Source organism: Camelus ferus, chromosome 31 (assembly GCF_009834535.1).
Source record: "Camelus ferus isolate YT-003-E chromosome 31, BCGSAC_Cfer_1.0, whole genome shotgun sequence".
Taxonomy (NCBI): domain Eukaryota; kingdom Metazoa; phylum Chordata; class Mammalia; order Artiodactyla; family Camelidae; genus Camelus; species Camelus ferus.
The window spans coordinates 17,302,730-17,445,374 of record NC_045726.1 but is presented as its reverse complement, the minus strand read 5'-3'; the positions used below and the strand labels follow the sequence as shown (position 1 = coordinate 17,445,374).

At 49.5% G+C, this 142,645-nt stretch overlaps 1 protein-coding gene, 1 long non-coding RNA gene and 1 other non-coding gene across 4 annotated transcripts; 1 reads left to right on the top strand and 2 right to left on the bottom strand.

Annotated features, from left to right (window-relative positions):
- Window positions 1–22,189: 22,189 nt before the first annotated feature.
- On the bottom strand, window positions 22,190–29,402 carry LOC116660781. The gene is made up of 3 exons (XR_004316404.1): window positions 29,392–29,402; window positions 27,770–27,774; window positions 22,190–22,360 (listed from the first exon to the last, which is right to left on the bottom strand). It is a non-coding gene; the product is annotated as an uncharacterized LOC116660781 (long non-coding RNA).
- A 7,901-nt stretch (window positions 29,403–37,303) lies between these two features.
- On the bottom strand, window positions 37,304–37,430 carry LOC116660840. The gene has a single exon (XR_004316492.1). It is a non-coding gene; the product is annotated as a small nucleolar RNA SNORA11 (small nucleolar RNA).
- A 1,216-nt stretch (window positions 37,431–38,646) lies between these two features.
- On the top strand, window positions 38,647–129,201 carry SYK (spleen associated tyrosine kinase). Of its 2 annotated transcripts, XM_032471117.1 has the most exons (14): window positions 38,649–38,839; window positions 79,077–79,522; window positions 81,536–81,696; window positions 95,653–95,788; window positions 99,445–99,523; window positions 99,903–99,946; window positions 101,657–101,725; window positions 109,892–109,976; window positions 111,307–111,484; window positions 115,010–115,219; window positions 116,718–116,907; window positions 119,498–119,638; window positions 120,307–120,419; window positions 126,780–129,201. In XM_032471117.1, exons 2-14 carry the CDS (start codon window positions 79,121–79,123, stop codon window positions 126,850–126,852), a joined length of 1,881 nt encoding a protein of 626 aa, XP_032327008.1. In that variant the 5' UTR covers window positions 38,649–38,839; window positions 79,077–79,120; the 3' UTR covers window positions 126,853–129,201. The 2 variants fall into 2 exon arrangements, with proteins under 2 accessions (XP_032327009.1, XP_032327008.1); XM_032471118.1 differs by lacking the exon at window positions 101,657–101,725 and having other exon boundaries at window positions 38,647–38,839.
- Window positions 129,202–142,645: the final 13,444 nt, after the last annotated feature.

Genomic DNA, 142,645 nt, shown 5'->3' with positions numbered 1-142,645 from the left:
CTTAACGTCCCGAAGAGTTATACGGTGATTTCTGTGTTCTCTTTTAGTTCTAAATTTAGGATTTGGGGATGATGTAAAATACAGAGCTTTCTTTCAGTTCAACATGACAGAATAGGATACATACATCTACACATTTTTTTCCTACAAAAACCTTACCATATTGGGGTTGAACCAATAGAATGTGTGTGTGTGTGTTTATTATAAGAAATTGGCTCCTCTGGAGGCTGGCAAGTCCCAAGGCATGCATTCAGCAAGCTGGAGACTCAGTGGCACACATCCAGTCTGAAGCTTGCAAGGCTCAAAACCCAGGAGGAGCCAATGCTTTTGCTTGAATCTAAAGGCAGGAAAAAGTCAATGTCCCAGTTCAAAGGTGGTCAAGCAGGAAGACTTCTCTTTTACTCAGGGGATGGCCAGCACTTTTGTTTTATTCAGGCCTTCAACTGATTGGATGAGGCCCACCTACACTGAGGAGAGCAAACTGCTTTACTCAGTCTACCAATTTAAATGTTAATCTCATTTAAAAGTAATCTCCCAGAAACAGCTGGACTAATGTTTGACCAAGTATCTGGGCCCAGTCAAGGTAAAAATTAAAAATAACTTCCACATTGACCAAAGGGAGCAAGAGATTGTAAGAAAGGACACAGGGAGAGTGGGGAGAATCAGACAATCACAGAGTGTTGGGTGCAGGATGGGGAGGCAGGTGACCTAGGGCCAGTGGAACATCACAGGAGAAGCCTGGAGCACAAGGAGTTTTTTTTCTCCGGTGACCCCCAGGGTCAGGTGGCATGAAGACGGGGTAGGGAGAAGAGAAGCCTAAACCAAAACAATGAATTAAAAAGAAAGAAAGACTCTCTTTACAAGAGTCAAAAGGATAGCTTCCTCCACGTTGAGGTGGAACCGTGAGCGAAACCCCAGGATGAAAGCAAAGAAGTGATCACCGAAGAGATGGGATGGAAACAAGATCGGAATCAAAGAGTCTGTGCCCCAGAAGAGCCATCTCCAGGACTCACCACCTGGGGGGAGCCCAGCCCGCGTCTGCGGTCCCCACCGACGCCCAGTGTAGCGCAGCCTGGCGGTGAGCTCGCCCTGCCCACACTCAGCACCCTTGTCCATGGGGGAAGCTGAGGAAGGCAGAGGAAAACCACAGAGTCCATGAATAAAAATGATGTCTCCATAGGAAAAAGGCTAGCGGTCAACCCAGGGGCACCAGACGCGGCAGGTGCGGTGCTGCGTTGTTTATCCCCCAACGAGGTGAGGTGCAGCCGCGTCAGCCTCTGCGCGAGGTGAGCGTTGGCTGCGGACACCTTCACCACCGCCCGGGACAGGATCTGTAACAGCTCGTTGGCTCCGGGGGGCGGGGGGGGGGGCTTCAGGCGCTGCTACAAAGAGAAGAGAAACACTCGCTGAGTTCCCATTACATTTCAGCGACATTCTGCTTATTTTGCCACTTGCTGTGAGAGGAGAGCAGAGAACCCGGCCCAGGACCCGCCATCGCCTTTTGTTCTTGCTTCCGTTTAACCACCTTTCCAGCCTCCCCGTTGCCGCAGAGCGTATTTCCTCCTGCCCCGAAGGCTGTTTGCTCCATTTCACCTTGTCATCAGATCCACGTCGTCCTCACTCCTAACAGCACGGCTTCCAGGGTGTCATTTGTGACCACACAGGCCTGGTGCTCCCGGGGCTTCCTGCGGTCCCTGCCTCCATTCACCGCACTGAACTGTCTCAGGTGTCATTTCTTCCGTCACGCAAAGCACCCCCCCCCCCAGATTAATTTGTGTCTTTTCCACACCATCCCCCTCAGCAAGACCATGCTCTAGGCCAGAGCTCGGAGCTCGGAGAGCGCTCTGTGTTAGCAGGACCGGGCAGGTCACAGTCAAGGTCAGTTCTCGGTCGGTCCCGCGTGTTCTCTGCCCTCATACGTCTCTGCGTGCTCAGGGGTAACCACGCTCCTACGTTTGCCGTTTCAAAGTCTCCCACTTCATAGAACTAAGCAGAAATAACTATCAAAGGGACTAGAGCGTGATCTAGAAAAGTTTCCGGGACAGAATTGACGGGCTCATTAATTTGCTTAAATAATTGTTGCCTTTGGAACTGCTTTCATACTGCTGTCATTTTAAGTAGAGCTGAGGTCGTTTCTGGCAAGAATGAATGTTACATTTCCTTAAGGGAATGACAAAAGAAGCATTCAGGGACTAACGACTATTTTTCCAGCTTTTGAAGATTAAATGGAAAAACACTTTGGGGCTTAGCTCAGAGGCCAGAGGGAGAAACGGAATCCCATAGAAGTCAATCGCTCTGTTCACTGACACCCAGCGACAGAGATTATAACTGTGCCCTCGTAAAATCGGACCCCCTTGTTACTTTTTAATGAAGTCTGTCTGATTCTGTGATATTTTTGGCCTTGGGAGCGAAAGAGATGTTTTATTTAATGAAACTAGGTGTCGACAGGGAAAATGTCTGGATATGTGTGCTTGCCATCTTACACCATGCAATAGAAAGCAGATCAGAAAAAAAGATACATTGAGAAACAACCAAAAAACAAATAAAAAATTTAAATTTTAAAAATAACAAAAATAATAAAATTCTCCTGCTTCCCTTTATGCTTGAATTCTGTTAGTCCTCCAAAATGATAGAATTCTCTCACCATTTTCAACATTGCATCAGTTTCTTACTGTTTATTTTCTTTTACAAACCCCTTTTTTCACTTACCGTTGTGCTTGTGAGATTCATTCAAAGTGAAGAATAATGACCATTATCTTCAGATAATTCAGTTTTTCTTTTGAATAATGTTCCTCTCTTACTATTTAGATTGTTTCTATTTATTATTACTTTTTACAGTATAATATTTCAAACAATGACTATGGGAACATTTTTTAAATGGAGGTATAATTGACGTACGACATCGTTATCTCAGGGGTGCAACATAATAATCCCACATTTGTACGCCTTGGGAGATAATCACAGTGTCTAGTTAGCATCCATCTCTATCCGTCATCACAGAATGTTTCCTTGTGGCCATTGCCCGATAGTGTGAAAGGACTTACTGTCCGCGAACTGTACACTGAACTACTGTCAAGACGGTAAATTTCATTTTGTGCAAATTTCATCCCAATTTTAAAAAGAAATCTCTGGCTTCATTCTTTCTCCAGGACCCTCATTTCGTCTTTTCCTGTTTCCCTCCTTCCCTTGATTTTATTTCATTTTATTGCAGTTGTATATTTTTACGTGACCCAGCTTAAGTCTTTTCTGCAACTAAATATGGAATACATTTTTTTTGATTGCACTGATCTGATGTCAGACTTGGTGGGGTAGAAGGTGTAAAGGCTGCTGTCACAGATGAAAATGAGCCACCAACTCTATGATGAGAAACTTTTACACTTGGGGCTCATTTCTGTGACAAAGGTATGTTTGGCAAAATTTCTCTGCTCTTTTTACAAACCCGTGAGCAGACAGTCATCGGGTATAAAGCAGAGGCTCCTGAGGCTGAAGACCCCAGAACAAAGTTGGGGGTTGGGGTCCAGTAGAGCTGGTTCCACAGCTGCCAACCCCTCGGGAGTGGGGTCCGCATCCTTCAAACCTGTCCCTCCTGCATCCGTCGGCGTGCTTGGCTCGGACAAAACCTCAGTAACTCTTTGTTGGTTGATAAATGAATAGGGCAGCGTCCTGGTGTGGTGCGTTCTGATTCTGAGGTTCAGGTGATTAGGGAAATGTGGCAAGCGATTAAGACAGGGGATGGCAATTGGGGTGATTTTCCACCTTAAGCAACAGCTTCGGGGACAGCGACAACCAAGAGGAAGGTAAGTGCTTTTGAGATGACACGACGCCCGGAAACCCTCACAGAGCCCCCACCCTGACACCCAGCCTGGCGACTTCCTCGGCAGGGTCCCCCCCCCCCCCGCCCCAGTCCCTTCCTCTCTGCTCTCTCTCAGGGCGGCGCTCCATCCAGGAGCCAAAAAACCCCGACCACTGCTCTCAGCGGGGGGACACGTTAAGATTTGGCATCTTCCTGGCAGTGGGAGCCCCTGATGGCTTAGCTTCCTCCCCGTGTCTGCCCTGTGATCACAGAGAAGCCTCTCCGGAGAGCTGCCTGAACACAGAATGGCTTTGACTGCATGTGAGCATGAGATCGCGGTGCCAAGGCACCCTTTGTCCCTTTTTCATTAGTTCGTGGCCCCGCATTTCGCATTACCTGGCTCGGGATGCAGCTATGAAGTAAGAACGTGGGCGCTGAAGCTGCGTGGCGGCACTGGATGGCGGCCCGCCGACCCGGGAGCCGACAGAAGTGCAACCCGGACAGCCTCTTCGGGGACTCGGCCCCGGACCCCTGGAGCCTCCTGCGTGGTTCACTCCCCGTGACCCACGGGAGCTGGCTGGGACCCTGGTGAAGGGGCCATAGCCTGACCTTCACACAAGGCCAAGTTGAGCAGCTTTCCAAGACTGAAAATTTTGAAAAAAGGGTTTATTTGATGCCTTGGTTTGCTCTCTTTCTGTTGGAAAAATTAGAGACTTGTGGCTGTGGGCTCTCTGAACAGGTTCTTTGAAAGGCACCGTTGGCGTGTCTAAGCAGCCCCTGGGTTGTGATGCATAGCTCAGTGGATTTGGATAAACTATTTCTGTTCTAACAACGGTTTTACACGTGAGACTGGTCTTTCATGCTTCGTCAAAAGCTTTTATGACTATCTTTTTAAAAATATATTTTGCCTTTTCCAGCCATTAGGAAAACAGGAAAGCCATGAAGTGTTCCGCATTCCTTCTTGGTTTGCACTTCTATTCAGTGTAGAGGATTGTTTTTGTCCCCAGTCCTGAGTTCCAGCTGCTTCACAGAAATGCTGGTGCGGACATGGAAAGGGCGCTGTTGCCTCTCCATCTTGGGCTGAAGGCACACTGTGGCTTTTAACAAGAAGTGACACTTTCATTTTCAAAACTATAAATTGTCCTGTTTCCCAGCTGATTGATTTGCTCTGCAAAGAGAGGGAAACAGACCAGGGAAGTGTGGTCTGGGCTTTACAATGTTGTGAACATTTTAACTTTATTTATGGTGCGTCTAGGAGACTGTTTCTTGTAAAGAGAAAAGAAAGAGACCAATACGTAAATAAAACCAGCTCACAGGTGGATGGTCTATAATATTTTGAGTTCCTTTCCTTTTAACCCCACACCTAGGGGGCATGGTCCTAATAAAACAGTGGTCCCAATATAGAGAAATAGGTTCTATATCCTTGTATTCCAAACGTCTTCTGGATACCTCTAGATCCTCGTGCTAATCTTCTCAAGCCTCCATAAGATTCTTGATTCTGCTCCTGGATCTTTTTAACTGCACACGTCTCCCAGGTCTGCTCACCTGGTATGAAGCTCACAGGTGACAGAGGGGATTAGAGAAATTGACGGTTTTGAATGCTGGTTGGAAGATCAAATGGGCTTTGAGGATGTTACTGTGCAGTGATTGAGCTCTGCATCTGACAAGCTGGGTAGCTTTGGGCAGGTTCCTTAACCTCTCTGGTTATGGTAGTGTCCTCATAGAGCTGTGGTGAAGTTCAAATGAAGTGACAGAAATGCTTCGCAATGCCTGTGCAGAGAAGGAGCTGGTAAGGATGGCTGTCTCTCTTTCTATTCTGCCTGATGACTGCCAAGAAGAATTCCCTAAAGCAGAAACAATTGGTGTGAGTCTTCCTTCTGGGTGCCTCGTTTACTGACCAGGACAATGTACCAGACAGACCAAAAACACGGCAGCCAGATGAGTTCAGGGGAGGAGGGAGGCTGTGGGGGTGCCCGCTCCCTCCCTCCCGAGCCCTCGTCCCCTCTCTCAGATGAACGCTTGCTGAAGGCATCCATCCCATGTCCTGATTTGTGCACTCATATATGTCAACTAAGGCTCTCAAAGCCACCTGTAAGGGGGAGACATATGGGGACATAAAAAGCTTCAGAATATAAAAAGTTAACTGTAGAGTACTGCCAAGTGCTTATAAGTGAACCACATAAAAAATTAAAATATGAAAGAAACCCAGTTTGGGGCCATTATTCAGGTCCCCGGACTGCTGGCTGGTACTATGAACCAGCCGCATTCCTTCCGCTGAAGCCACCAACCGTCACACTGTGTTACTGAACAGCATGCAAATGGCTGTTGGGTTCTGTCATTCAGGTCATTTCCACCCATGTGGATTTTGAATGTTAATCAGCTTTAAAAAAAAAAAAAATGCCTGTTCTGCAAAAGCATTGTTGGATAAAAGTGTTCCGTCTGGGCCATTACTGAGACAGTGACTTCTTATTTATGCAAAAGCATTGACAAAATTTTAAAAGGAAAATAAAATGGTGGGGAGTGATGCTTGCGGGGGAGGGATAAAGGCAGTCGTGTTGACAGTGACCCCAGGCCAGCTGCGGCTGGGACCACAGGCAGGCAAAACAGCCTGGTTCAAATATTCAAAGTACCTGGAGCCGGCAAAGCCCAGCTCACCAGCCGGCGCTGCGTCCCAGCTGCTCCCACCTATCGACAGTCCTTGGTTTCTAATCTTTGATCTTGAAGCAGTTGCAAAGGTTTCCCTAATAGCTGCTCGTCCACTGAGATGAGTTTTCTTTTGACAAGCAAGATACCATATTAATTTTAGCTTCTGGGCCGGAATTACCATATAATTCCAAGGTGACGTTACTGGTTCAGATAACAATATGACTGTTGTGTGTATTCTCTGCAAAGAAACTCTTGAAGGAAATGGGTTTGTGTGTCATGGACAATTAATAATAAACGAGGCAAAAGCAATCTGCTTTGTACATTTGCACGCAATCCTTCAGATGCCTCTGTAGCGCTTGTGTGCGTGTGTGTATGTGCCCTCTGGTTACTGTGTTCCTCTGCCGGAGATTTCTGCGTGATCTCTGCAGAGGTTTCTGCAATCCTTGCCAAGCCAGATTCTGGCACCTGCTCCAACGTGATGGTGCGGTAGCCTCAGGCAAAATGTTTCCTCTGGGCTCAGTTTTCTAATTTGTAAAGTAAGAACCAGAAGGATGCTAAAGCCCTTCTGAGCCTCAGCGTCTGTGTCTTGCTGGCTGTCCCGCCTGCCCGCACAGCCGTGTGAAAGCTGAGGCTCAGGCCCCACTGTCACTGTGAGGCAGGAGGGAGGGGGCAGGGCACAGCCGTTCAAGGAATGACACAGCGATTGACACCAAGAGGGCGGGAGATTCGACTCCCAGTAGACCTTGAGCTTCATTATATGCTCATTGTTAACATATTAGCGTGGTCAATGGCACTCCCACAGGCGCCATGACAGCTCCCAGGCTGACCATACAAGGTCAGAAAGTGGGCGGGGCCCAATTCCTGGGCATCCCAGCCCCTCCCCCAAAGTCCTGGAACAACCCTCCCACTTGTTAGCACATGAAGGTACCGACCCCATAAAGACTGACAACCCCGCCCCTCGTGGCCGCCCTCCCTTCTGAGTGGGACGGACCACACTCTGTCTGTGGAGTGTGGATCTGCTTTTACTTTAAGCTGAGCTCCCCACCGCCACACCTCGTGGCCCTTCTCCGGCCTGAAACAGCCTGCACTCTGTCTCTGGAGTATTTGTCTGTCCAAATAAATCTGCCTTACTCAACTGTGGTTCTTGAATTCTTTCCTGTATGAAGCCAAGACCCACACTTGGCAGGGTGCATCCAATGGGACCCAACCAAAACCTGGGACACAGCCATCCTTTTGTGCCACATTTTTTCCCTGTATCGTTTGGGGAGATCTGCCAGTTGTGAGCCTGCCTGCAATTGTTAAGGTTATCAAACTTGTAGCTTTAATACGCTTTCTCTCAGGCAAAGCATGCCACCCCAAGTAGCAACTGGTGCTCATAGAATTTAACAAACGATTCCATCCCTGAGGTTCCAATAAGCAGAGAAAGAAAGAAGCAAAGATGACAGAGGCCAGAACCTGGATAGCGAAACATCCAATGATTTAAACCCATAAATAGCAATTTTATAAGACAGGGCCTGGCATCCTGCTCTGGCCTCAGTTTTGGTCCCTGGAAAGGGGGTAGGCAGTTTCCTGACATCAACCCGTTACCTGGATGCCTCTGCTCTGAGAGAGGGTACGACACGCTTAGTGCCTGGAAGCACATCAGCAAAATCCTTGCCTCTCCTGGTAAAAGCCACCTGCCTGATGAATACCCTCTGCACGCACCACGAGGGGCCGGTGGAGTGCGGGCAGGGGCTCTCGGTGAGGAAACGTGAATCCAGGACAGAAAAGGAAGTGTCTTCCTGAGCCCTCTGCACTGTATCAGATTTCCTCACCACCTCCTTGTTTTCCTCCACTCTGACCTGGCAGTGGGCGCCAGCCCCTCCGCACCCCGTGGCCCAGAGGGGAGTTCAAGTCCCTGCGTCTGTAGTTGTCCCGCCTCAGATCTGACCCTCTGTGCTCAGTGCACAAAGACGGACCGAGCAACGGGCTCTCTGACCCTCTGTGCTCGGTGCACAAAGACGGACCGAGCAACGGGCTCTCTGACCCTCTGTGCTCGGTGCACAAAGACGGACCGAGCAACGGGCTCTCTGACCCTCTGTGCTCGGTGCACAAAGACGGACCGAGCAACGGGCTCTCTGACCCTCTGTGCTCGGTGCACAAAGACGGACCGAGCAACGGGCTCTCTGACCCTCTGTGCTCGGTGCACAAAGACGGACCGAGCAACGGGCTCTCTGACCCTCTGTGCTCGGTGCACAAAGACGGACCGAGCAACGGGCTCTCTGACCCTCTGTGCTCGGTGCACAAAGACGGACCGAGCAACGGGCTCTCTGACCCTCTGTGCTCGGTGCACAAAGACGGACCGAGCAACGGGCTCTCTGACCCTCTGTGCTCGGTGCACAAAGACGGACCGAGCAACGGGCTCTCTGACCCTCTGTGCTCGGTGCACAAAGACGGACCGAGCAACGGGCTCTCTGACCCTCTGTGCTCGGTGCACAAAGACGGACCGAGCAACGGGCTCTCTGACCCTCTGTGCTCGGTGCACAAAGACGGACCGAGCAACGGGCTCTCTGACCCTCTGTGCTCGGTGCACAAAGACGGACCGAGCAACGGGCTCTCTGACCCTCTGTGCTCGGTGCACAAAGACGGACCGAGCAACGGGCTCTCTGACCCTCTGTGCTCGGTGCACAAAGACGCACCGAGCAACGGGCTCTCTGACCCTCTGTGCTCGGTGCACAAAGACGCACCGAGCAACGGGCTCTCTGACCCTCTGTGCTCGGTGCACAAAGACGCACCGAGCAACGGGCTCTCCTACTTAGTCCTCGTTGCAGTCCGGCCTCGATGGCCGCCTCGCCAGCACCCTTGGTGCACACCTGCTCTGTTGAGCGTCTCTCTTGAGCATCCTGGCTGACCACTGTGCTCTTAGCCTCCTGGGATGTAGACGGCACACAGCTGGTTGCTTTTTTATTCGTTTTGAGCAGCTTTTTAGAGAGAAAGCGCTCATTTATTACTTCAACATTCCACTTATTGACATGAAAAGTGTGCTTCGCCTCCTTTCTATCACTTTATGGTAAGATTTTTGCCTTAAAACTTCCATCTTTATGTGTTTGCATTTGATCTTTGTTCACTTTGTGTACAGATGCTTGCTTGTGTCTGATTTCTGAAAACTGGGCAGTCATGTGTCTGGGTTAGTTGACTTCTCCTGGTTAACGGACTCTATTTATAAAACTGAGGTAAGTCTCAGTTTCTTAGTTTTAACTCAGGATGTGTCTGAAGTGTCTCATGACTCTATACAAGATGACGAAATTTTCTAAGAACTCTGCTATTTCCTCTCTCCATCACTTCTGCATGTTTGTCAATTATGTGATGCTTTTTACACTGTGCTATTTTATAAAATTTACCCTTCATTCTATAACCATTGTTCCCATACAGTTCAGCTTAAATTCTATCCCCCAAGCCTTCTTTCCACAGTTTTCTGGTTTATCTCTTGGTTTTCTGGACGTGCTCACCCCCAACCCTCCAAGAAGTTTTTGTGCTAGCTAATATTTGAATTTTTCTTTGTGAAAAAAACTGGTTTGTGTCATTGTGTGTGTGTGAGTTAATGACAGTTAATCTGGGGGTAACATTCCAGGTCAAATTTTTATTTTCCTAAAACTCCCCTATAGTGTTTCTGTTTTCTTCATTGAATGCGTTGTGGTGAGAGCCTCCAGCCAGCGTGAGTCACCTCCTTCCAGGCAGCTTTGCTTTTGCAGAAGGGAGGAGGGCTGGACACTTATCAGGTCCTGGGACTATTTCTTTACATTTAAAATACCATCACTATTAACAGTTCATGTTCTGGGTTAATCATTCTGTGACCATCTTTCCTAGGACATGGTGTGTCCTATAAGTATATAGAATTAATTTGTTTGCTTCAGTATATGTATATATACTGAAAACTATAAAACGTCGATGAAGGAAATTGAGGATGATTTAAAGAAATGAGTTTCAGGTACTAACTACTATATATAAAATAGATGTACAGCAAGTTCTTCTGTACAGCACAGGGAGCTGTTTCAATAATAATAATAACCTTGTAATAACCTATAACGAAAAAGAATATGAAAATGAATATATGTATGTGTGTGATTGAAACATGACGCTGCACACCAGAAATTGACATAACATTGTAAACTGGCTATACTTCAATAAAAAAAAATAATAAAAATAGAAAGAAAGGAAGGAAGGAAGGGAGGGAGGGAGGAAGAAAGGAAGGAAGTAAGGAAAAGGTATCTCATGCTCTTGGAATGGAAAAAATTAATATTGTTTAAGTGGCCAGCCTACCTAAAGCAATCTGCAGATTTAATGCAATCCCCATCAAAATCTCCATGACAGTTTTCACAGAACTAGAAAAAAATGTTCCTAAAATTTTTATGGAAATATAAAAAGGCCCAGAATTGCCAAAGCAATTCTGAAGGAAAAGAACAAATAATGCTGGAGGCATAATCTGTCCAATCTTAAAACTATACTACAAAGTTACAGTAATCAAAACATCATGGTCTTAGCACAAAATTAGATGTACAGATCAATAGAACAGAGCAGTAAATTCATAAATAAGCCAGTGTACACCTAGTCAATTCATCTGTGACAAAGGAAGCAAGACTATGCAGTGGAGAAAAGACATTTTCTTCCACAAGTGGTGCTGAGAAAGCTGTAAATCAATGAAATGAGAAAACTCCTTCACACCATAAATTCAAAATAAACTGAAAATGGTTTCAAGACCTAAATATAATACATGACAACATAAAACTCCTAGAAGAGAACATAGGCAAAGAATTCTCTGAAACAAATTATAGCAATATTTTTTTAGATCAGTCTACCAAGGCAAAAGAAATAAAAGCAAAAATAAACAAGCAGGGCCTAATCAAACTTAAAACCTTTTGCACAGCAGAGAAAGCCATTGACAAAATGAAAAGACAAATCACAGAATGGGAGAAAATACTTGCAAATGATGAAATCAGTAGAGGGTTAATAGCCAAAATACACAAATAGCTCATACAACTTAATATCAAAAAAAAAAAAGCCCAATCAAAAAGTGGGCAGAAGACCTAAATAGACCCTTCTCCAGCAGACGCACAGATGACCAAAAAGATGCTCAATATTTCAAATTATTAGAGAAACAGAAATCAAAACCACAATGAGGTATCAACTCACACCAATCAGAATGGCGTCCATCATAAAGTCTACAGTTAATAAACCCTGGAGAGAAGGCAGAGGAAAGGGAGCCCTCCTACAGTGTCAGTGGGAATGTGAACTGGTGCAGCCGCCGTGGAAAACAGCGCACAGGTTCATTGGAAAAATAAAAATCGAGTTACCATAGGATCCAGCAACCCCACTCCCGGGTACGTGTCTGTAGCTGAGGATAATTAAACATAATAATCGGCTGACCTTAAAATGGAGAGATTGTACTGGAATAGCTAAGTGGTGCCAATGTAATCACAAGCATCCTTCAAAGTGGAAGAGAGAGACAGGAGGGTGAGTGTGATCTGATGCGAAAAAGGTTTATCCCACCGTGTCTGCGTTTAAAGTAGGAGGAAGAGACCAGGCGCCAAGAGAGGCAAGCAGCCTGCAGAAGCCGCAGAAAGCAGAGGAGTGGGTTGTTCCCCCTGGGGACTCCGGAAAGGGACGGGCTCTGCTGACACGTTGAGTTTAGCCTTGTGAGTCTCATGTCAAGACTGACTTACACAACTGTAAAACAACAAATCTGTGCGTTTTAAGGCCACTAACTCTGCTGCAACAGAGAACACACACACCTTATCTCTGCAGAATGAAGAGGTCACAGAGGGCCTGTATGCAGAACAGAGTGGCCCAAGGCACCTCTCACCTCCGCCTGCAGAGAAGGAGCCCGCGGATCATTTACACGAAAAATGGGCCCGTTTGTCTAAATTTGGAAATGAAGTGGCCATTTTTCACCAGTCAGCACAGCTCTGGTCTTCAAGCACGTGCATCCATGTTTATGTTGGGGTGGTTGGAGATTTGTTTTTTTTTACTAAGCCTTGAAGAAAGGGAAAAAAATAAAAAAAAACTTTAGCATGGAGCATGCCCCTTCTTTTTATTTTTAAATTTATTTTGGAGGGGGTCGGTAATTAGGCCTATTTATTTATTTTTTTTAGAGGAGGTCCTGGGGATTGAACCCAGGACCCTATGCATGCTAAGTTATACCCCCCCACAAAACACTTTTAGCACTGAAATTCCAGGTTAACGAATTTTATCTTCATGCCAAATTACAAAATTGAATTTTGCTTTGAGGGATCCCAGGCCACTGCAGGACCCACTTCCTCTGTGACAGCTGCTAAACCATTTAGGGAGGAGTTACCGCTTTATTCTAAACACTTCTTTGTAAGAAGTCTTCAGCCGAAACAACCACGGCAGACCGCTCCTATCCATTGGGCATCTTTGTTCTTCCAGTTATAGCAGAAGGCAGATAGGAAGTACTCAGTACTTACTTACTCAGCCGAACTGGAAAACTTTTGCATAGTAAAGAATAGAAGCCTTGTTAGGACCATAATAACATAGAATTGTTCTGCAAATATAAATGGAGTTGTGAACATAACCGTATTCTCAGTCTGAACGGGTCATTTTACACATCCAGTGAATAGAGGAACTCCTCAGATTTCTGGGGGGGAAAATGAGAAATTGCTTCCTACAAGAAATGTACCTTATCAGAGAAATCAAGAAACCTTTTTTTTTCCAAAATTTTTGAACACAAAAAGGTAACTGACAGTGATGAGCTCTTATCTCAGTTAGAAGGAAAAATGTGAAAAAATACTAGGAAAAAAGTTGGAGGCTATGGGCATCATTAGAAGCGCTAAATTTTTAAAATTTATTGGACTAATTACGAGCAACTTGTAAATGAGCATGAGCTGAGTAAAGAGTGATCAGGCGGACGGTCTGGAGGTTCGAGGGGCTTCTTCATAAGTGTGTGTTCTACTCAGTCATCTCACTGGACGAGCCAGAGGGAGGAGACATCGGTGAAGGAAGGAGATTCAAGAGGGGTAGTTCAGAATATTCAGAAATATGCAGAGAGATTTAATTTCCGAGAGAAGGAGTACGAAGGTATAAAAGCAATGCTGAGTCAGAACAAAGGAGGGAGAAATGGAAAGGAGAAAAAAAGATGAGATACAGAAGTGAGGAAGAAGCCTGCAGCCATCTCATCTCCGACTTGCAGACCCCCACTCGAGGTGGTGGCCCCCCTGCTCCCAGCCTGGTCTCCTGTCCAGGGAGGGTACGAAGGACCGTCCATCAAAGCTTGCTGCCTCCCCACCCTGTCACCTGGGTTGAGGGGGTATGTGAAACATGCCTGGAGAAGCCCCAGCATGGGGGGGGGGGGCCGGGGCATAGGTCCCTTCTTAGGGCGAGGGCCAGGTCTCATCTCCCCAAACCCCGTTCTCAGTTTATCTTTACGTGAAGCTGGGGAGTCTGAGGACACTCATTATTTCACCAGCACGTATATGCTTTTGTTGAAGCAAATAATCAATAAACAATTTATAGTAAGAATAGAAGAAAGGTTTATTCTTCCCAAACTGAGGACTGTAGCCCAGAAAGCAGCCTCCCAGCAGCTCTGAGGGGCCTGCTTTAATGAGCTAAGGGAGGAGCCAGTATTTATGTGATTTTTTGTGCCTAGGAGACACATGTAGTTAAGCAAGTTTTAGCATCTTGCTAAAAGATTACTGCTTATCACAAAGAAACAGAGAGCTCAGGTTCATGACTTGGTGCCTTTCTATGTATGGGAAGATGCAGGAATCCGGGGTCACTGAAATTTTTCCATAAGTGTGCAACTTAACTATCTCGGGGCCATTTATTCAAAGCACAGAGTGCCTCATCCTGTTCTGTTTCCTCTTTTCCTGAATTGTCCTCCGAGCTGCACTGTCAGTGGGTGGTTGCAGTGGGTTGCAACGTAACCTGTTTGTATAACTCAGTGGTGAACAGCATTCTTTTCTGTGTGGTTAAAGCAGATGTACCGTGGATGTTGGGCCATAAGACAGGCTGTTTTCGTTGGCATACAGTTCAAGCCAAATCACGTGTAAGTCAGAATAACTCCCCCGTTCCTTAGCATGTGGAAGTTTCTCCCATTACTTTAAAATGAAGGTACAAAGAGGCCAGATCGGGGGCCATCAAATAGGGACAATGTAACAGAGAACTGACAAACAGTACTCCTTCCTTGTGGACTGTAAACACTTACGGTGCTTTTTAACCTCTCCCATGCAAGGAGCCAGTGGGATGTGGGTTATCAGGGCTTGGCCTGCAGTGAGCCATGTGTAAGCCCCAGGCCCACTCTTCTCTTGTGAGATTTTTACTAAGGTTCTGGAACCTTGAACTTCAGTTCTTCTTCCATAAAATGAGAGTCGTGTGGTTTAAAGGATTAAATGGAAGAACACACATAAACCACCCCAGACGTAACAGTGTATCACCTCTAGACCGAGCACCTGAGGACACAGTCAGTGCTGCTGTGTGAATTTCCTGGGGTTGCTGTGATAAGCTATCAAAAACCCTGATGGCTTAAAACAACACAAAATGTATCCTCTTGCAGTTCTGGAGGTCAGAAGTCTGGCACCGGTCTCACTGGGCTGAAGTCAGGGTGTTGGCAGGATAATGATTCTTCTGGAGCTCCTAGGGGAGAATTTGTTTCCTTGCCTTTCTGGCTTCTCAGGACCGTCTCGTTCCTTGGCTCATGGTCTTGCATCGCTCCTCACCCTGACCTCTGCTTCCATCGCCACGTCTTCTGTACTCTGACTCTCCTGTCTCCTTCCTTCCCTTGTAAGGACACTTGTGCTGGCGTTGAGCCCATCAGGATAATCCAATCTAAGATTTCCTCAACTTAGTCCCATCTGCAAAATCCCTTTGTCACATAAGGTAACGTAGTCACAGTTTCTGAGAATTGATGTGGACATTGTTGGGGACCATCATTCCGTCTGCTTCCGGTACTAAAACAAAATGCAAGGGCTGTGAGGCTTGAGAAAGTAAAAGCAAAGACGTAGTTGGAGAGATTTGAGAGGAAATAGTGAGTGTAATCCCCTCACCCTACACGGAGAGGGTGTGCGAAGAACGTCTGGAGACAGATCTAAATGGACCGAACAAGAAATCAAGGCTGAAGGCTATTTAAAGATGCTAGAAGACCAATAGAGAAATGGAAATAACTCATGTCAAAGATGAGAAGGAGCGGAGGACAAGTAGGTAGCAGGTTGAAAAGTGAGCTAAAATGTCATCATTAAGAATGTGCAGTCAGTGCGTGAAGTCTAAAGGGACAAAATGAACTGAAGAAACAGGGCACTTAGAATTATGGAAATAACCAGATTTAAAAATATTCTTTCTTGTGTCACGGTATCCATTCCGCCACCAGTTTGCTGGTTTTCACTTTCCTTTTGCTGGAATAAAGCAGAGAGAGAACGCACCTTTGGGGGTTCCCTGCTATTTGAAACCCTTTTGTTTGGCTCTCACGCAGCAAGGTTACAGCTCCCAGCAGTTGAAGAAGCTCCAGTCCGCTGGCCACGCTCACCCCGTAGCCTCCGCTGTAATATGTTGTTCCCTTTCTTCGAATCCTGGTTGGTGGGGTCTCCGTGGTGGGGAAGTTAAGCACATGTGCTCAGCCAACTGCACTCAACCAGACATTCTGGAGGTGCATCTCTGCCTGGCCTGGAACACTTTCCAGAAACCAAGGGCATGAACCTTGCAGATGGCAGCTGTGTGCATCACTGCCCCGACACCTTCACGCCATGTACTCTGGGGGCACGTTACAGCACCAGCTCAGGGAAGATCCCCTGAGGCTGTACTTAGAAAAAGGTCTATTTGTATGCATTAATTTGCTTTCTTAAAACCTACGAGGCACGGATGTTTTTGTGGAAAAAGGACTATGTAACAGACATCGGCAAGGGTGTTACTGGAAAGGGGTCAAGCGTGAATAAGAAAAAGAGGAACTCAGGACCTCTTCTGCCTTTTGCTATGTTCCTGTCGTTGGAAACGGTGAGACAAGCAGTAGCAGAGAAGAAGCTCCAGGCTCGGGATCTGACACAAGGTGACCGGCGCTTGGAGTCCAAGGGGCACCACTCACTCGTCGCAGTTACTGCAAGCAGGGCGCTTGTAATCATGCCTGGCACGGAGTAAACAGTCAGCCAGTGTTATCAGAGGGACAGAGAACCGATGGATTAACTATTAGCATAAATAACGTGCCCCGTCCAACCCCGCCCCCACCCCGCAGGCAGAAAAGCGGTCGTCAAAACTGTCGGGGCCCGAAGCCCCGCTCTGCCACCTGCTAGCTCTGTGGTCCTGAGCGAATCTCGTAGTGTCGCTGTGCCTCGCTTTCCCCCTCCGTGACATGAAGGTGGCAACACTGCTTCCCTGGTAGAGTTGTGGTGAGGGTGTAAAACGTTCTTACGGACAAAGCACTTACAGAGCTCCCAGCCGCGGTAGCTGCTCAGACATTTCTTGTTGTTGTTCTATTACCTTTTCTGAATTGCCTATTGTTTGTAAGTGCTCTGAAACGGCAGGTGCTCAAAGGGTTTAACATCTTTATTTGTGGTGAATAATTCATTCAATAGACGGCAGTAGGAACCGATGGAGGCATTGAATGAGGCCTCCATTCTGCCACGGGCAGGCGTCCGGAGAACCAGGGGAAGGGGTGAGGCCGATGATCCGGCCACAGAGGTCACGTACAGAGCAGCTTTGTTATCTAGAGAATCCCTGCCAGTTTGTTACAATAATCTGACATTCAGTTCTGAATCCTAGTAGCTTATAGATATAAAAGGAAATAATCTAGAAAAAAAATAAATTTTTTAAAACATCCTGTGACTTATGCAGATTCTTTAAATTGGTCATTTTCTAGACATTTGACCATATCTAATGCTGGACTGCATCACCATCCGCTCAGCAATGGTGACATGGCTCCCATTACAGGCATGTCAGTAACTTCTATAAACAGAGGTGAGGAAAAGCACAAACCTCTATCCCTTTTCTTCATTCGTAGACTAAAACGAGAATTCTAATTTTTTTTTTTTTTTTTTTTTTTTTTAGTTTTTCAAATGCCTTCCAAGGAACAATCTTCAAATTGTGCTTCCTAATGAGGCTGGATTTCATCTGAATCCGTGGCTATGCACTGTTCAGCATCCTCTCCAGGTACGTTCGGCCCTTTCCAGCTGAGACTGGTTTTTGCTCCAAGCAGTTGGGTTTTCACAGTTCCACCCCAGGGGAAGGAAGGGGCGCTGGCCTGAGACTACACTGCCCTCTGCTGGACGACAGAGGCCGAGTCAGGCAGGGAAATTGTCAGGAAAAACGTTCTTCATTTTTAATAAAGTTTATGAAGATTACACAGGTGCTTCTCATGGAAAGCAAGGTGAAGCTCCTACACTTCCAGAGCCTCCCACTCTTCAGAGGCAAACAGGAGGTCAGTGGTGCATGTGGAGATCAAGGGACTGCAAGTGTTACGCGGACAGCTGGATTCCAGCTCTGAGGATTCCAGCTGCGCCATCGTGGGCAAACAGTCAACCCCTCTAAGCCTCAATTTTCTCATCTGTGAAATGGGATAATTCATAAAGATAGCCAAAAATTAAAGAAGAAAATGTATGCAAAGTCATTCATTAGCAGAAAGGTGCTTAGTATTTCAATAAAAGTAGATTATCATCAACCTCCTCCTTTAAGATGTAGAAACTCCGAGGTCCTGACTGAAGGTGCCAAGGTTTTATCTGCTTAGGGATGGAGGAGGGGGGAATCCCAGGCCAGAGCTTCCCCCAAGGGTCCTGGGCTCCAGTGAGCTCCTTTTGCTCTCCCCCCCACCCCCCCACTTAGGCGCTGCCTCAGCAGACACCCTTGCCTGTTCAAGGAAATGTTGAGACGCTGCCTTTTCCCCGAGCAGAGCAGCACACAGGTAGGCACGACAGGCTTTGTCCTGCAGAGGGCAAGGTGGAGCTGGCACTGCTGTGAAACCGGGGAGAGCATTCCTTATGCCACGAGCAACTGGGTCGGGGCATCAAGGTCCAAAAACAGGGATCATCATCTGCTGACCTTACTGAAAAACAGGGAAGTTCATTCATTCATTTTATTTTTATTCGTTTGCAAGTATTCACTCACACCATTTGCCAAGCAGGTCTTGTCTGTATTCACACTGAAGAAAAGAACAAGGCGTGAAAATGACTCTCCAGTTGGGCTCTGCGAGACCCTCGGACACCTGGTAAGTGGGCTGGTTCCCCTTTTCTGCGGCTTGTCACACCCCCAGGAAGTGGCTGAAAACCTCACCAGGGCATTTCCATAAGATCCCACGTAGCAAACGGTCCCTCCGATGAACAAGTCTGAGCAGATGCAGGCTCACACTGACCTCAAACATCATGTCACCAAAATAACGTAGGTGCTAACAAGAGCCATCCGTGCCCTGTCTCAGCACCACGGATGCCCTTTCAGTGGGCCCCATAAGCACAGCCGCCAGCGCACATCGAACCCTCGGCACCCCAGGATCAGTACACAAGGATGGACCTAATCACCACTGCTAATGGGTTAGGACCGGAATTCCAGAAATAATCCCCGCTGCGTCGCTCTCAGTAGAGTGTTCAACACGTCCTGCACCCAAGATCTCATCAGATCATGGAAATGATCCTAGTACTTATCTTGAAAATTTTTGTGAGAAATCAGAGACACTAACTTTCAAGCTCCTGGTTGCCTACATAGACTGGGCACTGAGTAATGGGGACTTATGATATACATTATGTAGCCACCGTTATTATTTCACACCTAAACAAGATACACATGTGAACTGTGTGTGTGTGAGTTTACATACACACAGTGATGCACATAAAACACGCGGGCTGACTTTGTCTCTGTGTAGAAAATATTTAGTCTAATATTGGAAAAGAGGCAAGAATGTATAACCCTGAAATATGTTTACTTAGCTAAATAAAAAATAAAAAGATACTGCTTTGGTCATGAAGACTACTGCTTTTTCAACCTTTGAGGCAAGGAAAAAGTATATATTTTAAGGAAAGCTGTGGAGACAGCCACCACATAAAATGAGATTTAAACTTCTTTTGAAGGATGAAATCAATGCCTCTCTTCATTTGTTTTCTTGAGTATTCTGAAGAAATCAAAGAGGAATTATATCTATAGAAGCATGTGTTTTAGGTTGACTTACATTTTCGCAGTGCAAGAAGTTACAACCATGCTGTACAGATGCGCTGCTACCAACACACTAAGCAGCCATCAGCTTCCCACTGCCCCCCAAAAGGCACTGCTCTCTAGCATCTGCTACTTTCAGATGGGCGCGTGGGGACAGAACGGAGTCACTCCATGAATGAGGACAGAAGAGCAGCCAGCCTGTGATCTCAAGAAAAAGACTGTAGGATTCTGCCGCTTCCTAGCTGTCTAGCCCTGGGCACGTTCTATACCAAACTGTGCCTCAGTTTCCTCTGCTAGAAAATGGAGATAATAGCACCCCAACCTTATTTCAGAATTAAATCAGTTAATACTTAGAGTATAGTATGTAGTAAGCAATGCTTGTGAAATAATACTTTTGACTTTATATATTGGTATTTTACAAACATTTCAATTCAAAACAGAACCCAGGACCTTTTAGAGGAGTTGCACTTGAAAGGAAACTTTCTCAATCAAGAGCATCTATGAGAAACATAACTAGCATCATCCTTTATCATGACCCAGTGACTGTATCTGCCCTAATTTGGGAAGGAGCCAGGAATGTTCTCTCTCATCAGTTCTAATCACCATTGTATACGTGGTCTTAAGCATCAGCAATAAGGCAAGAAAAATGAAATAAAATAAATTTAAAAAAAAATAAAGATGAGAAAGAAAACTGCCTCTGTTTGCACATGACACAAATGTTAACATCAAAAATCCTAAGGAATTTATGAAGGAACTATTATAACACACAATGAATTTACTAAGATCTCAAGACACAAAGGAAATCTATAAGTTTCAAAAGTACACATATGTAGTCTTAATACGGGAAATAAAAGTTACAAAATCGATGCCATTTTACATTCGTGTAAAATGTGTAAACTACATAAACTAAGTTGTGCAAGACCACGTCTAGTCCCGCACCCAGATTATGGAAGGTCATAATCACTGGTGCCTAGTGCGCTCTGGACCAGCGTGTCTTTCCCAAGGTGAGAGTGGCAGCCGCATGCGTGGTCACATGGAGGACTCAAGGTGTCACCACTGGAGACACTTGTCTTTTCTCATTTTGCTGGGATTAAAGTAACACCCTTATTCTTTGGCGGACTAATACAAAATGGCTAGTTTGTGTTTTGAATTGTGAAAATGCATTACAGAGGTTTTGAAATAACTGTGTGTTTACTCCTGAAAACTGTTCTCTGGGTCGATATGGACACACTCTCTGGTCCCTAGAACACCAAAGACAAAGTTGGGCACAGGGTTCCAGGAGCACTGAGATCTGGGTTCATCTAGTGGTTCTAAAACTTCCTGCCTGTGTGACCTTGGGCACATTTTTTCACCTTCTCTTCCTCAGCGCCAACAGCTATAAAATGGAAATATTAATGGTCCCTACTTCACAGGCTACACTGAAGGAAAAATTAAGCAATACATGAAAAGATTTTAGCAAAGTGCTAAAATTATTTATAATTTATTTTAAATTTGTCTTATAAATTCATAAGCAAAGGCCTATGGAAAGTGTTCTGAGTGCGTTGAAAAGAGAGAAGTGCCCTATTTTGACTAAAAGAAGATGTAGAAGTTGCTGTCGTGACAACAAAAAGGGAACTGGAACTAGGGAGGTATAAATATAACAAACTAATAGTCACTGATATCGGGGACCTTATACAAGTGATCCCTTTCAGATTTCACAACAGCAGAATTTTGTGATATATGTTGGGCTACTTTCAATTGCTAGAGGTGTAAACCTAACTCAAAAGGCCTTAAGACAGAAAGGAGAAAGACCAAGGGAGAAGGACACAAGTGAGAAAGTGAGAGGAGAGGAAAGAGCGCCGCCCTCCGCACTGGAGCACCTCGTGGAGACGGGACCTGACCCAGCTCAGAGACCTGTGGGCTAAACGCTGTGCGAACGCTTCTTCCTCTCCTTCTTGCTCCGTTTTCCCGGCTGCATCGTTCTCTCTTTCTCTTTATTTGTTGGCCTTATTCCTGCCTACTTCGGGCAGGCTTCCTCGGTGAGCCAAGAAGTGATGGCTCCGGAAGCCCCAGGACCATGTTCTTCTTTTTTTTTTTAATTCAGTTATAGTCAGTGTACAATGTTGTGTCCATTTCCAGCGTAGAGCGCAGTTTTTCAGTTATACGTGAACATACATATGTTCATACTCAACGGTGAAGAACTCCAAGGCTTCCCACTAAAATCTGGGACAAGACAAGGCTGCCCACTCTCACCACTCCTATTCAACACAGTCTTGGAAGCCACAGCAATCAGGCAAGAGAGAGAAATAAAAGGGATCCAAATTGGAAAGGAAGAGGAAAAAGTGTCACTATATGCAGATGACATGATACCATATAGAGAAAACCCTGAAAGGTCCTCACAAAAACTGCTAGAACTAATCAAAGAGTTCAGCAAGGCAGCAGGTTACAAGATTAACGTACAGAAATCAGTTGCATTTCTTTACACTAACGATGAATCAACAGGAAGAGAAAGTAAAGAAACAATCCCCTTCAAAATAGCACCCAAAGTAATAAAATACCTAGGAGCAAACCCAGGACCACATTCTTACAGCGCACAGTCCAGCCAAAGAAGAGACGCACCCTGACCCGTGATCCCTGTGTCGAATTGTCACAGAGGAGAGCAGACCTGACTCCATGCTGGATCTGTTGCCTTGGTTTTAACCACTGGGCCCTTTTTCTGGGTTTATGCTTGCCGGCTCTGCACCTTTTGTAAAGGAATGCTGCCTTCAGCCTGTCTGGTAAACAGGAGAGCCTTTTCTCAGGGCTCTGACCCTTAAGGATATTAACACTTCTGCACTCACATAAAGATACCAAGTTGGTAGCCTTTGTTTGGTTGGCGGTTTTACGGGAGTACCATGGCCTGGCGCAGGAACAAAGGACTCCTGCACCAAGAAGTTTGCACCAACCAACCACATCCCTCCCCTGTTTTTTTGGTATAAAAGGAGCCTGTGTTCTGACTTGAGGGGGATGGTTCTCCAAGACATCAGTCTGCCATCCTCTGGGTCTGCCAGCTTTCAGAATAAAGTCGCTATTCCTTGCCCCAGCACCTCGCCTCCCGATTTATTGGCCTGTCGTGCAGCGAGCAGAACGAGTTTGGACTCGGTCACAAAATCTCAAGGAAGCACCCAAGTGGGCCCTAACTGAGTCACACATGCCTGCCACTTGTCCAGTCGCTGGGTCTGCAGGCATGGGGTACCCTGACTGGCTCTAGAAAAAGAACAAAAGAAGCCCAGAGTTAGAAGGGAGAAGATGATAAAAATAAGAATGGAAACAAATAAAATGGAAGCTAGAAAAAATCAACCATACTAAGAGCTAGGTTTTTTTTTTTCATCAACAAGTTTGACAAACCTTTAGCTAGACAAAGAAAAAAGAAAGAAGATTCAAATAAATAAAATAAGAAATTACAGCTGATGGCACACAAATGACAAAAATTATAAGTGAGATAACCAAGAAGAAAAGGATAGATTCCTAGTAACACACACCTTTACCAAAATTGAACCACGAAGAAACAGAAAATCGGAACAGACCACTAACGAGTAAAGAGATTGAATCATTAATCAAAAACCTCCCAATAAAGAAAAGGCCAGGATCAGAAGCCTTCACGGGTGAATTTCTCCAAGCTCTCCGAGAAGAATTAACACTGCTCCTTCTCAGACTCTCCCAAGTCTTCACTCCAGAAGGCAGCCTTCACACCGAGGGAGAGAGATCTTAGGAAGCAGAAGCGTTGATCAATATGAGAAAGAAATTTCTAAAAGTTGGGTTCTCCAAAATTGAAACAGAGATTCTAGTTGTGCTCTGATTCTTCATGCAGACCCTAGGGAAAAAGCAGCTGGAGGCACCTCTGCCTTTGTGGATGCATCAGACAGAACCCAGAGCAGAGCAGGGTTTCCCAGGGGGCCCCAGAGACCCCAGCGTGGGGATGCATGCGCAGATGCAGGGTTCCTGCCACTGGTTGGAGCTCAGAGGTGATCTAGTCCTCCTGTGTAAGTAACAGGCACCAGTCCCCCAGCCCACGCCTGCTCGAGGTGGGTGGGGCTGTCCGAGCTCCCCCAGGGAAGCAGTGTCTCCAGCTGAGCCCAGGCTGGCCTGGGAAGAACCATTTGGAGACAGTTGGGTCTGTCTTTTGCTCTCCTGACTTAGCGCACTAGCATCTTCCCGGAAGCAGACCCGACATCCTGATGGAGTGTGAGTGAGTTCAAGTGTCCCTCTCCAAGGTCATTGAGAGAATGATGTTTTCCGGAAATATTAGAGCATGAGGTTTCTTCAAGCCAAGAAAAAGGGAAACAACTTTAAATACAAAAGCACACGCTCAATGTGGAGGCCCAGCTGGCAGGAGGAAGCTGACGCGCTCCCTGTGGTGTAACTGCCGCTTTTTCTAAGAGGTTTTGGGGGGTTTGGGGGGGCAAGTTTCCAGGCACTTAGCTCCTGACTTTAATTTCTGGTCTTCTGCAACTAAACGAACCCTCATGCAATTGCTCACTGCCCTGAGACTCCTCTGAAGTGAAAATGCTGCCAGTTATGCCAGCGGGCTTAGCGGAGTCGTGGGGCCACCAGCCTCCGGGTCTCACTCCACACTCACCAGGTGAGAGCAGGGCCTCCTGGCACAGCCAGCCCTCTGCCCTGGGATGCTCTCCTGTCTCTCCCGCCACAGCCCAGAAACCGTCCCCCTGTGGCTCCTGACTTTGCCTCTCCTCTGATGGCCACCACGATCCCCGCCAGGAACATGGGTCTCAGAACAAGTTAAACCGAACAACTTTGATTCTATTTTCAATGATTACAATGGTAGACTCTTTGTTGCTTCTGCTGAGTTCGATTGCCCCAGAAAGGGTCTAGTTTGGAATTGAGGAAGAACTTTCTAATTATGAGAGTTTTGAGTCTCTAAGAAAAATGACTCAGGGTTTCTTTCTGTTGGTACAGGACTGGACATCTGCCCAAAGACTTAGATTTTTCTTATTTAAAAGCACTTAAACAAAGGCAGGGGATTTTTCGTCTCTCTCTCGTTGGTTTTTATGTTGTAGAATCAAAGACAATCAGATCTGAAAGGAAGCTTTAAAAGGAGAAGTTTTGTTCTTGTTAAAATCCTAAGTGTGAATGTGGCATTGCCTTATTGTCAGCAGTGAAGTTTAAACTTGAAAGTGTAGCAGGGAAGGACAAACCTGACTCCGTGTTAGACCTGCTCCTTTGGCTCTGACCCTGGGCTCCGTCTCCTGGGCTCAGTCCTGCTGGATCCTGCACCTTTTGTAAAAGACTGTTGCCTAGAGCCTGATAAAGACAGGAGAGCCCATTCTCAGGGCTCTGGCCTTTAAGGGTGTAACACCTTCCCATTTATATAGAGATAAAAAGTTGCACAACGGAGAATAACATTTGTCTTGTTGAAGGTTTACAGGGACACCATGACCTGACCTACGTGGACAACTTCAAGAACAAGAAATTCAGACGCCAAGAAGTTTGCCACAACCAACCACACTCCTTCCCCTTTTTGGTATAAAAGCAGCCTGAATTCTGACTTGGGTCAGATGATTCTCTAGGACATTTGTCCCCCATCTTCTCGGTCTGCCAGCTTTCTGAATAAAGTCATTATTCCTTGCCCCAACACCTCGTCTCCCGATGTATCAGCCTGTTGTGCAGCGGGCAGAACGAGTTTGGACTTGGTAACAAAAGGGCACTGAATGCAGCCTTGGATCCTGAGCCAGATCTTGAAACAGGAAAAGGACACTAGTAGGAAAGCTAGTGAAGGCAGAATAAATCTGCAGTTTAGTTAACAGTATTGTGCCAGTGGTAATTGTTCAGTTTTGGCGACTGCTCTGTGGTTACATAAGATATTGACACTGGAGAAACTGGGAGAAGGGTACATGGCTACACTCTGTAGCATTTTTGCTACTTGTCTGTAAATCTAAAATTATTCCAAAATTAAAAGTTTATTAAAAAATAAAGAACAGATTTCCACTTATTAATATATTTCTCTGAGTCAAAAAGTTTGTTTCCTTTATTGAATAATAAACATTTTTAATCCTATAATGTGTCTTTAAATCAGGAGCTCTATTCAGGATTCCCAAAGGTCAAACAAATCAATAGTTCTTTCTCGTTATCATCTATGAGATAAAATGAAAAATTTCAGGACCATTAAAACATTTACATATGTTAAAAAGAACTTCAGGTGAGCACCACACAAGATGCAAAATACGTTTGAACCTGATATTCTTATGTAAATCAGCAGGCACCATAATTTTTTGAACAGAATCATTCTTTTAAAAAATTTGCATAGTAGTAATGCCTCCAATGAAGGAGCACAGAACTTCCCGTTTTCCTTTGATATTTTTATATTTCCTTCCTGTCATTATTATATATATGACAGAGCAAGAGTGGGAAAGCTTATGACAAATATTTCACACTTAATATAAGATTTAATATAAATCAAGACATAACCTCTGGCTTCCTGGGCGGGGGCGGGGGCCATCGGGTCCCTGCCAAAGTTACCTGGAAGAAGGCAGGAGATGGCAGGCTTCTGACCAGAGGCAGCCTCAGTGGGCTCTGCGGTAACCCAGCTCAGCGTAAGCCAGCTCAGAATAGCCACTCAGTCCCAAGTGACTTGAATGTGCTTTTCAAAGCAGAACCTAACTTCCGGATACATCATTCCGGTCTCTCAACCTTCCTTAACGTGTTACCCCCCGAGGCTTCCCTACGCGGCCTGTCTCTGGCTTTGTGCAAGGAGCCCATGCCCGATGGGAGGACCACAATGCTCTTACCTGCAAAGCTCATTGAATAATCTAGGTTATCTGCATGAGAGGCCAGCACACTTGTTCTGCGGGAAGTCAGATAATAAAAATGCTAGGTTTTGCCAGCTACATAGACACCCCGGAGCACAGGCGACATGGTTTAGTTTTTGCACGCATTTTTAAACAGCCCTTTACCAATGCAAAAAGCGTACCTGATGCGGGAAGGCACATGAAAGAGGCCACCGGCCACCTTTGGCCGGCAGCAGGAGTTTGTCAATCCCTGGTTGCTGTTGACAATATCTTTACTTTTTATTTTTTATAGAAGTGTCTCAGGGGGTGGGGGGAGGAAATAAAAACCCCTATAAAAATCTTCCCCTGAGATGGCAAAACACTCAGATGTACAGAGGTATTTACATTCAGGTGATCAGGGCTTGCTCAGACAGCAGCCTCTGCAGGACCCCGGGAGGAGGGCTGTGGGTGTGGGAGGCTTGTGCAGAGTCTCACAAACCCACTGGTCAAGGGTCTTCCTCTCGGGCGCAGAGGGTCCTGAGAGCTCCCCAGGCCCCCAGGCCCACCAGCCTGCAGCCTCCTTCCTCAGGTGTGGCCATGAAGCTGAAGGTGGTCACCCGATGCCCGCTTACCTGACCTCAGTGGCCAGCTGCCTTCCCCACGTCCCCTCCCCTGCATTTCGCGCCCTCTCGTCCTGCTGACCTGCTCAGACAGCACACCTGGGGGTGGGGTTCTCTTCTCCTCTGAGACCCCTGGGACCTACAAGGACACTGAGACCAGGTGGACAGCAGAAATCCTGTTGGAGCCATTGTTGGCTTCTCACCAACCATGAGTTATTCTAATGCTCTGGTTGCTCAAGATGTTTCCAGCCCTTAGTGCAGCCTCTGACAAGGAAGGAGGATGCAGAAGGAAGGACATATCTGGGGGCTCCCCAAACCAGGCCTTCCAGATTGCTGAGGTTGATGCCCTCTGGGGCCAAGGGCTCCAGGCATGGGTCCCCTTCCCATCACGTGGTGAGAGTGTGGGACACTGACAGGTCCCCTGCTTCCTGCTGCTTCAAGTTGCCCATCCTTGGATTGTGACCACTGACACTGTCCCTTCCAAATCCTCAAGGATCCCAGCCACATTATAAAATATACCTCCTCTGATACGGGAGGTTGGAGCAGGGGACGTGTCTATATATTGCCTTGCAAGCTGTAGGAGAAATAAATAGCAGGAGTCTCCAAGTACTCACGTTCTGTGTAATTTGTCCACCTGTTTTACTTAACAGAAGAGTTTGCTCCAATATATGCTTCCTATTGAGGAATTGCCTCATAACGTCAAACATACACCAAAGGGGGACAATCTAGGTAAACCAGTTACTCAGAAAAAATGTTGAAACAGCCCTGAGCCTCTGAATTATAAAGTAAACCAACAGAAGCACATTTGATAGCACAAAGTACTGTTCAACAAACTTATAATAAATACATATGTGTCCAACCTCCTCTGCAAAAAGACATCAGAGTGAAGAGTGGTCCCCACTTACTTCTCAGCTGCTCATCCTCCTGCAGGTCACCAGGAAAAACAGGAAAAAACTGATACTCAACACAGATGCCTACTAGAGAACTGTGGTGTTGATCACCATATCAGACTCACCGTTCCACTTGATAACCAGGAATTGCGGAACAGCCTCCCTCTGTTGTCTTCCTTTGTCTCCTTAAAACGGAGTCAGAGAATCTGTGATGTAGGAATTCATACACTTAAGTATTTTCTCAGTCTATTGGTAATAAAAGTAGGAATCCGACCATGGTGGGAGTGGGACTTTTGCTTTATCAAATAAGACTTTTTCAAATCCTGAAAAAGAATTATAATGAAGCAAAATTACAAAACTATAGCAATTAAAGCAGCAATGTCTTAGAATATTAGATAAATGAAACAGGACAGAAACAGACCTCTGTGTTTAGCAGTCCAGCATTTGGTAAAGTTGATTTACCCATCACGGAGAAGACGGACTGTTGAATAAACTGATTGGCCATTTTGGGAAAGAGACTGAATATCTATCTCACTCCCTAAAACCAAACAAATTCCAAATGTATTATGAAGATTTAAATACAAAACAGTGGGAGCATTTTTATATATTTGAAGGTAGCAAAGGCATTAAAGCTAGAAATGATGGGTGAGTTTTCTACGTAAAAAATTGAAATCTTATTTTGGGCATAAATACATAGACAAATGAAATATAGGAATTTGTGAGACAAAGAACAGACTGGAGAAAAATAATTATTACAACATATTGTTGGTGAACATAGATAGAAATAAGGTTGGTAATCCACTAAAACTTTTTATAAATCAATAAGGAAAATTTAGCATTGGTGAAAATACTGGGAACACATGATGAACAGACATTTCACAAAAGGAGTAAAATATGAAGAAATCAAGAGACCTATAAAATGATACTCAATTTCTCTGGTTAAAATGATACAAATTAGAAATAAAAATGAGATTTCTTTCACCTCTCACACTACATGGGATAAAAGCATCACTAGTGCTTGGAATTAATTACTAGACAGGACCAGCCTCACAGAGTGCTGGCTGGCACCAGGGCCTTGCCTGCCCCTCTGGCATCTGGGTACCGCGAAGGGTCAGCACCCTTCCTCTGGGCGGATGCTGGTGGCAGAGTGTGGGCTAGACTTCAGCCCCACCTGACCCTCTGCTGGGCACCACCTGTACAAGGTGAAAGTGTGAATCAAAACCACATCTTCCCAGAGTGCAAAGTCTGAACAGCAAGCATCGCAGATAACACTACAGCTCCTCTGACCCCCTAAGTCAGCTTCCAGGAATTTATCCCAGCAAGGCCCATCAGGCATCAAAGATGTATAAACACGGGTGTTTGTGGCAAGGTTGTTTATAATAGCAAAACCTGGGGAACAATTAATTGTATATCAGTCAGGGATTGGTTATAATTCACGGTTCATACACGCCAGAGCCACAGCGTAACCAATAGGAAGACAGTATAAAGCATTTCCACAACATGACATCTAATCCTACAGTGAGGTGACAACAGCATATATAATCACATTTACATTGATATGTCTGTGTGTGCAGACGGATGACTAAAGCCACATCAAGAAAAGTTGCAGTAGCTGTGTCTAGAGTTGTAATTTGGGATGAATTTTATATTTTTACCCCGTTATTAAAGTTTGTTAGACATTCTCTTTGGAAAACCAGGGTTCTTTCTTGAACCACTTCTATTCTAAATTCTGTCCTCACTTACCCCACCCTTCTGGTAACCCCCTGACATTCCTCGCAATATATTTTGTCTTTGACTCAAATCAAAGAACCCCCATTTGGAGAGGAAGGAGCCTGGAGGGCTCAATGACTCAGAAGTCAAAGTGTGTAGGCAACTTCAATCAATCACGCCTTTCTTCGATTTCTATATGGCAATCCAATTTTACAACAAACTTTATTGATAACTATAAAAGATACATAAATTTTAAAACTTTCATTTTTTAATTTTGAAAATAAATATATTTATTTAAATTAAAAAACAAAAGACAAAAACAGTTCAGTCATTTCTCCTACCCCCTACCTCCTACCTTTGGCAACCACCAATCTGTTCTCTGTACCCAGGAGCCTGTATATATTAGATTCCACATGTAAGTGAAGTATGGTGTTTGTCTTTGTCTGACTTGTTTCACTCAACATAATGCCCTTGAGGTCAATAAATGTTGTCACAAATGGCACAATTTTCTTATTTTTTTAAGGCTGAATAATATCCCATTGTGTATTTATACCACATTTTCTTTATCCATTCATCCATCAATGGGCACTTAAGCTGTTTCCATATCTTGGCTACTGTAAATGACACTACAGATACCTTTTCGAGTTCGTATTTTCATTTTCTTCAGACAAATACCCAGAAGTGGAATTCCTGGATAATATCGTAGTTCTATTTGCAATGTTTTGAGGAGACTCCTTACTGTTTTCCATAGTGGCTGCACCAATTAACATTCCCACCAACAGTGCGCAAGGATTCCCTTTTCTCCATACTCTCACCAACACTTGTTATTTCTAGTCCTTTTGATGATAACCATTGCCAACAGGTGTGAGGTGGTATCTCATTGTGGTTTTGAGTTTATTTGCATTTCCCTGATGCTTAGTGATGCTGAGCATCTTTTCACATACCTACTGGCCATCTGTATGTTTTCATGTACATGTTGGCTCTCTGTATGAATGAAGAGAATGATAATTTTTCATTCTTAACTGAGTTTCAAGGTGACAACCTCAACTCCAAATCAAACCTGGAAATTCAAATCAGTCAAGTTTTTTAAACATGATCAATGGAAGAGATGTGTGGGCAAACAGGAAATGCCCATTCATGGAACTGAAACGTATTTTGAGTCAGAAAATATAGTTTCTGTTCTTTGTTTCTAGGTGTATTTTTCTAGGTACACTTAAAATAGATTACCCCAGGGTAATAAAAATTTAATAGGATTTCACATCAAGACACTTGATGCTGTGCATTAGAAGACTTTGTTAAAATACTATTATATTGCTCATCAAGTTAGTTACTCTATATTTAACCTATTTCCCCCATGAATCACTCACCATCCCCCAAAGACCACATATGGACTTAAAGAAATAAAATTCATTTGAGTACTACTAAACTAAAAGAAAAATAACAGTGATTTGTCACATCGTATCAATTTTGTAAGTTTAATTTTCTACTGTCTGAGATAGGTATTAATAATCTCTAGCATGTATGCCAAGGAGAGCACAAAGAGTATTTGTCCGAATCAAGCATGAGTAGGTCCCACAGGGACTGGTGATAGTTAATGGCAATAGGACACAAGGAAGTTCACATCTAAAAGTGTTTAAACACAATGGAGGTTTTGGAGGTGAGCAATTACAAGGAGAACGGAAACTTAATAACACTTGTAGCAATAAGCAACTGGAAGATCTACACAACAGGATGAGAGGCAGCTAAGAAAAGCCTTCCTGGGTAGGAGCAAGACTCAAAGACTGGCAACATCTGTCTCTGCAAAGAGGACCTACTTTAATTGTATCAGACAGTAGAGCAATTTATACTCAGGGTGTTGTTGAAAATAACAGAGAAATCAGTAAGCAATTAAAAGAGGCTAAAATCTTGATGAGACACTGATAGCAAACCAACCAGAAGCTCATCAGGGAAATCAGGGAAAGACAGAGTCAAAGAGAGACCCGCTAAGACCACAGTGATTCCCAGTGGTGTGAGATTCTTGTCCCAGACTCAAGACTGTGCTCTCTGCGGAGTGACATCACAGGCTGCCTACAGCCAGGAAAGTAGTCCAGCCGAGACACTAGACAAGTGCACCAGCAAACAGGCAAACATCAACAAGCCCTGGGGGAGAGGGGATCAGTCTCCAAATCTGCTACATATATTAGCAAAAATGTCCAGTTTTCAACCGAAAAGGAAAATGAGACATGAATAGAACTAGGAAATCAACACCTGTACACAGGAATAGAAATCGAGCAATAGAAACAACCTTTGTAGGGGCCCAGCTGGTGGACCTAATAAAGACTTCAGAGGAGTTATAAATACGTTCAAAGAAGTAAAGGGACTATGATTTTTAAAAAAGAAGAAAACTAAAGAAGATCTTAAAAATGAATATGATTATGGATGATAATATTTAATATTTTTTAACTTTTTTTATTGAGTAATAGTTATTTTACAATGTTGTGTATTTAATATTGTTAAGATGGAAATGCTCCCAAACTGACCTACAGAGTCAACACAATCTTTATCAAAACCCCAGCTTTGGTTCTTGCATAAATTGACAAGTTGATCCTAAAATTCATATAAAAATGCAAAAGAAATATGATAGCCAAACAACCTTGAAGAAGAACAAAGCCAGAAGATGCAACCTTCCCAATTTCCAAGTTTACTACAAAAATACAGTAATCAAGGCTCTGTAGTTCTTGTGTGAGGAAAGATCAATGAGATGGAATTGAGAGTCCAGAAATAAACCTTTACATTGATCTTCAACAAAGGTGTCCAGGTAATTAATCGTGGACAGAAAAGTTGTTTCAACAGCAACTACTGTTGTGCTGGGACGACTGGAGACGTGCATGCAAAAAAAACAAAAACAAAAACAAAAAAAAAACTGAAGTTGGACCTCCACCCAAAGCTATATACAAAAATTAACTCAAAATGGATCTGAGACATGAATGTATGAGCTAAAAATATAAAACTCCTAGAAGAAAATACAGGAGTAAATCTTCAAGATCTTGGGTTAGGCAATGGTTTCTTAGATATAACACAAAAGTACAAGCAAAAAAAGAGAAAAACTGGAGAAACTGAACTTCATCAAAATGAAAGAACTTTGTTCCGCATATGACACCATCAGAAAAGTGAAAAGACAACCCTCAAAGCAGGGGAAATTTTGCAAATTTTATGTCAAATAAAAGACTTGTATCCAAAATATGTAAATAATCCTTACAACTCAGTAATAAAAAAGATATGAGTCAATTAAAAAGTGGGCAAAGGATCTGAAGAGACACTTCTCCAAAGAAGAAATACTGGTGGCCATGAAGAACATCAAAAGATTTTTAGAATCGTAACATAAAGGAAACGCAAATCCGAATCACAATACAACACCCCCTCACACACACTAAGATGGCTGTGATCAACATGACAGTCACATGAGATGACAAGGATGTGGAGAAACTGGAACCTTCCCACACTGCAGGTGGACATCTAAAAACGGTGAGGACACTTTGGAAGACAGTCTGGCAGGTCCTCAAAATGTTAAACGTAGAGTTACCGTATAACCCAGCAATTCCACTCCTACTTAAACAGCCAAGGGAAAAAAAATAACATCGTATCCACACAAAGACCTGTACACAGATACTCATGGCAGGACTATTCATATTAGCCAGAGAATGTCCAATGACAAAATAAACAAAAGAGTACAGGCATCTCCATGCCAAGGGATGTTATTTGGCAACAAAAAGGAACACCGTATGCTACAAGAATGAAGCTTGCAACCATAATAAATGAAAGAAGTCGGTCGCAATAAGCACATAGTGTATAATTCTATTTATATGCGATGTCCAGAATAGGCAAGTCTAGAGACAGAAGAAGAAAAAAGCAGCATTTTCCTAGGGTGTATGTGTGTGGGGAGGGGGTACTGTGCGAGGTGGGGAGAATGGAGAGTGAGTCCTAGTGGGTAGAAGGTTTCTTTCTGCGGTTAAAAGAATTCTAATATTGACTTTGGTGATGGTTGCACAACTTTGTGAATATACCTAAAATCATTGAATTGTACATTTTAAATGGGTAAGTTGTGTAAATGTAAGTTAGATCCCAAAAGATGTTAAAACTGCATTGCATTTTTATAAAAAAAAAATAATTATGAGATCTTGCTATAAGGAAAGCTATTTGATTGAAGTGGTTTTCATTAAGGCAAAAATAACAGCTTGAACTACTTTCCAATTAAGTAATTATATTTTTAAAGCGTAGCCTTCCAGGCAAGTGCGTACTTATCCGTTGAGATGTGCAAAGGTGGGAGCTATTTTTGAGCATAAATTTTTCCATCATTTTTAATCTCCGATGCTTAGGATCATGTCTGGCAATAAACGACACACAATAATTGTTTGCTGACTTGAACTTCATGCAAAATAAGAAAACAGAGGTACACGTGGGAGACATGACTTGCTTGGAGTCACGTAGCCAGGAAAGGAACAATGTTGGGACCACAGCCCATATCCTCTGACGCCTGATCAGTGTTCTTACCACTGGGTTTAGATGCTTGTGTCCAGTTCAAATGCTGTCCTTGGTCCTTAGGTAATTCTGCTCTTTTTTTGCTCAAAACTTCACTAACAACAGAGAAAAGCATCAGGGAAGTCCATCATTTGTAAGTGAAAAGTTACATTTAAATCATGGTTGAACCGTCGAGGGGAAGACAGATGCTTATGACCAGGTTGTGGAAATCACTGAGATAAAGCAATTCATCTCATCATTCTGTCAGCAATTCTGGCCAATTTGTCAAAATTAGCTTGTCTTCAAAGATAAGACAGGGCTGAGCTATTACTTTGTATAAAAAGGTTCACCTACATTTTAAAGTGATAAAAATGGTGAATTTTGTGTTGTGTGACTTTCGTCTTAAAATAATTTGTATGAAAGTACACCTGGTACAGTCCTAATTCTGGATTTTTTTCCCTTTGTATGCCGATAAAAATTTTTCTTTTTAATTTTACCATTTCAACAGCTGGAATTGAACATTATTTTATTTGCAACCTAAAGCGTCGTGTGTAACTTGTGTGTTTTTAATGTGAAATAGACAAAAAGGAGGACCATGCATTCTAGATTTTTAAATATACAGTCTATATTCTATAACGAAAACATGTGTGGCATTAAATTCTGGATAAAAGTGGTGGAATATTCAGGGTGTACCAAGGAAGGTCCCACTATCTGAGAATAAAAGAACCGTCCCTCCCCTTTTCCACCACAGCTCCCTCCTACCCCTCCTCAATAAAAAAGGGAAAAAGGGAGAAACAAATGTAAAATTGACCAATAGGAACCAAACAAGAAAAGGAGAAGTGCTTAATGGGATGAACTTCAAAAAGGGTTGGCTCACGTGAAAAAAGCGGAAGTTTGAGAGTACCCCCTTGAGGGCACGCCCCCATCTCCCAGAAACCACACCTTCCTTGTGAGTCTACAAAATGCTGACACCTCTCACTCAGATCTTGAGAGAGGAAAGGGAAGCAATTGTTCATGCTTAGTTTTTCCCAGGTTTGACTGTGAGTAGTGAACGTGGCTGCTCTGGGCACGAGGGCAAAAAGAGAAATGGCAGCAGTCTGGCTGAGGAGCTGGGGGACTGAGGTAACGCTCAGGATGCTCCCAAAAGAATGGGGTAAGCTGCACCCGCTTCCTCTGCCGCTGAGGAGGGAACCCTGGCGCGTGCAGGCCAGCCTCACGTGGGAGAGAGGAGCCGGGAGGCGCAGCTCCAGCTAAGCGCCCTCCCCCACCCCTTGCTCAAGGACTGCAGTAAATCAAGCAGCAAGGGAATAATAACCCTCAAAGTACAACCCAGAAAAGGGAACGAAAGAGACTCCGACATAAGGACCACAGAGCTGTCTCCCCCAGCGGAGCAGAGCAAAGAGAAGGTGTGGGCAAAACAAGGGACTAGTAACTATGCCAACGAGGCAAAGAGTCAGAATAAAAGATGGAGGATGAAGAATCTCACGCAAGGAAACCAGAGATTAATGGCTTAAAATTGTGAAGAAGAGTAATTTCTGAACTAGAATTCTTTACAACCTGAACCGTCAATCAAACTTGAGGGCGGAACTTTTTCAGGATAGGAAGGTCTTATATTAAAAGACCTACTTCCTACTTCTCAGGAAGCTCCCGAAGACCGTGTTCCACCCAAACGATGGCGTGAACTAAGGGAGAGAGGAGCATGGGATTCAAAACACACAGACTCCAAGATAAAACAACCTTGAAAGGAAGCACAGAGCAGAATCAGATGAAATGAATCCCTGAGAAACTGTAACCAGCAGTTGGCCCGAACTGTGCCCAAATTTCCAGCCCCAATTCATGTCACATTCATATGTAAAAACACACAAGCTGAGAATTTACCTTCAGTTGCCCACTCATTGCACCCTAGGCTTCTGACAGAAGGGAAGGCAAATTCTCTCTGAAAGAAAGTACCTTCTCCCTCGACCTCAACTCATCTCCACAGATAAATTTTCAAGGATGATCAGCGACGCAGTCTAATGTCACCAAGTCCACGAGGAAGTTAGGCACCGTGAGCAGGGGCCGGGGTAACCCTCAGACGACATGAGCATACATGAAAGATTTCATATGGTGGGATCAACCCAGCCAAAGCATATATAAAAAATATCTACTATTTTTAAAGAAATAAAAAAATTAAAGAGTCTACAGAGAACAGGAGACTTTAAAAAGTGATGGTGTCGGGTGTCCCTGAGACCATCTGGAGGCAGGGCTCTGTTGGGAGGGCATCCAGAACTCAGGGTCTAATCACGGCTGAGACTGATTGTAATGAAAGCAAAGGCAGCAGAGGGAAACAGTACTGGGGTGAAGGCAGAAAGGTTGGGAGAAATGTACTGACTTTTAGGAAGATTTTTTTCCCCTAGGTATTTGTGTGATGGTTTTAACATTAAAAAAAAAATCATTAAAAGCATACTAATTAACTTTTTTGAGGTTAATTTGTGCTTTTATTCACCAGGATACCTTGAACACAGTGGTGTGCAAACTTTTTTGGCCTAAAAAAACACATTTTGCATCACAATCCAACAAACACAGACACATATATAATATATACACATATATAGAACTCAAATAAATGTTTTGCCAAAAATGTCTGCCCTAACACTGAGAGTTAATTCTCTCTCTCTCTCTCCTTTTTTTTTCTTTTTTAAGACTTTTATTTTCGGAGCAGTTCTAGGTTTACTACAAAATTGACAGAAAGGTAAGGAAATTTCTAACATACCCCAGAATCCCCCCTCCTCTCCACACACACGCATAGCTGTTATCAACATCAGTCTCCAGAGTGGTAATTTTTTTTCCACCAAAGATGAACATATGTTGACACATCATAGTCACCAAAGTCTGCAGTTCACCTTAGGATTCACGCTAGTGAAGTGAACAGTGTCTCACATTCTGTGGGTTTGGGCAAGGGTACGGTGACATCTGTCCAGCCTTATAATGACGTATAAAGTATTTTCACTGCCCTAAAAACATTCTGCACCCTGTGCCTTAACCACCCCGTCCCCCATCCTCCTGGCAACCACTGCTCTTTAACTGTCTCCATAGTTTTGCCTTTTCCAGAATGGCACATGGAATCTTTCTTTTTTATTCCCTTGAAAAGAGAGGTTCAAAGCCCTCATGTCTATAAGACGACTGATGGCCCACCTATGCACGGACTGGACAGGTTCTCCGTGGCAAACTCCCCCACTAAGTTCTGTAGCTTGTCTTCCAATATTGAGCACTGTGCCACTGGTCCTGCCCGGCAGCGACCTGGAGGTGCAGGGAGACACGTGTAGGGTGTTTGTTCATAGGACGGGCACCGATTTTGTACACCCTGTCACAATGAACCCAGATTCCTGTTGGTTGTGAATACGGAGGAGCCATTTCTTCAGTCCCTCTGCTCTGCTCCCATCCTGACTAACTACCTTTTAAGAGGATTCAATGCCGGGAAGGACTATAGCAGTGCTAAAAGGTGGCTTAGAGATGGATCCAAACCTTGACCTCATCTCCAGTGAACGTCCCTAAGAATCACTGTAATTCTGTCCACTTCCAACAATCTTACCACCTGTAGGGAGGTTCTGCAGCCTCTGTTTAGAGACCGATGGCTACTTTTTTGGCTATTTGCAGTAACATTAAGTCCATCAGTTAACAAATATAACCATAATAAAAATCCTTCACTTGGGCTAAAAATTTAGTGGCAAAAATTAAAAGGAAGAGAATGTCCCAGTGAAAAAGGCTGAAGGAATTCCAATCAAGCAGAAACACTTTCTATCATCTTTTTTTTTTCCTCCAAGGCAATTATAATTTAACACACTATATGTTTTATTTTATTGACTGTATTTTGGCTCTTTTTTAAAATTCTTTTATTGAAGTATAGTTGATTTACAATGTTAGTTTCAGGTAGGGTACAGCTTTTTGAAAAAGGCACCACCAGCCAGTGTTACCAGGAATGTGAGGGTCTGGAAACGGTTTTATGGAATTCTGAAGAGGGCTAACAATAAAAGGGGGTGTGGCGGGGTGGAGGGGTTGGGGGAGGGGAAACAGATAGGTATTTTTAAACCATTTTAAAGAGGAGGGAGGATTAAACGTAATTTATTTAGCCTCCAGATGTCAGAGCTGGTTGTGAGTAGAAGGAAGCAAGTTAAACTCACTGCCAAGAACCTTGTAATGATTACAGGCCTAAGAAAGCAGCCGTGGGGGGCAGGCTGGGCTCATCCCGCGATGCGCTATGATACCTGACGCTCCCCTAAGGCAGAGGCCACCTGGCAGGTCTCATGGGCCTTCCGATCCCCTGTCAGCAGGAGCATCTTGGGTTGGTGACTGAGAATCCTCGCGGCAGTGAATGAGGTTGGCTTCCCAAGCAGCTGCACTGAACGGGCGCGCCTCCGAGCGGCTGCGGGCTCTTGGAAGGAGCAGACGGCAGGCAGGCAGGCCGCGTGGCGGGCGTCCCCTGTTGTTGGCCGTGCGGCTTCTTTGCATGTGAAGGCCCCTCTGCCCCGCCTTCCGCGCGCCCCCTCCCCCGGCGCCTCTCCCTCCTCCCCTCCCAGGCCGGACCCGGGGGCGCGCGGCCGGCGGGGCGGGGCGGCGGGGCGCGGCGCCCGGGAGGAAGTGCGGGCCTGCCCGGCGCGCTAAGGAAGTTGCCCAAAATGAGGAAGCGCCGCGCGCTGGGCGGCTGAGGCGACCCGGGCGGCAGGAGCGGCGAGGAGCAGCAGCGGGCGGCCAGGCGCCGCGCCCCGAGCTGCCCCCGCGCCCGCCACCGCGCCCGCCACCGCGCGCGCCCGGCCTCCGGGGCCCCGCGCCCCGCCCTCGCCGCACCTGGCACAGGTAGGTGAGGCCGCGCGCTCCCCCGGCTCGGCCGGCGGGGACCCGGGGCCCGGGGGCCGCCCCTTTGGACCGAGGACGGCGGCGAGGGAGGGGAGGCGGCGGCGAGGAGGGAAGGATGCGGCCCTTCCTCCTGCGCCCGCGTCTATGCGCCCAGGCACCCCGGGCGGGTCCATTCGGGGCCTTCGGACTTTGCAAATCGGAGGAAATTTTTGATAAAATGTTTCTAATAAAAGCTAGTGGGTTGTGCCAGCTCTTCTCCTAAACCGAGTTAGTGTGTCTCGGGGTCTAGCTTCTGTACCGGGAGCCAGGGGCTGGGGCCGGGCCCGGGGGGCTGCGCCGGGACCCCGTTAATTCCAGAGGCTGCAGCCAGTGCAGGAGGTGCGGGCGCGGGCGGGCCCTGGGAGACGGGAGCTGGAATCCGCCGCTCAGGACACTCAGGTCTCCGGGCTGGGAAAGAGCACGTTTTCGTTTGGCCATTTAGAGAATCCGCCGAAAAACTCGACTTCATTTATTGAAGCGACTCAATGTAAAGATGCTCATCTGCCTGCAAAAGTTTTTCTTGCCCATCTTGTACTACAGAAAGTAGGAACAGTTGCATAACAACATGAAACTTTTGCGGGGAGGGTCACAGTGGTGGAGCGCGTGCTTAGCATGCACGAGGTCCTGTGTTCAAACTCCAGTACCTCCACTAAAAAAAAAAAAAAAAAGTGAAACTTTCAGAGCCACTATTAAAATGTAGCATGATTGCTTTCTTTAAAAAAAAATAATTTTCGTGGTGCGGTAACTTAATTAGCCAGTGAATGATTTGGACGGCAGGAAAGTTTGAGGCAGTAAATTGTGAATTTGAATTAAAATGTTTTTGGGAATATGGCTTCAAAACCTTAAGCCTACCTAAATAACTATAAATGGCGATTCATTTTTGGTCTGTTTGAATATTAAGAACTAGGAAGACAGCCATTGGAGAAGTTAGTTTCAGTCTTTTGGCCGTTTCCGGTGCAGTTCCTTGGGAAGAGAATCTTGCTCACGGTGCAGTGTGTGCCTGTCACCAACCCAAGCCGCTCCTGCTTACTGGCGAGGACGAGGCCCTGGAATCCCGCCTGGTGGCTTTGGAAACCGGGTTGCAGATTATTTTAATGAGTTTGCCTGACTCACCGAAGATTCCCGTTGAACCTAAGTTAAGCTGTTGTCTGGAGTTATTCTTTTTTTCTTAAACCCCGGAAGCATTTCAGTGTTTACTTAAAAGACTTGGGGATAGCCCACATCTGAATCTTCCTATTAAGGGGAAAAAAAAAATCATAGGATGATGGAGAATTCCTGAAAGACATGGAATTGATTCTAGTATTTGTTTTGTTCTGTTTTAGTAAGAACAAATTCATTGCTGTTGAACGGGCAGCATTTTAGTTACATGCAATTAAATTCATTAATGTGCACCCTGTCCTGGCTGGGGGGAAAAAAAAGCTAAACACTGCAAGGGTATGTTTGTTTCTGAGCTAAAAGGTTTAAATACTTGTAAAATATTTGGTGTTTTAAGTGAGAAATCTTATCTATGGAAGTTATTTTAATGAATTATTTTGTTCTATCTACATCATACTTTTGTTTTGCTCTGTTTAGGGAAATTTTGCAGTACAATAGAAACTGATGTCTATTCTCTGTATTTGGAGTGCTTCAGTATGTGGAACTTTATAAACAGTCTTAATAACCTGGATGGTTTTAATGTTCGAAGCAAGGCTCAAAGTGAGGTGTGCGTTTTAGGGCTTTACCCTTCCTGAGAGATGGAAACGTCAGAAAGATCATTTTATCGCTAGATGTGCACTTCAGAAGTAACTCAGTTTGGCCTCCTTTAGGTTTATACTTGGTATTGTAAGTGCAGGTCGTGCTTCTCTGGTTTCAAGCGAAAGCCTTGTTAGTGGGGCATCAGGTGTGCAGCACATAGCTTATCTGTGATCATTATCCAAAACTCTTGTGCCCAGACACGTTTTGGGATTCAGGATTTTTCGAGATTTAGGATTCAAATTTAGCATCTAAGTTTCAGCACTGAGAAACATGTTTCTTGGGATTTAGAAAGGTGTGCCTGCACCCTGGCACCATACGTTACATGGCGTCCGACACAGCCTGGGTGGATCCTGAGATCCCACCCGGCTGTACTTCTGCACCGACAGTGTGGACAGTCTCGCTGAGTGACATAAAGAGACTCTACAAATAGCTGTGCGTCCGTTTAGGACAGGTGTCGTCCCTAAACGAGGTTCCCTACGAAACTTACCAAAAAAAAAAACCTTTGTTTTTCAAAGCTTTTTGGAGTTAGGGCTAAGGAACTGAGTCTGCATGCGACTCCACGGAGCTGCCGTTTGCTTTCGAAAGGAAATTGCGTTTCCGTTGCTCAACAACTCACACGTTCCAGTAATTAGAAGGATTGTTCCCTTCTTTTCATTATGTCTGAAATGGCCAGACTTTCGCTGAATTTTCAATGATAACCATCAAAATTCTGCTCCTCCAAGCGGGAATAGGATGTTTCGTCCTTATCGATAGATTGTGAAACAGCAAAGCTTCCGACAGTCTGATTCTAGAGAAAGATGACAATAGCTACTTGAAGAAGGGGTGTCATCACACCCTTCGCGGCCGCAGTGTCCTTGGAAGAAACTGGCTCCTGTTCACCTTGTGGCTGGTTTTATCTCTGTTATCAGTGCCTAGGAATGGCAGGGTGCTTCTTATAATCCGAGCTAATTTTTGCTTTCTCAACTTTGATCATATAGATTTTTCTTCCAACTCACTCACCACCACTCCACCCCCACCACTGTCTTCCACTTCTGGCCTGGTTTAGCTGCAAACGAGCGGAGAGAAAATTAGCAACTGAGGCTTTTGGGTGAGAATTTCTTTTTAAAAAAGGTCTACACACTGCATGTTGCTTTTCTTTTAAAGCAATTGAGCTCCGAAGGCAGAATCTTAAAGAGAGATTGGGATTAAATTGCCTGACTTAATTATGTCTTATCTTTCTCTTCTACTTTGGAAATGAGCAAGTTGGTTTTTTGTTGTTTTTTTTTTTCACTCAGAAAAAAAGAGGTTTTTTGTTTTTTTAACTGAGAAATTGTGGGAAGATTTAAAAAACTAGGCGTATTAGAATTTTAAAGGAAAAGTTTGTTCATTCATTTTTGTTTTATTAGCAGGGAAGTTTTCTATTAGCTTATAGTTTTGTCTGGCAGAATGTTAGCTTGGGCCAGTTGCATCAGTTGGATTTTTTTTTCCCTTAAGAGTTAATTATGTAAATTTTGCCCTATGAATTCCGAAAGGTGGTTGAATTGGAATCTTAAGTACAGTCCAATTTAGCCACAGCCAAAGATTCCATTACAAGGAAGAATAAATACTTAATTTCTATTACAGTAGATTTAATAAATCAAAAATGACTCTCCCTTGATGCTTTTATCTCTGGGAAACCATGTTTATTTTTGGTGGCTTCCAGAGGCTGATGATGGAGGAGAAAGATGAGGGTGATTAGAATATTGGTGGCACCTCAGTGACCAACGGGGATGTACTGAAACTTGTATGATGCACAGTGTCTGGTAACCAGCATCCTCTGTCCCGGGGGTACCCACCTTTGACGCTGGAGCCCTGGGGCAGAGCACGGATGTGGGAGGACACTGGGCTTCCAGACTGGCGCGCTGAGTGTGAAATCTTTGCTCCGGGCAGAGGCTGAGCAGGCAGCAGGACTGACCAGGAGAGTGTGCGGCCGGGGTCAGGGTAAGTGAGGTTCAGGCCTGGGTACAGCCAAAGAGGGGCGTGTGGAAGGATGGAAGAGGGCCGAGGGCCAAATTTTAGGAAAAACCGCAGTTTAAAAATTGGTTTTGTTCAGTTATACTCTGCATGGCTGCAAAGAGCATTTGAGTGTCCAACAGGTGACCTACTTTCCCGTTCCGTTTGTCTCAGCTAATAAATCTTCCTGCTGTCCTGGTCAGTCTGACAATGTATTAAATGCATCCGTTTCTGTTCAGTTGTCATGAAAATGTTTTGGTGTGAACAGAGGTAATTTTTCTTTTTCTTTAATTTTAATTTATAACAGCACCTTCCCCTTCTCTAGTACTGCTCCCCCAAAGCAATCTTTTAATCTTTTTTCACTATTTCTTCTGGAATTTTCCACCTCATTTTCTAATAATCTGCTCACTTGCTTTTTTTTTTTTTTTTTTTTTTTTAAGTATACGAGTTTCAGACAATGCCTTCTGACTTCCTACTCAGAGAATCAAATGCGCCACAGCCCTGGACTCTCATTACCCAGGATAATCATTCTATAATTTGGGGTTAAGACACTATTTGGTGTTTACTGTGACCGTGTTTACTTTGAAAGCTGGTGTACAGTATAGTTCCCTTTCCTTCCTTATGCCCCGTGTCGCTTTTCCTGGGGCAGACTCTTGTTTCGTTTTTGTGTTTTTTTTCAGGTCTTGTACCCCTTACGATGGTCTCCCCAACTCTCTGACTCCCAGCTAAAACTCCCCCTTGCTCCAATTTCCCCCTGAGTCAAATATACCAAGCAATCTTTCAGTTTCCCTCTCTTTTTCTGGAACCTTCTGTCTCCTTGCGCCAGTCCGACAGTTTCTTTTCAGTCTCACTACATACATATTAATAACCGAAGCATGTTTTGGGGAATTGATTGGCTAAATACATTTTCTGCAAGTTTTTTAATTTACTTCCCAGTGTCTTAACATACTTCTTCTCAACATTCATGTGCCTTGTAAATCCATTATCATAATTGTTGCAAACATTTCCCCCAAACTTTTTATTTCTGTGGTTATTTGATTATTTGTACATTTGATGACTTTTTGTAGCTTAGAACTTTTATAGCTTCTCCCATCAGGACATATTCTGAGTCATGCTTCGTGAAAGGTTATTTTTAGCTCCAATTTGGCAGTTAGCATCTCCGTTTTAAATCCGGCTCAGTGTCACCGCTGTGTCTGCTCTGACCGTGATGTTTTATTATCTGATCGAGGGGACTGCGTGTTTCCCTGGGAACGGGGAACCTCAGGGCTTTGATCAGATGGCTGGCCTCAATTCTTCTGATTTCTGAAGTGGGTACCGTACAGTTTTAAACGGTATTCCCAAGGAAGCTTTCCTGGCTCAAGCAAGCGAGATGCTAGGCAGAATGAAGTTGAATAAACAGGATTAGTGTCGTGGGCTTCTTCAGAGCTGTGCAGGTGATGTCACAGAGAGGGCATTTGTCACTGCACCCTCCCACCTCTGTGGCCATGGGATGCTCCTGGAGCATCTTGGGGACCAGGGCTCTGGGGGTCGACTTTGGGAAACACTAGGTAACTTCCTGCTGCCCCTTTGCAAGAGCCTCGGGCTCTGCTTGGCTGAAGGCAGAACGCTGTGGTTATTTTCAACTTAAATGCTAAGAATATTTGAATCACTTGATTGCTCTCATGCCTCCAAGTCACATTCACTGAATATTTTTATCAACAGTGGTTGAGAGTAGGGGGTCTGAGGACCTGCTAGTTTCCAATCCCACTGTGTTTTCAAGCTACCCCTTGAGTCTCTGCAGATGGAACGTTGGTTGCAGGGGGTCTCATCGTGATGCACGACCGCGACCATGCGTGCAGTGCCCGTCCCTGGCCCGCCGGTTAGAGCTGATGTCACTGTCATAGTCCCTCCCAGGCGGGTGGCTCAGGAACCTGCCCCTGCAGCCTTGGATGGCCGCTAAGCATAGCACTCCCAGACGGGTCACAGCTGAGTAAGGCCTGCTTCTGAAGTTAGTTTCTCTGACCTCCAAGATGGGAGAAATTTCTGTCTTTTTTTTCTTTTGGAAAAGTGTTAAATTGCATTGTTAGTGCATAAGTACATAGTCAGTGGCGAAGAATTCAGGTAAGACAGACGGCACTGAAACTTTCCTTGAGCACCAGCCCTCACCCCAGCCCGCCCACACTGACGGAGGGCAGTTCGGCATATATTCTTCTAAGTTTTCATCCTGCACGTTCATGTACGTGCATAGGTGTGTGCATTTTTAGAAGATATAATGGTGGTGGCGTGTATGTGTGTGTCTTCTTAATACCCATATCATCCTGCAGCTTTTAAAATTTGATCAGCAGTGTTGGGGGAGCCCTTCCTAGCAGCAACCATCGTGTTTCACTTGAGAGTGGGAGATACGATTGTTGATCGATAGACCTTTCAGATTGGTTTTTCTGATTTTTGATATAAGCAAAGCTCAGTGAACGCACTTTCTCTTTCATCTTTTCCCTCTCTTTTACCGTTTCTGTTGAGTTTCATGAAACTGACAGGTTCAACTTTTTCTCAAGGGAGATCTTCAGCCCTGTCCATCTTGTTATTCAGTCCATCCACTGAGTCTTTTACATTTTAGCGAACAGGTGGGCGAGCACGGAAGCAGGGAAAGTAATTAGTTCTTTACTTGGTAAATGACACATTAGGCTTGTTTTTATTACTGGTCCCAGTGTGGACATTCTCTTCCTGCCGCACGACCTGTGTGTCCTTTGGCACCTGCTCATTTGATGCCTTTCCTTTGTGGGGTGAGCTTTCCTGATGGGCTTGGTGTTTCTAGGGTGCATGCACCTGGTTTCCGAGGTGCCCTCAGAGCTGGTCTTTTAAGGCTGTGTGCAAGGCATGGCCCTCTGGTAACCTGTCCCCCATGAGATGGGAGAGAGTGAGACAGGAGTGGGGCAGGATGAGCCAGTAACCAGTGTGTAGGGTGCAGGCGCTCTCTGTTCTGCACAGATGTGGCCATACGCTGCCTCTCCAAACGCATGTCTTTCCTGCAGGGGGACTTCTGTTGCTCTTAAGGGTGCCGGAAGCTGAGGACTGGAGAGGGCTTGGCCGCCTGCCTGCCCTCAGCTCTGCTCCTCCCCAACCCCCCCAACCCACTCCATCGCACCCAGGCTTTGTGATTTTCAATTTTCAAGGCACCACGCTCCTCATGGCCATCCGCCTCGCGGCCATGCCCTGCTACCTGCACTTCGGCTGTGGTTCCTCTCTTCGCTTGTGAGCCCACCTTGCTTTGAGTCCTTCAGGGATCATGGTGGTTTCCAGTCCACTAGTAATTTGCCTCTTTTTCTCCCCAGCGGGGTTATGGATTCATCTATGTTATTGTTTTTAATGCTGTTTCTTTGCCTTTTCTGCATATGTAGCTGCTGTCTAAGCTTGAAGGGGAAGTCCACCACTTCCTTTTTTTTTTTTTTTAGCAACACCAATCAGCTGATGGTCATAGCTGTGAAGGAAGTGACAGCTGGGAGGAAGGAGAAGAGGTCTCTAGAGCAGGGGTGGATGATTCTCTGGTCTTCACTGTCGCCCTGGGAGCTGGGCCCGCCATCCTGCAGCTTGGGCAGGAAAGGTGTCTCATGAGAGGGCTGCCTTGTCAGGTCTGTACTGAGGAATAGCAAATTGCCAGGCCCAAATCCTAACTTTCTTAGCAGCATGTTTAAGGATGTACGGGATGTTAGGGGGGAATGGATCTTAGGGAACACCGAATCAGCCTGCTGAGATGCAGGGAGGCCCAGAAAGGTGCAGTGACTTTAACTTGTCCAGTCGCTAAGCCATGCTGCTGTGATCTGCAGCCCAAAACCTAGGTGTTTCTAATCCAGAACCAGAACCCCTATCTGCTACTCTGATGAGGAGCATGAAAGGACCTGCTGCCGGGCCACCAGGTGAAATTTAAGGTCCTATCAGGGGGCACAGGAGCCTGAGAAGGCGGCTGGAGGGCGTAAGCTCAGGTTTGAGCTCAGTTTGACATGTCAGTTTCACTCGTTTCCCAGTAGTTTCAGAAAACTTAACAGTAAGTTAAAGATAATAACAACTTTGTAGCTTTGTGTTGAGAAATTAAGCAAACTCAGTAGGAAGTGGACAAAAAAAGAAAAACCCCTGCATCAGAGAGAGGTTAACATCAGAACATGTGATGCTGTTGGATGTCCCTCCTTCCGACAGAGTTTGAGCTTACTGTCCGGGTTACCGTCCACGGCGAGCTGATGTCACGCGGGGAGCTGGCTGAAAAGGACGTTGTCTGCATATGAGGCCTGCATCCCTGTGGCTGTCCCCACGCGGGGTAGGATCGCTGCTCTCTGGGCACATGACTGTCCCGAGGGCTGAGGGGAGGTGCGAGGCATCCTGGAGGTTGGAATGGAGCAAGGGTAAAAGGAAAGTTGCAAGCTCAGCTCCATTCCAGGGTGGAAACAGTTGTGATGCAGGTGGGTTTTCAGTGGTTCAGGCAGAGAAAGGCAGGTTGACCACCAAGGAAGTCTTCTAGAAAGAAGACGGAAAGGTCATGTATGGTTTCCCCGAAGGAGCGGAGATACGTGCAAGCTGTTCCTTCTAGCCGGCCCTTCCTAAGAAAACGCGGGAAGCTCACCACCGTTAGTGGAGGCCTGGTGTGTCGGCTTGCTACAGGCACTGGAAAAAAGCACAGACCGGGCAGCTGACACAATGGACGCTGATCGTGTCACAGCTCTGGAGGCTGTAAGTCTGAGGTCAAGGTGTGGGCAGAGCTGGCTTCTCCCGAGGTCTCTCTTTGGTTTGTGAATGGCGTCTTCTCTCTGTATCTTCACATCTTCCTCCTCCTTTGCATGTCTCTGTGTCCTGATTGCCCCCTTTTTATGAAGGCATCAGTCACAGGGGATTTGGGCCCACCCCAGTGATCCCACTGTAACTTTGCCACCTCTGTAGAGGCCCGATTTCCAAGTAAAGTCCCATTCTGAGGTCGTGGGAGTCAGAACTTCAACGTACAAATCTGGAGGGGAAACAGTTCAGCCCACAGCAGTTGGTTGGATGGAGTCTGGCCTCTCCTCCTGGTGGCCTTGCCGAGCTGCCATCAGGAGCATGAGGAGGGCCTCTGGTGTCACTCTGGGGAGATTTCTCAGCCAGCTGGAGTCAGCTTCGTGCACAGCTGATAACAAACATGGTGGATGTGGACATCACACAAAACTAAGCAAGTTAAGATGCTCAAGATACAACTTTCCTTCCACCTTAGATTGGCAATTTTTTTTTTTAAAGAAACTTTTAAGACACCAAGGGAAAAAAAAATGAAAAATAAGGTTGATAAGGAGAGATACATTTTACAAGGTCTTAAGGCAAAACTGCAGTGGAGAGTGGAGCAGCAGACCCACATTCTGTGTGGAAATTAGTGCCAAGCAAGGGTGGCATTTTCTTCCCAGCAGTCGGGCGAGGGAACATGGCTTATTAACGAATGCTCTGGGGAAGAGTGGCTAATAATTTAGGAAAAATAAATAAAATTTTGCCCTGAATACCAAAATAAGTTCCAGAATGAACAATAAATAAAAACATATTGAAATAGTAAAAGTACTAAAAGAAAACGAATGAGTTTTAAAATAATTGTGAAGAAGGCCTGCAGAAATATGGTAGAAAATGTGGAGCCATAACGGAAAGAGGCTGATGGTATGATTTTTCTGAAATTGTAAGCATGTCCCTCTACAAATGAAAAATCTATATAAATAAGTGTAAGATACATTTATTTTCAATGCCTGTGGTAAAGGACCAGTAACCTTAATATGCAAAGAGTTCTTCCAAATCAACAAGAAAAAGAAACACACTCCGATAGAAAGGTCAGTCAAGGACACAAGCAGCTAAAAAGGCAAATGGACCAAAAGCACATGAATATACTGTGCTTCTCTGTGATCTCGTGGTGATTTAAGGACTTGCCTGTGTGGTGAGCTGGGGAAAGAGCCACCCCCACAGGTGGTGCTGGAAGGGCTGTTGGGTAATATTTTCTGAAATGTAAAACGCACATGCGTTTTGACTCAACATTTTTACTTTTAGGAACTTATTACGGACATATATTGGCAAAAGTTGGGAAATCTATAAACATATAGCAATTCATTGCAACATTTTATTTTGTAATAGCAAAATTTTTTTTTGCTATTTTCTTTTTTAGAAATAGGTGTCAGGAAGGGGACTGGTTAAATACACGGCGGTGTGTGCCTGCATTGGCTTCATATGTGGTCTTTTTTAAAATGTGGACTCTTGTAGACCAAAATGTAAAGTCTGTCCAAGCTATGTTTGCTGAAAAAGCAAGATGCAATATGTCCTTGTATTTTTAAAAACACATACATGCACATAACGAAATAAGTTGCACTGGATTGTTATTTACTACATGTGGATGCAGATCTGCCTGTACTGATGTGTGCATGCGTGTGTGTGTGTGTGTGTGTGTGTGTGTGTGTGTAAATATGCAGAGAGACCCAGAAGCAAAGGCACCAAATTGTGAGCAACAGTTATCTGGGGAGGGCAGTTGAATCGATCTGGGGAGAAAGAAAATGGAACGCAAAACATATTTGACGTCTGCGTACGGATGAGTCCAGCGATCATAATCAGATAAGAAGGTCTGCTTGGGAGGCTGGGGGCTAAGGAGGGTGAGACCAGGAAGAGAACTAACTCAGAAACGAAGCCTCCATCACGGCTGTGGGGGCCATTCCGTCCCCAGGGGGGTGCTTGGAGAGGCCGGGCGGTTCGCCCAGAGCCGAGCAGCCGAGGTTCACAAGCGGCCTGTGCGCGGTCGCCACCTGCGCTCGTCTCGCCCGCTGGGGCCGGGGCCGCCTCCGGAGATTCTGCTGCGGGCCTGCCTTGGGAGATTCATTCCGAAGGCCTCCTCACCCCTCCTCCCCCAAGTGCAGCAGCCAAGGTGAGGAGCCGCCGGCTCAGAACGAGTTCGTAGGGTTTGGTAGCACACGAGCACGTCTTCAAAGCCTCACACGATTTCCACCAAATTTGAATTTTTTGGTTACACTTTGTATAGTGGCAGTGGTGTGAGCCTTTGATTGCAAAGACTCTGGGCATGTTAGATGTTGCATCCCCGTGTGTGTGTGTGTGAAAGAGAGGGAGAGAGAGAGACAGAGTGAGGGCAAGAGAGGTCGATTGAGAGAAAGAAAGAGATTGAGAGAGAACTGGCACGTTTTTTGCTGCAAACACTCCATTCCTTGGGAACTTGTATTCCCAAAGTCTGGGGGTCTGTGACGGTGAGGAGGAAGGCATTTGAGTGAGAATGTTAACGTGTTCTCCGCACACTGCTGTGAAATTTTAAGGAGGTGAATGTGCCAAAAAATGATTCTCAGAGAAAGAGTTGTGTGTCCTGATCTCATAGAAAAACTACCCATTTTAATAATAATAAGTTTTTTAACCCAAGATAATGTAAATGATTTCCATCTTTAAGGTTTGGTTCTAGCATTACTCGCAGTCCACTGGACCTTTTTCTGTCAGATGGTTGGTCGCCTGCTTGTTTCACATGAGATGGTTTTTTTTTTTCCTCATGGGAAGGACATGAGTGACTGGTCTCTCTCTGGGTGGAGATCTTGGTTTCTTGGTGTCTGTGGCTTGGCTTCTGGGCCTGGAAAGCCGCAGCAGGTGGTGACGGAGGGGCTGCTGTCACTGGGGGCCGTTTGGGGACAGTCTGTGGCTGTCACTCTTGGTCCTGACTCTGTCCAGGCACATCCGTGGGAGCACTGTGCCCCACACACTTGGGGACCCCCGGAGCTCATCACATGCACCCACATTTCCACTTTGTAATAAAACTTCTAGGACCACCACTGCGACCCATAAATGTCCTGTTTGCATAAGTGGCTTTGAAGCCCCTCTGGGGGACAGCGTGGATGGCCTAAGCAGACCATCATTCCATCAGTCCTTGAAACTGCATAAGTCCTGGCCACCTCATCTCAAAACGAGCCTGGAAACACCTGCCCCTTGGCAGCTGCGGCTCCGTGATGCACTGTGCGTGTGGCTGTCATTAATAAACAGAAAACCTAGAGCTCCACGCTTGGCCCGAGTAGGAGGAACATCTGGAAGGGAGAGGTGTCTGGACACACAGCCTGTTCCTTGGGGTCAGTTGATAAGGTTCCCTTTGTCGACCCGCAGTCCCATTGCGCTGGTCCCGGGAGGTGCTGCGTGCTGCTCCACCCCTGACACCCAGCCCAGGTGAGGACAGCTGACCTCTCCCCAGCTTCCTGGCCAAGGATCCAGAACTGTGCTGTTCAGAATGGCTCCACCAGCCACACGTAGCCACAGACATTTCAAATGCTGAAAAGGAAATAAAATGTAAAAATCAGTTCTCAGTCACAGTGGCCACGAGCCACATGTGGCTGGCGGCTCCGTGTGGAGCAGGCACCTCCATCATCGCGGGCGGTCTGAGGGACAGGTCAGCGACACCGTGTTACCCGGAGCCCCACTCCGTCCCTCCTGGGGAGTCAGCGGGCACAAGCCTCTACCCCCTCCCACCTTTCCTTGCTCTGGATACCACTGCATGTGGACGGTGCATCGTTGCACTTTTCCACGTGTGGACTCCCCTGCCTCCCATTTCCGTAAGGGGCTCTGACCCTGGGAAGTGGCAGTGGCACCAAGATGCTTACACCCTTCTGATGAGACCCCGTGTCTTGTCCACGGGACCTGACCTGGCCCTTCCATCCTCGACACGGTGGCAACCTCCTAGTCACCACAGCAGCCTCTCCCCACACAGACACACACGCACACACATGCACTGTGACAGCCTGGCTTACTGACAGGCTGCTAATGAGTCACATAGGAACTGAACTGATTCCTGGCGCTTGTCTCGGCGCAGCCTAACGCGGGAGCCGAGCTTTGGGGAATGCTAATTAATGTGTGCATCCTTGGGTTAAGCGCACTTGGTTCAGTATTGTTTCTGAAAGAATAAACTCCTTTTTAAATTTTTCTTGCTCAAGAGGATTTAGAGGTCATGGAGAAAACACGAGCATTTATTCTCTATATGCAGCGAGACAAAATCCAATGTCATCTTCGCAAAATGTCTGGCATCCAAGGTTCTTTCCATTTTCAAAGGGAGATTTGAAGAGGGAGCGTGTGTTTCTCATCAAGGGAAAATGTGATGCTGATCCCATGACCACGTTCTGTGCTTTCAAATGCAGCAGAACAAGACTCTTAATTCTGGGAATGCGCGCCGCGTGCATCTGAGGGTTCCGACAGCATTGGAAGGAGCCAGGCACCACTGGGGGGTAGGTGCATCCCTGGGTGGCAGGTGCATCCGTGGGAGGCAGGTGCATCCCTGGGTGGCAGGTGCACCCGTGGGGGCAGGTGCGTCCCTGGGTGGCAGGTGCGTCCGTGGGAGGCAGGTGCATCCGTGGGGGACAGGTGCATCCCTGGGTGGCAGGTGCATCCGTGGGAGGCAGGTGCATCCCTGGGTGGCAGGTGCACCCGTGGGGGCAGGTGCGTCCGTGGGAGGCAGGTGCATCCGTGGGGGACAGGTGCATCCCTGGGTGGCAGGTGCATCCGTGGGAGGCAGCACCTGACAGAGGGCGAGGGGCGGAGGGGGCGGGGCAGGAGGGCCAGCCTCCGCCTCATCCCCCTTCTGGGCGGCACGCTGATGTGCAGTTTGTCTCTGGAATTCCTGGGCTGCTCCGTCGGAGGAGAGAGAAAATACCAGAAGCGCAGCCGCTGGAGGGGTTTGCGAGTTACAGAACTTCCGTCACGATGCAGCCGGACGTCAGGAGGCGGAGCGGCGCGCGTGCTGCTCGGGCGGCCCCGCGGCGCCCCTGCGCGGGGACAGGACGGGGCCCGGGCGCGGCCCCCTGCGCTGAGCTCCCGCGCTAGGAAAACCCGCGCCGAGAATCAGGCCGCGGGACGGGCCCCTGCTGACAGAAAAGTGGTTTCCAGAGTGATGCCTTCACCGTTTTTCTTTAGAATCCTACGTGGAACTTTGAGGTCCTCTCTCTGTCCGTCTTGCCCCAGTCCCTTGGCCCCCGCCTCACTTCAGCGGCCGGCTCTGTTTGCATCCGTTCTGAGCCCCTTCCAGAATCTTCCATAAGGAGGCAATCATTTTAGAACAGTGATTCTCTGTCCAGGCTGCTCACCAGAATTACCTTGAAAATTTTATAAAATAACACAAAAAGCCAATATCTTGTAGTAACCTATCATGAAAAAGAATATGGAAACGAATATATGTGTATGCACATGCATGACTGGGACACTGTGCTGTGCACCAGACATTGACACATTGTAGCTGACTGTACTTCAATTTAAAAAAAAAAAAAGGAAAAGAAAACCAGAAAGAAGCAAAAAAAAAAAAAAAAAGTGTGGTGTCTGGGCCCCGCCCATCCCCGGAGGTTCTACGGAACCTGTCGCCGGTACTTAAAGGACGCAGGTGGTGCTCACCTGCAGCCAGGTGGAAACCACGGCTCTGGTGTAGAGCTCGGCAGTGAACTTGCCGTTGAAGCCACGCAGGTGGCTTCACGTGCACACCCAGCACCTGGGGCGGCAGCTCAGGCTCTCGGCTTTAACTCCCTGGGCTGCTGCGGACCAGGCGTCTGCACCGTTAAGAAGCGTCTGCAGGGATTTTAAAGCAGGTGCCTCGGAGGTGTGGTGCGTGCGCTTCTTGGCTTTTGGACTCTTGGCAGAAGCATCAGAACCCTCTACCGTCTACAGCCCTTTAATCCGTGTCCTGAAATTGCGCTGCGCAGAGCCAGCCCTTAGCGCAGCTGGACCGTTCGTCTCCGGGCTGGGCACGCTTGCCTCCTCTGGGGACACCGCCCCTCGGCCGCCTGGCTTGGAGCGCGGCCGGGGAGAAGCCTGGAACCCAGCACTCGCCTCCCCTTCTTAGGCTCCTGGGTCAGAGACTCCAGGAGGAAAGTCCTCTTTCATTTCTGGAAACTTACTTTAATTACAGCTCCAAACCTCTGCTCCACCCCTTCATTTAAATTCTCTCCCTCATGGGACATCGGTCTCATATTTTGGATCTCCTTTGTCCTTCTAGTACTTTTCTGCTGAATTCTTTCGCTCTTTGTCCATTTTTGTTTCATTTTCCTGAGCTCCTCCATCCCGCCCGCCAGGTTCTCCTGTCAGTGTTCCCGTCTGTTCTCTTCCTGCCGTTTGGGGTAACAGGTAACACCACGTCTCTCCTGCGCTCCGCCCGCCGCGCTCTGCGCTTGTGCCCGGGGACACGCCCCCCCCCCCCCCCCCCCCGCTCATCCCCGGCTCCCGCGTCGCCGCTTCCCGCTGCTGTGTCGCCAGCGCCTCTTCCGCGAAGCCCTCGGGTTTCCCGGCGCCCGGCGTGGTCGTGACTTCCTCCGCCTCTCGGCGCGGTCTTCTGGCCAGCGTTCTTTGGACCGTTTGCTCGTCTTGTTGCTTCTCTCCTTTTGTTCTTCCAGTGTCATTGTACCGACCCGGGGTAGGTTCCTCTTCTGGGAAATGAATCACGTCGGGGCGGGGGGGCAGCCCAGGCTGTGCTCCAGCCTGAACAGAATCTTTTCCTCATTTTCAGTAATGCTTTGTGTGTATGTGCGTCTGTGTGTGTGTGTGTGTGTGTGTGTGCGTGTGTGCGCGCACGCGCACGTGAGAGAGAATTGGTTTAACATTTAGGGAGGCTGCTAGCCATTCAGAACCTCCTCGCCACCCTCGGCAGCTGGCTGGCTTCCCCCTGCCCGGGGGGACCCTGGCTCTGCAGGCTCTGAGGTCTGCAGTGGCCCCTCTTCCTGGACCCTCTTCCTCAAGGCTTTTCGTGCTCCCAGCATGAGCCTTTGATGCATTTGGCTCTGTTCCCGCAGGTGGTTGTTCGGAGTGCGGGGCGTCTGCTAACTCCATTCCATTTCTCTTTCTTGTTCTTTTTGGGGAGTGATTTCAGAGAGAAGGGGGTCATGACATCTTTCCTCTGTCAGCACCCAGGCTGCCTGATATTTTGGTATTGATCTTACAGGGCAGCTTAGAGCAGCTTTTTTTGTCAAACAACTAGGTTTCTTTAGAAACAGTAAGAAGCAAACAAATAAATAGCAAACAACTTCAGAATGACCAAAAAGCTTCATGTGGCACATTTTTTTTACCATTTTTTATTGATTTATAATAATTTTACAATGCTGTGTCAAATTCCAGTATAGAGAACAATTTTTCAGTTATACATGAACATATGTATATATATTCATTGTCACATTATTTTCTCTGTGAGCTACCACAAGATCTTGTATATATTTCCCTGTGCTGTGCAGTGTAATCTTGTTTATCTATTCTACAATTTTGAAATCCCGTTTATCTCTTCCCACCCTCCACCTCCTTGGCAACCACAAGTTTGTATTCTATGTCTATGAGTCTGTTTCTGTTTTGTATTTATGGTTTGTTTGTTTTTGATCTTGTTTTTGTTTTTGTTTTAGATTCCACATATGAGCGATCTCATATGGTATTTTTCTTTCTCTTTCTGGCTGACTTCACTTAGAATGACATTCTCCAGGGACATCCATGTTGCTGCAAATGGTGTTATGTTGTCAGTTTTTATGGCTGAATCGTATTCCATTGTATAAATACGCCGCATCTTCTTTATTCATTCCTCTGCTGATGGACACTTAGGCTGTTTCCATGTCTTGGCTATTGTAAACAGTGCTGCTGTGAACATTAGGGTGCAGGTGTCATCCTGAAGTAGGGTTCCTTCTGGATATATGCCCAGGAGCGGGATTCCTGGGTCATATGTAAGTCTATTCCTAGTCTTTTGAGGAACCTCCATACTGTTTCCCACAGTGGCTGCACCAAACTGCATTCCCACCAGCAGTGTAGGAGGGTTCCCCTTTCTCCACAGCCTCTCCAGCATTTGTCATCATGTGGCTCTCCTGACTTCTGTCAGCCTCGCTGGTCTGCCTGGCCACCAGGGCCATGTTGCTGGCTGGCTTCTTCACCTGTCCATCACATTGATTTACTGGCTACCTCCCACCAGCCAGGAATGGTGCTGGGTGCGGGGGCTATACCAGTAGCCCATGTCCTTCTCTGTGCTCAGGGTGTTCACAGTCAAGTTGAAGGAGAGAGCAGGACCAGCAGCAGGCCTTGATCAGCTGTAACTTCATTTACTCTTCACAGCAGCCGTTTAAAAAATTCAGAAAAGGGCAACACAACTCATAATTCACAAACGTGGCCAGTTTACCATTTTGGCCTTCATTTCTCCTAGAAGAAGAATATTCCAAATAAAGTAGAAGTTACACCCCTTTTGTGGAGAGTAACTTGCCCGCAGCCGGGGAGCCGGGGAGCAGCAGGCCCCTCTGTGTGTGGAGCCTGTCTGTCCTCTCGCTTGCTTTGCTGCGTTGCTTTGCGCACAGCACATTGATTACGTGCGGCTCGCCTGCAGCAAGGGCCGGCAGCTACGACAGTAAACCAGACGGGTGTTTCTCACGCCATGGACTGATTTTTTGGCAAATGTAAGTACGGTCCACGGTTTTGCGAGTGCCAGGAGCCAGCTAGTGAGAGCCAAGCAAAGCGAGGGAGATGTGGTTATCAGAGGCTGAAATGAACTGAAACATGGATTTTCCAAATACACGTACCTCGTCACCCTTGTTTTGATTTTTACGATAACCTGTTCCTTCCCATGCAGTTTGTTCGTGACCATTGAGGCCCCATGTGAATATTCTCGGAGTCCCTCAAAGTGGATAAAGAATGAATTTAATTCCTTAAAAAACTAAAAATAGAGTTACCATATGATCCAGCAGTCCCACTCCTGGGGGTGTGTATGTATTTATGTATCTGTATGAAAGAATCAGTTTTCATAGCCAATACGTCTAAGTAAATCTCTTTCTCATAACCAGGCAGTGATTGTAGGCAGGTTCCCTTCCATCTGCACAGCTGGCGGCTTGTGACGGTGTGCTGGAACGCACGCCCACCAGAAGGTCCTCGAGACTCGCGGTGTTCAGACCTCCAGGTCGTCACAGGTCCTTCGTGGCACGGGCTGGCTCAGAAGGCTGTCAGGCAGAAACCCCTCTGCACAGCAGGATGACTGCAGGCTTCTTCCTCCAGTGAGGTCCTGGGGCATCATACAGCTCAGGTGCGGAGGGACAGGTCCACGCCTGGAGTGGCTCCAGGAAGCCAGTTGTGTCTTTGAGCAACGCTCAAGGCAGAGTTTCCAGGTCCCACCGGAAGTAGGCTCAAAGCTTTGGTTTTTATCTGGGATAGTTCCTCCAGTCTAGATGCAATTTATAAAACAGAACACTAATCAGTACGAACAGAAACAGCGCCCCCTAAATAGGTGAGCGTCACACAGCCAGTAGGAGAAGAAGGGCCTCCTCTGGTGGAACAAAGCCGTTCCTCAGCTGGGCAATGCTGAACCCACACAATTCTTGTGACAAAGAACGTTGTTTTTCAGAAGGTAAAGCATTGGTCATTGTAGCAACTGGAGGTTTCTGTGAACAAAATACTTTAAGTCATAAAGTCAGAGGGGAGTGCTTGGTGAAGGCTCTGTGTTTTCAGAGTTTCTCGCCCCTTGTGCTTTGGTCCTCTTCGTCTCTGTGTGTGCTTGGAGGGTGGGCGTTTGGGTCTAGGGTGTTGCGGCCATCCCCACTTGGCCCAGGAAGATCCTTAAAGCACCAGAGCATCTTTCCTGATCGTTCTTGCCCCAAGCTGCCGTTGATTTATCCGTGTGCAATATTGGGCTCCCGTGCAGTCAGAGTGGTTGCTGATGGGGATATGCTATAAACTTGTCTTTGAAGCCCATATTATGTAAGATGGGTTTTATGCTCTTTTTAAAAATATTTTTGCATGAAAAAAAACCTCCATTTTTTACCGTGAATATTTGGTAACGCGCAGACACACGGAGAGGGGTGTAGTGATCATGCGTATACTCAGAGCTTAGTTGTGGTAATATTTTGCCATATTTTTTTTCTAAAGTGCCTTCCAAGGAAACTACAGATATTATAAAAGATTTTGTTCATAAACACTTCAATAATCCTCTTTGAAAAGGGGCAGGATCATTACACAGTTGCCCCACTAACACGATCAGCACCAGGAGAGCTTGTAATTACGGTGTCGCCCCGAGTCTGCTGGAAGCCGCGGAAGGTAGGGGCCGAGAAAGAGGAACGTGGGAGCGTGCCGTCCTAGGGCTGAGTGGGTGAGACAGCTTACACGAGGAGGTCATTTCCACCAAGCAGTGAGGGTGCGCTCCGAGCCACCAGCCTGCTTGCTCCTAGGACACCCACCTTCATTGCCAACCCGGGGCATTGACCAGGTGCCAGGCCGCCTGCTGTGAGCACTTCATGCGGGTGGACAGCGGAATCCCCACGCTGCTCTTGGAGGTGGGTTTCACCATGGTCCTCATTTTACGGAAGAGGAATCTGAGACTCAGTGTTTGAACCCCAGGATTCCAACCTGAGCTGGGACTCGTGACAGTCAGAGACCACCTCTCCACCCCACGTACCCAGGCTTTCTGTGTCTCTACGAGAGGGTTCTGCCTAGACTAAGGCACAGACAACGCAGCCTGACCTTGCTTGTGAAAGAGAAGCGTGTGAACCTTGCCTTCAGAGCACCTTTAATTTTGCAGAGTTATTGTAGTGTTTTTGGTTTTGACCTCACATTTTGTTCAAGGTTGTGCATAAGGGACAGACGGGAATTAAGAAGATAAGGCTCACGGCATCTCCATAAATTTGGGACAAGACTATGGTTTTTTGATTATCCAGGTGGAAAAATAACACTTGGTGGCATCTAAATGGGACATATCCAGGTTTTCTAGCAGTGTGGTATTAGGAGGGAGTATGAAAGACACATACATTTTTCCTTCTGCATTTCAGTCCTTCATGAAATAAATGAGACCTAGTAGTTTCAGGCAGAAGTAGTTCAGGACTGTCTCAGAGCTCCCAGGGAGAAAGCATGGAAGGGGTGTGCACTGAGCATCCGAGGACGAGCACGAGGACCCTGGAGGATGTTGGGTCTCTGGTGATTTGCAGTGACATAGGGTGGACGTGTCTCAGCACCTCGGAGCACTTATGGATGCCTTAGATTTGAGATGCGCAGTTAGGGCACCTGTCTGTATAAAACTGCAGTCACATCTCACTCCCTCATTCATTATTCATCTGACATGTGTTTATGGGCCAGATAATCACATCTGAATCATTCACTCATTCATTCCTAAATTCATAAGTATGACCATCTGTTACAGGGTAATCACAGCTGGATCATTCATTTATTCCTAAATTCATGACAGGGTTGTGGACCATCTATAACAGAGTAATCACATCTGCATCGTTCGTTCATTCTTTCATCTGACACATGCTTGTGGACCCTCTGTTATCGAGTGATCACATCTAATGACTCACTCGTTTATTGATTTATCTGACAGATGTCCGTGGGCCATCTCTAACAGGGTAGACACCAGGTACACAGGAAGGAAAAGAGACACCATCTTCCAGTTTCAGCTCCAACAAGTAAAGAACTTAAAACAGGTGTTGTCACTTTTACTCTTGGAATAAGACAAAGCCAGACTAATAGAATCAGTGACTCCTCTTAGATTATCAGAGAACCGAGCTCTCGGGGTAGAGTGCCACCTAGAAACCTGGAGGAGACAGGTGAACCCAGAGACATCAAAACCCACTTACCTGGAGCAGAAGCTGCTGGAGCTGTGGGCAGACGGGGACCGGGAATGGTCACCTTGGTGAACAGCTGCAGGCCAAGAGTGGACTGGTTTGAGAAAGAGAGACTCCAGTGGGTCACAGTCTCAGAGGGTCCCCCCTTCCTTGGGTTTTACCTCTAGAAACCTTGTTTGAAGGGCACCTGGGATGCGTTCTACTCAGGTGTGGTAAGACACAGGCACAGAAATCACTGTCATGAGCATAGAAGTTTTTATACTCACAGGTGCCTAGAAATAGGAGGCAGAGCACACCATGCAGGGCCACAGGGGGAAGCACCAGGGCTGGTCAGGAGGCAGAGGGAGAGGGGAAAATGCGGACAGGAGCCTTTGTTGTGGTTTCTGTAGGAACGAACAGGGCAAGCAGGCTTGAGATTGGCTAGTTTGAGTGATTTCCACAGGCGCTGGTGCATAGGGGCTGTCCCTTGCTGCCTGGTACCTGACCCTGGGATGACGGGGGGGCAGCAGAAGGGTGGCTTGGCTTGTAAACGAGGTGGGTGGGGGATTGGTTGGTTTGGATACAAAAGACCCACTTGTAGGAGACGCCTTCACTCTCTGCAGACATGGCTAGCCCTGGGAGGAGCAGTCTCCCCAGGAGCAGCAAGGCCTTGACGTCAAAGCATCAAAAATACAGAAAAGGAAAATGCACAATTCGTACAAACCTCACCAAGTTCTCATGGTGAAATGCCACTAAAGAAATACTTGTGACGGCCGCAGCCCCCCAGCCTCGGCTCACTGACAGACAGAGAAGAGGGATGTTGAGGGACCCCCCTTCCTGCCCACCTTAGCTGCACACTAACGGGAGTCTAGCCTGTTAACAGGGAGTCACAGCTAAAGAGCTGCGAGGCATGCACACCTCCGAGAAGGAAGTTCGGGGGGTCAGTAGGAGAGACGCGAAGAAGTTGAGGGATGTGCAGTCTGGCACCTGGAGCTGCAGAAAACAGGAAATGCTAGCAGATTAAAGTGAATCCTCGCCCTAAAAGCCTGCCCACCTCGGTTCCCATTACCTGAGACCATAGGTCTCGCTTTCAGCAAAAATGTGCGCGGCAGGCTGAAAGGGAAGAGAAATGTATTCATCACAGCACAGACCCAGGAAGCTCACAGAAAGCAGAAAATCAAAGGCAAAGAAAGAAGCTTGAAAGACGCCAGATGAAAAAAAAAATTTTTAAGCCGTCTTCCCTAGAGAGGGATAGGATAAGAATTGTAACAGATGTCTCATCAAAAACAATGCAGACCAGAATTAGAGCAAAAGATTTGAAGGACTGAAAGGAGAAGAAAAAAGCACCAACCTAGAATCTTCTCTACAACTCAATTTATCCTTCAAAAGTAGAGGAGAAATAAAGACTTTCTCAGACAAACAAAAATGGAAAATCCACCATGAGCCGACTGACCCTACAGAAAACATCAAGAAGTTCTTTAGCAGAAGGAAAATGATATAGGTCTGAAACTTGGATCTGTCTGAAGGAAGGAAGAGTATCAGAGAAGGGAAAAAAAGTAAGATAAAGTAAGACATTTTGTTTTTCATATTCTGAATCTAAAAGGTAACTGTTTAAAGCAATAGAAGTAACAGCGTATTGAGTGAGTGTAGCATGTGGCTAAGTGAAATGAATGACAGCATCGATTTAAAGGCTCAGATGGAGGAGTTGGGAATACTCTGTTATGAGATACCTGTATTATATGTGAAGCCATATAGTGTCATTTGAAAATGGGATTTAGATTTTAAAATACATATTGTAAACTCCAGGGCAACTACTAAAAATTTTTAAGAGATGTGCTGGGAAGATATAAAATGGAATCATATAAAATGCTTGATTAAAACCAGAGAAAGCAGAAACAAAGGGGAAAATAAAAAACAACAACATAACGCAGTGAATAAAAAAGTTACAAACATTGTAGGTATTAATCCAACTAAGTTAATAATCACCTTAAATGCAAGTGGTCTGAGTGCCCCAATTAAAGTGCGGAAACTGTCAGAGTGGATCAGAAAACAAGACCCAACAGCACGCTGCCTGCAAGAAACCCACTGTAAATATAAAATCATACGTTAAAAGGAAGAAGGTGGAGAAAGATACTCCATGCTAACACTAATCAAAGGAATGCTGGAGGAGTTGTATTAATTTTAGACAGATTAGATTTAAGAAAATGGAAGATTAGCAGGGATAAAGAGGCATGTGACATAATGATGAAGGGGTCAGTCATCTAAGGAGACATAATGATCTTAAACCTGTATGCACATAATAAAAGAGCGTCAAAATACACAAGGCAAACACTGATGGAACCTAAAGGAGAAGCGACAAGTCCACTATGACAATTGGTGATTTCCATCACTATCTGTCAGTAATTGACTTGTTAAGTAGATAGAAAATCAGTAAGGAGATAGATGACCCGAGCAGCACTGTCAGCCAACTTGATCTGCTTGTCAGTTATAAGACGTTCAATTCGACAATGGAAAAATACTGGCACACCTCATTCGGTTGCACCTAACTTACCTGTGCTTCACAGATACTGTGTTTGTTACAAGTTGAAGGGTTGTGGCAGCCCTGTCCTTGTCATCTGCTCACTTTGTGTCTTTGTGTCACATCTTGGTAATTCTCACAATATTTCAAACTGTTTCATTATTATATTTGTTATGACGATCTGTGATCGGCGGTCTTTAGTGTTACTATTGCAAAAAAGATTATGACTCGCTGAAGGCTCAGTTGATGGTTAACATTTTTTAGCAATGAAGTATTTTTAATTAAGATATGTACATGATTTTTTAAGACATAAGGCAAATGCACACTTAATAGATTAGTATAGTGGAGACATAACTTTTATATGCACATTTTGAGAATCCAAAAATATTCATGACATGCTTTACTGTGAAATTTGCTTTCTTGTGGTTGTCTGGACCCTGACCTGTGGTAGCTCCAAGTACACCTGCACATAATCTTCCCATCACAGGCAGCATTCACCAACACAGGGCAGATTCTTGAAAAATCATATGTAGACAAAGGTAAATGAATAAAAAATTATACACATTATGTTCTCAGAACGCAATGGAGTTAAACCAGAAATCAGTAACAGAAAGACAGCTGTAAAATCCCCAAATACTTGGAAATTAAACACCAGACTTTTAAATACCTTGTAGGTCAGAGAAGAAGTCTGTCTGAAGAGAAATTTTTAAATATTTTGAACTGAATAAAAATGAAAGTAAAATTTGTCAAAATTTGTGAGATGCATTAAAAACAGTGCTTTGAGGGAAATTTATAGCATTAAGGGCATACATTACATAAAAGGAGCATATGTGGAATCTGAAAAGTAACAACAAACTAGTGAATGTAACGTAGCAAAAAAGCAGACTCACATATTTAGAGAACAAACTAGTGGTTACCAGGAGGGGGAGGGAGCAACATAGGGATGGGGGAGTGGGAGGTACAAACTGCTGGCTGTGAGATAAGCTCAGGATGTCTTTGTACAACATGGAGAATATGGCCAATATCTTGTAATAACTGTCAATGGCAAGTCACCTTTAAAATTGTATAAACATGAAAAAAAATTTTAAAATAAACTCTAGTTGTGAAAAAAGAAAGATATAAAATCAATAGTCTGTGCTTCCACCTTAGAAAATTACAGGGAAAAGAAAGAGCAAATTAAATCTGAAACGAGAAGAAAAAAAATGGTTAACATTACAGCAGAAATCACTGACACTGAAAACAGGAAAACAGCATGGAAAACCGACAAAACCCAAAAGCGGTTCTTTGAGAGCAGTCAATAAAATGAATAAGCCTTTTAGCCAAGACAAACAGGAAAAGAGAGAGAAGACGCAAATTACCAATATTATAAATAAAAGAGAGGTCATCACTACGGGTCCCGTGGACAGCAAAGGACAGTAACGGAATACTGTGGACAGCTCCAGTCTCACCAATGTGAAGAATGAAACGGGCTAATTCTTGAAAGATACAAACTATTGAAACTCTCAGAAGGAGAAAACCACCTAAAGAACCCTGCCTTTTCTATTTAAATCGATAATGAATAACCTCCCTCCCCAAAAAGCATTGCGCTCGGATGGTTTCCTTGTGCGTTGTACCATACGTTTAAGGAGGAAATTAGACCAATTTTCCACAATTCTTTTCTCCCAGAAAATAGAAGCGGACAGATGGATTGAACTCCCATTGGCATTAATATGGATACAGATGGATGGATCCAAAAATGCTTTAGCTGTGTGTACATGTGCAGCTTAGGTACACACACACATTTTTCCTTGCTGTATCATCTGAGAGGGTCCAGACACAATGACACCCTAGTGGCAGCAAGCACACCCAGTGCCCAGATCTTGGTGTCTAATACCCTCTCAATGAAAAGGAATACAGAACTCACAGATCCTGGGACGGGAGCAAGAAATAGAGAAGATAAGCCTGGAGTATCTTGTAGTGCCAGGAGTAAGGAAGACCTCAAAAAACAAAACAGAAAACCTCACCGTCATGCAGGTGTGTCAAAGGGACGCAGGGGCCAGTGGGAAGTGCTCCCCATGGCCAAGCTGGAACCATTGGACAAATTATTTATGGATTTATCCACCTGTAAAGTGATAATGCTTTTTGCATACAGCTGTCATTTTTGCTGGCTTTGGAGACAGGTTGACTACTGTTAACTTTTCTGAACACATCTTTGCACATGCCAGTAAACCACCCACTGGACTCCTTCCAGCTTCAGGCGTCTGGAGACGGTGTCTCCAGCAAAATAGAATAGTATTGGATTATAACCTAAAGGATAAGATAATTATCCTTGAATCTATGCTTCCAAAAACAAATTATTACATAAATAAGTAAGTAGGGGAGAATTGATAAATCTATCCCTGCAGAAGAATCTCAAACCCTCAAGGAAGTGGAATGCACTTTCCCTCTCCTTAAGGTGGGCTGTGCAGAGTTTCTTGCTTCCAAAGAGGATGGGATGGAAAGGGGATGGGGTGGGGGAGCAACTTGAGAGTGGGGAAACCTGACAAGCACCACCTCAGCCAAGTATCAAAGATTAAGATCAGTGGTGACATCACGTTGGTGGCGCACACCTTGATAAACTGTAGGAGAATTCTCTACCCTTGTCTTCCCCAAAACGCATAACCCCCAGGCCAACCGAGGAAAACATCGGACAAGCCGCACCTGAAGGACGTTCTGCAAACTGCTCGACCGATACACCTCGACACTGTCAAGGTCATCAGAAACAAGGGAGGTCGGAGAACCTGCCGTGGCCAACATGTGCCTAAGGAGGCATAACCACTAAATACAATATGGCGTTTGGGGTGGGGTCCTGGAACAGAAAAAAAAAGACATTGGGTAAAAACTAAGGAAACGCAAAGCAGGTAATAAAGTATGAGCTTTAATTTATCATTTGTCACAACTGGTTCACTAATCGTACCAGAGTCATGTCAGACGTTCCTGACAGGGGAGCTGGGTGTGGAGCACATGGAGACTCTCTGTGCCACTTCTGCAATGTTTCTGTAAATCTAGCTGCATCCTAAAATGGAAGATTTATTTTAAAAGTAAAAGAGAGAGAGATAAATAGATATAATCTCAGCCCTCATCAGGGAGACAGGAATCTGTCAAATAATCACACACATCTAAGTAAAGTAAACTAAAATTAAGCGAAAACTGTGGTCAGTATTACAAAAGGAAGGCACGTGGCACCTTGAGGGGGGTTGGATGGTCTGGAAGCATCTGATGATGCTGTACCAACTGGACAGTGGGAGTGAGATCACACAGGGTAGCTGATGTGGACCCTGGGGGACAGGAGCATGTCTACCCTGAGATCAGAGGACGGACAGTAGTGGATCTTTAGCAGAGAAGTGGTGTGATCGGGTTTCGCCTGAAGAGTGGACACGTTTGAAAGGTTGGAGCGTAAGATGCATGGAACCGTCGCTGTGTTACCTTCAGGAGTGCAGAGGAGAGAGCTCTCTGAGAGGACGGAGATGTTTGTCTTGAGCAGGGACATGGGTGGAGTTCTTGGGCCAAAGTTCTCAAACATGAGCTTGTGAAAACACAGTCCCGGGGCCCCACCGAAGCCCCAGAGCCTCCGATTCTACCACAGAGGGGGCCTGAGCATTTGCGTTTCTCACGAGTTCCCAGTGACGCCGATGCTGGAGAAGCCCTGAGCTTGCATTTGGATGTGCCGATAGAGGTGTCTTTTCACACCCCCCTTGAGGGTCTCCAAAGACTGCAGCTAACAGAGGGCTGGCTTCCAACACTGGCTCTCCTGCCGCCTCCTGGGTGTTCTTCCGGAGGTAACTGACCTTTCTGAGCCCAGTGTCCAGGTCTGCGAGCTGAGGATGACAGTAGCCACGTCCTTTGGGGATGGCACACGGGCCAGCCAATGCCCGCGATGGAGCTGCCTCTCGTTGCCATCCTTGTCATCTTTGTCATCTCCTTATCAACACTAAACAAACCTCTTTGTGGCTCGGGTTTACCACCTGTAAAATGATGATGTGTTCTGCAGACAGCTGTCATTTTTGCTGGCTTTCGGGGGCAGGTTGACTCCTGTTAACTTTTCTGAACACATCTTCGCGCACCCCAGCAAACCACCCACTGGACTCCTTCCAGCTTCAGGCGTCTGCAGACGGTGCCTCTCCACCTCACACTTCTGGGGATGTCTTCTTGCCTGACTGAGGGTGAAGCCTGGCTAGGGCTTCTCCCATACAGCCTGGATTGAGAAACCCAAGCTCTGCTTCCTGAAAGCCCTCTGTGCAGTTGTGTCTGTTGCTGGTACCATGGGTGGCCGCCGGCCAGGAGGATCTGGGAGCAGGGTCAGGGACCCTTCTGGCCTCCCTGCCGTAAAGACCGTGTCTGCTTGCCTCTCCAGTCTCCAGCCATGAATTAGTGTCCTGCCGTCTCCAGCAAGCCTTTCCTAGGATTTCTCTCCTATTCAGTCCAACCTGCTGAAGGTGGAATTTGGTACTTATAGTACCCGAGGCCTTTTTGTTGTTGTTGTTTTTAGGTTTCTTTTTCATTTTAATATTTATCCAAAATTAAAACAGATTAACCATTTCCCATATCTCAAGTTAGAGGAATCACATCTATTTACAAAAACAGGCCTACAGAAAATATATCTCTCTAAGATAAATACTGCATTCCACTTGACATTATGAAGAAAAAGCTGCTCACACTTAGGGGAGCAAAAATTGCATTTGAATTTCTTGCTGGTGACTAGATAACAAACAGACAAATAAATTAATAAATAAGATGGAAGAAATGCACGTGTTTTCATTTACAGTGCTGTGATTGGCTGTATAAAACTCCAGAACTTTTTTTTTTAACGTATTAGAACAAATTAGAGAGTTCAGCCGTTGTCTTGGATGTGCAATCAGCAGACACAATGGAAAGTACACTTACATGCTACTAATAAGCTACTAGTGATACGGAAGCAAAAAATTAACTTTAAAAATATTTTTTGAAAAACATGTGACAATGAATATCTGTATGTTCATGTATAACTGAGGAAGTGTGCTCCACACTGGAATTTGACACAACACTGTAAAATGATTATAAATCAATAAAAAATGTTAAAAATAAATAAATATATTTTTTGGTTCTCACACTGAAAATAGAAGGTTCTCGGACTAAACTTAAAAGATGAGTAAAAGTAAGAATTTTATGAAAATTTTTAAAAATTGAAAGGTCTTTTTCTCTCTCTAATCTTTATTATTTTTTCTTTCTTTTTTTTTTGGTATATGCTCCCTTTAAAAATTTATTTATTATTATTATTTTATTTTATTACTCTTTTTTTATTGAGTTAGTCATTTTACAATGTTGGCCTTTTTTTAAATATGAAACAGCCAGGACAACTTCGGCCTGCCCTCCCTGGGGCGGCCTAGCGAGGACCCCCGGAAGGGCGCGCGCCCTCGCCGGCACCCCCCCCCCCCCGACCCCCGGCGCTGGGTCCCGGCGGCCCGGGCGCTGCTCCGTGTGGACGTGCCGGGGCTGGTTGGCTGCGGCCGGGGGAGAAGGCCCGCTGCCCGGCAGCACCGGCGCCCTGGGCTGTCTCGCCATCCCCGCTGGCCTGGCGTTAAGGCCCGCTTCCCGCCCGGGCGCCCCGCGTCCGCTCTGCGGCTCCAGCCAGAACCGCAGGGAGACCAGTGCTCAGAATCAACGCCTCCCCAGCGGCGCCCTCGCGCTCTGCCGCCGTGGGGCCCGCGGGGAGGACGCCGCGCCCGGGTGGCAGAGGGTCACGTCTGTGCCTGTGTTCTCCCCCCTGTGCAGCCAGCGCTCCCCAGACACATGCGCCCGGGAGTGGGGAGGAGGGGGTTCAGGCGTTTTGCATCCTGTTCTCGCCTGCGGTTTCTCTGTGCTCAAGCCATCGCTCCCTCCTTCACAGAAGCTTTGGCTACCCAGCGAAGCGCTGGAATATTTATGTCACACGTTTATGAAATCTAAGGACACTGTCATAAGCCTCTATAGTGTCTGGCAATCTTGAGTTACCCACAATTACTCTCTCACCGACTACAAAAAAGGGACGGTGGCTTTGAATACACAGGTAGCCCAGCTTCCTGGGTGTCTTAACCCTCGATAGCGCGTGTCCTTTCATTTAAATCCGGGGGCTGTTTTCTCCAGCAGCTGCACGGTCCCTGCAAGTGTCGGACGGATGAGGCGGAGGCCCAGGGAAGTAAAATAGGGCCTGGAAACCTGTGCAAGTCGCCCCCAGCAGGGTCGGGGAGGCCAGGCTACTGCGAGGTGACCACGGCCTCGCCAGGGGTCTCTGTTCTCTGAGCGGGAACGGGGCTGGAGGGAGGGCCGTCTGGAGCAGGACCAGGGAGGACTCGGTCACCTCGCTGCCTGTTCAGGTTCCCTGTGTGGCCGGCACAGGTGAAGAGAAGGCGGGTGAGAGCTGTCGGCCCCTCTCAGCGTGAGGTTTTTCGTCTGTGACTTTGCGGCTTTCGTCCTTCCCTAGAGCAGAGTGCGTGATGAGGCGACTTTCAGGACACGGGGCCTGAGTGAAGTGCATGGGGTAGGGGGACATCCTGGGTCCCACTGGGGGCCAACCCAGGCCTCGACCCAGTGGCTGCAACACCCCCCCCTTACTTTTCTGCTCAGGAGAGCACGGGGGGGCATCACCCAGGGACACCTTGGACGCGAGCCCCCGCTCACTGAGTCTGCGCTAAGTCTAGCTCACTTTGGATGACTCGCGCATAAATCCAGCCTGGTGCAGGAGTCGTGCAGGGGTAACCTTCCCGCCCCAATGGGGTTGGAACGGGATTTCCCTGCCCAGGGGTCAGCAGGCACAGCTCGGGACCCTTCCCTGCTGAGGCAGGTGGCAGCCCAGTTCCGTCCCGTCCCCTGACTCCTGCCCCCCCAACCCCGACATCCTGGAGGCAGACGTCATCAACTCATTTTTCTCTCTGCCAGCCTCACTGGGGGAGTGAAATAGCGGATGACGGCAGAAGTTCTCCAATGGGAGGGTGCTTGAAAATCAATAGGAAGTTGTTTAAAGCCCAGGCTTGCCATCTCTATGCTGTACCTGTGTACCCGAGCTGGGAGGGGACCCCCATTTCCAAGGCTGAGCCTGCGGTGGGGCCCTGAGGGCCACACTCTAGAAGTGCACGCACGGCATGGTGAGCAAGGGCTCCTGCCAGGAAGCCGAATCTGCTCTGGCCAGTAGTGCTGGGAGGCCAGGGGAGGTGTGGATAGTGGAGATCCTGGATCCTAACAGGAGGGGAGCAGGGCCCTTGGAGCAGGTCCTGCCACCCGTGATCCACCTCTGCTGGCTTGCTGTCTGGAGGCAGAACGGCCCCCTTTCTATTCCGCATGGCACCCCAAAAATGATTTACCCATAGTAGGTCTCAGCAAGCATACTGAGGGAATCAATGACTCGTATTTTCAAGTTAAATTCACTTATGGTGGGCCACTTGCTTATCTGTAACCAAATACGTTAAGAGTTAATGTTTACATGGAGAGGTAACATTTATGCAGGCATGATATCTGTGATTTGTGCTAATTACGTTGAGGGAGAAATACTGGGTTGGCACAGAAAAGAAGTTCCTTAACATCCCTTGTGGAGCTGGAGAATCCAGATGTTGGCTGAGACACACCCGTCTCTCCTGGGTACGTTTTCAGGACCTTCATGCTTCGACGGCAAGGCCAAAGAACTCAACTTTGAAAGGTCTGGATAACGTTTTCACGTATTGAAACATCCCCTCTGTGTCTAAATATTAGTAAAGCGTCATCTTCTCCAGCCTTAGATTTACATTCTGTTTCTGAAATGTGTGTCTCATTATCTGAGAAGCTCTGTTGCTTCTTACCGCAAATGCAGAACGGGGGCCGCTCTTGAGAAATCGTGGTGACTGGGTCTGCCTCGGGAAGCCAGGTCTGACCGGCCCAGCAGGCCGCAGGGGACCTGGGGACAGCCCTGCAGGTGGCCTCCCAAAGGGCAAGCTGGTATCACGCAGGACGCCAGGTGGACATGGGGCCGGCTCGGGCTGTGTGCTGGGGGTTCTGTGTCTCCGTGTTGTGGCCATCGGTCTGCACATGGGTTTTCTCTTGGGCGGTGAGATCCTGCTGCAGAAGGCAGCGCCCGGGGCCCTCTGCAGACCAGTGGAGGGTTAGTCTGCTGGCGCTGTTTGGGCTGGTCCCACCGCATCCCCGTTTGCCTGGTCCTTCCTCACAGCTAATCAGCCTGCAAGATCTCTTTTCCCACTGGGCCGGCTCTTTCCTCTTTCTTATGAAAATTAATCAAAACCGCAGGGGAAATTTGTCCTTTTACCCAAATCCTAATGCTTCATTTCTCGGCTTCTAGATGCCAGGAAGTTCCCAGGCAAACTGTATCAGGGCTTCTGTGCACTGACGGATGGCTGGGTGGCTTTGCACGCGATAAGCCAAGATGCCTTTTAGCAACGTCCTGATTTTGTTCCCCTGCATGGTGGGGTGCTGGCTGAGACTGTCCCCAGGTGTCGTGTCCCCAGAGTACCATTTACTCCTGCCGCTGTCCCCTCAGTCCACATTAGGTGGGGAAACTGTGGCCCAGCGGTGAGAAATCCGCCAGCTTTAGTGTGCGAAGTGCTGTTAAAAATGTTCTCTGCAGGAAGCAGAAACGGCTGCACCCTGTTGTGGACGTGGCAGCACCTGCAGGAGCCATGGTTTGATGGATCTTAAGAAAAGCAGACTCCTTAGAGCGCAGTTCTGGGCTGGCGATAACCAGGGCAGACAGAATTTTAAAAAAAACAAACAAACATAAGTACTGTTCCATGCCGAGTTGAAAAGCCCTGAAATGAACACAGGTTTAGGGGACAAGAATAAGACATGTAAGAACATAGTCTTGTATTCAGGCATCGCTGTGTATCTGCCCACGAGGTGGGGGCTTTTCTGGGCAGGTGGGGGAGACTGGAGGGAAGTCAGTTCCTTATTCACGGATTCCAGATTTGTGAAGTCGCCTCCTCGCTGAACTATATTTGCCACCCCTGCATCGATCCCTAACTGCCCTTGTGTGCTCATGTGTGGACGTGCACAGGCCAGCGAGAAACGTGAGTCTCCCAGGATGCACGTTCCCAGCTGAGGCTGAACCAGGAGACGTCCTGCCCTCGTATCTCTCAGGTCCTTCTGCAAACAGGCGCATTTTCATGGTCTACTTAGTGGCATGGTTTTTTTGCATTTTGGGGGTGCTTTTTGCTGGTGATCTTGGGTGGCCCCAGTCATCCTGCGGAAGTGCTGTCTGATGTCTCTGAGTGCACGAAGGCTGTGATGTCCCTTATGGAGAAGCATGCGCTAGGTAAGCTTCCTTCCAGCCTGAGTTATAGTGCGGCTGTGAGCGCAGCATTCATAAGTCAGCAATATATACGAGTGAAGTTTCTTTAAACAGGAACACACATATAACAAGGTTGTGTACTGATCTATTGACAAAACTGTCACAGATCGGAGGCTCGCGGGAAGCTCGCGGTGTCTTTTCCCCGGAGCGTTGGTTCAGTATTTGAAAATCCATTGTTTCCCAGTGACTTTATAGAATGTAATGACTGCAGACAGTGAGGGCCGACCGCGCGCTTTGTCTCCTGCGTAGGATGGAGAGAGAACAGAGCCCAGAGTAGCCATGCCGACACGGTGGGGAGGGAGGGAAGACGGGAAGGAGAGGAAACTGAAGATGGGTGAGTTACGACGTGGCCAGTGGCAGTAACTCATCTGACAGTTGAGCTCTGCAATATCTCAGGCTCCGGTATCGTGGCCTTTGCAGCGTTTGGGGTCAGTGCCTCTGACCATCTTCCATGGGGATGGAGGAAAGCAGACTGAGGCGGCAGCTCCTAGGGGCATCCACTGGGCCTCTCCCTCCTGACCTTCGAGGCTTATCTCCTCCTCCCTCCTTAGTACCAGAAAGTTCTACTGTGACTCCACCAGAACCCAGCCTCACTCACTCCCCGGCCTGGGGGGCCTTGCTTGTCATCAGACGATTCAAATACTTATGAAGGGCCAGTGTTTCTCTCTCCCGGCCCTAGTCCACGTGCGGTCTTAGTTACATCTTGCTCTGTAACAGGTTACCCTAAGTTTAGTGGCTTACAACAGCACTGATTGATTACCCCTCATAGTGTCTATGGGTCAGCAATTTGAGGTGGTCCGGTTTGGGTCGGGGTCTCCCATGAGGCTGCAGTCACATGTGCTGCATCACCTGAGGTCCCATCAGGGCCTGGAGGACCCTCTTCCGAGATGCCCCCTCCGTCCTGGCTGTTGGCTGGACGCCTCCGTTTCCCCAAAGAGCTTGCTGAGCACCCTCGTGAGTTGGCGTCTGGCTCTCCCCAGGGTGAGCAATCCAGAGACCAGGGAAAGGCTGTAAGAGCCTTGACAGGCTAGCGTCAAGCATCCCACAGTGTCACTGCGTGGTCAGTCCTTGTCTGTGCAGGAGAGGCCGCACGGGGGCCTGGATACCCGGAGGCGATCATCAGTGCAGCCATCTTGGAGGCTGCCTGCTGGGTGTACATTTTAAGTCTCCACAGAGCTTTGCAAGGTGGAGGTCCATTCTTAGGGTGTTCCTGAGTCCAAACTCATTCTGCTCGCCACACAGACAGGCCAGTGCAGCAGGACATGAGGTCTTGGGGCCAGGAAAAAAGGCTTTATTCAGAAAGCGGGAAGACTGAAAAGATGTGGGGCTAATGTCCTAGAGAACCATCTTCCCCAGGTCAAAATTCAGGCTCCTTTTATACTAAAAAGGGGACAGGGTGTGGTTGGTTGGTGCAAACTTCTTGGTGTCAGAATCCTTTGTTCTTGCAGCCATCCCTGTGGATCAGGTCATGGTGTCCCTGTAAACCTCCTTTTCTGTTCTGCAACTTTTTATCTTTATGTGAATGGGAAAGTGTTACACCCTTACAGGCCAGAGCCTTGAGAATGGGCTCTCCTGTCTATTTCAGGCTAGAGGCAACAGTCTTTTACAAAAGGTGCAGAACCAGCAGGACTGAGCCCAGGAGACAGAGCCCAGGGTTAGAGTCAAAGGAACAGAGCTGACATGGAGGCAGGTTTGTTCCTCCCAACCACAAGGGTAGCAGCAGGGAACGATGGGCTAAAACACTGGTCCTCGTGGAGTATCTGTCTATTCTAATGTCTCTGGGGAGGCAGACAAGGGAAAAGGAGGTTTTAAAGCTGGGGTGGGCTGAGGAGCGGGGGTGGGGGGGGATGCAGAGCCCAGCCCTGTTCATCACGTTGACTTCGCGCTGGTCATTCTTCTGCAGGGGATGAAATTTCCTTCCACCAGAGTCACGGGTTTGAGACAGCTTTTTCCATCTGCTAAGCCTGGTGTGAGCAGCTGTATCGAATCTTACACTCAGGCGGCCCCCAGAAACATGACTTTTTTTTTTTCCCAAAAAATAATTAGCTCAAATCTTATCTGAAAAATTGTGTTTATGTTGGGGAGCTTTGGCTACAAAACTACCGTCTGATAAGATAGAACCACACAGGTGATGTTTTCCAGCTAAAGGCACTTTACAGGGCAACGGTTGTGCAGGGAGCCTTGGTCCCGGGGTGGGCGACGTGGATGACAAGAGCCTGCTTGAAAGGGGGACCGTAACACATCAGGAAGAGCCAAAGGACACGGTGTTGCTGAAGTAAAAGGTGCAAGACACGAGGATGCTCGTTGGTTTCAACTGTCACAATAATTCGTCTTTGCAGGCTGCTGGTGGGGCTCCTCGGGGCTGGGGCCGCCAAAATCAAAGCCCCAGGAAGGCAAAGACTCTTTTCTAGATGTAACCCCTCAGAGCGCACCGAGTGCAGGATGAAGCCTGAGCTGACTAGGCAGGGTTTTCAAGCGGGAAAGCGTTGTCTCCAGCTCAGTTCTGAGTCTGTTTGTGGGGTGCACACAGGCGCAGTCTCTCTCTCTCCCCTGTCAGGTGCTCCCCATGCCTTTCCTTTCACCATCCCGTGATTTTCCATTTGGAACCCTTACTCGCGGGGTGCCAGTTGCCAGGGGTACCCCTCGACACTCTCTGTCACGACTGCAGTTAGTTACAGGCACAGGACTGTGGGGCTAATGTGCCTGGGTCACGCGAGCTGGGACGAGGCGCCACCCTGCCCGACTCTCAGCCTCTGCTCTGCCCCCCGCTCTGCTGCCTCTGGGTCCAGTGCACACTCGCCTCCCCAGGGCCCTGTCCCTTTCCAACCCTCCCTGTCCTGCGCTCAGAGTGACAATGGTAATGAATCAGATAAGGGGATATTCATTTATCCAGTTTATCAGTGAAGATGCTAGAGCAACGGAAAGAACACATCCGATTTGTGAGCAGCCCAAACCGGGAACACAGTGGCTTCCAGCCAGGGGACCCCTGGGGACGCTGCCCCAGGGAACATTGGCAGTGTCTGGAGACGGCTGGCACGACTGGGGAGCCGGGGAGGCCGCTGGCTGTCGTGGGTGGAGACCAGGCTCGCAGCGACCCGGCCTGAAACGGACAGGACAGCCCCCACAGCAGAGACTGATCCAGTCCCGGTGTCAGGAGTGCCGAGGTCGAGAAAGCCGGTACGCCCTGTGCTGATGTAATGAAAGGTGACAGATGGAAATGGGTGAGACCAACACAAGGAGTGTGAGGGGCAAAGGCAGCCGTCAGTGTGTAAATCGAGGCTGGGGAACGTGCTTTGACCGCATGTGGTAGGGCGCCTTTTCATTAACCAGAAGCCCAAGTGGATGCCGGGAGCTGGGGCCACCCGGGGCCGTGTCTGGGGGCCACCGGTGCAGCCCAGGAGGGCCCCGTGCACTTGTGTGTTTAGATCTTGGCAGTGGCAGCATCAAAGCCAGCTACGGTTTTAAGAGGGTCTTGGGGAAAATGGGATTGTGCGGGTCCAGGGGACCAGCTGAGTGCATGCTCTGCGGACAGTGTCAGATGAGGGAAGATGCGGGAACTTGGAGCAGAGCGGCCAGCAGGTTGCTTGAAGGTTGTTTCGGGGAATAGGAACTCGAAGAATTCTGTGTGTCCTGTGGGCAAACAGGATGGGGCTGGAGGAGGAGAGTTCGCTGAGAAAGCCTTTCCTACCAGTCACACCCGTCCCACCCACACCGGGAGGGGTCCCCTCAGGAAGCCACGAGCTCCGTGCAGGGACCCGGGGCTCCACTGGGGACCGGGGACTCTCGAAGGGGGCTGGGTGCCTATTCTCCGAGGCTCTTGACTCTGGCACCGTAATCCCCCCCGGGGCAAAACACAGCCACACAGTGAGCGTTTATAGTTAGAATGTAAAGCATGTGTGTGTGGAAGCTCTAAAAAGGAATGCTCGGCGTGTTTCCCTGTAGCAGGTGTTCTGTGAGCATCTGGGGAGCCCCTGACTGTTGGGGTGCAAGCCGACACTTCCAGACCTTGGTGCTTACGTGTTAGAGGGGGGAGCACGGGCTCGTGGTGACTGTGATGAAGGAGATGTGATGAGAGAAAGGTGGACGGGGGCACGAAGCCACCTGAGACCCGGCCGTCCGCACACACCCCCTTCTGAGGAGGTGACATGGGCTTGAGACCACAGGCCTGGGAAGGAGGGAGCCAGCCGGGAGCAAGGGCAGTGAGCAGGGCTGGAAGACGGTGGTATGGCTGGGCGGGTGAGCTCCGGCAGACGGGGGCAAGATGTGGGGGGCAGGGGCGGAGCTCAGGCCAAACCAAGCAGGGCTCCAGGGCCAGGGGATGGGTGTTTGGGGCGCGAGGGGGAGAGGGGGACGGCCTGTCACCGTCACTCTGCCTGCTGTGTGAGGAGCGGACCGCGAGGAGGGCCGGGCGGGAGGCAGGCAAGCCTTCCGTCCACGGGAGAGCGAGGCGGCGGGCCCGCCCCCGGGCGGCGCTGGAGGAAGCAGGGAGGAGCCGCGGCTCTGGGGTGCATCTCCGAGGAAGACTGGTGAGGCTCCCTGGAGACCAGCTGGCCCAGCCTCCTTGGAGACTCCCCAGCGCCTGACGGAGCCCCTCGGTCCCTGCAGGGAGCTCCCTGCTTCCCGAGGGGGCCCGTTGCAGGTGGGACAGACGCATCTGAAAGAAAACGTGCTCTCTTCTGACCCAGTGGATTAGCTGAGATGTGCGCGGTGAGGGGGAGCGAGGGGCCCCGAGAGCACCGAGGGTCTCGTCCCCGTTAACTGGGTGCAGTCGGTGGCGTTTCCTCAGCTAGGAGGGGCCGAGGGAGGGCCGTGCGTGAGCAACTGGGAGCCCCGTTGGGGGCTCCTGGAGGCTGAGTGGCCTGTTGGACGTTGAGGTGGAAACGCCAGGTAAGCAGCGTTCAGGCTGGGCGCTCAGGCGAGAGAGGTGCGGGTGGGACCCGCAGGCACATCCGCGGCAGTGGGGGCCACGGGCGGGGGGGCTGCCGCTGGGCCGCAGAGTACGTGAAGGAAGGAGCCACGGAGGGGAGAGGGGTCAGCCGAGCGAGAGGCTGACCCCCTGATGTGGGGGCGCTGGGCCGCGTCCGGCGCTGCCGGGAGGTCAAGCAAGATGGGGCCTGAGGAGTGACCTTGAGGTTGGCCATTTAGAGGTTGGTGACAATGGTAGGAGCAGGTTCATGGAGTGCAGTGCAGAGACCAGGCAGAGATGGGGGGTGGAGGAGCTCCACTGCGAGGCGACCTGGGCAGACGTGCGCAACCAAGGTGCTGGTGGAGTTTGGGGTGAGTTGAGGGGCCTGGTCCGTGGGGACCGCGAAGTGATTTCACACGTGGAGAGAGAGAACTGAGAATGTTGAAGTGGACACACGCAAAGTAGGCAGCAAGCTGTAGGCACTGCTGAGAACATTATCCCAAAGGCTGTGAAATGGAGTCTGAGCTACGGGCTTTCCCTGGGGTCCAAGGAGAAGGAAGACGTAGTCCGTGCCTGGGACCCAGGGCGGGGCCGAGTCGATGGGCGGGTGGAGGGAAGCGCACGGCACATCGCACGTCGGGGAAGCTGCAGTCTGTGCTGATTTATCACACGGAGCAAGGGATGGTGCCTGAGGAGCAGGGCTGAGGACAGCAGTGTGGCCACGCAGCGTCTGTGGACGGTGGCTGCAGCAAAGGTGGCCGTCTCCTGTCACCGTGGCCCGTGTCATGGACAGGGCCCCAGCCGGCCGCTGGCAGGAGCTGGTCCTTAGGAGATGCGAGCAGGGCCTCACAGCTGGTGTTCACCCCCCAAGTTAAATAGCCCAGGAGTGCGTGCCCTCAGCTGTCCTCGCGATAAACCATTTCTATTATGAAAACCACCGCCAGCAGCAAGGGCCCAGGGCATCTTCCTCAGGCCCACGCCCAGCGTCACCTGCAGCGCAGGAAGTCGCACCATCAGAAGGGGAGGGCTGCTGGGCCAGGCACTGTGTCTCCAGGAGCAGCCAGGCCTGCGCCCTCCCAGGGAGGCCGGAAAGGTGCCGCCTGCTCAGGGGCGAGTCGGAGGATCCACCCGGGCCTGGAGCACGGGGCTGCCTCATCACGGCCCGTCATGTCACGCTGACTCGCCGCGCCGCGGGATTCCAAGCAGAGGGCCCGCGCCGATTCAAATATTAGTGGCAAACCAATGAATCTTAAAAACGATCATTGTTCAGATTCATGTAAAGTTTTAAAAAATGTCTGTAAACACTTAAAATACTGTTTTTGAAGACCCAAGATTTTAGTTGAGGCCAGTGGTGGGTGGCAGCTCTGCATGGGGTCCCGAGCAGTGGGGACAGCTGCGAGGAGGGTGCGTCTGGGGCAGGCGTACAAGACAGCGTGTCCCCCAAGCAGAGGGGGTGTGTGAGCAAGGGGGCGGGAGGGGGAGCCGTAGCCCGTGGACTGGGCCTGCCAGGGATGGGGCCGGCAGGCGAGCGGTGCTTACAGCCGTGTAGCGGAGTTGATGCGTCAGAACGAACAGTGATGATGCGTACACAGAGAGACAGCCCTTTGGGAAGGAAGCCGGAGAGAAAGCAGGGACCCTCAAAGGACTCTGGGCTCCTGGCCGGGGCAGTGCCTGGGCTGGGGAAGGCAGTCGGGTAATACATCAGCCTCCAATATGACATGGGGGACGGAGGGGGTGGAGGGTTCGGAGGGGCCAAACCTACAATGCCACCAACACAGAGGGCTTGGCCTGAGATGGAGACAGAAGCAGAGGAGAAGCATTGCTTCCAAAAGACACATCAGCTCCCTGTCTTCCCAGAGATGCTCTCGGTGTCTCGCGGATGTCTCTTGTTTAAAAGCCAACGTGGACCGTACTTTTAAGAGAAAACAAAAGCTTGTTGCGAGATGAATGGTTAGAAACCTCGACGAAGAAAAATCAATCATCGACAGTCAAATCTTAAGAGATGCAAACGAGAAAATTATTATACGAGCCGTGTCTTTTTAGGGGCTCGCTCGGGAAGACTGATTTGGCGATGTTGCCTGGAGAAAATTCTGTTGCCCCCGCCAGGCGGGTGTTACGTTCTGCAGTGTAATGCATATCGAGAAGAGGCTGTTTCATGTAATCGTGTGTGCACATGGGTTTGTGTCTCTGTATGTGGGCGGGGTGTGTGTGTTGCAGTGTGTGCGCACATGTCTCTGTGTGTGTAACACGAAGGGGCAGGTGCCTCGCTCCTAGACACACAGGTGCAGTCATCTGAATACTTCTCCGCCCACGACAAGCCCCTTCGGGTTGAGATGTGCACCACTTTGGGTACTTCTGGGACGGACAGTATCGATCCTTCTTATCTACAACTGCAGCTGGTCAGTCTTCCCCTCAAAAGCGCATCCACTGCCTTCGCACTTCCCCTCTGGAGTGTGCGTCTGTTCAGTGCAAGAAGCATCTCTTTCTGTGACAGTGTCCCCATCAAATGTGGAACCTGCCCTGTGTCTTCAAAATCGGCCCTTCGGACGGTGCAAGGCGGGGGCCAGGAAGTGGTCTGGGGGAGGGCGGGGAGCAGCCGGCGTGTCGCTGAGGCCTGGGACTCTGGGCGGGTGTCACTTTTCATGCCTCAGCGCAGCTGCTTGCCCATCCTACCTCCCGGCCAAAGGTCTTACGTGATATGAAAATGCGGCCCGTACTCAGCTCTCTGGTGTCTGGTGTCTGGTGTCCAGTTACAGCGTACGACGCAGTAGACCCTGAGTGTTCGGGTGGGGGTCCGGTAACATCCTCCCTGCAGGTGGCTGGCCAGTGTGTGTTTACAGCTCTCTCCATCTCAAGAGAACAGTGGGTTGCCCGGGTCCTGCCCCTGTGCCCTGCTGACGGTCAGGTGAGCTCCTAAGCCCTGTTCTGCAAGGGGATATCTCATTTTAGTTAGTCTCAGAATTCTCTGCCTTCACTAACAATAATAATAATAAGAAGAAGAAGAAGAATAAATAATAATTTGGCCATATTGGTCCAATGTGCTGTGTTTTGGTCCAACATTGCAGGGATGTGTTTGCGAAGCTGATGGTAATGTGGGCAGGAAGGACACGAAGGCGCACTCGTTAGGGCTGTAGCCCTGAGGCCCAGCGGCAGAGCACCCGCCACCCCCGGGAGGTCTCACCTCCAGCGCTGGAGGCGCGGCGCTCAAACCGCTTCCTGCTGCTCGGGTCCTGACCGCTGTCCTGCCTTTGCTTCGCCAGGGGGACTCCCGCGCGCGCCCTCGGCCCCAGGAGACGCCGCAGGCATGGCCGACACCGCCAACCACCTGCCCTTCTTCTTCGGCAACATCACCCGGGAGGAGGCTGAGGACTACCTGGTCCAGGGCGGCATGAGCGACGGGCTCTACCTGCTGCGCCAGAGCCGCAACTACCTGGGCGGCTTCGCGCTGTCGGTGGCGCACGACCGCAAGGCGCACCACTACACCATCGAGCGCGAGCTCAACGGCTCGTACGCCATCTCGGGCGGCAGGGCCCACAGCAGCCCGGCCGAGCTCTGCGCCTACCACTCCCAGGAGCTGGACGGCCTCGTCTGCCTCCTCACCAAGCCCGTGCACCGGCCGCCGGGTGTGCAGCCCAAGAGCGGCCCCTTCGAGGACCTGAAGGAGAACCTCATCCGCGAATACGTGAAGCAGACGTGGAACCTGCAGGTGGGCCGCGCCTCCCAGGGCCTCGCGTGAGCCCCCTTCCCCTCAGCCACCAGCCTGCCCCCCTCCAGGGGGACTGCCTCTCCTCCTTTGCGCTCACGCCTGAGGCGCCAGCGATGGGGTTTCTCCACCGCAGGAAACCACTGCCACGCGGTTCGCACTGGCCCTTTCGGACAGGCGTCCCAGGCACATACTGGTTTTTTGGTTTTTTTTTTTAATTTACCCTAGAAGGTCATACTGCGCACGTTGCCCAGCACTGGATTTCACAGCCTCAAATCGCCTCTTGCAGAACTCTGCAGAGCAGCCGACACACGGCTGCGTCAGCCTGTTTTTGGCTGCCTGATACTTCCTCCTGTGAACCCTAATTTATTTAACTATTGACGGATACCCTCACTATTTACAAATAATGATGCTGCTAACATCCTTCTCAACTTCTATGCAGCATCAGCGGGACAACCCTGAACAGGCTGGATTCGCCACAGCGAAGGGGGGGTGTGTGGGATTCGGACGTATTGACAGATTGTCTTCCAGGAAGGCCCCGGGGTTGTGACAACTTGCATTCCTGCCACACTCTTGAGGTCAGGAGCCAGCAGGCTGGTGGACAGTCTCCTGCTCTGACTCATGCGTCCGATTTCCTCGCATCCCCCGGGTGTCTGCTTCACGCGTCCTCCTGTGCCGTCCGGTCCGTGTGGATGTGTGACGGCACAGTGCAGGCTTTCTGAGGAGTCTGCACATCCTTTACTCCTTTAGTGTGTCCTGCACTGAATTCAGTCTTGCAGACAGATCCTGCATTTTCAGTATTTTTATTAGTGTTTCTCGAATAAGTCTCAGACCAGCCTTCTACGTTTTTTAAGTCAGGTAAATCAGATTTATTGAGGTGTAGTTTACACCCTCTTTCGGTGTACAGGGCTGTGACTTTTGGCAAGTGCGTGACATCACGTAGCCCCCCGTGTAGTCAGGGTGCACGGCAATTCCATCACCCGTTAGGCACTCATGCCCGGCCCCGGCCCAGCCCCTGGCGGCCCCTCATCTGCTTTCTGGCCCTGTAGCTGCGCCTTTTCCAGAATGTCATACAAAAGGGCCACCCGGCATGCAGCCTTTTCAGACTGGCCGCTTTCACGCAGCAAGATGTCCTGGCGAGTCAGCCGTGTGTCAGCGGCCGTTCTCTGTTGCAGCAGAATCCCGCACCCCTATTGCTTCTGCCCTTTGCTCTCTTTAAGTCGGGCACCTTTCTGGTATGTCACTGCTGCGGCTTTGGGTTTTCATTCCATCCACGAGGAAACCCTTCCACGTTCCCCTTCCCTTCCGTCGCCTCCATCTCCTAGTTTGGGGGGTTGTGGTTTTCTTTTCCCTCCTTCTGGTTCTTCCTGTAACCTTGAGTAAGCACCTTGGATTCCTCATTCACTGCTGCTGGGGACAGCGGCGTTTCTCCCGCTGAGGACGAGGAGGACGGGAATTCAGCCAGCTGTCCGCCTCCTTCTCATTTTTGTTTTCCGCGCTGTCATTTCTGTGTTGTCGAGGTTCGTCTCCTCTTGCTGTGGTCGCGTCTCCTGCAGGTACAGGCGGCAGCGCCTGTGAGCGTTCAGGGTGCAGCCATGTAGAGGGAGACGGGAAAAAGCACGTCTCCTTTGCTGCACGCATCTGAAGCCTTCCTGGGGGTGATTAAATGACCAGAGGCTAATACGGAACAATCAGTTCTAGGAGGCGATGGTGGGGAGAGGGCGGGAGGCCCATTCTCTAGACCTCATGGATTATGCCAGGTGGCTTCTAAGGCCCGATGTGGCTTTTAAAAGGCCAACCTCTGCATTCTAAAATCCATTTTGTTATTTATACACTCGAAGGTACTTAAGTAATATATACGAGCTACCGGCTTTATTTCTTGAATAGCCAGTCAAACAGGTAAATAAATGTGACTGCATTTTCCTGCGTCAGGACTTAGGGCAGAGTGGAAATGCCTTCTGCATCTTCCTTGTCACTGTCACTCAGCTTGTCTCCACTCTCCTCTCCGCATGGCAGGGTCAGGCTCTGGAGCAGGCCATCATCAGCCAGAAACCCCAGCTGGAGAAGCTGATCGCCACCACGGCCCACGAAAAAATGCCCTGGTTCCACGGAAAAATCTCTCGGGATGAATCTGAGCAGATCGTGCTGATAGGATCAAAGACAAATGGAAAGTTTTTGTAAGTATTGTGTCTTTTCCCTTCACCCCCTACCGCCAGGGCTGCCTGGACAGTTAGGGGTAACCCAGCCTCCCCAATCCTGGATTCCTCGTGACCCCGGGGAAGGAGTCACTGCTGTCATCTGAAATGAGTGTGTTGGTCGGCCACACTGACGTCTCACATCAAAGCCGTCCCACATAATTCAGCATTTGTTTTGCCCAGTGTGACTCCAAAGCAAACACGCTCCTTGGGCCCTGAGGGACGCCGTTTAAAGAAAACGTATTCAGCCACATAGTCTGCTTTTAATGACAGACGTGAAAGGTGTCACACCGTGGTGTGTCCGCTCACAGATCTTGCCCCAAGATCTCAGACTTGACTTCTGTCTTTCCTTGGAAAGAAGTGCTGATAGGGTGGACGGGAAAGAAAACTTGCTGAGAGTCGGTCATACGAGAGGTCAGTGCAGAAGCTTGATCACAAACAGGTGCGTGGGCTCCAGCCTTTTCCACTCTGCAATGAGGCAGTGCATCCCGAGCTCTGTTCCCTCGAGGTGCTGGAGATGCAGACCACCTCGGGGCAGGGTCGGTGGCCTGGAGACGGCAAGGAGCTGTCTTGGGCACATGTCGGCCTTATTCCCCCGGTGCTGTGGCCGAGGGTACAGAGGGGCATTGGCAGCGGAGGCACACTCGCTCCTGTGTCTTTGTCCCTGCTCCGTGCCCCACCAGAGGTGCTGGCTGGGGGCCCCATCCTCGCCCTGGACATGCGCAGCAGTGGAACCCAATGGTCAGGCACGGGGAGCTGCGCCCTGCTGGCCTTAGGAGCTCTTCTTAGAAATGGAAGTGGTTTCTCTGATCAGCCGTCTAGTGAAAGAATGTTCCTCATACTTTACCATAATACCTATTATTTAAGAAATCCAGACACGCACTACTGTATATAAAAGAGACGAACAACAGGGACCTCCTGGAGAGCACAGGGAACTCTCTTCAGTTTCTTGTGATAAGAAAATGCATTGAGCCGTTAGACTTGTGCACTTTTCATGGGTTATGCTTCATTAAGAAGGTTTTACAAATGAAAAAAAAAAAAAGAAATGATCTTAAGCCCAATCCTCTTTCTCCAAAAGTGATCCTAGAGGGGGCGGGGCACAGCTCAGTGGCAGAGCACCTGCTTAGCATGCATGAGGTCCTGGGTTCAACCCCTGGGACCTCCATTTAAAAAACTATTTTAAAAAAATATAATAAAAAGTGATCCTGAAAGCAAATGCAGGGCAGCCCTGGCTGGCACACAGCGTGCCTGGACTGGTGGTTTTGTGGGTACAGCAGTGGCCGGGGCAGGAATCCTGTGGCAGGCAGATGTCCTTTTCCCTCAGTGTGGCACCTGGCAGCTCATTCCCCCTGAGGTCTGGACTTTTACCGTCTTCTTAGGAATAGTCTCCAACACAGATGTCACAGGACGGCGTGCGTGGCATCTGGGCGTGTGAAGTCAGCCCCAAGGCGTGCAGAATCCAAACAGCAAGGCCTCCTGCCTGCTCGCCGTTTGGAACCCCGCTCTCAGGCTGGCTGGGGGGCAGCTGTGCTCACTGAGATGTGGGGTGCTGCCGGGACCCCCCCCCCCGCCCTGAGCCAGCCCCACAGTTGTGGCACCTTCCTCCTGAGTCTTGGCGGGCCTCAGCCAAGTGTCCCTAGAGAACGTGCCTCCTGCCTCCTTTCTGATCGTGTGAACTGGCTTATCCATCTGTGGGCTTGTCCACTTGTGTCCACAGGAGGCACTGGATGCCAGGACTGTCCTGGGCAGTGGAGAGGGGGGCATCTTCCTGGTGGAGGCTGCATCTCTGTGAGGGAAGTAGGTGCTGAGCCACTGGACTGGGGCCTCACCGTGTGTTGGAGCATTTAAGGAAGCAGGTAGAGCAGCCGTTGTTGGGGTACCAGGGTCCTGTTTTACGCTGGGTAGTGAGGCAGGGCCTCGCTGTGAAGGAGACATTTGAGCAGAGACCCAGGGGCAGCTGGGAGCCATCCTGACGGAGGAACAGCTTGTGTGGGTGCCCGGAGGCAGGAGTGCACGTAGAGAGTCAGGCCACCACGGGACCACTGTGGCTGGTGCAGAGTGAGATGGGGAGGGGTGGAGGGTGAGGGCCAGGCCTCCGAGGGCTCTCAGGCATCAGTCCATCTGCCTTCAGGAAGGTGATAGCGCAGATGCAGCTGAAGTTCAGCAGGACCCGATGAGCTCGGTGTAGAAAGGAGCCAGTGCGGAGGTGGGAGCCTGAGCCCGTTCGCCAGCCACACCGCACACACTTACACCCACTTGAACCAAAATGTGCTGCTCATTTCTCTGCAGTGCTTTCAGGGCTTTTACCGTCTCATGCCTGCTGACACCGGCACGGCCTTTCGTGCTTGTCGGCAGGAGGGGTGGAGTGGGTGCCGGTGTGCAGCCCTGCTGCGTGGGTCTGTTCTGCACGGCGGCCAGAGCAGGCCCGGTGTCTCTTCTGCGCAGACAGGCCCTTATTGTGGGGAGCTGGGGTTTCCCTGCACCCTGCATTGTCCCCAGCCAAGCTGCAGTGAGGAGGAAGGCAGATTTCAGGGCACGGGGTGCTGTCCGTGGTGAGCGGACCTCACCCCATCCCCTTTGCCTGATGTTTACAGTTCCTTGTTCAACCTCGTCTTGCTGCTTGATTTTACGTGCTTGGGGCTGATGTTTTTGCTTTCAGTTCCCCCGCTGGCCCATTCCCAGCCCTTCTACACTCGATTTGGCTCCCACTGGCCGCCCCTCCACGCTTCTCACACCCCCGCTGCTTCCCCTCATCCCTGCACACTCAGAGGTACTTGTCCCCCTGCGTGACCCGGTCTGAGCCTTGCCCGGCCCGACGGGCCTTCCCTGGGACCTCCCCGCAGTGACTGGCCGACATGAAGAACCCAGGAGGCTTTCAGATTCAAAACCAGAACCTGATCTTTGTGTTTCCTCACGCTGGTCATCTTTGTTAGACTGAAAATAAGTTACTGCATGTGAACGGGTCCTGCCTAATGTTGAGCGCTTTGTGGAAGGTTAACCGAGAGGAGTCGTTAACAGACAGAGGGGAAGGGCCGGGGGACACAAGCTAGTGCTGAATGCTTGCATTTCCCAGGAAGGACGAACCTGAAGAGTCCAGTGCAAAAATATAAACGTTCGTTCCAGAGTCTCTGGTCTGCGTTACAGCTCAGGGTAGCAAGGTCCCTTCCCGCCTTGGGAAGGCAGTACCCCTGCTGCCCCCAGAGAACATGGGTGGAGAGGCAGCGCGTTCCACGAGGTCTGAGAGCTCGATGAGGTTATAAACCCTCACCAACGCGGTTTGAAGTGCGGAGGCTCTGTCCCAGAGACGCCTCACCGTCAGGGCGGGCTGTGCCCAGGAGATGCCCGCCAACTCCAGTTTTCTCTCCTCTTGAATTGTGCTGTGAAATCCATTTGCGGTGACCAAACCCCTGCGCCAGAAGGGACCTTATTGTTGATGCTCTGAATCCCTTGATTTCCAGACAAGGGCTTAGGCACAGGGGAGCCTGCCCGAGGCTGTCAGGCAAGTGAGAGGTGAGGGTTGGAATGGGGGGGGGGTCCCTGATGTGTCTGGGCTGAGAATGGGCAGCAGCGAAACCCACACCGGGGGACCCCAGGGCCACCAGCCCCAGCCCGTTCCCCCGGGAACTCAGCTGGGACTGTTTAGGAGCGGCTTTGTGAAGAGAAGCCATCAGGGACTTCGCACTGTGCTTGGGGATACAGAACGTAGGCGTGAAGGCTCTTTACAGGTGAAACGCACAGTGCGGGCCTACGGCCCGTCTCTCGGCATCTGCGGTGTTTCCGGAGGCGGTTTCGCATCGCCTGGCGTTGCGGGCCCAGTGTTCGTGTCCTTACAGTTTCACCTGGCGGAGCCGCAGCCCCCAGCATGACAGGTGGAGGTGGGGCCTTTGGGGGATGATGTAGACAAAGCCATGAAGAGGGGGCCCCGTGATGGGACTGTCTACGACAGGAGGAGACGGGAGCGTCTCTCCACGCCCGCACCGAGGCGAGGCCCTGGGAGCACACGGGAGGTGGTTCGCCTTGGGCGGGCTCCCCGCGCCTAAGCCTTTGTCTGGAAATCAAGGGATTCACAGCATCAGCACTGAAGTCCCTTCTGCGCAAGCCTTCTGTCACCGCCAGTGGGTTTCATGCCGTAACTCAAGGTGGATCCCTCATGAATGGGTTTCGAGTCCTCATTAAAGAGACTTCAGAGAGCCTTCCCCCTTCCGCCACGGGGAGGCGCTAGGAAGGTGGCGTGTGAACCGCGAAGCAGGCTCTCAGCGGACACCGACCCTTCCAGCATCTTGGTCTCAGACCTCCAGCCTCCAGGACGACGAGGATGAAATGCCTGCCGTTTAAGCTTAAGTGTCTGCTGTTAAGGCAGCGGTGTTCTGATGAAGACACCCGTCCGTGTCTGGGCCTGCCCAGCCAGATGGGGACAGTCAGACTGGGGACCCCCCGGCCCGGGCCCTGTGGGTGGGGGAACGGAGCTCTGCCTCGTTGGTGACACCAGGGACAGAGGCAGAGCAGACAGGCTGGGTTGGGGGTGCGTGTCCTCGGCTCTCCGAGGCCCCATCCTGACGGCACAGTTTGCCGTTTGAGAAACTGGTCACGGCTCAGGTGTGGTTTGAATACGAATTTGTTAGGCAAGGGAAACAGAGCTTCCTTTCCAAAAATGTTGCATCCTCTCCCTCAAGGGAGGGCTCTAGGATTGGTGGGATACAAAGCATATGCAATTTGGAGACCCTTTAAAAAAAAGAACACAAAATTTGGCACAAAATACAATATTTTGGGAAGTAAGGAAAATAACAATAAATTACATTTTTTAAAAGCTGATAAATACTATAAACATACAAAATTTAGAAAAAAATAGTATAATTTTCTACTTAAGTGCCTGATACATCTCTATAGTGCCTTTGATTTTGACATCTTTTGACTGCTTAGTGTTTGACTGCCTCTTCACTGGGCAATAATTTGGTAATATTACTTTCTGCGTATCCCAAAAAAGAAAACTCTGTCCTTCTGGTACGTTCACAACTCACTGTGAGTAATGCAGGTACATCTTTAGGATTGTCGTCAACGCTGAGAAAGGAAGTCAGAGTGGAGGAAAGAGTAGTCTTCTCTGGCTATAATTAAGTATCTTTTACAGGTCGTACAAAACCCTCCGGCCGCGTGGTGACATTGCTTGGGCCAGATGAGGCCGTGGGGACAGGCCGCGGTCAGCAGGCCGCCCACCCTCCTGTGCAGAAATATCTCACGCTGTGGTTGGTGCAGGGCAGCTAAGAGCTCTCGTGCGCGTGCCCAGAGCGCATCTCGTCTGCTGAAACGTGATGTGCTGTGTCCTTCATGTCATCATGTCAAGTGTCTCAGAACAAAACGCTGTAAAAAGCCCACGTTCTGCAAGCGAAAAGTAATGGAATTGGCACCCTCTTTGTGTTTAGTACCTGGTGAATGTTTTGTTGCTTCTGGCTTAAAGTCCTTGCAAGTCTCGCAGAGTCAAGAGTGAGTCGGAAGCGACCTTTAAAATACACAGATCGTGGTTCTGCAAGTGGCTGAATTAACGTTGCAAAGAAAAGGGAGGATTTCAGATTTGTCGAGGGAGTCACTAAACCAGGAAGTCACCAATGCCTTTTTCATTCTAGTTCCTACTTTCTGACTTTAGAAGTGTGCTGTTTTAAAAAAGGAAGCTACAAAAATAGGCTTTCATTCCACAAAGTATAAATGCATCCCACCAGGTAAATGCCAGGCATTGTGGTAGGACTGTGACAAACATGACAGACGTTGTTCCCTGCCCACATCGTGCTTCCAGCCTAGGGGGAGGATATTAAACTCAGAGAGACATGCTGCAGAGTGTGTGACGTGTGACAGTGTTTCCCGCTCCATCCATCACGGTCATCCCATCCAGCTAATGACACTGCTGACCATTGAGCAGTATCTTCATTTCCACTCACTCGTTTATTGTCCGTCAGTCCACTTGTTCTGAGTGTCCGAGCGCAGGGCCAGCCACCGTCTTCATGAGTGGAGCCCCACTGCTCAGGACAGGGTCTCAGTGGCAGGAATCTTCTCAGGGAAAGGGACCCTTAAGCCTCGCTTTGAGCAATAAGGAGAAGAGGATTGATGGAGAAGGGGAAAGGGGGTCCTGGGCAGGAGGGAGTGCTGGTGCAGAGTCTTCGGGGTCAGCACTGTGACCTGAGTGTGGCCTGGCCTGGGGCTGCGCAGGAGTGACAATTAGTGGTGACGGGGAGGCGGTCAGACCCGCCCGGAAGTCCCTGCTGGTCCTAAGGGGTGGACCAGGGAGTGGATTGTCTGCTCAGGGACACATTGAAAGGGAAAAAGGGACCAATGACAGGATGGGAGGGGTCAGCGGGGGTCAGCAGGTTGAGTCTACCCAGAATCAGGGATGTGCAGGTCAGAGCCATGTGGTCCTCTTCCAGGACAGCCCTGACTTGGGGACACCAGATGCCATCCCTGACACCCTTGACCATTAGAACAACGCCTTTCACCAGTGCCCTCCCCTCCGCTCCCCCATCCCATCAGGCGGACTGCTTGGCAGAGGGATCCCTCTCTTTGGAAATAGCTGTCAGTAATCTTTTCCAGTGCACGCGCAACTCTGTGTAAGGGAGCCCTAAAAAAAACGGGTTTACGATGTGGCACAGTTTTCAGAGACTTTGAGATAGCTTGTAACAGTGTACACTTGTGTTCCCTACGAGCAAGGAACAAAGGTTAATTAGGAGAAGGGAGAAAGACTGAAAGCAGTGCCTTCATTGGGATTCCACGGGACAGAGACATAGTCCAGAGCGGTTAACGCAAGCAGTGGCTCTCAACCTTCTGTGCGTGTGCGGACCACCTGGAGGACTGCAGAAAGCACAGATTTACATGGCACAGATTTCAGCCGCCTCCCCTGAGTTGTTAACTCACTGGGTCTGGGTTTCGGCTCAGGAATTTGGATTCCTAACAAGTTCCCAAGTGACGCTGAGGCTGCTGGTCTGGGGACCACATCTGACCCTGTTTCAGATGCTGGATGCCTATCTAAGCCAGATTAAGAACTTCAGGGTTTGAGGTGGATTAATAATCTCAGGATGGACCACCTGCATCCATATGTCCAGTAGGGAATGTCCTTGCAACACACCCCAAATACTGTATTACTGGACTGGTTGAGACAGCGTTAGTGTTGAAACTGCTGCTTTTTGGGGAAGCGTCAAGTTCAGACAGGCACAACGGCTTTACAGCTCTGCGATGTAGACAGCTTGACTCATGTCTGCAGCCCGGGTTACTGAGTGATAGAAAGGGGAACCTACTGTGGTGTCGGAGTTTCTTATGGAGATGAACAAGATAACATGTTTACGGCTAAGCCAGTGGCTGTCCTGTATCTGTGCCTTCGACAACCACAGGTTCTTTTCTTTCATCAGTTCTGGAAAATACTCATTTTTTTTCAAGGCATTACCATCTTTCTTTTTTTTTTTTTAATTTTTTTTAATTGAGTTATAGTCATTTTACAGTGTTGTGTCAAATTCCAGTGTAGAGCACAATGTTTCAGATATACACTGAACATACATACATTCTTTGTCACATTCTCTTTCACTGTGAGCCACCACAAGATCCTGTATGTATTTCCCTGTGCTACACAGTACAATCTTGTTTATCTATTCTACATTTTGAAATCCCAGTCTGTCCCTTCCCACCCCTCTCCCCCTTGGCAACCACAAGTTAGTATTCTATGTCTATGAGTCTGTTTCTGTTTTGTATTTATGTTGGTTTTTTTTTTTTTTTAAGATTCCATATATGAGCAATCTCATACGGTATTTTTCTTTCTCTTTCTGTCTTACTTCACTTAGAATGACATTCTCCAGGGACATCCATGTTGCTGCAAATGGTGTTATGTTGTCAGTTTTTATGGCTGAATAGTATTCCATTGTATAAATATACCACATCTTCTTTATACAGTCACCTGTTGATGGACATTTAGGCTGTTTCCATGTCTTGGCTATTGTAAACAGTGCTGCTATGAACATTGGGGTGCAGGTGTCTTTTTGAAGTAGGGTTCCTTCTGGATATATGCCCAGGAGCAGGATTCCTGGGTCATGTGGAAAGTCTATTCCTAGTCTTTTGAGGAATCCCCGTACTGTTCCACAGTGGCTGCACCATTTCTTCCTCCTGAGATGCCTATTAAACATGCGTTAGACCTTCTCAGTTCATCTCCTGTATCCCTTCTTATCTTCTCTTGCCGTTTCTCTGTGGGCTGCACTGTGCAATGTCCTTGACTTTGCCTTCCACTTCACTAACTGTCACTTCGTCTGTATCCAATCTGCTTATCCCCTGTTTTCCCCCCACCAATTGCATTTTTAAACAAATTTCTAGCAGTTCTGTTTGTTTTTGTTGTTCTTCAAGGAGCCCTGTGCGTTTTTGAGAGTCCCTATTGCCTGACAGTTTCTGTGATTCCATCTTCTGTTTCTCTGAACATTTCATGCATAGTTAGCTTATATTCTGTAGCTGATGATTCCAGTGTGGAAAGTGTCCAGGAGTATAAATCTCTGCCTCCTGTGCTCTCTTTCCCTCTCTGTCTTCTTTCCCATAAGTTGTGTTTCCTTGTTTTGGGTGATCTCTTTTGAACCTGTGTTTGACTGATATCCATCTGTGGGATTCCTGAGTGTTCTCTGCTGAGCATGTTGTCCTCCAGAGTTGAAGAGATTTTCTCCTTCACGGTCCTTGCTTTAATGTGAGAATCTCAGGTCCGGGTACCCACCTTGCTGCTGGCCCGGGATGTTGTCCCCCTGTCGCCTGCAGCACCATATTAGTATTTGTCCTTGGGTGAAACCCACATCTTTTTTACTCTTATTTGCCGCTCACTTCTCCCTACTCAAGTTGCAACTCACCTTTCGTACTTATACTTAAACTTCAAAAGAAAACTGTGGGCTTAGGAGAAAACCTTACTCTTGTTCACTGATGAATGGGACTGTGCGGGGCTCCTCTGCCACAACAGAGGCTGAGTCCCGTGAGCGCCCGTCCTTCATCAAAGGGCCCCGTGTTCTTTAGCGTGTGTGGTTCTGCAGCCACAGGTCAGCATGGAGAGTCGTGACCTGTCTGAAGTGAGAAGTTTCGAGGGGCTCGTGGGCTGATATCAATACCAGGTCGTTGGTCTGACCCAGGCCCCCGTGAAGCTGGAGGAGGGGCGGCAGGACCTCGTGTCACCGCATGGACCAGAGCAGAGGGGGAGAGAGGGGCAATACGGTGATAAAACCTTTCCAACGGCAGATGTGTGGAAGGATGGCCTGGAGGGGTCCCACGTTTGGACGTGTTTTCTGTGCTGGTCCTCCTTCGTTGCTGGTGTGCAATGCTCATGCGCCTCCGTTTTGCTTTGACACGAGGCAACAGCACCGGAAGTTGCATGTTCTCTCATCTTCTGTGCATCATTAGGGCTGGTGTGCCTCCTGGGCCTGCGGAGCTCTCGGCCTCACGCTGGCAGACGTACGACTGTGCGTGCCTCTGCTGCACCCCTCCGTCCCCGCTCCCCGCGTCCCTCTAGAGAAGCCGCTGTCGGGGACCCAGCTGCAGTGTCTGCCCGCCCGATACGGCATCAGCCCTGGAAGGGAAGCCCCTCCCCGTCTCTCCGTACAGCCCCTCCCGGCCGTAGCCTCACAGACGCCCGCCTTCCCCTCCACCAGCCGTGCTCCTCTCTGCTGTGAGCAGAAAGAAGACGTACCAGGCAATGAGAATGCCTGATGGGCTGGGACGTGCCCAGCCGTTCCGTTCCGTCTGCAGCAGACACAGTGCAGTGTCCCCAGACTTTGGCTGGTGAGGGTCACCTGAGGGGTGCCACCACCTCCCGGGTCCTCACTTCCCCGTCAGTGTCTGGACATCTCTGATCCAGGAGAGCACAGGAGGGTGGAGGAGGGGCTCAGGCCTCCAGGCCCTGCCTGGCAGAACGAGCACCCTCCCCGCCTCGGCTTTGCCTGAGGGCCTCGTGTCAGTGAGGGCAGGACCTGCTCATCGCAGAGCCCGAGACGTCCACCTCGGAGGGGAGGTGGCGCTCCTGCCCGCTCACCAGCGGCCTCGAGACAGTCTGAAGGCCGGTGAGGACGCTTCACAGCTCAGGGCACTGAAGCCCCACACTCTGTAGCAGCAAAACACAAATCTGTGGTGAGCCCGCTTCTTGCGAGAGACTCGCCGGGAAAAAATACTCTAGTGCTTCTGGGAACGTGCTGAAGACGGCTGGCCCGGAGGGCGGAGGCCGGCAGCCCCCAGAGAAGCTGGAAGGCTAGCCTTTGCTCGTGCCTCACTGGGCATCCGTGTGACAAACCTAGTGAGTGTCCCAGGGACGAGGGGGGCTTCTAAGGAACAGGAGGGGCCCAAGAGGAGGAGCGACTTCAGCTTCCAAACCAGCATTTTCCGTAGGTTAGACTAAAAATAGCCCAGCCCAGGATCTGCCTGCAGCCAGCAGGCGTCTCACGGTTGCTGGCCGTTAGTGTCACTGAGCCTCTGGTCTTTGTCACCCACAGATGCCGGGCCTGTGGGTTTCCCTTCTCTGCCCTTGTTTCCTGCCAGCTGCCTCAGGGGCTGTTCAGGCTGCGTGACCGCCGCCTGTCCCTGCGCCTGCCAGTCCTTCAAGTGTGCTCACCAGGGAGCTGTCGCCACTGGCCTCCCGGGAGCTGGCCCAGGCTGCCTGGCTGGGGCTCTGGGAGAGAGGCTCCTCTGGGACCTGCTCCCTGCAGGACTCATGGAAGCACGTGCTTTTGCAGAACTCCCCGTCCAAAAGCAAGACCTTCCCTTTCTGCCTTGCACAAACTCTCTTTTAAGGCTGTTTTAATTATGAAATATTAAATGCACAGAAGAGTGCATTACCCTGTATGTGTTACCAAAGGCAAGTTCACGTGCCCGCCTGCTGCACCACGAGGCCAAACAAACTGAAACACGAGTTTGGAGCAGAGAAAGGTTTACTGCAGGGCTGAGCAAAGAGGACGGGGTGGCACATGCCCAAGAAAACCCCAAACTCCTGGAAGGGTGGCAGCAAAGCATATTTAAAGGCCGGGTAAAGGGGGGGGCGGGTGTGCAGGGCACCTGATCAGCTCGTGCACAATCTCTGACTGGTTGATGTTGAGGGAACAGGGGGTCAACACTGTCAAGCCCCAGGCGCCAGACGGTCTGGGGGCCACATGCTCTGGATCATCAGGTAGTTCATTTTGTCCCTTTGTTGGTGGTTTTAAGCATCTGACAAACTCAGGAAATGTGCATGAGATACTGGTGCTTCAGAGGGGAGCTCCAGCAGAGGACATGGGGGAAGGGGCCTGTCCCTGGAAGCCCCGCGGGGCCTTCCCCGCACGCATGCGCCGCTTACTGGATGGCTCTGAAGCAAATGCCGCTGGAGTCAAGACTAAACCACGGACAGCGTCACTGGGGGCCCCACCCTCACACCCCAGCCCCTAGAGGACACCGCTTCCTGCACCCTGTGTCCAGCCTGTTCTTGCTTTTTTCTTCTTTTCTCTCTCTCTTTTTTTTTTTTTTTTGCCACCTAAGACTGATCTATGTGTACATCTCACAACAAAACCGTTTGCTTTTGCCTGTCTGGGAACCGCGTGTGTGTGGAATCACGGTGTCCGTTTTGCGATCGTGAGAGTCGCCTGTCCTCTGTACCCCTGCCGCTTGCGTGTTTTATCCTGTGACACTGCGTGGTATGAATCCCCCCCTGCAGACTCGCTCACCGCGCAGCCAGTGAACACTCAGGCTGTTGACAGTTTTTGATAATCACAGATAAAGCTGCTGTCAGCATCCTTGCACTCATTCCAGGTGCAGGACGCACACCGGTGGCATATCTTCGAGTAGGTTGCTGACTCACAGGGGACAGACAGGTTCAGCTGTAGCAGAGAACTCAGAATTGTTTCCCAGATTGGTTGAACTGACTCACGCTCCTGCTGGCCTGCATAGGGGAGTGCCCGGTGCCCCCCTGCTCAGCAGTGTTCAGTATCTGGCATCAGTCTTTTATTAAATTTCTTCCAGTCTGAAAGGTATGTAGCAGTATTTCCATTGCAGTGTTCATTTGTGTTTCCCGATTTCTGGTGAGGTGACGGCACCACCTCGCTGGGCGTTCTGCAGTCCTCCGTCTGAGTTTTAACAACAAAAGGTCAATCAAGGCATAAAGCAAGATGGAGAGGTAGTGACTGGTCATGAATCCAGAAAACCAGAGCTCAGATCCAGTTCATTGTTTCCAGGACCCCGAGGTCCAAGACGCAGAGGACTCGAAGTCAAGGAGGGTGATAGTTTTGCAATGGCTTGTGGACATTGTTATTCCAAGGCCACCTGCTTATATGCTTATAAATGCTTCCTGTTAAGAATGTATATAATTCTTTATACTTCCAAACTATCTTATTTGTTTGCCACCAATGCTTATGAAACAAGCAAAGCAGGCATGAATAGTCCCACGTTATGAAATAGCTTCCCTGCTAGATTGACTCACTTCTCCCCCATATGAAAATCTGTTTTACCTTTTATGTGTGGCTGTTTTTCAGTTTGACAGCAGCCGCCTGGCCTTCCTGCGCCGTCTGACCGTGAAAGAGAGTTTACGCTTTGGGGTGCGGGTGATCTGGTTGAGTTGAGAGAAAAGGCTGTTTTCACAGTGCAGGGTCTGGGCGTGCCCTGTCACCCACACCAGCTGCCCTGAGCACTGGAGCATGGTGGGAACCCATTCCTCGTGCACAGCCAAGCACGACTTAACAGAAATGTATTTTTGAAACAAAGTTCCAACCCCACATGACACAGCTTAGCTCTCAAGTCCTGGGTTAGCTTTTGGCGATCAGTCTACCAAGTCAAGGAAAGTGTGACCACGTCAGCCTCCAAAGCCTGTCTCATAGGTGTGGCCTCGTGCAACCAAGAGGAGGCATTGGAAATTTACGCCAAACGTGGAAATCCCACCAGCTTGGCACATTTGAACTCTTCTCAAAATACAAGTACGTTGGCCACACTGCTTAACATCTGGGGGCACTCAGGGTCCTCGTTGTAGAAAATGCCATGGCTAGAGAGGCTTTCTGGGACCTTCTGAGACCTCTGTGACTCACTGTCTCTCAGATTTCATGATCCGAAGGGCGTGAGTGGCTGAGGGGGAGGATGGCCTGAGGATGGTGATGACTAAGGAGTTCTTCTGAGGGAGGGGGTTCACCTCCATCCCCAGCCTGTACGCCTCGGCCTGGACTGCACCCTCCCCACATCCCACAGGCCTTCCCTGGAGGTCTCTGTCCTCCCTGGAGGCAGCAGCCCCCCTTGGGCAGGACAGTGGGTGTCTCTCTGCTTGGGACTCACAGGTCTCATTCCCCGAGTAAGGGAAGGGTGGCACCAAGGCACACCTGCTGGGACAAGGAGGCTGAGCCGGGGCGGCCGGCACCACCAGCGCAGCCCTGGTTCTGCTCGCTGGTCCCCACCCTGCCGTGGGTGACATTTTCTTCTCTTGGTGACTTCGTCTGCCCTGTATCACATGAAACAACGGTTTAAATTCTGGTCCTGCCCTCTCCTGCCTGCAAAGGGAAGAGGGCCCTGGGAAGTGGGAGCTTTCACCCTCCTCCATCTGGGGTCCAGAAGGTTCCAGAAGGTTCCTAGTTTACAAGCCCACCAAACACCGTCCATGCCGCAGCCTGGGCTGGGAGGCGGAGCTGCACCGTCTGGAATCCGACCCAGATGCAGACCTCGCTGAAGAGAGGCGGGCTCCACAGAGGCCCGTGGCTCCAGGATGCTGGGGTCCCTGCACTGGGACCCGGAGCGGTGTTACTGCTCCAGGTGAGCAGAGGACTCACCCACAGAGCCGGGCTCTCCTGACTGCCCACCCGGGCCTCCCAGGCCCCCTGGGCAACCGTAGCACTGCCTTGTCTGGAGCCACGGTGTCACTGAGCTGTGGGCTGGGCCTCCCTTGACCCCGAGGGTGGGGCGCTTCTCCCTGCCGGGCGGTGGGAGCCGTGCTGATGCGCGGTCCCTGTCTTGCAGGATCAGGGCCAGGGACAACGGCTCTTACGCCCTGTGCCTGCTGCACGAGGGGAAGGTGCTGCACTACCGCATCGATAAGGACAAAACCGGGAAGCTCTCCATCCCCGGCGGGAAGAATTTCGACACGCTCTGGCAGGTAGGCGTCCTCCTCGGAAACGAGGGGCCCCGGCCCCTGGACCTTGTTAGAAACGTTCACCTGGGCCCCCGAGGACACCTGGCCCAATCAGGGTCTGCTTTTTGACCTCCAGGTCCCTGGAGGCACTGGCCTAGGGCCATCACGTTAGGTGACGGAGGCTCGCAGAGCTTGTCTGGGGCCCCTCGGGTCTCGGCACCATGAGGCGGTACCCCCTCGGGTCTGCGCTCCGTTTAACAGGACACCCCGCCCTGGGGGCTGGAGGCATTCCTTTCTGAGATGTTCTCCTGGAACCAAATACACCCACAAAGCAGGTGTGGATGGCTGGGAAGGGAGGCCCAGGGGCAGTTGATCGCACTGCTCTTTGAGTTGTGAGAGGCCCAGTGGAATATATAAGGTCACATTCTCACTGCAGAACAAATCTTGTTGCAAAATTAAGGGAACATAGAAAGCAGCCAGCATTTCCTGTGCTTCAGGCCGCCCTGGTCTGAAAAGGGGTTATTCTTAACCTACCTCGTAATAAACCCAGAAACAGCTCATCACTGGGGAGTTCCTTAGGCACTAATGGGCCCTGATCCGAGGTCCATCCCTCCTCCCATCGGGCCAGGGTGGGCACGAACACCTTGGTTTCATTCCAAATCACAGCTCCACGAGGGAACAGCAGTCACCGTACTGAACGCATCGCTTTTAGCAAAGCATCCTAGACGGAGCCAACCAAGGGACCCTGCCACCCCAAAAGCAAAACTGCAGTGAGCTTTTGTAGGTGAGGGACGTCAGCGGGGGGCATGTTCAGATGTCCACACCCAGGCCCCACAAGGAACCTCGTGTGTGGAAAGGACCCAACTCAAAACCTGATGTTTTTAAAAATTAAAATCAAGGATCCGCATTACCTTTAAAGCACGTAGCGCAGCCAACGCATAGTGTATCTTGGTTCCTAATGCTGCAGTTGGAAAGAAACACTTCTTTTTGGAGTGCTGGGTATTATAACATTGATTCATATTAGCCATCACACCGACACTGTCTTTTGGCTTGTGGCTCATTCATATATAGCTTATGACGGACCACAGACAGCTTTATTTCAGTGGTGTCGCTTTGTGAGAGCATTTAGCCTTCTGGGTACTAGTGTCCAGTGGGAGTCAGAGCGATGAGCAGGGGATGTCGCCTTCTGGGATTAACTTCCCAGCGGAGCCTCTCACCTCCCACAAGAATTGCTGACGGTGTGCATTTAAAGGCACCGGCTGGAGTCCATCTGCCAGCCCAATGCTTGAAGGCCTGGGGCGCCGTCGCTGGCACGTGGCCACTTGGCTTCTGTTGACCGCCTTCCCTGCGTGAGTCCACTCACGGCCTCCATCCCTCACGCTCATCATAGTGTGTAAAACGTCTCTAATCGCCGGAAAGTCCCTTCCTAAGACTTTCTCCTGTATTTTCTGATCCGTCCAGCGAATCGTAGAATTCAGCCTTGATTAAATCTTTCCCATTGTATATATATTGAAGAAAAAGCATCAGAAAATGCCGCAGTGCCTCCCACTTTTACAAGCGGGGTTTCACTGGTTTTCCTTGACAGCGGCGTCAGATACCTCTGTGTCCTGCCTCCACCCGGGAGTCTGGTGCCATTTTTCTGAGGCTCGGTAATTGCCACACCACCCTGGTCTTCCTTTCTTTACAGCAAGCGTCCACACACCAGTGGACCAAATCTGGCCCTTTTTGTTTTTGTTTTTGTGTTGTCCTCGAAGAAAATGGGTTTTATACTTAATTTTTTTAATTCTTTTTTTTTGAAGCGTAGTCGATTTACAACATGAGTTTCATGTGTACAGCAAAGCGATTCACTCGTCCATATACATACATCCATATATTTTTGGATTCTTCAGCATTACAGCTCATTAGAAGAAACTGAATATAGTGCCCCGTGCTACACAGTGGGTCGTTGTTGTTTATCTATTTTACGTACAATAATGTGTATCTAATGTGTATCTAAACTCTTAGTCTGTCCCTCCCCCCAGCCCTTTCTCCCCTGGTAACCACAGTTTGGTTTTTGTGTCCATGAGTCTACTTCTGGTTTGTAAATGCAATTTGTATCTTTTCTTAAAAAATAAATACAGGACTACGTGACAGAGATGGTCTGTGGACTGAAAAAGCCCAAAATCTCACTATCTGGCCCTTTACAGAAAACGTTTGCAGATCCCTGCCCAAGAGGGGAACCCGCTCTCACGTGTATGCCCGCCTCCCAGCCACCCTTGGAGAGTAGGTGGTAGGAAACACTGACATGTGAAGAGACTACTTAAATGGACGCTGGAGAGATGGACAGGCTGTTGGAGCTGTTTCAGGGACCTCCGCACTATTAGCCTGAGGACACACTGTCGCATTTAACAGAGCAGAGAGGGAGCTTTCGTGTCCATTTCAGTAGCGTGTTGGAGCTGGCCAGGTGGAAGCATTTGCTAAGAGGGTGGATCTCATGTTGTGTTCTTGACCACAATGAACTAACATTTTATAAAAAGGATGCCACCTGGAAGGATAACATGTATCACATTCAGCAAACATTCACCCGAATAGGTAAGTTTTGGGAGGAAAGAGGAGTCAGGAGCAAGGAGTCCTTAACTGGAAAAGGTAGCAATAAACAGACAAGGACGAGAATTCAGATCTGAAGGTTTTAGCTTGTCTGAAGACGAAGTATCAGTACGAGAAAAGAAAATGTGAACGCTGAGACTGTGTTCCTAGCACATAATTTTGATTAGATATGAATACATCTTCTTGCTACTAATTTATATTTCGACGTAGAAGTCAGACACTGTGGCTCAGTTTTCTGGGAGCTGTTAGTCTGTGTTTTGTCAACATCAGGCCATTCTCCAAGGTCACCATTCCCCAGGTCCCAGCTCCTGTGTCCCCTGTGCTGGGACGTCTTCTCTCTGAAACTTCTGGGCTGAATTATCGGGTCCCTCCAAAGCCTTTGCCCACAGCACTCTTTCAGCATTAATCACTCTCCTGTTGTGTACTCATTTGTCTGTCTCTCCACCGGGAAAGATGCATCTCATTCACCGTAGTTTATTTTTTGTCCTATCTCCGGGCCTAAGCACACAGCAGAAGTGTTTGTTGAATGACTGAATAAATGAGTGAGTGTTAGCTTGCTGAATTCATTGTCATAACATCACACGGATATAGGAGAATATAAACAAAGAAATGCAATGCAACTTACCAAAAAAAAAAAAAAAAAAGAAAGAAAGAAAAGAAAGAAAGAAAGAGAAAGAGGGTGAGCTGAGACCAGTAGGGTCTGCATGGGAAAGGCGGCATGTGGCCTTCTGTCCAGAAGTCTGAGGGTGGCAGGGGAGAGGCACCGGGAGGGATCAGGAAGACCACCTAGGAAGTACCATTTTTTAAATTGAAGTCTGGTTGATTTTATAATATTGTGTTAATCTCCAGTGTACAGCATGGTGATTCAGTTATACACACACACATACATATATTCGTTTTCATATTCTTTTTCATCATCGGTTGCTACAAGATATTAAATACAGTTCCCTGTGCTGTACAGTAAGACCTTGTACCTTTGTTGTTCAGGGCTGTCCTCGAGCCATTTTTAAAGTCCGAAAGAGGAGTCCAGGTCAGGGTTGCTCCATTTCCTGCCTTGGTCATTAATTGTATTTCCTTACTGTTTTCTTTTCCAGCTAGTCGAGCATTATTCTTATAAGTCCGATGGTTTGTTGAGAGTTCTTACAGTTCCATGTCAAAAAATTGGGCAAACAGGTGAGTAGCCGAGACACGGGAGTCTCACTCTCTCAGATGCTGCTGACAACCGGCCTCGTTTTCAGTCTGGTCTGTTGCAAATCCAGGTGGGACGAGGTGGTTGTGTCCTGCTGGATTAAAATGATGCTGGATTGCTCCAATCTTATATATATGTATCATTCATCAAAAACAGCCGATAACTTTAAAAAAACTCATTCATTTTCACTGCTTATGTGAGAAAGGTGAGTGAAAGAGGATAAAAAGGAATGTGTGCAGAGAATGTCCCTACTTCTCCAGCAGTCACAGCGCACAGTTGCAGTGATGGATCTGCAGTGGAGGGGGGTGGACATAGGGGGTTCTCACTGACGCAGCGCTAATTGTCCGCGTTCTTTCTGACCAGGCAACGTAAATTTCCGTCCACAGCTGCCAGGCTCCCATCCTGCGGTAAGTGTCATTCAGTGGCGCCGTCAGAGGTGGGGCAGTTGTAAACTAGCACAGTGGAAAGCGCGTTTTAGATAGCAGGGGAAGCAGTGACGGTTTTTATCCCCCTCGATAAACTGGGATTGCTGATGAGTGTCGGCTAGAAGGTTAAGTTCCCTCCGCTTTCTAAAAGTGTACACAGTGACCACGCGCCCCAGTGTTAAGTCAGACGTACGCCTCCTGGCAGATTTGGGAAACGGTCACGTGCTCTTCAGGGTCAGCCCTGACCCAGCGGTGTGGAGCCGCGTGCACAAGCCACATGGCCACGTGCGCGATGGAGCGGTGAGCCTGGTATACAAGATGTAAGGTTATCGCACGGCGGTAGAGGGTGCGCTTGGTATGTCTGAGGTCCTGGGGTCGATCCCCAGGACCTCCATGAAAACAAACATAGATAAACCTAATTACCTCCTCCCCCCAAAAATAAAAATAAATCAATTAAAAGTACAAATAATAATAATAAAATAGTGGACCAAAAAAAAACTTTTTTAGAAAGATGTCTCCCTGAGGTTGACTGCCCAACTCTTTTGGTTAAATCACCCAACACACTTTTGTCAGAGAGCTCACCCTTTCCAGGAGAGCTGCTTCGGCAATAACTCAGTGGAGGAGGGCACGGGATGGGGGGCGCTCGGGGCCGTGACATGAGGGACAGCCCTAGAGAAGGATGGAGCTGGGGGCTTGGCCGGAACCCCCCTCCCCTCCTAGTCAGTGGGCGGGGAGACTGTGGCCTGGCCACACTTCTCCCTGTGGGTTTGCCTCCTACGTGCCTGATGCCCCGAAATTGAGAGGATCCTGGCTCTCTCCTCCCTCCAGACTGTTATGAGCTGACACACAGATTTATATTTAAAGCAGGAATGGCGTCCTGCCTACCCTGCCCATGGTGGGGACTGCTGACTGCTCAGAAGCTGTGTCTGCACTGAAACAGGAAGGCTCTCCCAGGGGCGACACCTGTCCCCAGACTCTGCGAACCGGAATTTGCTAAAATACCCATGATCTTTGGGGTCAGTCTCCAAAATATAGCACCTTTATGGAGTCATCATTTTATTTCACCCTTTGTGTGGCCGATGGGCCCGGCCAGCCAACTTGAAGGCTGTACCCTCCAGGAGACAGATCCGTTTTCCTCTGAGCGGCGTGAGGGCTTCGGGCTGAGGACTCTTAAAAGAACAGGAAGCCCTCTGCTCAGTCATTCATCACCTAACGGCTTCAGGAAGTTAGACATTTTGGAAAAAAATTTTCACTGACCGGTGAGATACATCCAGAAAAAAAAATGCATGTTCCTTAAGGGTCCAACTCAGTGAATTTCCACAAATGTCATAGAACCAGCACACGGAAGAAGTAACAAAATTGGGCACTCAGGTTTACTTTTAGTTTCCCTAGGACAATTTGTCTTGAGTTTGGGACTTAATAATTCTATATGAAACATGGGCTAATTAATGCAAAAGCTCATGTTTTACAGCCTCCCGTGGAAAATATTGCCAAAATATGTTTCCAGCTCCTGCTGCTCAAATGGCAGGTTTTCCTGGAGTCTCCCCATGATCAGGTGTCACCCACCGTGCGTCTCATCAGCAGAGTCTGGCGGGGTGATCACAGAGCAGGTTAAAACAGCTTGTCGTGTAACGAACGCAGCCTGTGTTTTCTGAAACATTTACTGTTCCTCTTTGCCATTGTGGTTTCTAGACTTGGTCAGCGGGCGGAATAATCTCAAGAATCAAATCGTACTCCTTCCCAAAGCCTGGCCACAGAAAGGTGCTAACGCGTCCCCGCCCACTGTCCCCGAGTGGTAGGACTGGCCCGCGCTCGGCCCCGCGCTCTGCCCTCTGGCTGCCCCTCCGTGTGCCCTGCTGCTGACGCTCCCGCCGCCGCGGTCTCCTGTCCCCGCCGCGTGTAGCCCTGCCGGGCGGCCCACGCCCCGGCCCTCGCTGTGCTTTCCGTGTGGGTCCGAGTCACTTTGCTGCCGTGTCCATCACCGTGAGCGCAGCTGTCTGCTAACATGTGCGCTGGAAAGTCACTTCGGTCAGGGTGACGGGTGGGAGGGAGTTCTCACCTGGGAAAGTCTTTTCAGAGGGAGCTGAGTCACTTTTGAGTTGCCGGAAGCACATGCTGTGGCGTGAGGGTCATTGACTAGATAACTTACATGTTGGTGGAAGGAACGCCGAGGTTGTGTGGGTCCCACCCAGTGACAACACAGGACCCATCCCTTTTATAAATGCCACGTGCCATGGTAACTTCATGGTGGCTGTAGAGTTCCGACACAGAACTTTCAGCGTAACGTGTAGGAAGACGAGATGGAATTTGAGAATTAGAAACACCGTTTTTATTTATGGGACAGTAAGTTGGACATTTGGCTGTATGACAGGATTATGAGGGAAATAAAAAGATGTTGTTTTTAGAAGACTTTTACTTATAATGAATCACCTCCCTCAAAAAGAAAATATATATATATATATAGCATGCATGGATTGCTTTTTGTTTTTCACTGTGGAATAGAATTAATTACTTTATTAATCATTCTTCCCGTGTTCATATCAGTTAGTAGTTTTCCAAACATTTCAGCATATAACTGAGCATCAGCTCATGAAGTAGATTGCCTAAAGTACTTGTTAGAAACAACAGAAATAAAAGACGTGGAAGTCCTAAGATTTAATTTCCAGGTGGGCAGTCTTAGTTTCAGTGTTCCCAGCCTTGCTGACCATAGAACAGAAGTGCGTTGAACGTGGTGTTTGATGGGAAGTTCTGTGATGAACCCGGACGGAGTGACTGTCTATTTTGATGGCTGCTAGGCAGCACGGATCACCTATGACAGGGCATCGCTTTTGGGAGGTGACAGTAGGGCTGCCCACGCACGGGTGGCATGTTAGGGGCTGGGGGCCAGGTTGTCAAGGCAAAGCATGCTCTATGTCCATGTCCCTTCTGCCCCATGACCCGGTGCTTGTTTCAAGAGGCTTTGGCCTTGAGCAAGTAACACCGCCCACGATCCAAGGTGAAACTCTCCACAGCTGCCGCCTCTGGCCCACGTGGCCCTCGACCCCGGTGAGCATTCGCCCCTTCTCCTTGGAGAGGGCTCGCTCCGTGGCCAGGGTGCCATCTCACGGGACCAGAGTCCACGGAGACATAGGCCAATTGGTGCCCCACCAGCCAAGGGGATTCAAAATGTGTTCTGGTTCAGGGTGCTTTCCGGTCGTGAGTCAGCCTTTCAAGAGTCCTTAGTCACCTGCTGCACTGACACAGCTCCATAGAACACCCCACGGCAGGACCCCGGGCAGGCACGGTGCCCCTTCAGCAGACCCGGACCACCTCCGTCGCCTGGCTCCCTTGGCCAGGAGCCCCGGCGGGTGCGGGCCACACCCCTGGCTCCCGCAGTTTGTTTGTCCAGCATTCCCTTTAGGACGTGTGCCAGCGCAAGCCCTCCGCCCACGTGCAGTCCCAGAGATGAGCGGTTTCCCTGCAGGGTAGATGCCGCATTCCACAGGTATCGCAAGTCTGTGGCTTCCAAGGGCGTCGTTCAGGGTTCAACCAGGGGGGGGGGGGGGGCATGACGAGTTGGAGATTTATGTATAAAACGCAAACACACACACACACACAAGTACATAGATAACACACACACCTACATATTTATACATACACACATCTACCTACATGTACACACACACACACACACACACACACACATACAGATGTATTACCAGGACTTGCCTTACACAACTGTAGGGGCAAGTTCACTGTCCACAGGGCAGATCATCAGGAAGGGAGGACACCAGGGTATTTTATTTTTAATTATCTCAGGCAAGGCTGAAGCTGTCATTCACAGCCTCTCCCCCGAACCCCCCACCTTTCCCCCTCTTAAGAAAGCTGCAACTCTCTTCTGAGGACTCTCAACTGATTAAGGCAGGCCCACCCAGGGAAATCTCCCTAAATTAAATCGACTAATTAGGAATTTTAAGTACTTGCAAAATCTCTCCGCAGCAGTGCCAGGATCACTTGTATCACGAACACAGGAATATAGTTCAGGCGAGCCAGGCCGACACAGCAGAAAGCCATCTCCCCAGGAAACAGTAACCCAGCACTGTTTTAGGGGACAAAGCCGACTCCCACCCCTGTCCTTTTTCCAGGCAGGCTGAAGCCAGCTCAGGCCACCCATGGTGACTCTAGGAAGTAGCCAGAAAATACATCTTAGTAGATCTTTAAGTGAAAGAAGAACACATCTGAAGAAGTGTCAGTAAGACTACCTAAAAATAAAACACATGCGTGAATAATAGCCACAACATCATCAAAAGGAACGTAGTAAACTTGGAATAGGTATTAGTAATGATGATACAGATGGAAGGTTAATCTCTTTAATATATAAAGAGACTTTTAAATCAATAAGCAAAGTTTCAGCCACCTAATAGGTTAATGGGCAGAGGATAGTTTATAGTAAAGCAAACATAAATAGCCCTTAAATGTAGGAAAAGCTGTTCTGTTTCATTGTAAGAGAAATGCAAGTTAAAACTATGGTGCTCTCTTACGTCCATCTGTGAAACGGACCCAGATAAACAAGCTCGGTGTCACACTGTACAGCAAGGGTGTGGTGAGTGAGCCTGGGCACACTTTACTGGAGAAGTGTGAAATGGTGCAATCTCTAAGAAAGGCAATTTCACATCCGTCAAAATTAAGAGCTCATGTAACCTCTTCACTGCAGTTCTATCATCTGGGTATTTTTCATACATTTATGTGCAATCGCGTTCATACGGAAGTGTTTGTTCTGACATTGTGTAATGGACAAAGTCTGGAAATAATTTAAAAGTCAGCCGATGGGAAATAATGCAGTCAGTCACAATGAGATCCATACTGTGATGGGTAGCTGGGATCTAGAATTGTTTCTGAAACACAGTGTTAACTGAAGACCCCAAATTCACGCACAGATATATGCTGATATAGTACAGAATGTTCTAGAAGAATACAGAAAATGCCGATAACCCTAGTTGCCTTGGGCGTAGGAAATGGGGTGTCAGGGAGAACCATGTCGTAAACCCTGTTGTGCCTGTTTAAATTTGCCCTTGCTAAAATTATTTAACCAATTTTAAAAGATAATTAAATATTAGAAACTAATTAATCTGATTAATACTGTGAAAATACTTTTCTGGCAAAAAAAAAAAAAGGCTGTTGTCTATTTAAGTTTATAACAACTTTGAAGTATGCATTGAATTTTCATAGATGCCAGAAATATCAGTAGTTAATTGATAAAAAAAGGGATTGTGTGATTTAAGCAGTGGATTAAAAATATCTTAATTGCTCTTCAGAAATCTTTTAAGAGAACTGATCCTTATGTTTTCACAAATAGAAGGAGAAATTTCCATTATTTAACCAGAGGAAAAAACTTGTGGGCTATTTATGTCAAATAGCCCATCTGTTAAGCTAAGGTGCAAATAACTTGCGTGAATTTGTTAATTTGCTCAACGTAAATAGCTGTTTTTTAATAATTCAGGCACAACAAGTGCATGTTAGAACTTGAAGTAACTCGAGTACGTAGTTAATGACAAGTACGTTTTGATCTGCAGGACATTAATTATTCAGAATATTAATTGTGCGGACTATTATTAAACAGGTAATTTGAAATTTCACAAAAACTTAACAGCAGATGTATTTTTTCTCTTCTTTAGTAAATTTTAACACTTAAAAATGTATGAATTTGACTGAAGAATACAAGCATTTGACCCACGCTGTCCTCGCCCCCTGCCATCTCTTGCTCTAAGGACTGGTAGTCCTTATGTGAATAAAATTGCCCCTATTATTAGCATTGGAATCTATTTCTTCACTACTTTAAGGATGTAAACCCATCCTTTTAATAAGGACAATTGGCACAGTTTAAACAACAGCATTCTTAAAGACCATCCTTCTGTTCCACAGTTCAAAGGCACATTCTCTAAGATGAAACATAGCAGTTATGGGAAAGGGTCCCAGAATTTCGAATTAAAACGTGTTTCGTGTGTTCTTCCAACATTTGCATTGATGATGGGACTTTTTTTAAGACATATTTCATGATTCACAAGGGTTCAGCCGAGAGAGAGAAAGAAAAAGTTCTTAAGTCCTACCCGTTTGCCTGGTCATGTGGAAGCAGCGGCCCAGACCTCTGGGACGGTGTTTCCGCATCACTGTATAAAGCACTGGATTTTAGATCTTTGCTTCGAAGGTGAGGGAGGATGAATGATGAAGGTCGAGTGTTTATTCTCAAGGATTTGAAGCAAACCTAGTGTTATCTCGTGCCCTGGCCAAGGAGAGTCTGCCTTCGGCTCTGAGTGAAGCCTTGGTCCCCGCTGGGACCACGATCATTCCAGCAGGGAACAGAACCGTGGCTGAGCCTACGGGCTCTTTTTGCCCGTCTTTTCGTGAAGTTTTCGTGAAATTTCAAATTACCTGTTTAATAATATTCTCCACAATTAATATTCTGAATAATTAATGTCCTGAAGATCAAAACATACTTGTCATTAACTACTACAAAAGTATGTTGGCGTCTTTATTACTGCTGTTGCCTGATTAGAAAACGTCTTTCAAGAAGTCTAGAGATTAAGATCCAGAAACGGACAGCAGGGCACGTGGCGATGCTCCCAGATCAGGAAACTGTGAGCATCCCTGCCGGCTCCCTACCTTAACATATTTTTTCTCTTTTGTTCACTTCTGAATTCATACTTCTTAAACACAGGCACTCAAAGAGTAATTGTCAAATAAATTTTCTCATTGCAGTTAAGCCTGGTAAATAAGAGATCACGATTTATCACCTAAAGTTTCTTTTCATTATTGTGGGGTGAGCTGTTTTTACCTGAATTTGTAAAACTTAAAAATCACAAATTGCTCTTTGGAAGATGGGACGGGAAGGTGGCTAGTGCCATCTGGTGGTGTCCTGCAGGTTTGACTTCTGTTCCGAATATCACCAAAAACCGGGAAAAAGACAAGCCAGCCTTTCATTCATACCTTGTTCTATGCAGAAAAGGTGATACTATTAGTTAGGGCAGAAAAAAAATGATCAACACAAAGCAGGAGGAAGAGTGACGACTTACATAGTGGACCGGCAGCCTGGTTTTCTTTAAATTAAAAATTTTTTAAGTTCAAAGTACTAATGTACTTTTATAGTTGATCATTTTTGCCTCAGAGCTCACTTTTTTACAAAGTCCTCAATTTCTTCTTTTCAGCTGAGCATTCGATTCCCGCGGCTGTTTGTTGTTCTTTTCGCTAGATGGCACGTTCACCGAGTTCTTTGGGAAGGATGAACCTTGCATTTTGTAGCTTCATCTTTATATAAAGCCACCCCTTTTAGCAGACACGGGAGAAAACCTCCCATTTCTCCCAAAGAACAGTCTCTCGAGTGCATGCATCCTCCGCCCCAGTCAGGGGGCGAGGAGGGCCGAGGGGTCCGAGCGGGGAGCTGGCGTGGTTCCTGAGGGGAATTCGGGGCTCTCTGGGCCTGGGGAGGCTTGTAAGCACATGGTGGTCTGTGTGGGCAGCACTGAAATGAATCCCTGAGTCGCCTTGGCTTAACAGATGGGACCCGATCTTCTAAAGGAGACCCCCAACCCGTTTGCTTATCCATAGTGAAGACAGACTAGGGGCGAACCCCACGCAGCCAGTCAGAGCACGCATTTCTCGTCCAGGGCTTCAGGCCGACTGTCCATCTGCTAACTCTTACTCCCCGTACCCCAGGTATCCTGTGCAGCACTTTCTACACCTCCGTCTCTGCTTTTAAAACCTTCCCCGCAGGATTCCTACATCAGGTAATTGCATTCTGGCTTAACTGCAACAGCCTTTATGCAACCTTCCTGCTCTGGAGGATGTTCCATCCGGGCGGAGAGGCTGCACACTGGGAAACGTGCCTAAGCGGGCAAAGGGCCGTGGGTCTTACGGGCAAGAGCAGGGGTGCTGGTGCCCCCTCCTCGTCCGTGGCGGCTGGGCCTGATGTCTTGAAGTTTTGTCTGCATCAAAGCTTTCCTGCCCGGAGGGAAAATCAGAGAAGCTGCAATGGTAGTAAAATGTGAACTTGAAGGTCTTCATGTGCAAAGTCTCTCCATCTTGGAGTCTGATGGCCGGAGGGACCTGAGCAGAGCGGGAGGACGGCCAGCCTTGGGAATCACCTAGTCTCTCCCGGGATGGTTCTGTTGAGACGGGGTAATTACACTACACATGCGAAGTGACGGCCCAGCACATCCCATAGCCTCGCAGTTATACGCCAGTTTTTAAAAGAGATATATTGTCATTAGGAATTATTCACACGTATCCTTTCTGTTAATATAAAAACTGGAGCCAGAACTCATTTTTCAATCACATTAGTTTACACTTCACATCTCCCAGTTTTAAGGTTGTTTCCATTCATTCATTCATTCATTCGTTCATTCTCCATGTGTTTGTTCAACCCATTGTTACCTAGTACCAGTGGTGGGCGCGGCAAAGCTCTGAGGCGGGGAGTAAATGACTTCGCCCCACGGAACTTAGATTCTGTTTTCACCCGTGATACATCGTAGCTACTTCTATGAAACAGCTCGAGAAGAATGCTGAGACAATCGTCTGAAAACGGATCCAGTGACATCCTGCTGAGAGGACATCAGTGTGTGATGTCCTTTATCCCGTCAGGAGGGCCTCTGCCACAGCCAGCAGTGGTTCCGCAGAGCTCGGTGGGCGGCAGGAAGAGAGAGGTCAGGGTTTCGGAGACCAGTGGCCAAGTGGCAGCCAGTGACGCACTGTGGCTTTTGTCCCTGTGTTTTTGGTCCCTGGGCTTGGGCCGGCAGGAAGGCAGACGAAGATTCAGTGTGTGCGGAAACTCAGTGGCTGTGTCAAATTGAGCTTAATGCCTCTGTTTCTTTAAATTTCTCCAAAATCTGGCATTATCTCATTTCTTCGTGGCCAGCGTTGGGGCACTGCTGATGAAAGCGGATATGTGAACTTTCCGCTCAGTGCACACCCCCAAAATGGTTTCAACTGTGCTTTTCCTGCTAAGTCAAATTTAGTAGCAAGGCCTTTGTTTTAAGTTGGGGGTGAGGGTGGATTAGGAACACTTGAGACAGAGACTTGCAGAAGGGAAAGGTTGTAGGAACATACCATGTAACAGTGGATTTTTACCCCATTATTTCAGTATGCAAATTGATGCAAATCAAGTGAATAATAGAGCAGGTTGCCATTAAGAATGGCCAGCAAATATTTGTTCTGCTAATGCTCCAGTGAACCTGCTCTGGGTACAGGGAAGAATTACCTTCCTCCAGGTTAGCAAAACGAGGCTTCCCTGCCTTACAGGATCTGTGATGGTGACGAGGATGGTGACGAGGATGACAGCTAGCAGCATTGCTGGGCCCTGGGCTGGGGGCAGCCGCTTCCTCTCGGAACCCTTAGCTTAGCAGCCCGCGCTGCCCTCTGGCATCTCCCCAAATGTTGCCTGAACGCCATGGAAGATAAAGATACAGGAGGATACTCAGAATGCATGGATGCTTTGCAGTTGGGAAGCAGCTGGTGGAGAGTTAATGTCTCTTTTTAAGTAATTTCCCTATAAAGTAAAATTAGAGAGAAAGAGTTAATGGAGGGAAATTATCCAAGGGGTAATGAAAACCCCCAGCACCTTCTAGCAGGTGGAAACAGGCTTTGAAAGGGTGTGTTGGTGGGAGGGACTTTCACCCCCACGGCGTGGTTCGTGCTCTCACAGCACCCCCGGGACCTTGCCGGCCCTCCCACTGCAGGAGCAGGGGTCCTATTTAAGTCTCCGAGCACCCCAGCAGTTGCCCGAAGGATGAGATAAGCCATGTTGTTGTCTGCTGTTTTCCTGTCTCTTTTCCTCGTTCCTTTGTCTTCCCTGCTTAAGTTGAAGTGTGATGATTTAAAAGCAAAAATAATTACCCACATGAACTCAACAGTGTTACCAATGAAGAAAACTGAGCTCTTATCCTTTGTGTGCCTCAGACCTCCTCATCCCAAGAGAACCGGCCAGAGAGTTCGGTGTCGTTCAACCCGTATGAGCCAGACCGAGGGCCTGCCAACGACAGAGGTGAGAACCGCTCCTGCAGCCCCTGGGCGTTCGCAGCGCGGGGACACGCCCCGCGCTCACTGCAGACCGCAGGCCGGCCTGTAATTCACCCCGCTGCCGGCGGCTGTGACGTGGCGGCGGCTGGCGGTGAGCGGCCCTGTGGGCTGGCGGCCGGTGGCAGGTGCCACGTGCCTGTGAACAGGGGAGACTGTCGGAGGAAATGGCCTGCACAGCCTCCCTCCCAATAAACCGGCCGCCCTGATGATGGTCTTCAGTCCTGCTGCTTCGGAATCTCTCCTCTCTCGCAGTGATCACCAGTATTCCTCACAGCTTCCTTTTCTAAGATTGCGTGCGTGGCAGGGCGTCTGTGCCCACAGGGTGGTCTCAGCAGGCGGTGCGGTAGTGGGCGACTGGTGGACACTGGAGCAATGTCCGAGTTGTGGGAATCCGGATTCTGTGAGGCCTGGAGAGGGACAGGGTTCAGGAAGACAGCCCCTCGGCCTCCGCAGGCCTCCGCTAGACTTACCGGATGATCGCCGCTGGGTGACCTTCTTAGGTTTTCCAGGCGGTTTTTTAATTGGTGAACTTGGTCTGCTTATTACTCCCCCAAAACCGCCCCACAGCTTACTAGCTTAAAACCACCGTAGTCGTGCAAACCCTCAGGCGGGTCAGGAACCCGGGTGGGCCCGGCTGGGCCTCTCCCGTCAGACAGCGGGCGGGGCCGGGCCAGCGCGGGTGGAGGGGCGCTCAGGCCGACTGAGGCGTCTCCCTGCCTCCGCGGAGCCCCAGGGGCCTCCCGGCCGGGTCGCTGCGCCCGGCACGGCTGGGCACTCTCCCAGCCTAGCCGGGCTCGGGGCAGCCGGACAACCCGCACGGCACTGAAGCGTCAATAGCCAGTTTCCCGCAGGCCAGGCAGAAGGTGCATGGCCTTCTGGCAGCTCACCTGAGCATGCCACCAGCCTCGCTCCTGCGGTGCTCTCGGGGGTGACACGGTTACAGAAGCCACCAAGGGGAGATGACGCAGACTCCACCTCTCAATGAAAGAGGGTCAGAATTTTCAGACATGGTTTAAAGCCACCACAGCCCGTTAGGAAGACCCCGTCTGACTTTGCCTCTGGCACAAAGACCCCTTCCCGATGCAAGAAGAGGGGTCAGGTACCACAGGGACGAAGGCTTTCCCTTCCCCACCGTTACCAGCTGTGGGAGACCGCGTCTTGAGTGCCCACAGGCCCCGCAACTGCCCCGGGTGACCCAGGGCTCGAAAGGGGAGGTGTGCCCGCAGGATGCAGGAGGGTGGCACTGTCACGTGGGACCCAGCCCCAGGGTGCTGTGTTTCTGGCCTGCGTTGCAGAAGCCCAGCGCGAGGCCTTGCCCATGGACACCGAGGTCTACGAGAGCCCATATGCGGACCCCGAGGAGATCCGGCCCAAGGAGGTCTACCTGGACCGGAAGCTGCTGACCCTGGAGGACAAGGAGCTGGGCTCCGGCAACTTCGGGACCGTGAAGAAGGGCTACTACCAGATGAAGAAGTAAGTCACGGCTGTGCGCCTCACATCACCGCTCGTGCGCACGCGCGCTCACATTCCAGAAGCTCCTGAGTGTTTTCACGTATCGTGTTCATTTAATCCCAGACACGAACTATAACCCGGCACTGCTGAATCCTTTTTCATCAGCAGTGTAATTTTTGTTCATTTCTGGTACAATTACAAGGAAAGCATCCAGTATGCATATTAGCTACATATATAATAATTATATATATTAGTGGTATTATTTATATTATTATATTGGTTGTGTTATTATGTTAGTTGCGTGCCTTATAGAGAATTAGGAAATTGAAACAGACAAAACACAAGAAGATAAAAACGTCATATTTTATAACCCAAACACTTCTGTTAACGAGTCTGAATGTCTATATAATTTTTTTGGATCTTTATGTTGAATTAAAATGCAATCATTCAATGATGCCACAGTGCTTTCACTTTTTTTTTTTTTGATTGTTTAAGTTGTTTCATTCTTCTTAACCAGAAAATTCCTGATGACAAATATCATTCGTCTGATTATTTATTTGCTTTATCCTATCATTTCAAATGGGAATACATGTGATACAACAATTGGAATTGTGACATTGCTAAAAATCTCTTCGTACTTCGTTTGGTCTTTAGAAGACACCCCACAAGGAATGTTCAGGAAAATACTGGTTTCTGAAGTCCTTTGAAACAAATTCTCTTTGCATGTGTATGTTTGAGTTAGTATGTTTCTGAGATAACTGTAACTGGGTTTGAGTTTTTTGATGCCATTCTGAATTTAAGGAATTTGTATAATTTTTTTTCTTGAGTAGGAGGTCTACATGATTCAAGGGTCAAAAATATAGACAAAAGTATACACGGAAACTTTTGCTTTTAATCCTGCCCCTTCCACCATATGTGTGTGTGTGTGTGTAATGTATATGTGTGTGTGTAATGTGTATGTGTGTGTGATGTATGTGTGTGTGTGTAGTGTGTGTGTAATGTATATGTGTGTATGTAATGTATATGTGTGTGTAATGTGTGTGTGTGTAATGTATATGTGTGTGTGATGTGTGTGTGTGTGATGTATGTGTCTGTGATGTATATGTGTGTGTAATGTGTGTGTGTAATGTGTATGTGTGTGTGTAATGTATGTGTGTGATGTATGTGTGTGTGATGTATATGTGTGTGTAATGTATGTGTGTGTGTGATGTATGTGTGTGTGATGTGTGTGTGTATGTGTGTGTGTAATGTGTATATGTGTGTGTGTATGACAGCTATGCTTATTTTTAAATATATATGTATATATATACACATATATAATCTTACACTTATTTTGAAAAATGAATATAAATTACCCTGTATTAAGGCATAAATTTTCTCAACTAGTTTGCGATGCTGAAATTCTTTGCTTAATTAAATACGTAAATTAGCAGGTGTGACCATGGATGCATTATTTCAGCTAGAGGTTTGGGGAGAGGAGAGGCCGTGTAGGTCAATTTGGGGCAAAATGACGTCTTTGCAACACTGAGTTTTCCAATTAATAAACACGACCCACCCTTCCATTTCCTGGGGTCGTCTTTAATTTCTTTCGGGTTTCTCTCGGCACAGTTGTTTAGTTTCTGCGTAGAGGTCTCGCACAACTTTCCTGTTGGATTCATTCACAGGGAGTTAGTACTTTTGATGTCAACATATATGGTATAATTTTTAAATTGCTATTTGCTATTTCTTCTAGGACTGGTTTTGCCTGTCAGCCTGAAGCCCAGCAGTCTTGCTGAAGCCCCCTATTATTTTCCACTTATTATTTCCAGTAGTTTATCTATGTATTCTTTGACCCAGAAATTCTCTGTAAATGATGCCAGTTTGATTGTATTCATCCTGTCCAATCCTTACTCTTCTTATACGTCCTCCTTGTCTTACTGCATTAACTAGGAACTGTGGTTTGACGTTAAATTTAAGTGGCAGGAGCCTCATTCCTTATTTCAGAGGGAAAACATTTAATATTTCACCATCAGGTTTATAGCTGCTCTTTATCAGATTATGAAAGTTTCCTTCTGTTTCTACTTTTCTGAGAGATTTGTTTTTAATCATAAATGGTCTTACATTTTCTGTGGACTTTTATTTCCTCTACTGATATGACCACAGGTTTTCTTTCTCTTTTGTTGTGTTTATGTGGTGAATTACACTGATGGACTTTCCAGATGTTAAACCTGCCTTGCGTTCCTGGAATAAACCCACCTTGTCTGTGAATTATGTATCATTCTATCTTTTTCATAAATCACTGCATTTAATTTACTAACATTTCCCGTCGAATGTTTACATCTATGTTCATGAGAGGTTGTCAGCACATTAGTTTCTTGTAATTTCTCTGCCTGTTCCTGGCATCAGGCTAATGCTGGCCTCGTAAAATGAGTTGGGGAGTTCCCTTTCTCTTTTCTTTTCTGGAAGAGTCTGTGGGTGTTCTTTCTTCCTTAAACATTGGGGAGAATCAAGAGGTGTCTGCTTGTTAACTTAGACCCCTACCTCAGACTGTACACAAAACCACATCCAGGTGGATGGTAGACTGAAACGTAAAAGGTGAAACAGTAAACTGTCCAGAGGTCACAGAGGAGACTGTTTCCTTGGTCTCAGGAGGAGAATGAACGGGGAGGGGGTGGACCCAGGATGCTGATGATGTTCTAAACCTCCATCTGTGTAGCAGCTACAGCTTCTGTCCAGTGACACAAAGCATATAAATACTCTTTGAGTCCTAAGCTGAAGCTGTATGTGCTTTTCTGAATGTTATGTCCGACTTACTCTGTTATTCTGTTGTTTTACCTATTTCATTGGATAGTTCTGTTTTTATTCTCCCGTTTCAGAGTTCAACAAAAGAGGAATACTTCCAGCATTTCTGGGAACTGCATCCCAGAGGGATGCAGTTTTTCAAATCATGCTTAGTTGAGTTCCATTCCTATATTTAAGCCCTGCTATATCAGAATGGTTTCAAGAGCTCAAACATGACCTGGATGATGTTTTTACTAGAAAACAGAAATAATTTGTTTTTTGCAAACTTGTTAAAGCTTGCTTAAAATGAACAAACTTTATTTTTTTAAGTGTTTTGTAAATTATGAACTGTAATAGTGTATGCTTTTTAATTCTGCATCTAGAAATTCATTGTAAGATATATTAAAGGAAAGTTGTATTTACATACATTAAGAAATACTCTTGAGATGGTAAATCTCAAGGTGTTATTGGAATTCATGAATGTCATAGGTTGCAAAGTTTATTTGAAAGTTATTTGAATATTCCATAATGTGTAGGCTTTCCAATTGCTTGGGGCAATCTTCAGTGCTCCCCCATTATGTTTAACTAATTAGATGTTACTTTCTTTGTCTATAAAATGAGAGAACATGATTGGAAAGCTAATCGTTTTCAACATGGCTTCTCAAGATGACTTTCTGTTCTGTGACAGGTACCATTTCTAGCATAGGAGTTATGCTTCATGGAAAATAATTATGTACGAGTGAGCCACTTTGAAAAATTTCTTATGTGTTATGACTTCTTTCGCAGAGTCGTGAAAACAGTGGCTGTGAAAATCTTGAAAAACGAGGCCAATGACCCCGCCCTTAAAGATGAATTATTAGCAGAAGCAAACGTCATGCAGCAGCTCGACAACCCGTACATCGTGCGCATGATCGGGATATGCGAGGCCGAGTCCTGGATGCTGGTCATGGAGATGGCGGAGCTCGGTCCACTCAACAAATATTTACAGCAGAACAGGTACCTTTAGGCGCCCCCACTGCTTATGCTCTGAGGGGCAGAGTCCACCTGCCCAACATACACAGTAGCCTGATTTCTACAAGAAGCTGCCTCTCCTCCCACGCCTACCCGGTGTTGGTCCACACCCAGGGCTCTTGCACGGGGCGGCAAGAGAGGTGCAGTCTTGGGATCAAGTGCTCGTAGTTGTGCAAATTTTTTATCTTTTCCTTTGCTCACTCTGTATGGGCCTGTGCAGAGAATCATTCTTAGACTATCTTGGCAAGCAGTCTACCCTTACCAGGGAGAACGAGCGTGCTCTTTTGAAAGAAGTATTTATTAACCTGTTTGTTTGTTTATGTATTGATTTATTATTTTTAATTCACATATAGTCAGTTTACAATGCTGTGTCAATTTCTAGTGTACAGTATAACATTTCAGTCATACATATATATATATATACATATATTCCTTTTCAGATTCTTTTTCATTATACATTAGTACAAGATATTGAGTATAGTTCCCTGTGCTGTACAGTAGAAACTTGTTGTTTATTATTTTATATATAGTAGTCAGTCTCTGCAACTTCTGAACTCCCAATTTATCCCTTCCCACCTCCTTTCCCCCAGTAACCATGTTTGTTTTCTACGTGAGTCTGTTTCTGTTTTGTAAATAAGTTCATTTGTGACTTTTTTTTTAGATTCCACATATAAGTGATATCACTTTATTTTTCTTTCCCTTTCTGGCTTACTTCACTTGGAAAGACAATCTCCAGGTCCAATTCATGTTGCTGCAAATGACATTGTTTTATTGTTTGTTATGGCTGAGTAGTATTCCATTGTTTAAATATACCACAGCTTCTTTATTCTGTCATCTGTCAGTAGACATTTAGGTTGTTTCCATGTCTTGGCTGTTGTAAATAGTGCTGCTATGAACATTGGGGTGCAGGTATCTTTTCTGAATTAGAGTAAAATAAATATTTAAATAAACATTTTACAAGGGAAACCAGTGATATTTTTCAGTAATCACTTCTGAAAATATCTGTTGGTCTTTATTGAGGACAGCCGTCGATGGAGTAGCCATGCTGTGCTCACCTGCAGCCACGGTGGGGATGTAGGGACTCACGTGGAGTAAGTTATATTAACAGCCACTAATTACTCCATCCCATTTGCTACATTATGTTCCTACTAAACTCAGGGTTGGTTTTGTCAGCTGTTCAGTGTTGGAACTGGGATTCCCACTGACGCCTGAGTCTCCGGGAGACAGGTCTGACCACCCCCTTACACGGCTTTCCATGCAATTCAAAGCACGCCTTGAAAATTCTACCAGTTAAACACCAGGAGAATGGTGTTCGCACTTGAACACCTGTAGGTTAACGTGGTTATTTGTCACCATTTGTGACTCTTGCTTGAGAAGAAAAGGAAATGAGTGGATTCACATTCCGTCTGCGCGAGGGGCATGGTTGGTTGTTCTGAAATGAACTACCGTTCACTTTTGCCGACGACACCTCTGTGACTTCCAGGCATGTCAAGGACAAGAACATCATAGAGCTGGTGCATCAGGTGTCCATGGGGATGAAGTATTTGGAGGAGTGCAATTTTGTGCACAGAGATCTGGCTGCAAGGAATGTGCTGCTGGTCACTCAACATTACGCCAAGATCAGTGACTTTGGACTTTCCAAAGCACTTCGTGCTGATGAAAGCTACTACAAGGTAGGGACAGCTCAGCTGACGTTCAGAGCAGCGGGTAGCAAAAATCTGAAATGCAAATGTGTGTCTTCTTTATTTTATTACAGTAGGGTTTCAAGAGGCAATTTCCTTGTGTAAATATAACTATGTAAGAAATGTTCATAAGCTTTGATTCTCTTGTTTTAACAAATGGGAACACTGTAATATATCACAACTTGCGACTTACTGGGAATAATGTCTTCCAAACTATTCCTTAGAACAACAGGGAATCAGGGTATTAATGATAATTTGTTTAAAAAAAAACAAGAATAGAATTATTGTATTGAATTACTTTGGAATATACAGTTTGAACAGGTTGACTCTTGCAGGGTTTTTCGAAGCCCCTCTCTGAACCCTCAAATGAACTAATCAGAACTAAAACAAGGGGGAAAAAATATGAAAGCCCCATCCTCATATGAACTCAAACACAGGGCATATGTAGAGTCTAAGTTGGTCAGTTGGAAAATGCTGTGGGGTTGAGCCCAGGCAGTGGAAAAGGGTGCCAAGGACAGATTCCCAACTCTTCCCTGGGAGTGTCTGGTGGTCCAGAAACAGAGGACAGAGCCTGAGGGTCTAACCAGAGAATGGCAGGATGGGGCGCTGTGGGGTTTCCCTGAGTGGCTGGGGAAGCACGGTTAAGTGACCACACTGCCCCCCACTGCAACGATTCTCCAAGAGGCCAGCTGGGGGAATGGCAGGTGGCAACAGATAGCAGATCTCGTCCAGCTAAGAGTCAGCACAAAGGACGACCGACAGGAGCAGAGCTCCTCCCTGCATTCTTCATAGAGGAGCTGGCCCCCGAGCAAAGCCACTTCAGACATGAGCCTTCACTAGAAAAGCATCCAGTGAGCCCCATCCAGGGACTGCCGGGAAATGGAGCAAAGGGAACAGCTCGCCTAGAATGACAGCCAGACATACACAGCAGTAAAAAAAAAAAAAGAGAGATTTTAAGGTTGGAGGTGCTTTGGGTCATGCACTTCATCACGACAATGAGAGAGAAGAAAACATAGACCACCCAAAACATAGACCCAAACAGGAGATGGAGAAGTGAGAGAACAAGTCACCCCAAAACTTAGTGCCTTAGGGCGACGCCAGGCGTGGGTTCCCTCGCACCCCTGCCGCGCGGGCAGGGCCTGGTGGGGGCGCACCCCCTGCTCCACGCAGCGTCCCAGTGGGGAGTGGTCCCGAGGGGGCGCGAGGGTTACTCCCACCCAGCGCACTCACACAGCTCATGACTGACGACATGGACCGTGGTCGGGGACCTCCACCGGGCTGTGCTCACAAACAACGACGCGTCTGCACGCGGCCTCCCCGTGTGCCCTGGGCTTCCTCACATCCTGGCGGCTGGGCCCTGAGAGCGAGTTATTCAGGAGGCAGGAAGGGGAGGCTGCCAGGCTTCCGTTGCAGAGCCAGGACCACCCTATGCAGGGGAGCGCGGAAGAATGACAGAGAACAGGGGGCCAGCCTTTCCCACTGCCACTGATACTAAACGACACACCATTGAAAAGTAAGCCAGTTAATCTCTGGAAACCAATAAAGAAGAAGAGAACGTAGAAGATAGTATAGAAGTGAAGTGAATTCACCCAAGGGAGCAGGAGTAACTCATGCCAGCCTGAGCCCCCGGCCCCGACGGAAGGGCTTTGCTGGGCAAGATTTTCATCTCTTTATGGCCATTCACTATTTTTTTTTTTTAATTAGAAAGTTTAAAACTTTGTTTTAAATGACAACTAGCAGTCTACCCCAAAATAATTAGTATTAATATATAATTATATTATAAATAATATAATCAAGTATAGTTAATAGCTATTAATATACAGTAATACTGAAATATGCCTGTGAACAGTCCAGTATTTCGTGGAGCATAACCATGAAGCCATATTCAGGCTCAACACGCCAAACTCCAAGGAGCTGCGAGAGGTGAGGGAAAGAAGCTAAAAGCTACAAAAAAATTCAGTCTGAATCTCAAAAATACGTATTTAAATCTTAAAAACTTAAGATTTTACGATGTGATTGCATTTTTGAGTCTCAAATCAAACATACGTACACAGGCATTTTGCGAGTCATGATTTCATTTTTTTTAAATTGTGGTAAAATACACACAACCTACATTTGACCGCCTCACCCATTTCAGGGGTAGAGTTCAGCGATGTGAAGTACACGTGCTTTGTTTGCAGCCCATCTCCAGAGCTCTTTTCATCTTCCAAACTGAAATTCTGTACGCATTGAACGGCGCCCCACCCGTCCCTCTCTCCCCATGTTCTGCTTCCTGTCTCTATGAATCGGACTCCTCCAGGGGCCTCGATGAGTGGAGTTACACAGTGTTTGTCCCTCAGTGACCTGACTGGCTCATTTCACTGGGTCTAGTAACAGGTAACTGCATGACTCATCCATGCCTTCGCATGTGCCAGAATTCCCTCCCTTCCTAAGGCTGGATGGTGGTCCACTGCATCAGTATACCCATCTCATGTATCCACGCGTCTGTCCACAGTCACATGGTGACTTCCACCTTCGGCTGCCGTGAACCAACACGGTGGCCATAATGTTCTTCTTAACGGGGCGTCTCCGTGTGTTTCAGGCGCAGACGCACGGCAAGTGGCCCGTGAAGTGGTACGCCCCCGAGTGCATCAACTACTACAAGTTCTCCAGCAAGAGCGACGTGTGGAGCTTCGGCGTGCTGATGTGGGAGGCCTTCTCCTACGGGCAGAAGCCGTATCGGGTGAGTGACCTCTGCTTCACTTCCTGATTACGTGGCCACCAGAACAGATAAGCACCAGATTGTCTTCACCGGACCCTGACGGTCATCAGATCTGGGCCCCCATTCTGAGTCTTTATCTTTTGAGAGTGGGCAGTTAGTATGATCTCAGTTTCTTCTAAAACTGAAAGAAACATTTGAAGCTACCTGGACAGTGCGTGGTTTTTTTTTTCTATTGTGTCTCACACATTTAAATATGCATAAATATATCCCCAAATCAACATTTAATAGGATTGAAATAGAAATAATGACTACTCCCATTATCAAATTGGCAGCTCCGTTACCGTTTTTTGGGTTTTTTTAAATCAAAATATACGTACTGAAAAGTGCACAAATCCTAGAACACAGACTGATGAATTTTGACAAATGGGACGTGCCCATGGAACTGGCCCCCAGATGAAGAAACAGAACAGAACCCCAGAAGCCCCCTGCACCCGCTCCATGCACAAGCCTTACCCCGAGGGCAGCCCCGTCTGACTTCCAGCATCACAGATTAGGTGCTTCTGTTTTGCACTTGATGTCATGGACGTCACACAGTGTGCACTCTTGTTTTTTTTCGGGGCTGGATTGTGTTAGTTGTGTTTCGCTGAATGCTGTGTTTTAAAAGCTCAGGTGTGTTTTGCATGTTTCAGGGAATGAAAGGCAGCGAGGTCTCTGCCATGCTGGAGAAAGGAGAGAGGATGGGGTGCCCTCCAGGGTGTCCGAGAGAGATGTATGAGCTGATGACCCTGTGCTGGACCTATGAGTGAGTACCCAGACCTCCCTGCCACTCAGCCCAGCACTCTGCAGGCAGGTGGCATCGCCAGGCACTCAAAAGCATAAATGCTGTCTTCTTATGAATCGGGGTGGGCTCCCTTCTAAACAAGCAATGGGGAAGGGGGCTTGCTTCCTGGACCAGGTGCTCGTGTTCTTCAGTCTAAAGAGTGTAGACAATTGCTCTAATTCAGGGCACCAGAATTTAAATGTCGGTAATGTTGGCCCAGGGTAGAAGGGGAGGTCAAAGTGAAAAAACTATTCTTTAGCGTCTGGTCTGGGGGTGTGTGCCATTTCTGGCGAGAGAGGATGGTGGTGGAGGTACTTACGGGGGTGCCATGCTTGGCTAATTTCTGATTCCCGATCACCTTCCTTAGTGAGGCATGACCACGGATGGGGGCCAGCTCACAGATGGATTGGCTAAGGTAGCACATCCCGAGAAGCAGCTCAGATCTTGGCACAGTGGCCCTCAGAGTCTGCCCTGAGGGCCCTCACGTGGCCTGCCTGGTGGAGCACATGTGATGTGGTGGGCAGGTGACGTCAGGGCAGCTCAGCTGGCCGGGGAAATGCGCTGCACCTGAGAATCAGGAACGTGGCCTTTGACCTTGCCTGGGTGTGGCAACCTGGAAATGCATCGTGGGGAAACCCTAAGCCATGGTCTCTGTCCCTCTGGCACTGAAACATGCAGGTTGGAAGTGATGCAGCTCATGTAACCGGGAGGTTTGTTCTCAGACACTGCAGCTCAGGCTGCAGGAGCGTCTTAAGGATGAGGGATGTTCCAAGTGCCTGCAGATGCCACCTGGGGTTTCTCCGTGTCCCAGGGAGCGTCTTCCGCCACCACAGCTGGGAGTGGAAGTGAAGAATCTCATTATTACCTAGAAGTGACCCTGGCACGAGCCCCAAAGGGGGAAGGCGGAGATTTCCCCGTCTGCTGCTGACACGGTTCAGGGAAAGGGCCTTTTGGTACCCAAGGTGCCCGTCTAGGCCCCCAGGGAGCTTCTCTAGCCCAGGTTGCCAGAGGGATGTCAGGGTGTCAGCAAGAGCGAAATCCAGCTGATGGATCTTAGATGTCCATCATGTGCAGTCTTGACCTCACCTTCCCACGCCCGAACGGGAATCGGAGAACCACTGACAGGCAGGGCATGACATTGACATGGAAGTTCTGGCCTAGAAATCAAGGTGGGGGAGAGATACAGGAAACAGATAAATTACCCCAAGGTGATGTTACAAACCTTGCAGTCGGGCCACCGTGTGCCAGTGCTGAGTCCAGTCCCTGCTGCCCCACCTCCTGGTGCCTCTGACAGGCAGGGGCGGGAAGCACCTGCAAGACGTTCCAGGAATCCCATAAGCGAGGACAGGCTGTTAAGCTTTTCCTCGACACACAGTTCCGAAGGACCTATAAAGCCACTGGGAATGGGGCAGGCTTTTCCTGGCTTTTAGTAGGTACCATTTAACCCACCGGGATTTGGAGACCCGGTGGTCTGTGAGGAGTCACTGGGAGCAGCAGAGACCACCCCCAGGGTGGAAGGGAAGCTCATGGCATCTCCCCCACCCTCTTGTTGTGGAAAAATGTGTTACAGCTCAGTGTTATAGCTCAGTTGTGACAACAACCTGGATCCAGGAGAGGGACCAAGCAGCACTCAGAGTTGGGGAACTCGGATTTATTACACCAGCAGGCCCACAGGAGTTAACACTCCAAGCTCTGGATCCCTTTACACAGGCCTTTATAGGCTGCCAGTTTACACTTTGCAACGTCATATGCAAATAAAGTACAACAGAAGTTGACCAACTAGGAATAAGCTTTGTAGAAATAGACCAATCAGGAGTGAGCTCCATGCAAATGAAGTACTACAAATGGGCCAATCAGAAGTTAGGGAAATGGACCAATCAGGAGTAAGGGAAATAGCCAATCAGGAGTCAGTTCAGGGAACCAATAGAATTTTAGGGGTAAATAAGCCGTTTCAGAGGCAAAAAGTGAGATAGAGCCTCTGGGCCGGGGAAAAGGATGGCGCTGGCAGGAGAGCAGCGGCCCTGCCTGGGGTCCCTGCGGGGGGGGCCCTGCCAGTCTTTCTATGGGGCTTCCCGCCTCACTCTGTCTAATCGACCTCCCCGTCCTGGAGGCCCCGGGGAGGGCACAGCCCGGGGCCCGCGAGCCTGTGAGCACTGCCTGGAAGTGTTGTCTGGTCCTGCCTGCGGTTTCCTTTGCAAGGTTTCCCTTTTTTGGGGAAAAGTGAACTTTTACTTCATTCTGCAACAGATGAAAAAGCCTGAAAATAAAATGAAACTCTCAGGGACATCAAGTTAGTGTTTTTGCATTTAATGTTAATGCTGACATGTTGTTTTTACAGTTTACCAGTGAGGAGCGGGAGGGGGTGGCGGGGTGCAGAAGAGGAAGTTTCCGGTGGGAACAGGGTGTTAAGGGATGTGTCCGGCGGGGTGACCCGTGGCAGGCGGGGCGATGTCGCCAGGGCACACCTCCCGCTGGGCGTGGGAGGCGCCGTGAGCCTGCTGAATTCCCTGGGTGCCTCAGTGCCTTCTTGGCCTTAGGGAATCAGGACCAGGTGCTGCTCACTGGTATGTGACCTCGGGGACTGTCACTGCCAGGAATGTCCACAAGGGGAGGATGTGAAGAGAAAACAGTTCTCAGTGTTCATAGCCTCAAGAGAACGTTATTTCCCAATGTATTTTCCCACCTGGAGATTTAAGTTACAGGCAGAGCCGGGCGTGCAGGGAGGGACGCCTTCCCCACCGCCTCTAACGCCAGGCGTGCTTTCCTGTGAGCTCGGTGCAGCTGTACCTAGGAATTCGCTACAAAGTTGAAGTATCAGTCGAGTGGAAACAGTGATGATGTTCATGCCTAGAATTCGAAATGATGGCTTTTTTTCACACTCTGATTTCTTTTCCAACAAGCTGTATTTCTGGAGGCTGAAGTTTTTTAGTAGTGACCTGAAAAGGTAGAAGTTAGGGGTCGGGGGAGGTGTTCAGAAAGTTTGTCATTTGATGAAACACAGTTGAGTGAAAAAAACAATGCTTCCTGGGGGAACTCAGAAGTAGCAGGAGCTTGTCTGGCAACCTGGGTCTTTGCCTGGGGCTGTTGGGGAGGCGCCAGCCGCCCGGGGCAGCAGGCGGCTCCACATACCAGCCTTCTCACCCCTGACGCCGCGTGTCCTGGGGGGACTTCATCGGGACTCTCAGTGTGGGTGGCAGAACCCTGAGGGGCCGACATCATTCCCAGCCCTCTCACTTTGCAAAGGGGAACAAGGCGCTCCCGGCAGTGCCCACGGTGGGGGTGGCGTTGCCAAAGCCAGGAAGGAAACAGTCCCCCACCCCATCCCCAAGAAAAACAGGAACCCACGCTGGGGGCGGGGGCGTCACTCTTAAGTGTGTCCCAGGGTCAGTTCACATCCTGTCTGTTCCCACATGCTTGCGGGAAAGCCCTTGCAGATTGCGAGAAGATGGGGATCCTGATCCTGAAAACACAGGGCCTCTGCCTAACGGAGAAAAGCTGGGGACGTTCAGGAGTCTCTGAGAGCTGGCAGTGTTCGAGGTGGAGCCCAAGGTGTTGTTTAGAGATTGGCAAGCCCAAGGCACAGTGTCCCTGCTCTGCCCCGGCGCCAGGTCCTTGGCCTCTGTGTGCCTCATCGTCTGAGAGCCGCGGGCATTCACTGGGGCCACACTCACCACCCGAGCCAGCTGTGTGCAGGCCAGGCTGCTGTCCCCAGCGGGCGTGTGGTCGGCAAACCTCACGGAAGGCACAGGTCCCACCCCTGTAGGAGCCCGCAGTCCAGGGGAGGGGCAGGCAGGCAGGCAGGCAGGGACCAAGAAGCTCAAGAACCAGTGCATCTGTGATGTGTTCTCAGAAGGTGCCGAGTCCATGGGCAGCTCGGAGCCCAGGAGGACCCCGGGCCCAGGAGGGAGCGGCACGTGTGCGTGAGGACCTCCTGGGTGGTGGCTGTTCCTCTGCAGAAGGAAAGGAAACAGCTGCTTGGGGCACAGAAGCACGTGGAGCTTCCAGAACCTGGTGGATTCAAAGAATTAAATACAAAAGATCCCCGTATAGTTTCCAGCCAACCGTTTTAAAGCATTTTTTTTTCATGGTTTCCTCCATTGTAAACAGTCAGCCACCTTTTGCCAAAGCGATGGATAGTCACATGGATGTGTAGATGAATAAATGGCTAGACTGATGATGGACGGATTAGCCAGACAGATTGATCAATTCATGATGGATGGATGGATGGACAGGTATTTTGACAAACATATACATGTACAGGTTTAGATTTGTCACCGACACACTCCGTTGACGGCCCGGCACCTACTGAGCCCCGCAAATAAGCACTAGCTGGCACTGTCCTCATGGAGGTTACAGTTCTGGGCTGGGCTGGGGGCTGGGCGTTGCTAGGCAGACGGGAACCAAATTAACCCTCGTATAAACATGTGATTACATATTCTGATGGGTGCTGTGAACGAGAGTAAAGGATTCCGGTGGGTGTGCATCCTTCCATTGGGGCGTCCGTATCAGCCTAAAGGAAGGGCCATTCCAGCTGAGAGCTGCAGGATGAGGTGCTTGAGTGCAAGAAATGAGACACGAGGAAGGGGGCCACTAGGCAGGGGAAAGCACCCCAGATCCAGTTGGACAGAAGTGGGCAGGCAAGGGGTGGATGGGAAGCTGGCACACAGGCAGGACGCTTGGCCACCCTCCTCTGCAGGAGCTCGGCATTGTCCTGGCTTCCTAGAGGCAGCCTCACCCATGGTGGAAAGGAGAGGTTCCCTGGAAAACTGACCAGGTGTCTTTGCTGAGAGCCAGTCCGTATTCCTGTTTACCTACACTTAGCTTGTTTGCTTGGTGCTAGGCTCCTGGGTGGATGAAGCCCTCGTGGCCAGACTCAAAGGGACGCTGTGCATTGGCATCCCCGTGGCTGGAGCAGAGCGCCCTGCCCTGCAAATATGATAAGGCTGCGCTGTTTGGCTGTAGAAGTTTAGTAACAGGAGGGAGGCTTCCTCTCTGTGTGGACACAGGTTTCCGCACATGATCCTGCATCCCAGGCTTGGTCATCGCTTCCCCTCCTGTCACAAAATTTGGTGGCCAGAGACACATCTTCCCGCAATGAGCCAGAGGAAGCTTTGGTCTCCAGACAGGACCACAGATGGCTGATTTTTGCAAACGGTTTTATCATGCTTCTCGCTTGCTCTTGAAAGCTCTCGGTCCAACCATTTATTTTGATGCCATTTGACGGAACTACCCATTTTGGTTCTGCAGACATCACTCTGCCCTCGTAGTGGCGAGCGGTTCTTGATCCCTGGCTCTTCTTTCGTAGCTGGACTGAGCCACGTGAAACTGCAGCTGTTGCAGGTCTGAAAGGTTGAGTGTGGACACTTCCTGCAACCGAACCTCAACGTCTGTTTCACTTACTGGGCAGTTTTACCCACTTGCCATGTGGCCCCAAGTCTTGCAAAATATAATTAATTTCCAAGCAAAGATAGAGTCTCGGAGTTTTGAGAAATATTTGCTCCCAACTTATCCTTTCAGTGTGCCCGTGTTAGCGAAAGCAGAGAGGCCCAAAAGAGTTTTGTTTAGACGCTGCAAATTGTTAAAAACGTTTACCTGTGGTTTACGTACATCATCACCTCACTGGCCAACAGTGACAGAAGCAAGGCCTTGGCATGTTAAGGTTTATAACAGCAGCACGTCTTCAGAAAATTCAGAGCCGTCCGACTTGGGTGTGAGGAGGGAACCTTTGAATCGTGTCTACATTTTAATTTTAACAAGATTATGGGCCAGATATTCCATTTATGTCTGCAGCACGTTCACCAGCTGAGCATTTTCAGACACACTGTTTTGCTAGATCATAAAGAGACAGTCTCTGAACGTGGGATTAAAAGATTCTGACTGTGAAATTGACACAGCATTGCAAATTGACTTCAATATACACATATACGCACACAAAAAAAAACTTCATCTTTTTTTTACCTTTTTTTATTGAGTTATAGTCCTTTTACAGTGTTGTGTCAAATTCCAGTGTAGAGCCCAATTTTTCAGTTACACGTGAACATAACATATACTCATTGTCACGTTTTTTCTGCTGTGAGCCACCACCAGATCCTGTATACGCTTCCCTGTGCTACACAGTATCATCTTGAAGGGACAGACGGGGATAAGCAAGACTCGCCATCTTTAAGGCGGACGCGAGGTCACCCGGAGACCTCGCTGAGCGCAGCCTGGGCTCCGGGGGTCTGGGGTGGGCCTGACGCTGCGTTCCGCGCAGGCTTCTGGTCGCCCGGGGCTGCCGCGGGGACGCCGGCAGGGGGCGCTCTCCCCGCAGCGCGCTAACGATGCCGCCCCCCTCCCTTGCAGCGTGGAGAGCCGGCCAGCCTTCGTGGCGGTGGAACTGCGCCTGCGCAATTACTACTACGACGTGGTTAACTGATGACGGCGGGCCCACCCGCCGGTGGCTGCCCTGGAGCAGATGCGCCGCCGCGGGAAGACTGTGCCAAGCGCCTTGATTTTGAGTCTCCATCCCCCTCCGCCCTTCGGGAGCGCCGTGCTGAGTGTCGTTCCCCAAAGCCTGTCCAGGACGGAACCCGCCCTCCGCCAAGCAAACCCGTCCCGGAAGAGCCGTGGGGGGACAGACGGACCCCAGGATCAGAGGGCCCGTGGGTTCGTGTTTTTTGACTGCGGGGTTTTCATGGCAGGTTAATTTGCAGGATGTGTTTCCAAACTCCTTTCTGTCTGCAGCCCCCTGGCTCCTGGGCTGTCCTTGAATCGCGCAGCATCACCACCACCCGGGGTGCTGAATGTCCCCCCGCCCCCAGCTCTGCGTTCTCCGTGGCCGGGGGCGGCCGCTGGCCCGTGACACCTGCCCTGGGGGAGGAAGGAAGCGGAGAAGGGGTGTGGCGGCCACCGGAACGAGGCTCCCGCAGGTCCCAAGACCGAGTCCTGCCACCGGAAAGCTTTCCCCATAGAAGTGCTTTGAGGCTTTAAAAAAAAAAAAAAAAAATCAAGCTGAATCTGTCCAGGGCCCAAGCCGGTAGCCAGTTAAGGGGAAGAAAACTCCTTCTGCTCTGTGAGTTCCGAGGCGGAGGGCTCCGGTCTGCGTGAGGTCAGGGGCCTGCTGCAATGAACTGGCTCGCTTGTCGCCCCAGAGCCCCTCTCCTGCGGGCTCCTGAGGACGGTGCTGGGCTGGAGACGCATTAACAAAGTTCTTTGTGGAGACGCAGTCGGGGAGAGGCTGTGGCCATGTCAGGCCTGACGCAGGGCAGACCCCGGGTGCTGCGGGCTGTCCCCGCCTGGCGTGGTCCATGTTCCCTCTCCCCTGGGGAGGGCGGCCGGGCTGGAACTCCCTGCCTTTTCCTGTATTCGTAGTGGGGGCAACCTGGTAGCCAGGGCCGTCTGCAGATGGGTTTCTAAGTGTGAATTCATCGTAAAGCCACAGATCGTGACCTTGCCTCACACTGGCCTCGCTGAGTGTGACTTTGGGCTGAGGACGTGAGACCCAGGGAATGATAGGGGACCCAGGAAATCCTCTCCAGCCCCCTCGGCCCTTGTTCCTGGCTAATGTTTGATCTTCTACAAGTCATCAGCCCATTGGTACCAGATTTGCTGTGGCCTTTGAGGTCGGAGCTAATGAGCCCACATCCTTCGGTCAGCTGAGACCACAAAGACTCAGACCGTCTAGTCTCCAGCGGCGCCCAAGACGTCGTAGCGTCCTGCCCCCGGCTGGGAGAGGAGCCCCACTCCTAACAGGGGGCCAGGCAGCACTCAGCACCCGGCTCCGCCGGACGGGAGCCCACTCGCAGAGCTTGCGTTAAGGAATGTTTAGAAACTGCCCGTGCTTCATAGAATGGTGCCACCTCGTGTTAAAGAGAGGGTCCCCGTGTGCTCAGCAGATGCTCAAACCAGTGGCCACGCATGCTTGGTGTTCCTGGAATTAAAAAGACGAGCAACAACGTCTGTGGTCAGGCTGGGCGTAGCTTTAGAGTCCTCAGAGGAAGGCCTGGAGAACGTGGCCTGAGAGGGAAGCCGTCCCTGCATGCCGCTGAGCTCCCGCTGTCCCCCCAGAGCGTGTCTGTCACAAAGGCCACCCGCTCACGGCAACGAGGGGGCGCGTGCCGAGCGCTTTCCTTCTTTCTGGTGGGATTTCCCGCACCGTCCAGCAGCCCCCGCCCCGCCCCACCCTAGAATGTGAGTGGACAGGAGAAGCCCAGCCCAGGAGGCGGCCAGCGCCCCCTCCACGCTGTCCTCCGCCTCCTCCCCACTCCCAGCGGAGGGAGCGCCTGTGTGCAGAATTCCCTGCGGCCGCGTGTGCATCCTGTCTAGTAAGAAACATGTGCCCTGTGTTAGGAGTAAGTCTCCTTTCCCCTGGGGTCACAGCGGAGGGCACACGAGGAAAGGTGATTTCACAGAAGAACAGCTTATGACGTAAATGAGCAAAGTTTGGAGGGTTAGGGCTTCTTGCCGGGCGCCAGGCTGGGCTCCCCCGCACGCCGCGCTCTTCCTGGCTCTCACTGTCTTTGCCTGGGTCTGGGTTCCCTCCACGTGCCTCCAACCTTCCCATCCTTGTTTAGCGACAACTAAAGGACGCCACCATCCCATCACACTGCCCTGGCAACACCAGTTGTCTGCTGATGCCACAGTCACTTGTCCCCTCAGTGGGACCAAAGGTTTCCATGACAGAAACATAATCCATTCCGTAGTTAAAATAATTACAATAAAGATGATGATGATGATGATGATGATGATGATGATGATGATAATAATAAATGACAAGTGTTTTTTTCCAGCGTGTCCTTTCCTGTGCTCACTGGCACCAGCCTTGCCATTCTGTTGGGTGGTGGTGTCACACGTACGCCAGCCCAGTGACTGCCACCCGACCTGGATTTTCACGTCCTGGGGTGACCGCCAGATTTTCAGGCACCACCACCCCCAACCCCAGCCTCCCAAGGAGCACACTTACCAGTTAATCTGAGCATCATATTCTCCATCCATTTCAGAAGAGCAGTCTTTGGTCACTGGACTTTTTTTTTTTTCAATTGTGTTTTTTAATAAAAATTTATAATTAGCTTTGTGATGATTTTAATGGATGATTTTTCATGGGTGTTCAGAGGATAGGTTACACTGTCAAACATGCTGTGTCAAACAGCATTGTCAACTGTGCAGCATGGTTTAAAAGAAAAAAGTTAGGTTTCCAGCCACCTCCTGGAAAGATGGACGTGTGCAGGCCTGTTGGAGTGGGTCTGGAGGCTTCTGCTGTGCGCAGAGGGAAAAGGTCAGTGGATGCGGGTCCTGCTCCGCCGGGATCCTCTGTGCGTGGGCAGGGGGTCTGCCCAGCGAAGGCCTGACAGCCCACATGGAACACCAGTGGGAGGTGGGCTGAGAAGACGGAAACCCCCAAAGGGGCCGGAGCAGGCTTGGGGGCTGTGAGTGTTCTCCGTACAGATAGCTTAGGGAACATAGGGGTGTCAAGGAAAGAAGCCTGGACCCCCCATCCCTTTTTAAGGGAGATGACACACGTATACATGGGCATATACGTACAAACACCCCATACACACACACCACACAGACACACACACACACTCAACCTTATTCCAAATGGCCAGCTCACTGCCAGGATGAGGCATACATCCTGCCCCGGGACATAAGCTGGTGGCTCCATTCACTTCTCCTCCACCCTCTCTGGTTCTGGGTCCAGTACTAGAGACTTGCCCAGCCCCCAGCCTCCCTCCCAGCCCCACTAGAGGGCCTCCTGCTCCCGGCAGGCAGTTGGAGGAGACCTGGGCTGGCCGGCCTCATGCTCCCTAGGTGGGTCCTGAGACCGGGACAGCCCCAGGATGGGAATGACACAGACCGTCAAGCTGCCCCGTGGCCCGCTGCCCTGGAAGCAGCATCGACGGGTGGTCTCCATCACTGACCCTGAGCGAGCCATCCACACTGCAGCACCGCCGCAGGTGAGGGCTGCCCGCCAACCCTGTGGCCACACGTGCGTGCCAGGCGCAGAGGCGGGGGCCGCGCTCTAAAACCCTCAGCCTGGCCCGTGGGGATGGTGCGGGCCGGCAGGTGGCCCTGTGTGATGGCTCAGGAGGTGACTTCAACCCTCAGCCCCTGGGAGGGCGCAGAACCCGCGTGCTCACACGTGTGTGGTCTCTGGAAGCCTTGACGTGAGCGCGGCCAGGGATTCTAAGCCCGTGCTTGCCTTTCCCAGGTTAGAAGAGGACTTCACAATCTGTCCATAAACTCGAGCTTATTTCAGGGAAGAAAGGGAGCGTTTTGAAAGAGCCGGGTGAGCAGAACGAGGTTTTAGTTCGGGACAAGTGATGCTGGCTTTCCCCACCCCAGGCAGCGCTGCTTCCTTCTCTTGGACTCCAGACGGTGTCCGTCCCTGCTTCAGGGACCACACCTCCTCCTGGATCACGGCGTTTCTCAGGCGAGGTGAGCCCAGCAGAGGCAGAGCGTGGTCAAGTCCCCCCGCCCGACCCCTTCTCCCTGCCGTCCACCCCCAGAGAAGCCCCCGGAGAGCATCTCACAAATGTCTTCCCACGAGTGTGAGTCTGGAAGACAGAGCCGTGCTGTGGCCCCGCAGCTCCCTGGTCACATGATGCTGGGAAACACGGCCGAGCGCACTCCCACGTCAGGGCCCGTGCCCCTTAGCCGTTCGGAGCTCGAGGACTATTGCAACAAAGACCTATTCACAGATTTTTTTCCTAGTTCATCGTTTTCCCGACTCCTTCAACCACAGAACCGCTATTGTGCTCAGTGCCTATTCGCAGGATGAAACCTGTGTCCCTCACACACTTCGGGAAACACCGCACTCACTGCGCAGGAGGGAGAGGCCTCTGCAGTGCGCTTGTGGGAAGGCAATTCCGTCCCTGAAATCACCCAGGGAGGCAGCTACACGTGTTCTCATTAGCTGAAAATCCAGCCCTGTCCTGTTCTCAAATGTGGGTTATTAATATACATCGTATTCCCTCATCCTCTCTCTCCCCCAAACACACACACACGCGTGCACACACACATACACACATATGCACACATACACACACAGAGACACAGACACACATAAACACACATACACACACACACACACGCACACATGCCAGGACACATATAACCAACCTCTCCTTCAAAGAAAAAGAAACACTATGATAACATTTTGATACAGAAGGACGGCCCAGGGCACATGACTTGATGCTTCATTACATTGAGAACTCTTCTTAAGGTTGCTTCTTTTTTTATTATTCTTATTGAATGGTAAGGATTTGTATTTTTTTTATTGAGGTATAGTCAGTTTACAGTGTTGTGTCAGTTTCTGGTGTACAGCATAATTCTTCAGTCATACGTGAACATACATATATTCATTTTCATATTCTTTTTCACCATAAGCTACTATAAGATATTGAATATATTTCCCTGTGCTGTACACTGTGAATTTGTTTATCTATTTTGTATATACCAGTCAGTATTTGCAAATCTCAGACTCTCAGTTTATCGCTTCCCACCCCCGGCAACCACGAGTCTGTATTCTATGTCTGTGAGTCTGTTAAGGTCGCTCCTTATTTTGCAGTTTTACAAAATTACCCTAGAGGAGGAAAGAACACATTTGCAGAGCCACCGCCACCAAGTCCAGTGGGCACCCACCTCGGGACGCCTGGCACCGCCTGAGCTGTGATTCCACCCGCCCTGTGCTTGTTTGAGCCCGTCGTCTCCCTGGCTGGGCGCTGCCGGTCACTGCCGGTCACTGCCCTCTTACGGGACATTAGCTGACCAAGTGATGCTCTCAGCCCACATGCCACTCAGCTGAGGACGTTTCCAGGAGCTATTTTTTCAGCCAGGCGTTATTTTACCAAAGCCGTGAGTCATAAGACTTTACGCCTTTGCAACCTTTGCAGTCTTCGAATGACTCAGTTTTCCATGACTGCCGTTCAGCTGTGGAACAATGAGTGGAAAATGTCTGTGGTTCACAGACGACGCTTTCTCATTCATAAAAGTAAAGAGCCGGCGTCTGGGGCTGTTTATTCTCCACGGCATGTGTGAAACGGCGTCATGTGTTTCTGTAAACCGCTGAGGATGTCACAGCGCTTCCGAAGACGGTGCTGGGAGTCCTCAAGGCTTGTGAACACCTGCTCCGAGGCCTGCCTTCCCTGACGTGGGGGCAGGAGAGCGGCTTCAGCCTCACAGGGAGCGAACGGGTCAGGAAAGGCAGGCACGATCGCTGATCAAGAACACCGTTTTGCTAAGTTCACGTCCCCAGCAGGTGGGTTGTGCCGGAAAGAAAGTGACTTCCGCAGGAGTAGGCAAGTCACCGGCACCCACGGTGCGGGAAGTGAGTCTTCAAGTGAGTGATGTACCTGGAGGTTCCTGGAGACCGTCGGGAGCGGTGTCCCCTCTTACACTGAAGGGGCTGGTGACGCACGGCCTCCGGACACTGGATGTGACCCAGGGGTGGCAGGGAGCCCTGGCTGCCGGCGGCGCCCGGGTGAGCCGTGTTGGAAGTTGCCCGCCTCCAGTGCTGTTGGTACGCAAGGCAGTGAGGCTTAAACCTTATTTCCTGCGCTCACCACAGATCAAATGCACCAGTTTCCTGACACCAGCCTCTTCCATTTTCTTCCAGGGGTCACCTTGAATCTTGACTATTAGACGCGCCCACCATGGGTCTAAGCTGCCTCACACAGACTGTACATTATAATCCCACCGCAGCCCCCGTGCGGCTCCGTTGTTAACGCGACAGACCGAACCGTTTGCTTCCGGCTTCACTTACTTAACACACGACGTGTGGCCTTTCTGCATCAGCTGTGACAATGGTAAAGAATGTCGGTCTACGGGAAGGAACAGAGAACTGATACTGTTTTAAAGCATCTGTAATTTCTTTTTTTTTTTTTTTTTTTTTTTTGCTGAAACATGGTTCAAATCATTCTAATACCAAGTATAATAAAACTGAATGTCTAATCAACTCTTTCGATCAGAGGTTAAGTGTCCAGGTGGAACTGAAGCATTTCCTGGACAGAGTGACGTCAACCCCCCTGGTTGCCCCCTCGCGGGTTGCCGCACTGTGCTCTCATTTGCCTCCTTACCTTGCTGTCTGATACATCGTGTGCTTTTCTCCGTCACTGTAACGATTGTCACCACACGTTCTCATCCTGCTGCAGTCAGGAACGGACTCCGGGGGCCGGGCCTGAGCAGGGAGCCGCTCACTCAGGCCCGGGGCTCAGTCGTATGGCCTGGATCTCTCAACGTTTGCCCTCTCTGTTACACATATGCTATGCCATTAAATGCTTTGAAATCTAAAACCAAACCAATTCCCCCCACCAAAAAAAACCCCACAGTAGTGTGCTTTCATCCTTGGCACCTGTCAGAACTGAGGGGCACAAGCCGCCAGATGAGCCCCCAGCCCACCCTTTCCCTCCTCACCTCTTGTTGCTTCTATCAACGCTCAAGAAAGAAAACAAGATGCTTGATGAAGCCAGCCCCACCTCCCTCGGCGCTGTGCCTCATGCAGCTCCGTACGCGGTGGGAAAACCAGGCAGAAAACAGGGGCTCTGGACGCCCGAGGGGGTGTCAGCAGCCCGGACGCGTGCAGACTCCACTCGACTCAGAGAGAGGCTGGCCTCCTGAGACGGACAGAATTAAGCCGAGGAGGTGGCTTCAGAGAAGAGCCCGACCCACCGACAGCTTAGCCCGACACGGAGGCCGTGTCAGCGGACTCCACTCTGCAGTCGAAGCCTGCAGCCGCTTGTTCATTCTGGGGCGCCCTTCTCTTAAGTCAGTGCGTTGTCCGTTCCTGGATGTTCCGCGATGAGATTTTTTTCCTCTCAGTTTCATTCCAGCACTTTATTCTCGGGCACCGAGTCAGAGTCTCCCTAAGGCTGCTGTCTGACTGAGGGCGAGGGGTTGCCCTGAAGTGCCAGGAGTCCCGACGTCTTAGGCCGTCATTTGAAAACACAGGGTCCAAAGTTGCCACATGGGGCCTGCACTGGATGGTAATGCTCCCCAGGGATTGTGTGTGTGTGTGTGTGTGTGTGTGTGTGAGACTCTGAGTCACAAAGGTGTCTGTGTCTTTTCTTTGTCCCAGGTCTTCCTCTATTTTTAATACTCCTCTCAACATGAAAATAATTCTCTGTTATTAACCAACTTGATCACTGCTCTGCCCACGTCGGTTCTCAGTGTGCAGAACCAGTTTCCCCACTTACCCACGTGGACCTGGGGATATGATGCCCTGTCACTGACATCTTCATAAGAGCCAAGCATTGCACAAGGAGAGATCTGCTTTTCTGACGCTGTGCAGAGACTGGCTTCCTGCTGTGGCCCTGCTGGAGCGAGAAGGTGGGGTGGGTGCAGGGAAGCCCCCAGTCAGGCAAGAGGCAGAGCCACCAAGAACAGGGAGGGCATGCTTCCCAGACCTGCAGGCACGTCCTCAGTGGCACTTGGACATCTGCTGCGGCTCCCTGTCCTCCTGCCCCTGAGGAACCAGCCTAACCAGCAGAGCCGCACACGTGCACGGCCCTGGGAGGCCAGCCACGGCCCAGGTTGTCCCACAGCCAACTCCCTGCAAGGCTGACAGGGAGGGGACACTTCCTGGGCCTCAGTGGATACCTCAGGCCACTGGTGTTCCTTGGAGGCTTCCCCAGGAGCGAAAACAAAGTTAGACAACGCATTCACATCACTTGAGGGCAACGTTAGAATCTGCGGGGAGGGCATAGCTCAGTGTTAGAGCGCGTGCTTAGCGTGCACAGCATCCTGGGTTCAATCCTCAGTCCCTCCACTAAATAAATAAAGAAAAATCTGATTACCTCCCCTCTTAGAAAAAAAAGAGAGAGAGAGGATCGCAGGTGTCAGAGTCTCTCTCTCTCCCCATCCTCGGCATTTGGAGGGCACCCAGGTGAGCAGACGCCGCCTTTGGGAGGCCCCTGGCAGCCCAGGGACGGCTCCCCTGGCCGCTGGGCAGACCAGCCTGCAGAGGGCTTCGGGTTAGGGGCAGCACGCGAGCACCCGGAGCGCGGCCCGCATGCACAGCCCGGCTCACCTGCCCCTGCAGGCCGGCCGCGGGCAGGCCGCTCGGGAGCGCTCTGTGGCGGCAGCCGCGTCTGCTGACGCTTCCCAGCTCGCAGAGCCATCTCAGGCATGTTTTCCATCTGAAGTCAAACGCAGCCAGCTTCCGAGGCCGCGGTCGTCACTGACGCAGTTTACAAGTGAAGAGGCCGCGACTCAGCAAAGGGCACCGACACGCAGGCCAGCCCAGGTGACTGTGTGGCAGCTCTGGCTCTCAGGCCTCTCTGCACAGTGGGGTCGGCTGGAGCCTCAGAAAGCCCGGTGCCCAGGCTCTGTCCCCAGAGCCCAGCTGCATCGCCCTGGGGGGCCCGGGAGCCAGGCGCTGATTGCCAGTCTTGAGACATATAACCCATCCCCCATGCTGGCCGCTCACTGGTCCCCCTCTCTGTCGGGGCTCTGACTTGGGGGACCTGGAACCTATGGGGCCCTGGGGCAGGAAGTCAAGGGTGAGAGCCCCCCCTGGGGTTCCAGCAGGTTGCGTTTCTCCAGTGGAGGCCAAGTGGCCTTGAGTGATGTCTCCTGTGGTGGGTCCTTGGATGCCTGCCAGTAAAGTTCTCTAGGGGGCGCCAGCCACCCCAAAATGGCTCAGTGATGAGGGACGACCTTGAATTCTCTTGGCTGACAGAAAGCTGACCTGCGGTTCTCACTGTTAAACCTCATCCCTTGTCTGCGATTTGCGTTCCCACTGTTCATGGAAGAGCCGGGCAACCTGTAGGCTGGAGAAGCCCTGTCATGGCCAGCCTGTCTGTGCTGGCTCGGCCAGCTGGGGAGCAGCCTGGGAACCGAGCCGCCTCCCCCATCCCTCTCTGTCTGCAGAGTCTGACAGACGAGGATGGGGTATCCCACAGGGGAGTGGGGGGCTGAGAAGGTGTCGGGAGCTGTTGTCAGCCCAGGATGACTCAGAGGCCCCTGTGGGTTCCAAGCCTTGCTCAGGAGAAGAATCTGGGCGATCTCGGCCTCGACGGCCACACCCAGCACCTGTGTCCCCGCATGGCTTGCAGGACGACCAGCAATGAGCAAAACCCAAGGTAATTTCAGCCCGAAGCCGTTCCCTTACAAATGCCCCGGTGGAGAGCCACATCATCTGGTTCAGTCATCCTGGAGGCTCGGAGGAATGACTCCCTCGGGCAGGGGGACTGAGTCTCCTTCACGGCTCTCCCAGAGGCCAGGGCAGAGTCAGGCCTGAGGGCTTGAAGCTCACCCACAGGGTGGTGGAGCCGACTTTAAGAAAGAGATTTCTTTGGAAGCACCACGTCCGGCTCTGGTGCAGGCGTGCCCAGAGCTAAGACTCGGTCCAGTGTGCTGGGAGGTATGAAAAGTGCAAATCTGGGGGACGTGACTCAGCCCGGAACACTGTGCAAATGGACCGTTTGTCATTCTGTTCACTGGTTCATCCCAAGAGCCTGGAAATGACTGAGTCCCCACTAGGGTCCAACCGAGGCCTGGCTCCCAGCTCAGAGAGATTCTGGCTGACGGGCCCAACAGTTCCTTCAGGGCTGGACGCTGAGGCCGGGCTGTGAGTGGGCTAGGATGCCTTCTGAGGACAGCAGGGGCAGCGGAGTCAGGCTGCAGCCATCAGAACTTCCTGCATGTCCCTTGGCCATGGATGGTTCTGGCACATTGGCGGAGTGGGGTGGGGGAGGGGATGTGCTGAACACCAGCCTCCCCTCTAGACACTCTGGACAGTGCTGCGGAGTCGTGTCCCCAACGAGACATCACAGTCCTAGCACAGGACCTGCAAGCACGACCTCACTCAGAGAACAGGGTCTTCGCGCAGGACTTCAGAGAGATGAGGTCCTGAGGGTGGGCCCTGATCCAGCACGACTTTGTCCTTATAAAAAGGGTCAGCTTGGGCACGGAGACACACACACGGGGAGATGCCATGTGACCCTGGAGACAGTCATTTACAGGCCAAGGAGAGCATCCCAGGACAGATCCTACCTCACAGTTTCAGAAGGAGCCAGCCCCGCCGACCAACCAATCTCGGACTTCCAGCCTCCAGGACTGGGAGGCAATAAAGTTCTGTTGTCAAGCCGCCCCGTCTGGGGTCCTTTGATACAGAAAGTCCAAGAAGCAAGTGTCAGCAGGGAAACCCGGGGCCCGGCAGCCCCGCCACCCCTGCCAGGGCCCCTCTGTCCCTTAGTGGCAGGGACCCGTGGGAGGGGAGGCCGAGAGGCTCACGTGGCCTTCCTGTGCCCGAGGGTTACGTGGATCTGGTTGGAAAGCGGATTCTGGCTCAGTGGGCCTGGGGCGGGGCCTTCTTTCCTCCCAGCCCCCGGGCGAGGCGAACGCAGGTCTGAGGAGCAAGGGTTCCCAGCTCGGATGCTCGATTCGCTGCCTTTCACACTTGCCCGCTGAGGGCCTAGGCGTGGGTGGTGTTTCAGGCCCCAGGGGCATCACATGAGCGGCCTTCGGGAGGAGGACGCTCCCTGGGTATTCAGGGCAGGTGGGGGTCAGAAGCATCTCCGGTTCTGCGGGGCTCTTTCCAAAGACCCCGGTGCACTCGGGAAGCCACTCCTGTGTGTCCCGTGTTGCAGGAGTGGGCACTCTTGGGGGATCTGGGAGCGGTTGCCCCACTGTCCCCAGGACCACACCCCCGGTCAGTGAGCGTGCCTGGCCTGTCCCCTCCTTCTCCCTCCGGCCCTCGGTGGCTTCCCGGGGCCAGAGCGAGAAGAGATGACTGTCCCCACAGAACCCACAAGCCTGTAGGGGTCAGAGTCAAGGTCACGGGTGGGAGGGGAGCCCCACACCCACCTCTGTGACCCAGTGCCCGGCCCAGCGTGGGCTCGAGACAAAGTGCAGCAGGACCTTCCTCCAAGGGGGGTTCATTCCACTGGAATGAGCCTCCTTTAGGAGATGCGAGGGGACGAAAAGAAAGGAAAGATGGGAGGGGTGACTGTCACGTCACGTCTCTAACACAGGCGGCCTGGCCTGACCACGGCAGGAGGAGCAGGCGGGCCGTGCCCCTCCCAGGGACACATCGGACCCTTAGCCGAGCCCCTGGCTCCCGGACCGGCAGCGCGCGGCCATTCCCCGAGCGCCCACTAGGTGGCGGCCTGACTCCGGGGCGCGCGCTCACCGGCCCTGGAGAGCGTGATTTCAGTGCTGCCCGCTTCCACCCGAGCCTGAAGGTCGCCGACGGGACGCAGCATTAGAGATCACATCTCAGCAGGTGTGGAAAGACGTAGGAAGTGGTTTACTTTCGAAGTAAGTGGCTGGCAGCTGGCTGCTCTGTTCCGGGAAGCAATTTCTAACCTTTGCCGTTGGGCACTGGCCAGTAGAGGGGGTTCGAAGGGTTCCTTGATGTCCCCTTACTGAAGCTCTGCCTGGCGCGTGTTGGGTCCTGCCAGCCCGCCCCGGGGGAGCTCATTGCCAGGGGGGACGCCGAACGCTTGCGCTGGAAGGGCCCCGCTGGCCAGGCCTGTGTATCCAGCCCACAGACCTCGCGGACCGAAGGACGCATCACGAATTCCCGGCGAAGGGCACCCGGACAGCAGAAGCACGTGGGTTTGTTCACTGGGGTTCAGATAGTCCGGGCCTCTGATAAGAGAAAGTCTGGACAGTGGATTCACTACTCGGCCGGCAAGGTTAGGATGTGGGTTCTAAGGAGGTAACACAACGGGTCCCGGGTCTAGCCCACCCTGTTGTACGGGGGAGCCAGTAAGGCCCCCGGGGGGTGTGGACGGAACGGTGGCCTCGTACCCACTTGCCCGGAGCGCTCTCCAGCCCACTGTGCCTGCGCCCGGCGCCCGGGGCCTCAGCGCGGGGAGGAAGCCCCCGGCAGGGCTGAGCTGTCGTCTCCTGATCCCCAGACATAAAGCAGCGACAAGGATGAGCCGCCTCCTTGACACGCCCCCCCCCCGCCCGCCCCCAGAGATCTGAGGAATGTCAAGGAGAGTGGCAGGCGACATTGCTAGGTTGGCCAAAAGAGGTGTTTTTTGTACGCGTTCTCTGACTTCCCGCTGGTTATGCCTGCGGATAACACCACACGGAGGTCAGGAGCTCAGGCCTCAAACGAGCGTGTTGTGCCCTCCGGTGTCCCCTGCCCTCCGGCACGTCGCTGTGAAGCGTTTCAAGCAGCCCGCTCGAGAGCCAAGTGCCAGCCCTCTCACGACAGCTTCTCCAGGCGACGTTCTGGCCCATGCGCGGGGACATCTGGCTCAGGAAGCAAGCTTCTATGTTGTGGGCAGCGGGCCCCCCCTTACCCCATGTTTCTGCAGCATGAGAGGGCAAGGTTAGACTCAGAACTTACACTCGGGCTGAGGATGTGCTGGAGAAGGAAGGGCGGGCTCTAACGGCAGAGGGGGGAGCCTCTTCGAGCTTTGCCTCCCCGGCCCCGACGGAGCCGGGCTGTGCAGGGGTCCAAGTGGCCCTCAGCCCCCGGCGGCCGCTCTGGGATCAGGTTCCACGGCTGGATGTGTAAGAGCGAGGGCATCCGCCATGTGATCCTCGTTTGCCCAGACTTCCCAGGGTGGAAGGTCAAAGGGCTCTCCATCTGTGTGGACCCCAAGGCTGGGGGGGGTGGTTGCCACGTGCCTGGGGGTGGGCACTGCTATATTCCCGAGCCAAGCAGGGGTCTGGCGCTCTCGGATGGTCCAGGACGAGTCTCCAGACCTCACGCCAAGCATAGAGCCCCGCATTGCCCCTTCGATGCTGTCTGACCGGCTTCCCCGGCTCCCGCGGGAGCAGAACAGCCTTCCCAGAGTGGCCAGTCAATACACACTTGTTTCTGTTTTTGAATGACTGGACTTGGAGATTGTACTGCGTGCATTCTCTTTCCAACCACAGAGAGGGCGGCTAAATGAGACTCCCTCCCTCTCCCGCCCTCATCCCCTTAACCCTTGACTCCATCCTTAATCCTCAGAGCCCTTTATCCCCTAAGGCAAGCCCCTAACCATCCAAACAGAAGCATCACCAGGAGAAGTCATTTTCTGTGACCGTCTTCAGCACGTGGATTGTTCAAAGTCCATTTTAAAAGTCAAAGTGGATGGCCGCCACTGTCCCTCACATGCAGTCTCTCCCTTTTCATGTTGATAATGACCCTCCTGGAAGTCCAGCTGTACTGGACCCCTTACTGAGGTCATTTTGTATTTCATCCTGAAGGTGGGCTGAGCGGACACATCCCACACTTTGCATTTCTCTGCAGGTGGGCTGCAAATTCAACCAAGATATGTGAGCAAATGGGTAAGGGGTCACTCCTGCCGTGGGGCCGTTCCTTTTATGCCAACAGCAGCTTTCCAGCGCCATGCAGGGCGGATCCACTCTGCCGTGCTTTAGAATCAGGACCCTCTTGTCCTGTCTCCCAGCTGCAACCTGTCACCTTCCAGTAACCCTTACAGCCTCTACCATATGCTCCCATCAGTGTTTACAGATTGTGTTCTGCTCAGCAGAGAAGCGTCTGTGGTTGAATTTTTATGGAGACCTGTGTCAACTGCAGTCCCCTGTCGGAGATCCAGAAAGACATGTCAAATGCACAGAACTCCTGCAGCACAGAAACCTGCTCGCATCATCCCGTTTGTCCTCGGGGCCTTTAGCATCCTTCGTACCTGCTCCACGAGGGCACCCGGCTGCCTGGCCCGGCCTCACTCTCTGGCCTGAGCTCTTCCAACTGGAGAAATTGGCTCCCTGCCTCCTTCCCCATAAAATCCCCCCTCCTTCCTGCTGACCGCGCACTCCCTTACACTCCCTCAGCGCTTACGGTCCCTGGAACACGATGCGCCGTCCAGTCTGAGGCATGTGTTTTACGGACGTTGGGCTGTGAGTCCTTGGAAGCTGGAGTCGCGCTCTGTCCCTTCCCTGAGCCTGGGCCAGCTCAGCAGACGGGCTGAATGAGGAGCTAGCGGGGACGGCCAGCCCCCGGCCGGCGGGACTCGTCCCCAGGGCTTTGTGACTGCGCGCCCCTGCCCCGATGGCTTGGCCGGCTTTGCTCATTGGAGCCTCCACCAGGGGATGAAGGGGAAGGCGCGAAACGCAGGAGCGCGTCTCCCCGTTTGCTTGGCCAAAGTGAATTGTCTGCTCATTTCTGTATTTGAGGAGCCAAAGGAGAAACTTCCATTGTTGTGTGTGTCCGTGTGTCTGTGTGTTTGTGTATCTGCCGCTGTGTGTGTCTATGTGTGTGCCTGGATATGTGCGCATCTGTGTGTGTGTGTCTGCATGTGTCCATGTGTGTCTGTGTCATATGTGTTTTTATGTCTGTGCTGTGTGTGTCTCTAGGTGTCTGTCTGTAGATGTGTGTGCGTGTCTATATGTGTATCCGTAGTTGTGTGTGCATGTGTGTGTGTGTGTGTGTGTGTGTGTGTGTGAGGTCTACGGCACATGAACCCAGGGTGTGCACTTGGAGTTAGTCCTGTCCAGCCTCTGGCGTGGGAGACGGGAGTCTCCCAGGCGGCCGAGTGCCCTCCAGTCCTGGCCGCACGTGTCGCAGCCTTGCCCCACCACCCCATCCCCCCGGCTTTCTGCTGGGCCACAGTGTCCGGGTGCCCGAGCAGCAGGACGCTTTGTTCCAGCACGTCCTCGATCTGCAGCCTGCCACCTGCAGCCCCGCAGGGACAGCCCAGCCAAGCTGCGTCTCGGCACGTCCCGGTACCTGGCCTGGATCCAGAGCCGGCTCTGCCGGCTCTGCGAGGAGACAGCTCCGCGGACTTCACAGCCAGCCCGCTTACAGCCCCAGGACACTGGCTTCCCCACCTCCTCTGCTTTCTGGACCAGAGGACGGCAAGTTGCAGGCTGGGCCACCCGGCTGTTCAGAGGCTGTGGGCCTGGCCCACACAGGAGCAGGGAGTCCTGGAGGGGGGGCCCCAGGCCCACGTCCCACTTGGTGCGACCTTGATCAGCCACAGAGTCCTAACCCAGCTCAGCCACCACCTGTCATGGTCACTCATCTCTTGTAAATGAACTCTTCTTTCTCTCTCTGGAAACCTCGAACATTCTCCTTTACCTTTGAAGTTCCAAAATCAGTAAGTTTAACATACATTCTGCTTTGAATCTGCTGGACCTTTTAAACAGGACCAGCTTACCTCATTTGCAGGACCCATGGCAGAAGTTAAATGTGGGACCTTCCTCAAAAAGCGGGAAAACAGTGCACTTCAATGCACCAACCTATAAAGCTTTCCTTTCCTTCACAGTCCTTGACTGGCCATGGTTTTTCCCTAACGTTGTTCCAAAGAAAGAAAAGTTAAGAC

Excerpts from the sequence above, each read along its gene's own strand:
- SYK (XM_032471117.1), top strand. The coding sequence starts at position 79,121 with ATGGCCGACACCGCCAACCACCTGCCCTTCTTCTTCGGCAACATCACC. Across the intron at positions 99,524-99,902 it reads TCAAAAAATTGGGCAAACAG|GCAACGTAAATTTCCGTCCA; the intron begins GTGAGTAGCCGA and ends CTTTCTGACCAG. Across the intron at positions 109,977-111,306 it reads AGGGCCTGCCAACGACAGAG|AAGCCCAGCGCGAGGCCTTG; the intron begins GTGAGAACCGCT and ends CCTGCGTTGCAG.